The 143,566-nt window shown below is 41.4% G+C and overlaps 6 protein-coding genes across 8 annotated transcripts; 3 read left to right on the top strand and 3 right to left on the bottom strand.

Moving 5' to 3' along the window:
• The first annotated feature begins 53,311 nt into the window (after positions 1-53,311).
• erich2 (glutamate-rich 2) lies at positions 53,312-56,792 on the top strand. Its single transcript, XM_085376995.1, has 6 exons — positions 53,312-53,372; positions 53,449-53,579; positions 53,699-53,756; positions 53,849-53,920; positions 54,002-54,127; positions 56,671-56,792. Exons 1-6 carry the CDS (start codon positions 53,327-53,329, stop codon positions 56,790-56,792), a joined length of 555 nt encoding a protein of 184 aa, XP_085233121.1. The 5' UTR covers positions 53,312-53,326.
• Positions 56,793-58,919: 2,127 nt separating this feature from the next.
• Positions 58,920-71,700, top strand: LOC146613851 (glutamate decarboxylase 1-like). Its single transcript, XM_085378710.1, has 16 exons — positions 58,920-58,995; positions 60,947-61,003; positions 62,471-62,608; positions 63,494-63,736; positions 64,747-64,837; positions 68,582-68,694; positions 68,840-68,955; positions 69,292-69,371; positions 69,462-69,516; positions 69,625-69,741; positions 69,823-69,887; positions 69,979-70,057; positions 70,734-70,883; positions 71,044-71,151; positions 71,310-71,399; positions 71,527-71,700. The coding sequence occupies exons 1-16, from the start codon at positions 58,920-58,922 to the stop codon at positions 71,698-71,700; spliced, it is 1,752 nt and encodes a 583-aa protein (XP_085234836.1).
• Positions 71,701-77,319: 5,619 nt separating this feature from the next.
• Positions 77,320-82,259, top strand: LOC146613850 (Golgi reassembly-stacking protein 2-like). Its single transcript, XM_085379113.1, has 10 exons — positions 77,320-77,475; positions 78,201-78,281; positions 78,390-78,593; positions 78,670-78,756; positions 78,849-78,979; positions 79,285-79,417; positions 79,682-79,808; positions 79,920-80,027; positions 80,397-80,519; positions 80,918-82,259. Exons 1-10 carry the CDS (start codon positions 77,413-77,415, stop codon positions 81,190-81,192), a joined length of 1,332 nt encoding a protein of 443 aa, XP_085235239.1. The 5' UTR covers positions 77,320-77,412; the 3' UTR covers positions 81,193-82,259.
• A 6,395-nt stretch (positions 82,260-88,654) lies between these two features.
• Positions 88,655-101,705, bottom strand: LOC146613849 (serine/threonine-protein kinase tousled-like 1-B). Of its 3 annotated transcripts, none has more exons than XM_085379109.1 (22): positions 101,242-101,705; positions 99,340-99,461; positions 98,637-98,705; positions 98,433-98,471; positions 98,240-98,315; positions 98,101-98,144; positions 97,931-98,020; positions 97,603-97,683; positions 97,384-97,476; positions 96,868-96,978; positions 96,147-96,283; positions 95,727-95,918; positions 95,477-95,543; positions 95,227-95,324; positions 94,781-94,862; positions 94,589-94,680; positions 94,404-94,493; positions 93,451-93,620; positions 93,186-93,321; positions 91,845-91,956; positions 91,644-91,751; positions 88,655-90,413 (listed from the first exon to the last, which is right to left on the bottom strand). In XM_085379109.1, exons 1-22 carry the CDS (start codon positions 101,366-101,368, stop codon positions 90,264-90,266), a joined length of 2,286 nt encoding a protein of 761 aa, XP_085235235.1. In that variant the 5' UTR covers positions 101,369-101,705; the 3' UTR covers positions 88,655-90,263. The 3 variants fall into 3 exon arrangements, with proteins under 3 accessions (XP_085235235.1, XP_085235236.1, XP_085235237.1); XM_085379110.1 differs by having other exon boundaries at positions 97,931-98,014; XM_085379111.1 differs by lacking the exon at positions 98,433-98,471.
• A 6,928-nt stretch (positions 101,706-108,633) lies between these two features.
• Positions 108,634-128,711, bottom strand: LOC146613848 (unconventional myosin-VIIa-like). Its single transcript, XM_085378583.1, has 49 exons — positions 128,700-128,711; positions 128,441-128,542; positions 128,183-128,335; positions 126,853-126,921; positions 126,656-126,771; positions 126,442-126,569; positions 126,201-126,343; positions 125,806-125,919; positions 125,183-125,336; positions 123,940-124,016; positions 123,730-123,849; positions 123,169-123,311; positions 122,202-122,412; positions 121,980-122,115; positions 121,717-121,883; positions 121,422-121,562; positions 120,038-120,196; positions 119,838-119,930; positions 119,177-119,271; positions 118,977-119,049; positions 118,780-118,881; positions 118,414-118,530; positions 118,177-118,320; positions 117,808-118,077; positions 117,554-117,709; positions 117,405-117,464; positions 117,166-117,290; positions 116,597-116,723; positions 116,348-116,467; positions 116,037-116,210; positions 115,674-115,901; positions 114,363-114,530; positions 114,151-114,268; positions 113,858-113,984; positions 113,573-113,730; positions 113,306-113,484; positions 112,932-113,047; positions 112,656-112,801; positions 112,276-112,429; positions 112,020-112,175; positions 111,561-111,666; positions 110,223-110,336; positions 109,965-110,052; positions 109,769-109,875; positions 109,483-109,668; positions 109,254-109,370; positions 109,090-109,173; positions 108,869-108,988; positions 108,634-108,729 (listed from the first exon to the last, which is right to left on the bottom strand). The coding sequence occupies exons 1-49, from the start codon at positions 128,709-128,711 to the stop codon at positions 108,634-108,636; spliced, it is 6,369 nt and encodes a 2,122-aa protein (XP_085234709.1).
• Positions 128,712-131,857: 3,146 nt separating this feature from the next.
• Positions 131,858-143,286, bottom strand: dis3l2 (DIS3 like 3'-5' exoribonuclease 2). The gene is made up of 21 exons (XM_085376944.1): positions 143,202-143,286; positions 141,924-142,662; positions 141,705-141,835; positions 141,436-141,489; positions 141,230-141,331; positions 140,654-140,816; positions 139,901-139,965; positions 139,279-139,508; positions 139,023-139,196; positions 138,809-138,888; positions 137,768-137,880; positions 137,543-137,650; positions 137,211-137,444; positions 136,946-137,025; positions 136,579-136,762; positions 136,398-136,484; positions 136,139-136,286; positions 135,670-135,800; positions 134,171-134,275; positions 133,779-133,883; positions 131,858-133,580 (listed from the first exon to the last, which is right to left on the bottom strand). Exons 2-21 carry the CDS (start codon positions 142,654-142,656, stop codon positions 133,479-133,481), a joined length of 3,129 nt encoding a protein of 1,042 aa, XP_085233070.1. The 5' UTR covers positions 142,657-142,662; positions 143,202-143,286; the 3' UTR covers positions 131,858-133,478.
• Positions 143,287-143,566: the final 280 nt, after the last annotated feature.

Raw genomic sequence — 143,566 nt, 5'->3', positions numbered from 1 at the left:
TGAGGTCCAGTGATCTCCGGTTATAGCAACACAGTTGGGAGAATCCTCCGCCAAAATCTCAAGTTTGTTTTTCTTTTCGCCGTCGTACATTTTGCTGATTTTGGTCGTTACTGTAGTCCTGCACGGCGGCTTGTATGACGGGTCATTGGACGCAATTTGCAACACCTCTGTCAATCCTTTGTCCTCTACTATATTTATCGGCCTACAGTTCATCGCTATCCACTTGGCAATAACATTAGTCAGCCTGTCGGTCGCAGACTTGCTCATACGAGGGGTATTCTCTAGTTTTGTTTGGCGAAAAGCTTTGCTCTGGCTTGCTATATTGCTAACGTCTTCACTGCTAGCTGTTGCTGCACTCGCGGCTGGGTGCTTTGCGTTGAGGTGATAGGCCAAACTTGAGCTGCTTCGGTGGTAAGCAAACTCCTTCTTACACTCTAGGCAGACCACTTTACCTTTGTCAATGGTGCCGTCGGGGCGTTTATGAAATACAAATTTCCCGTTCATTGGGCCAACAACTCTCAGATGCGCCTCCATATCCACACTGTAAGCTAATCACCACTTCTCACCTTGACCTCACGACGTGACTCCACCCCCAACAAGTCAAGCACAAGGAGCCCAGCACATAAAAATGGATTTTATAACATAGCAACTCTCATACAAAATCAATGACGTCAAGAGATTAAAAATTAGATTAACGAGATTAAAAAACATAACGCGCTAAATAGCATTGTAATTAATTAATCGCAATTAACGCGATAATTTGACACCCCTAGATAAAAGCCCCGATTTGCAGACGCTGTGCGCAGAGGTTCGGGACCAGAAGTCCCATTGTAAACATACTAAGGCAGACCCGACGATGTTTCCATGAACATGCTTTTCAGCATCTCTTTATTGACCACTTTTCACACACGGTTGCTGTACGCATATAGCCGGCTGTAGCTTTTCAGCTCACAGCCCGACACACACCAACACAACAGCATAGGTAGCACAGACGTAAATATGGCGAGGCGTGATTGTGGGTGCCGCTCAGGTGCGTCGCCTCCCCTGCAGCGGCGCTGCAGACGATGCCCCGCCACATACATTAACCAGGTAAAATACATATTTAGGCAGAATTTTGCAAATATCTGTTTTTCATCTTTTAGCAGCATAGTGCTTTTTTCCAATTATTTTTTAAAAGTCCGGTCAAGGCTCCAAAAGCCCAAAGGCGATATAACAGTTTTTGTTTGCTACACGGATCATTTTAGTTCAGCTGGGAGTCTTTCCTTTTGTTATATTTCTTTAAGAGTTCAAAATGTGTTAATTACATAAATAAAATGTAATTTTCTCTGTAGCACTTCAAGGATTTCATAAGCAACACACCTTAGTTGTTCACACAAAGCATAAAGGTAAAAAAAAAACAATATATACAGTGTTATCTTCATTTTAGATGTCAAAAAGTATTTGTGGCTCCCAGTGTTTTCTTTTGCGTGGAAACCAGGTCCAAATGGCTCTTTTGGTGTTAAAGGTTGCTGACCCCTGGGTTAAACTTTCAGCAAGTAATTTGCATTTGCACTGTTAATTTTTATATAACTTTAATGCACGTAAAAACAGCTGCTTGTTTAAGTGAAAATACATTGATGCTTTGTTTTTTGCACTAATAAAGTTGTGGAGTTGTAAAGTATTTTGTCTAGTGTCAATTATATCGTCAGTTATATCGTTATCGCAAATTTTCAAATGTATATCGTAAGAAATATTTTTGGTCATATCGCCCTGCTCTAGTGGTAAGGCAGAGGTCTAACAGTGAGAAAATCTGATCGGGGGTGAAGCTGATTCTGTTTTCCAAGGAGTTGTCTTGTTGTAGTCGTTTTCTGACAGTTTCCACTGCCTCAGTTGCAGGTATGCGTGTGAAAAGAACAACCACATCAAAGGACGCTGTGGATTAAGTGTACGTTTGTGGACCTTGTTGGTGAAGTCAGTGGACTTTTTGGTGTGATGAGTGATGTTCCCCACAAGGGGTACTAGGATGTTGGGAGGTTTTTGGAAATATTGTAGGTGGCTCAGTTTATACTGGTAACAATGTGTCTGAGTGAGACTCCTTTGTGGACCTTTGGAAGCCCGTAAATACTTGGTATAGAATCCCCTGGGTACAGACGGTAGTATGTAGGGCGGTCAATGACAACAGTGTACCTCCTCTTGTTGGCTGGTAATATAGTGATGTTTTGGTCTTTGCTCAGGGATGTGACGGCCTTCTTTTCTTGTATTGTGAGGTTAGACGGAGGAACTTCTGCACTGAAGAGGGTGGCTGACACCTTCATCCATTAGTCCAGATGCATTTCTTTCCAAGCTCCTTAGATTACTTAGATTACACAGGCATATTCAGTTGCAAAGTTACAAACAATAAATGCAGACGTGGCTAAAATAAAATAGCTGATGTGTTTTAATGTCGACCTGTACTCATTCTAACATGTCACGATGCGAATGGTCACTCAAATCACTTTTTTGGGGCCTTTTTCAGCTTTTTATTTGATAGATTTAGTGAAGAAACAACAGGAAAGCGAGAGCAGAGAGAGAAGACATGCAGCAAAGGGCTGCGGGTCGGACTCGAACCCGGGCCGGCCGCTCTCAACCATATGGCACAGAGGCACCAGGTCAATGCACTGAGCTAAACCGGTGCCCTACTCAAGTCCCTTTTAGTCAGAAAACATATCTCTGGTGTCATAATGATTGATAAAACAGCTGGTGAGCTTTCATCTCTTTTAATAATGCTACATTTTCCTCTGGACTTCTTCAAGTTGCTTGAAGACATTTAACCTCTCATCTGAGAAGCTTCTTCAGTTCTAAGGTCAAATGGTGGAGAGTCCACTCACATCCTGGGCCTTTTGACCTCAGGAAGGGTAGAGTGGGGCTAGGTTTCACAGCGGGTTCACCTGAAACCTTGGCTGATTGTGGCCTACACTCGTTTTCACACCTTGACTCGTGTGATTAGGTAGAGGATCAACAGGGGGTACAAGTCCCTCTTGGGGGACATTTCCCTAGGACTTAAATCTGGGACTCAAGCTTCTCGAGTGAGAGGTGAAACGCCTTCAAGCAACTTAAAGAAGTCCAGATGCTTTTCTTTCCAAGCTCTTTAGACTTTTATAAGCACTGTGTAATACTAATATGTTTTTGAAATCTAACACATCTTTCTAAATTGAACAACAATTGAACTCCATTATGGTAAAGAACATACACATCACATTAATAGTATCTTTTCAAATGAACCCTCAAACATGCAGAGAAACAGATACATAAACCGCATAAAAGAGAAATCCCACAAACCAAATGGAATACAAAGATTCAAATACTAAAAACAAGTAAAAGTTCATGTGTCTTTTAGAGACAAAACATGTCAGAACAAGGTTATAGTTTAAAAAACACCAAAATTCAAAATTTCATGGGTATATTAGTACAGTAACTACTGAGGATCCCCACCTTTTTACCGCGTCCTGGTGCAATTCCATCCCACCACCTGTAGAGGTCAGCAAAACACCACATCGTAACATTCCAGCAAACCCACGGCCTATTGCACAGATTATTGAAAGCACAGAGCAGTTCAGTCTCCTGAGATGTGACCCAATCACTTACACATTTCATATGTGGCAATTAATCCTTGTTTAATGAGTGAACACAGACAGCTGGAAGATTATATATCTGTAAAGCCAATTAAACATGTATGTGTTTAAATTATATTATTAATGTAGCAACCAACCACACAGGGAACCTGCCTATATAGAGCTTTGTATGGATGATGTGTTTGTCTGGATGTGAATGCACTTTGATTGTCCAGAACAGAATTTTCCACTAGAGGAATATATTGTTTGTGTAAATACCTCCACTTAATCTTATCTGTTTTCTGTCATATTTGTCCTTCTGGTCTTAGCCTCCTTTGGAAAACAGTGGGATCATTCTCCCGACTGCAAAAAATTTATCCGGAGCATATTTATTATGATCATATGCTAGTTGTATTGTTTGATTAATGGGCTGGCTATGGGTCAGTAACCTCAGTATTGCCACCAGTACATTATTAACGACCAAGGAGAAAGAGGAGGCGAGTGCACAGCTCCGAATGCCCAGTTGAGTGTGTGTTCAGCGTGCGTGTGGTCGAAGGCTGTGCGCCACATCGATGAACGGAAATAGATGAATGGAAAAATATTGCACTTTTATCTTAAACCAATAAGCAGTGGGAAGTGTGGCGCGGGTAAAAATGGCCACATTTAATGTGGTGATTTGTCAAAAGCAGCATGAAAACGGGCCTGCAATAGAAGAGAGTGAGATATAGCTGTGTTTAGCAACATGGACTTGTGTTATTTAGCACAAGGTAGTAAAAATAGTCCTAAATTACTCTGACAAATTAGCTTTAATTGTGTAAGAATGAACATGCATGGCAAAGTGCATGTATATTACTGATGCAAACTCATCACATTGTAAATACACATCTGTACAGGAGCCGGTTTATCCTCTGGCACAAAGTGCATTGTAATGTTATTGTGTCAGTTTAATAAGGAGCTCTTGTTTTCTACTTGCTGTGAGTGACTGCAAAAACATCAAACTAATGTTACTGTGTATCACTCGACTGATGACTGGTAATCTCTGCAGAAGAATGTGCATGTGTATTACTTTAATGTGACAGTGAGCTAATGTGACTTGTGGTTACAAGCCAGTACAGTACAGTGTGTGATCAAGGATGCATGCAAAGCCCAGAGAAAGAATCTGAACTATATGTGCTGCCCTAAGGGAGCAGCACTCTATTTTTTCAGATTTTAACTTATTCACTGTTGATTTGTTGTCAATGATTAGAGGACTGATGCTGCTTTAAACATTCAATTTAATTCACATTTATTTATATAGTACCAAAAATCCCAACAATAGTCTCTTCAAGGTGCTTTACATTGTAAGTTAAAGACCCTTCAATAATACAGAGAAAACCCCAGAAATCAGACGACCCCCTATGAGCAAGCACTCGGTGACAGTGGGAAGGAAAAACTCCCTTTTAACAGGAATAAACCTCCAGCAGAACCAGGCTCAGGTTGGGGTCAGAAAAGGAAGACAGGATAAAAGACATGCTGTGGAAGAGAGCGAGAGAAAAATAACAAGTAAGATTCAGTGCAGAGAGGTCTATTAACACATAGTGAGTGAGAAAGGTGACTAAATAAGAAGAAAAACTCATTGCGTCATGGGAAGCCCCCAGCAGCCTAGGGTTCAGGGTCACCTGATCCAGCCCTAATTATATGCTTTATCAGCTGTACGTTAGTGCCAGGTTCCCCAAACTGGCATTAAAATCAAGTCAGCCCCAAAAGACTCCCATATTCCTTTAAACACAGAGACATTTACAGGTTTTCAAAGAGTGTTTACAACTGTTTACATTTTTCATAGTTAATGTCAGCATTTACAACCACATAACACATACTTTTTTATACAAGTCACACTTTTAAAATTTACTGAAACTTAAGTTTACTGCACTGAAATGGACCTTCATTAAGACTTTGTGATTTTAATACCTTTTGGAGCATTTTAATACAGTTATCTGACAAATATAGTGATTTATTCAGCAGTGAATCTGAAATCTGTGCTCTACTTTTGGTGTGGGAAATTCTAGTTTTGTTTTTGTTTTTTTTTGTATATCACTTTCACCTATAAAGTCTTCGGACACACCTTGGTAATCAAGCTTGCAAGTACTCAAATACATATACATGTCCGTAGATTCCAGGTTTGAAAAATGAAGCCAGTGATTAAACCTGGAATCATGGGTCAGGCGTGGGATATAACGTTCATCAAGGAGCTTTAGAAGTGATGTTTACATTTTAAGGTTTAGGAGTTTTCTGTTTCATTCTAAGATGAATGAGCTCAGCTGCTCTGGGTTAGTGGGAGAACACTGCTGGTGTGAAACAGGTGTAAGTCCTGAGGGGCATGTTAAGGCGGAGGATGCCTTTTGTTTTTGAAGGAATCACATAATCACATGTCCTGCTTAGATGAATGCTGTCTTGTGTGGACATACATGTTTCACATTTCAATAGAATCAGCTCAGCGTCGTCCTTGTTCTCATGAAAATGTTCCTCCGATGAAATGTCAGACATTTCTACTGGATTTCATTTTCCAGTTTCCGAGGAACTGGAATGACTTTGAGAGGGGGGTTGGGAAAGCAATCTCTTGGACTAATCGCGTCTAGGAGATTGCTTTGCACAAATTGTTAATTTCTCGTAGCAATTAGTATGTAATTTTTTAGTACAGCATTAAACTGAACCCACTGACATGACAGTTATTAGGTTTCGCTGCTAAAATGATATTTGCAGAGATAATCAGTACAAGGTGAGGAGACACGATCAGTGCCTTACCCACAAACACACTGGTGCTGTTTGTGTCCCCTTCTTTGTGGTGTATTTTTATGCCAACCTCAGGGCAGCATTGAACTTAATGGAAAGCGAAGGCTTGTCCACTATGTTTAGTGTGTGTGTGTGTGTGTGTGTGTGTGTGTGTGTGTGTGTGTGTGTGTGTGTGTGTGTGTGTGTGTGTGTGTGTGTGTGTGTCCTACTTGTTCTACATGCTCCCTCTCACTGTGCTTCTCATTCCCTGCAGCTCTGACAGCGTGGACTCATCGCAGCGAATGCGACATGCTGCACTGTGATTGGCTGAATGTGAGCTGTAGCATGGCCCTTTCTCCAATTCAGTGGTGAGGTTATAGTAATACAAAAACTTTTTAGTTTTTTCCCTCCAGACCTGTATTTTTATTTCCACAAATCTATTCTTTGAATTTGTATTCACACACCAAATATGGAATTTGACATAATAGCAAATCCCTGTGAATCACTGTTATTCATCCTGCTGCCGTACTATTTATGCGGGTTCTCTGTGTCCTCCTGTCGCTTGTGTGGGCAGTTTTTTCACGTGTGTCTCTAAGTGTTGTTGTGTTGTGTTTCATGGTCACTGCCCTGTCAGCACCATTTTCTTGTCAAGGTCTCCAAAGAGCTGAAAGTGGACATTTTCTCACTGACAGAAAACACTCGAGAAATATTAGAAACAGACAAATAAAGCTCAACTTTGCCAAGGTCTAACCTCAGTAAGACTATTTAATCTAACTTGATCTGGTCGTGGTAAAAGAGTTTCCTCTTCTTCAAAGAAGAAGGTGTACAGAGACAGTGGGCTCAGCATTTAGTGAAGTGGATGTGAATAATGTGCATGGAAGGGACTACAGGTCTAAAAAGGCAAATACCACAAAGTTCTTTTGTTAGAATCTGATCAAAAACTGTGACGGCTTTAATCCAGCTGAGCTTTACTTTATAAATGTTTTGATATCTGAAACAATAAGAGGTAAACGTGACTGACAGCATGTAGAATTACCAATAGGATGGTCAATGATCAGCTGTCAAATGAAATTGACAGGTCGAACCTGGGTATATTAGTGCATGTCTGACCTGCTTTTGGTGTGGAGGTTGCATGTCTGTACCTGTTTGAGCTGGTTGCACTGGTTTTCCTTCACAACACTTGTGTGCTAGATTACTTTGTGATTCACTTCAGGCCTTAAACGAAAACCTCGTTTGAACTTTTTATTGAGAGAGAAGAGTGTGTGACCTATGCCTTCTGGTTGCTGGGCTGGCAGGTTGTCTCTGTTTGTTTGTTTGTTTGTTTGTTTTGTACTGGGAGTGCTCAGTATTTATGGTTGGGTTGCCAGTTATTGGGAAATGCCTTGGCCTAGTTTTCCCAGTATAAAGGCACACTCCTTGCTTCCTTTGAAGAATAACTCCCCCCAGACTGTCTGTTGTAACTCTTCATCAGTAAATCTCATAGTTCAGTCAGACTATCTGGTTAAAAAGTCAGTGTTGTTTAATTTGGTTAATTCTGTTCATTTCAAATTAAATATTTAATTGTTTTTCTATGATTTAATCTCCTGTTATCTGAAGTTCTTTCCTCCTGCTATGTATAGTAGCGTTGCTCTTTTGAGCTTTGCTGGGTTGCTTTTGTGGTGGTGTGGTGAACACGGTACACAGATTTTGTTCCCACAGAATTTCTGTGGTTGTGAGGTTGTTGCCCAGGTGTTGGACACTCCCTAACTTCATCAGTCATTAGTGCATAACAAACACAAAGAACAAGGGCTGAGCTACTTTGGTGGTGATAAGGTCTCAGTGGCCTAGTCAGTGGTTGCTAGGGAAAAATGCTTTTTTAGGATCTGTTGCCAAGTTGTTCCTGGAGGTAGATGTTACCAAGTGAAGTAGGTCATAAAGAAGGTGCTGCAGCAAAATCTCCATGTGGTTGCTCTGATTGCTGGCACATTGCTACAGGCGCGTAGTTTGTGGACAAGTTGCCATCTTCCATGCAAAAAAATGCCAACAACGACAACCCGCTTAGAACCTACAGCAAGTGCGTGGTGGTTTTCAGCGCAGCACCGTATATACCTTATGTACACAATATACACTTTTCTCTTGTGGCTGTGGTTATCAGGAGTCACTGAGTCTCTAGTCTTGCATTAATGAGGATCTGGCTAACTGCATCAGTTTCATAGGGACCACGAGCAATAACTCACAGCTGGCTAAGAAATACACATTTTTCGCTTTGCAACTAGTGGTTGTCATATGGTTGCTCACTGGTCTCCTGCCTTGTCTGACTGAACTGGTCAGAGAGAGACGGAGAGACGTCGCCACTTTCAGGGATTTAAATAAAGCTGCTGGGTTAGAATATGGGTCACAAGTCACCAAAACTTGTGGTTTCTTTTCATATCTTTGCTTTTCCTCTGTGCATATAGGATTCAAGTAGTCTTTGCTTAAGACAGGTGAAAAAAAAAACAGTTGTCCTATAGTGTTGTCCACTATTGGACTTGCAATGGAGTAATGTTTTTCCTGTCATGTTATTTCCTGTCACATGACTGAAAACCACAGATAAGCCATTGTAAGGAGCCATTTTCGAGGGCCATTACCAACAGTTTAGGAACAGTAGCAGCAGTACTACTACTGTCACGTTAGCTGCATAATGATTTCAACCATTGTGTGATCTTGTTGTGAAACACTTTAAAAATGCCATTCCCTGCCGTAATGCATCATATGTAATAGAGCAGCTGATGAAAATGGTGAGGCGGCTGCATTAACAGGTGACTATGCTCTGTCACATCACAAGATCAGGGACAATGGGTGTGGTGTCTTTGGCTCTAAGGACAGTGCTTTTGGTCAGGGATTATTTGTCTTCATGTTCTAGAAAATTCGAGGGTGAGGTCTCAGACTTGCGTGATTTCAAGTGTGCCACTTCTGTTAAAAAAGGGCATGTGAAAGCAAATTGTTTCATATAAAAACAAAACAAGTCAATGTGAAATCTGCTGTGTTAGTGGTTTCACTTGCAAGTGTGGTTTCTGGCTTATTTTTTGTTTCTGAAGCCTGTGCAGAACTCCCCTCTGATGCTGCTGACTCACTTTCTATATAAGATGTTTTATTTCTTTGACAGAAAATCTTCTTTGAGAAGATGCCTACTGGAATCTTGAGGGACTCTGGTGCTGTAAGGATGTTTATTCACATGTTAGTAATCCCTTTTGTCAGAGAGAAGTCCAATACTGGTGATTCAGGGTATGGGGTTGGGATTGTCTGTTCCATTGAATGGGGTGCATCTGGTTCAGGGGAAAGTGTGTATGGCAGCGCGTCCTGCGTTGAGTTGAGCTACGAAGTAAAGTTGGTAAGCTAGGGTGAACATTTAGCTGGATGCTCCTTCAGCGACAGTTATAAATCCCGTCCCTTAAAAAAAATAAAATAAAAAAATGCACGAGCTGAGCGTGAAGAGACCTTCCTAGAAATGTTTGCAGTTTGTGCTGTGATGCAAGCTAGGGCATGTGCAATTTGAGAATCCAGATGAAGCAAGTGTGAAGGGAGAACCAGCTTCCTCTTCGGTGTTTAACACGCAGAGCTGGTAGAGTACGTCTACTTCCTTACAATGGTCTACTGGTATTCCCTAAGGTTTGGGAAGTTCAGTTTTCCTTGTGGTTTCTGTGTCAGAGTGTTCAGCCTGTCATTGTTGCAGACTTGCATGGTGGGTTCTGATTGGGGGAATCAGGCAGCACTTTATGTACAGTTAAAAAACACTGAAACTCTTAGATAGTCAGAGACTTTGTTCAGCCACCTGCAAGTAACGTGTTGCTGCTAATAAACAGCTTTCCAAGTTTGTTTGGTGATACACCTTCACAAACTCGCATTATTCAACACAATAGAGGTTGGAAGGCCAAATCAAACAATCAAATAGTGTTTTCACTGGGTGTCGGCTGACAGGTGTAATCATTTGTATGCACGCCTCCAGGTATGTTACTCTTAATACAATCAGGGTGAGGTGTGGCCACAACAAACTGAGCTGTTTGTTGTAGAATGGTTTCTGTGCCAAGAACAAAAAGGAGCTGATGCAATTGTTATGCCTGGCCAGGTGACCCCATGTCTTCTCATCCTGCAGCTGTTGTGTGTAAGCAGGGTGCTGCTAAGGTTGAGGTAGTTTTATTTTGCGCTGAGAGTTTACTTCGTCTGCGTTTTGTTGTCCCCAACTTTGTGGGAGGGGATGTGACAGCCCCACCAATTTTGTCTGCTGGGTCAGCAGATTGTCTATGTTATGTGTTGCAGGTGCTGCAGTAGATGATGTTGGATCATCAGGGATCGGGAACACTCTGGAGCCCAGTGTTCCCAGTATAAAAACACACTCCATGTGCTCCCTCAGAAGAAGACTCTGCCTGCACTGCATGTCCTGTATATCAGTTTTATCTTTCAATCAAGCTACATCCCACTCACAGTGCTAACACACATGCCAACACTACTGACTTGCTCACGGACTTATCTCTGATAACTTTAGTTAGATTCAGTAATTTCAAATAAAAGATTTTGTTATTTTGTTTGAGCTATGGTGTCACTTCCCACTGTCTTTCATGTCTTTCAAGCCATGAATTACACAAATACATTAACTTGAATTATTAGGATATAAATTAGCGACTAATATTCCATGTAGGTTTTTAGGTTTTGCAATCAACCTGCAAAAAAGTGAAAATCCATTAATTCAAAATTCCTCTGATTTCTTAAATATCTTTAAAGCTTTACTCTTTTTTTGAGAGTATCGGGCAGCTTGGACATCCATATTCAAATAGTTGAACATCAAGAATTATATATATATAGAATTAGAAATGGTGTAGTTTCATCCAGAAGCAAATCCTTGTGTTCCGTTGTTTTCATTCAAATTCTGTTGTTTTCATTCGAATTCCATTGTTTTGATTCAAATTCCATTGTTTTGATTCAAATTCCATTGTTTTGATTCAAATTCTGTTCTGTTCATTCTAATTCCGTTAGAATGAACAGAACATTCTCATTCTGTTGTTTGTTTTAAACTTCCATTGTTTTGATTCAAATTCTGTTCTGTTCATTCTAATTCCGTTGTTTTCATTCAAATTCCGTTGTTTTCATTCAAATTCCGTTGTTTTCATTCTAATTCTGTTGTTTGTTTTAAACTTCCATTGTTTTGATTCAAATTCTGTTCTGTTCATTCTATTTCCATTGTTTTCATTCAAATTCCATTGTTTTGATTCAAATTCTGTTCTGTTCATTCAAATTCCGTTGTTTTCATTCAAATTCCGTTGTTTTCATTCAAATTCTGTTCTGTTCATTCTAATTCCGTTGTTTTCATTCAAATTCCGTTGTTTTCATTCTAATTCTGTTGTTTGTTTTAAACTTCCATTCCATACATATGCAATAATACTAAGTGCAATAATCCTTTCTGTCATCGTTGTATTTTTACTCAGTTGTATATAGTATTTGTATTTGTATTCTATTTTTATCTTATTGTATATTTATTTTATTTTATTCTACTGTATATAGTATTTTATTTTATTCTATTCTGTACAGTTGTGTACTGTATTTATTCTTATTGAATTCTAATTTTTGTGGTGTATTCATAATTGTCTCTGGTACATTTGTTGTATGGGCAGTATGTGTTCACTGTTTGATTGTGTAATCACGTGTTACGCACTGGCAATGCATGCCGGTAGATGGTAATACAGGAAGTAAAAGAGATGGTCTTACCGCACACAGTGGTCCCGCGTACTTATTCAGATTCAGAGTAAGAATCACACATGGTGTCAGAAGTGCTGTGTGACTCGTAAGACTCCATACATCTGCCGAGTGTGAGGAGAAGGGGAAGGTGGGAACAAAATGCCGAATGACGACGTAGACGATCGTCCGAGGGCAGGAGTTAGCACCGCGGCTAGCACTCCCAGCGCTACGTTTAGCATCCAACCACCGGAGCCCTTTGATTTTTCCAAACCACACGAATGGACAAGATGGGTCCGTCGCTTCGAGAGATTCCGTCAGGCAAGTAATCTGTCTGCGAGCTCAGAGGAAAATCAAGTGAACACTCTCATATATTGTATGGGAGACTGTGGTATATTGTAATAAGCAGCAGCTATTACTACCTCCCACCAGTAGGTGGTACTGTGTTATTGTATGTGTTCTGAGCTTATGGAGTAAAAGTCCGGACCTCCACCATAGCCTCGTCTCAGTCCTCTGTGCTTGGTCTAAAGTTATTGTTGACCACAACCCACGCTACACGGGCAGTTGGAGCAACACTGCATAAAGTCACAACATGGTGTCAGAAGTCGGCAAGACCGTGTGAACAGGGACCGCGACGTGAGTAAGCTAGCCGTAGATTAGCTAACAGTAGCCATTGCTAACGGCATGGAGCAATTCAAGCCCCCATCACCGCTACTGCTCACAGGCAATTTATCTGAGACCTGGCGCAGATGGGAACAAAGATTCGGACTGTATATGACTGCTACGGGTGCGTTGGAGAAGGATGAAAAGGTTAAAATAGCCATTCTTCTCCACACTATCGGCGAAGAAGCGCTTGAAGTGTACAACACGCTCACAGTGACCCCGACCGGAGACGCACTGACAATGGCGGACATTTTGAAAACGTTTAAGGAATACTGTAGTCCACGAAAGAACGTTGTTTTTGAACGCCACAAGTTCTGGTCATACCCAATGTCGGCGGATATAACAGTGGACAGATATGTCACGGAACTCCGTCAGAGAAGTAAAAGTTGTGAATTTGGGATCAATGAGGACGACATGATCAGGGATAAATTGGTGTTCAGCATAAGTGACGCAAGACTAAAAGAGAGATTGCTTCGTGACAACGACCTCACACTGCGCAAGACGATAGAAATATGCAGATCAGCAGAAGTGGCCAAGTCACAGATTCAGGCCATGCAGTCAATAACTGCAGCCCAAGACACGTCAGTGGACGCATTAAGAAAAATGCCAGGATACATTAAATCAGGACACAGTAAAAACAAACTGAGCAACGACAAACAAACAGTTTGTCACAAATGCGGCAACAAACACGCATTCCGACAGTGTCCAGCCTATGGGGCAACATGTCACAAGTGTGGGAAAAATAACCACTTCTCAAAAGTGTGCAGAGCTAGCGCAGAGAAGAGTAGACACTTCAAGAAAACAAAAACTATTAACAACATTGAAACTGATGGCGATTCACTATACATCGGCATGGTATCCAGCGACAAGCACAAGACTGGCAAATGGCATGAAAGTGTGACAATCGGAGACGTACCACTCACCTTCAAGCTAGACACAGGTGCGGACGCAAATGTGCTCCCCAGATCAGTTTATGACGAGTTACCAGATATGCCTCGGTTACAGCCCACAAAGACTGTACTCATAGCTTTTGGTGGAGCCCGCATACGTGCAGATGGTGTGGTGTCTCTTGAGTGTGAAGCACGGAAGCACAAGGCTGTGTTTGACTTTCTTGTATCAAGCCATGCAGATAAACCGATCCTAGGTGGACAAGCTTGTGAAGAGCTCCATCTGGTGCAACGAGTTGAGACCCTTGCCATGACATCCTCTGTACCGAAATCAGCTAAACCACCTTCTACCTCGGAAGAACTTGTGGAGATGTACGCTGATGTGTTCACAGGCTTAGGTGAGTTCCCTGGGCTTCACCACATACATATTGACCCAAATGCAACACCTGTGATTCACGCATGCAGGAACGTGCCACTCTCCATAATGGATGCGCTGAAGAAGACGCTACAGGACTTACAAAACAGAGATGTCATAATGCCTGTCAATGAGCCTACAGATTGGGTCAACAGTCTTGTCGCCACACAGAAGAAGAACGGAACACTAAGGGTGTGCTTGGACCCTTGTGATCTGAACCAAGCAGTTAAACGCCAGCACTACTCCATTCCCACACACGAGGACATTCGCAGCAAGCTAGCAGGAAAATCCATCTTCACCATATTGGATGAAAAAGATGGATACTGGCAGATCAAGCTGGACGAGCCGTCATCAAAGCTCTGTACCTTCAATACACCTTGGGGCCGATATCGCTTCCTCCGACTCCCATTCGGGATCAAATCAGCCAGCGAGGTCTTTCAACAAAAGAATTGTGAGACTTTCGGCAACATTCCTGGTGTATTTATCATTGCAGATGATATGATAATTGCAGCTACATCAGAGCACGAACACGATGAAATCCTGCAGAAGGTCATGGAGAAAGCAAGAGCAGCTAACGTGAAGTTCAACAAGGACAAAATTCAGTTCAAAGTTGACACAGTGAAATACATGGGCCATATCATCACAGCAGCAGGGCAGAAAGCAGATGTTTCAAAGATCAAAGCTATTGTCGACATGCCGACTCCAGAAGACAAACAAAGCCTTCAGCGTCTGCTGGGAATGACGAAGTTTTTGGCACAGTACATCCAAAATGAAGCATCGCTCACAGCACCTTTGAGACAGCTACTCAAGAAGGACACAGTGTGGCAGTGGCAGCCACATCACACAGTAGCGTTACAGACGCTCAAGTCGACGCTCACACAAGCTCCAGTGTTGAGATTTTATGACCACAAGAAACCACTAACACTGCAGGCCGATTCTTCAAAAGATGGGCTGGGCGCATGCCTATTACAAGACGGACAACCTGTGTGTTACGCGTCACGAGCACTCACAGACACAGAAAAAAGGTATGCACAAATAGAAAAAGAGTTGCTAGCCATTGTGTTTGCCGCTAAACGATTCCACCAGTATGTCTATGGAAGACCAGTGACAGTGCAATCTGATCATAAACCCCTGGAGGCGATAGTGCGCAAACCGCTATGCAAGGCACCAGCGAGGCTACAAGGAATGCTGCTGCAACTACAGAGATATGATCTCACCGTCACATACACCCCCGGCAGAGACATGTTCATAGCCGATGCACTCTCACGTGCCACAACTACCAGTGACGACGGAAACGTGAGTGAAAACGCAAATGATGAAAGAGTTGTGTATGCTCTGGAGGCCACAGCAGCATTGAGCGAGAAAACACTGTGTGACCTGAAAAAAGCAGTGGCAGCAGACAGCGTACTACAAGCCGTGCGCGAAAGACACTTCAACGGATGGCCGCCCAGAAGGAAGAGTTTAGACAAAACACTCCACAGCTACTGGCCTATGAGACACGATATCAGTTTCCACGATGACATTATTATGATCGGGGACAAGATCGTAATACCCCAAAGCTTCAGGCGTGTGATCCTGGAGAAGCTGCACCTTGCCCACCAAGGCGTGCAGCGCACAAAAGCCAAAGCAAGAAGAGTGCTGTACTGGCCTGGCATGTCACGCGACATAGAGACCATGCTTGAAAAGTGTGAACAATGCCAGCAAATGCAGCCAAAGAACCAGGCTGAACCGCTTATTCCACACCAGATTCCAGAGCTGCCATGGATGAAAATCGGAGCAGACATCTTCGAACTGAACGATCATCCATATCTTTTGTTAGTGGATTATTTATCAAAATATCCAGAAGTTCTTAACTTACCTGACAAAACGGCACACTCTGTGATTCAGAAGATGAAATCAGTCTTCGCAAGACACGGAATTCCCAAAGAGATAGTGAGCGATCATGTTCCATTCGCCAGCCACGAGATGAGATCGTTTGCAGCATCCTGGGAGATAAAGCTAACTTTCTCCAGTCCCGGCTTTCCTTCTTCGAATGGCATGGCGGAGCGAGCCATAAAGACTGTCAAACATGCACTTAAGAAAGCCGCACGGACTGGAACAGACCCACATCTAGTGCTGTTGTCTTTGAGGAACACTCCAGTCACAGGACTTAGTGTGTCACCTGCACAAATGTTGATGGGACGGGTTCTCCGCAGCACCCTGCCATGCACCAGTGCTGTGTTGAGGCAGTCAACCCCACAGAACATTCACGACAAAGTGCGCGGGTTGCAATCAAAGCGGAAACGCCACTATGATCAGCACGCAAGACCATTGCCTGTTCTGACCCCAGGCGAGACTGTGCACATGCAAACAAGGCGCGGTTGGGAGCCAGCTGTTGTAACTCATCGGCGAGAGGAACCACGCTCCTACACTGTGCAAACACCAGATGGTAAAGTGCTCAGGAGGAACAGGAGACATCTGAGGAAAATACACCCAAGTCTGTTCAAGGACACACCCATGGACCCAGATGAACTGTCCGTTCACACCCAAGAGCCAGTGGAGCCACCAGCAAATGACACCCCACAAAACTCTAGTCCTGCAAGTATGGACAACACACCCACATGTTACACACGCAGTGGCCGAGCAATAATACGCCCTGCCAGGTATAGAGACTAAGTGATTGGGAAACTTAAAGTCACTCTATCCTGTACCTGAGTTGTTCTGTACAAGCTAGATAACTGTCTTGTTGGAAAAGAGAGAAAATATGTCATGTTTCATATGTTCATTTTGACATGTCTTATCTAATCTGTCATGTGTTCATCTGTTTCAAAACACTACACTGATGTGTATTTGCATTGCTCAAGTGACAAGCAATCTGAGGTGTGCTCTACTTAATGTCTCAAGAATATAATATTGTTAATGTTCCTACGATTTAAAAGGTGCATTTATGTTACAAAATATTGGAGTTAAGAGGTAGTATCTTTATCTCGGAAAAGAGGGATGTGGTATATTGTAATAAGCAGCAGCTATTACTACCTCCCACCAGTAGGTGGTACTGTGTTATTGTATGTGTTCTGAGCTTATGGAGTAAAAGTCCGGACCTCCACCATAGCCTCGTCTCAGTCCTCTGTGCTTGGTCTAAAGTTGTTGTTGACCACAACCCACGCTACACGGGCAGTTGGAGCAACACTGCATAAAGTCACAACAGAGACGAAGCGGATGACGTCCTGAGAGGACTAAAGTTAAGTGATGTAGACCAACGGGACTATGCTAAAGTGAGAGATAGCTTCCACAACTTTTTCATTGTCAGGAAAAATGTTGTTTATGAGCGCGCACGTTTTAATATGCGCAAACAAGAGCCGAATGAGACTGTTGATGCATTCGTGACTGCCTTGCATGCATTAGCAGAGCACTGTAACTACGGACCGCTCCACGATGAGCTGATAAGAGACAGAATAGTAGTGGGCTTGGCCGACACGAGGCTGTCTGAGCGCATGCAGATGGAAAAAGACTTGGACTTGGATAAAGCTATAAATATGGCCAGGCAGTCAGAAGAAATCAAAAAGCAACAGTCAGCTTTGAGAAGTGAAACAAATGTAATGCATGTAAATGCGAAAACAGTTGACAGAGTGATACAAAAGCACGACAAAACAAAGTTCAACATGTTCAAAAATAAAACTGTCAAAACACAACAGCAATATAGCAAGAGACAAAGTAACAAATGCTACAAGTGCGGAGGCTCTCCACATCAGAAACCTGAGTGCCCAGCAAATGATGCAAAATGTCATTTATGTGGAAAAAAAGGTCACTACCAGCGAGTCTGCAGACAAAGCAAGACAGTGCAAAGTATTGAGGAGGAAGAGGAGCAAGGTTTCTTCCTAGGCTCAGTTTCCAGTGACGGCCAGGCGTGGACAGCCAACATACAAGTGAAAGATGCAAAAATCACTTTCAAACTGGATACTGGAGCAGATGTGACTGTAATAGCTGACTTGGACTTATCAAAGATTTTTGCTAACGAACACAGACCAGTTCTCCAGCAGCCAGAAAAACCTTTGTTAGGCCCTGGAAAAACACCACTGGACGTTGCAGGTTTTACAAAGCTACAGCTCAACTACGGAGCGAAACAGACAACAGAGAAGGTCTATGTTGTAAGAAACCTGAGCACTCCACTGCTAGGCCTGCCCGCCATTACAGCTCTTGGCCTGCTGGTGCGAGTTGACGCGGTTTCAATGGACACTCTGAAGACTACTTACCCTAAACTTTGCAATGGTCTAGGGAAAGTGCAGCGGGCCTATCACATTAAACTCAAACCGAATGCTGTGCCGTACTCACTCAAAACTCCGCGAAGGCTTCCTCTGCCTCTGATGGGAAGGGTAAAAGAGGAACTCCAACGAATGGAAGAGCTTGGTGTCATTACCCGAGTTGAGGAACCAACGGATTGGTGTGCCGGCATGGTTGTTGTTCCAAAGAAAAACAGCCCTAGGCTAAGACTTTGCGTAGACTTTACCGGACTAAATGAGTATGTGTGCAGGGAAAAATATGTGCTGCCATCGGTTGAACAAAGTCTCGGAATGCTCGCAGGAGCCAAAGTGTTTAGCAAACTGGATGCCAACATGGGCTTCTGGCAGATTCCCCTGTCCGATGAGTCTGCCAAACTCACCACCTTCATCACACCCTTTGGGCGGTTCCACTTTAACCGCCTACCGTTTGGGATCAACTCAGCGCCCGAACACTTTCAGCGCATGATGGCGGAGGTCATCGAGGGTCTCGAAGGAGTGGTGTGTCACATTGACGATGTGTTGGTGTGGGGACGTAACCATCAGGAGCACGATTCCCGTCTCCATGCTACACTGCAAAGACTGGAAAAAGCAGGCATAACGCTGAATGTTGAAAAATGCGAGCTCTCCCAGAGCAAGGTTGCTTTCTTGGGTCACATCATAGCGGATACAGGAATCAGTCCTGACCCGAAGAAAACGGAGGCAATTACAGAAATGACAGAGCCAACTAATGTGTCAGAGTTGCGCAGTTTTCTGGGCATGGTGAATCAAGTGGGCAAGTTCATCCCCCATTTAGCTGAAAAAGACAAAGCCCTGCGAGATCTTCTTTCCAAAAAGAACGCATGGTATTGGGGAACTGACCAAGTGAGAGCTTTCAAAACATTACGAGATGCCCTGACCTCACCCCCAGTGCTCGCAATGTATGACCCCAACAGAGACATTAAAGTATCAGCAGATGCTTCATCCTATGGTCTCGGAGGTGTTCTTTTGCAGCTGTGGGAAGAAGGATGGCGACCAGTGGCGTATGCATCGAGGTCCCTTTCTCCTACAGAACAACGATACGCACAAGTGGAAAAAGAGGCACTGGCATCTACATGGGCGTGTGAGCGTTTTCGTGATTTCCTGATTGGTAAACATTTTTGTCTTGAAACGGACCACAAACCTCTCGTTTCCTTACTGGGAGGACAAGCTCTGGATCTCTTGCCACCCAGGATCCAGCGATTCAGAATGAGACTCATGCGTTACTCGTACACTGTGCAGTACGCCCCAGGGAAATCGCTCTGGACAGCAGATACTTTGTCCCGCTCACCTCTGAAAAAACCAATGAACCTGTCAGACAAAGAGCTAATGGAAAGCACAGACATATATGTCGACAGTATTGTAGCAAACATGCCTGTCAGTTCATCATATATGCAAACACTGAAGGAACAACTGAAAAGCGACAGTGTGTGTGCTCGCGTCATGGACATGTGCACCGAAGGCTGGCCAGAACATGCAAAACAAGAGCCTTTACTGCGAAATTACTGGCCTGACCGAGCCACGCTCACTGTTGAAGACGGCCTTTTGTTAAAAGACACACGGCTTGTCATTCCTTCAGCAATGAGAAACGAGGTGCTGGAAAAACTACACGAAGGACATCAAGGTGTTGTAAAATGTAAAGCTCGTGCACGCCAAACAGTGTGGTGGCCCGGGCTGAGTCAACAAATCTCTGAGATGGTGCTCAAGTGCAAAACGTGTATTCAAGAAAGACACAATAACAGTGAGCCACTCGTGCCAACAGAATACCCTGCCCGCCCATGGCAGAGAGTGGGCACAGAGCTGGGAGGGAAAACTTACCTTCTCGCTGTTGACTATCACTCTAGATTTGTTGAGATTGCTTTGTTAAACAGGACAAAATCAAACGATGTCATTACTCACCTGAAATCTTTCTTTGCCCGTCACGGCATCCCAGAGGTCCTCATGTCTGATAATGGACCACAGTATTCAGGTCAAATCTTTACAGACTTTGCAGCAGCATACGGCTTCAAACACATCACAAGCAGTCCCAAGTTTCCGCAAAGTAATGGAGAAGCAGAACGTGCTGTGCAGACTGTAAAAAATCTTCTGAAAAAAGCAGCTGATCCTTATCTAGCTCTTCTTGCCTATAGAGCTACACCACTGCAGTCCGGATACAGCCCTGCAGAGCTTTTAATGGGCAGACGTCTGCGAACCACACTGCCGATGCTTCCATCGCAGCTGGAGCCCACACTGCCGGACAACGCACTGCTCGCTCGAAAGGAAAGGGAGAAGAGGATGATGGACATGGCAAACTTCAACAGGCGCCACCGCGCAAAACCTTTATGCAGGCTGTCCCCAGGAGAGCAAGTTTGGGTGACTGATGTCAAAACTACAGGCACTGTTATCCAAAATCACTCTACACCCCGATCATACACAGTGGAGTTACCACAAGGGACTGTGAGGCGTAATCGTGTGCATTTGATTCCTTTAAGTTCACCTGTGCATGAACCTGCTAATGTGCCTGTGTTGCAGAAGCCTCAAACACCCAGTGTGATCCCTGCTACACCTGTTAACACTGATGTGGTCAGAACCAAGTCAGGGAGGCCAATAGTTAAACCTAAAAAGTTAGATCTGTAAGAAAAAAAAAAGGTTGTTGTTATGTAACTGTGTTATAAGGGTTTTGTAGAGCACAGTAAAATAAAGCTAAAAAGAGTTGTTAAGAAAAGAAAAGAACAAGAAAACAAAAACAAAAGGTTAAAAATGTAATGCAGATTGTTTGCCAGATGTTCTTGTATGGCTTTGAAAAAGAGAAGTTCTGTCCTGAGAAAAGGAATATTCTGTTTTTGTTTAAAAGGGGAGATGTGGTGTATTCATAATTGTCTCTGGTACATTTGTTGTATGGGCAGTATGTGTTCACTGTTTGATTGTGTAATCACGTGTTACGCACTGGCAATGCATGCCGGTAGATGGTAATACAGGAAGTAAAAGAGATGGTCTTACCGCACACAGTGGTCCCGCGTACTTATTCAGATTCAGAGTAAGAATCACACAATTTTTGCCTCATAAATTTTGCACTGTCCACTTCCTGCTGTGACAAAACAAATTTCCCACGTGTGGGACTAATAAAGGTTATCTTATCTTATCTTATCTTATCTTATCTTATCTTATCTTATCTTTTCATTCAAATTCCGTTGTTTTCATTCAAATTCTGTTGTTTTCATTCTAATTCTGTTGTTTGTTTTAAACTTCCATTGTTTTCATTCAAATTCCATTGTTTTGATTCAAATTCTGTTCTGTTCATTCTAATTCCGTTGTTTTCATTCAAATTCCGTTGTTTTCATTCTAATTCTGTTCTGTTCATTCTAATTCCGTTGTTTTCATTCAAATTCCGTTGTTTTCATTCTAATTCTGTTGTTTGTTTTAAACTTCCATTATTTTCATTCAAATTCTGTTGTTTTCATTCAAATTCTGTTCTTTTCATTCTATTTCCATTGTTTTCATTCAAATTCCATTGTTTTGATTCAAATTCTGTTCTGTTCATTCTAATTCCGTTGTTTTCATTCAAATTCCGTTGTTTTCATTCTAATTCTGTTGTTGTCATTCAAATTCCATTCTTTTGATTCAAATTCTGTTCTGTTCATTCTAATTCCATTGTTTTCATTCAAATTCTATTCATTTCATTCTAATTCCGTTCTTTTCATTGAAATTCCGTTATTTTGATTCAAATGCTTTTGTTTTCATTCTAATTCTACTCTTTTTATTCAAATTCCATTGTTTGTTCTCAAATTCTGTTGTTTTCATTTAAACTCTTTGGTTTTTGATCAAATTCTGTTCTTTTCATTCAAATTCCATTGTTTTGATTCAAATTCTGTTCTGTTCATTCTAATTCCGTTGTTTTCATTCAAATTCCGTTGTTTTCATTCTAATTCTGTTGTTTGTTTTAAACTTCCATTGTTTTCATTCAAATTCTGTTGTTTTCATTCAAATTCTGTTCTTTTCATTCTATTTCCATTGTTTTCATTCAAATTCCATTGTTTTGATTCAAATTCTGTTCTGTTCATTCTAATTCCGTTGTTTTCATTCAAATTCCGTTGTTTTCATTCTAATTCTGTTGTTTGTTTTAAACTTCCATTGTTTTCATTCAAATTCTGTTGTTTTCATTCAAATTCCATTGTTTTGATTCAAATTCTGTTCTGTTCATTCTAATTCCATTGTCCATCCATCCATCTATCCATCCATCTTCATCCGCTTTGTCCGGGGCCGGGTCGCGGGGGCAGCAGCCTAAGCAAAGAGGCCCAGACCTCCCTCTCCCCAGCCACCTCCTCCAGCTTGTCCGGGGGAATACCAAGGCGTTCCCAGGCCAGCCGAGAGATATAACCTCTCCAGCGTGTCCTGGGTCTGCCCCGGGGCCTCCTCCCAGTGGGACATGCCTGGAACACCTCACCCAGGAGGCGCCCAGGGGGCATCCTTGTCAGATGCCCGAACCACCTCAGCTGGCTCCTTTCGATGTGGAGCAGCAGCTGCTCTACTCTGAGCCCCTCCCGGATGGCCGAACTTCTCACCCTATCTCTAAGGGAGAGGCCAGCCACCCTTCGGAGGAAGCTCATTTCTGCCGCTTGTATCCGCGATCTCGTTCTTTCGGTCACTACCCACAGCTCGTGGCAATAGGTGAGGGTAGGGACGTAGATCGACCGGTAAATTGAGAGCTTCGCTTTTACACTCAGCTCCCTCTTCACCACGACGGACCGGTGCAGCGTCCGCATTACTGCAGCTGCAGCCCCAATCCGTCTGTCGATCTCCGGCTCCCTTCTCCCATCACTCGCGAACAAGACCCCGAGATACTTGAACTCCTCCACTTGGGGCAGGAACTCATCCCCGACCCGGAGTGGGCACTCCACCCTTTTCCGGCTGAGAACCATGGCCTCAGATTTGGAGGTGCTGATCCTCATTCCCACTGCTTCACACTCGGCTGCGAACCGTTCCAGTGCGAGCTGGTGGCCCCCACCCGATGAAGCCAACAGAACCACATCATCTGCAAAAATCAGAGATGAGATTCTGAGGCCACCAAAGCGAAAGCCCTCCGCCACTTGGCTGCGCCTAGAAATCCTGTCCATAAAAATTATGAACAGAACCGGAGACAAAGGGCAGCCCTGGCGAAGCCCATCACCCACCGGAAACGAGTCCGACTTATTGCCGGAAATGCGAACCAAGCTCTTGCAACGGTTGTATAGGGATCGAATGGCCCGTAGCAATGGGCCAGACACCCCATATTCCCGCAACACCTCCCACAGGACACCCCGAGGGACACGGTCGAATGCCTTCTCCAAGTCCACAAAACACATGTAGACTGGTTGGGCAAACTCCCATGCACCCTCAAGTATCCTGGAGAGGATAAAGAGCTGGTCCAGTGTTCCGCGACCAGGACGAAAACCGCATTGTTCCTCCTGTATCCGAGGTTCGACTAACGGACAAACTCTCCTTTCCAGCACCCTGGCATAGACTTTCCCAGGGAGGCTGAGGAGTGTGATCCCCCTGTAGTTGGAACACACCCTCCGGTCCCCTTTCTTAAAGATGGGGACCACCACCCCGGTCTGCCAGTCCACAGGTACTGCCCCTGATCTCCACGCAACATTGCAGAGGCGTGTCAACCAGGACAGCCCTACAACGTCCAGAGCCTTCAGGAACTCGGGGCGGACCTCATCAACACCAGGGGCTCTGCCACCAAGGATTTGTTTAACTGCCTCAGTGACCTCGCCCCCGGAAATTGGCGCGTCATTCCCCTCATCCCCAGACTCTGCTTCCTCCTCGGAAGACGTGTCAGTGGGATTAAGGAGGTCCTCGAAGTATTCCTTCCACTGCCTGACAATTTTCTCAGTCGACGTCAGCAGCGCTCCGCCAGCACTATACACAGTGCAGGTAGAGCACCGCTTTCCCCTCCTGAGACGTCTGACGGTTTGCCAGAATCTCTTCGAGGCAGTCCGAAAGTCTTTTTCCATGGCCTCTCCGAACTCCTCCCACACTCGAGTTTTTGCTTCAGCCACTGCCCGAGCCGCATTCCGCTTGGCCTGTCGATACCTGTCGGCTGCCTCCGGAGTCCCACAGGCTAACCAAGCCCGATAGGACTCCTTCTTCAGCCTGGTGGCTCCCTTCACCTCTGGTGTCCACCATTTGGTTCGGGGATTACCACCACGGCAGGCACCAACCACCTTGCGGCCGCAGCTCAATGCAGCAGCTTCGGCAATGGAGACGCTGAACATGGTCCATTCGGACTCAATGTCCCCAGTCTCCCTCGGAATGCTGTTGAAGCTCTGCCGGAGGTGTGCGTTGAAGATCTCGCGGACTGGGGCCTCTGCTAGACGTTCCCAGCACACCCTCACTACGCGTTTAGGTGCACCAGGTCTGTCCAGCGTCCTCCCCCGCCACCTGATCCAACTCACCACCAGGTGGTGATCAGTTGACAGCTCAGCCCCTCTCTTTACCCGAGTGTCCAGAACATATGGTCGCAGGTCTGCTGATACGATTACAAAATCGATCATCGACCTACGGCCTAGAGCGTCCTGGTGCCACGTGCACTTATGGACACTCTTATGTTCGAACAGGGTGTTCGTTATGGCCAAACTGTGGTTAGCACAGAAGTCCAATAACAGAGCACCGCTCGGGTTCAGATCGGGGAGGCCGTTCCTCCCAATCACGCCCCTCCAGGTCTCGCTGTCGTTACCCACGTGAGCATTGAAGTCTCCCAGCAGGACAACAGAGTCTCCAGGTGGAGCACCCTCCAGCACCCCCCCCCCCCCCCAGGGACTCTAAGAAGGCTGGGTAATCTGAACTGCCACTCGGCGCATAAGCGCAGATGACAGTCAGGACCCGTTCCCCAACCCTAAGGCGCAGGGAACAAACCCTCTCGTCCACTGGGAAAAACCCCAACGTACCGGCAGCAAGCCGAGGGGATATTAGAATACCCACCCCAGCCCGCCGCCTCTCACCAGGGGCAACTCCAGACTGAGACAGAGTCCAGCCCCTCTCCAGGAGACTGGTTCCAGAGCCCAAGCCATGTGTTGAGGTGAGCCCAACTATATCTAGCCGGTACCTCTCAACCTCACGCACTAACTCAGGCTCCTTCCCCACCAGAGAGGTGACATTCCATGTCCCTATTGCCAGTCTTGGCAGCCGGGGGTCAGTCCGCCAGGGCCTCCGCTCCTGGCCGCCACCCGGCACACAATGCACCCGACCCCTATGGCGCCTCCTGCGGGTGGTGGGCCTGCGGGAGGATGGGCCCATGTCTCCTCTTCAAATGAATGGCTTGTTATCAGGCCTTTGCCAAACACGATGGCATGCTGAAGAGGTAATCAAACCATTTGATTCAGCTGTGTTGGAGTAGGGATGCATCTAAAAGCTGCAGGACGGTAGCTCTCGAGGACCGGGATTGGGCACCCCTGATTTAAACTCTTTGGTTTTTGATCAAATTCTGTTCTTTTCATTCAAATTCCATTGTTTTGATTCAAATTCTGTTCTGTTCATTCTAATTCCGTTGTTTTCATTCTAATTCTGTTGTTTGTTTTAAACTTCCATTGTTTTCATTCAAATTCTGTTGTTTTCATTAAAATTCCGTCGTTTTCATGTTAATTCCGTTGTTTTCATTCAAACTCCGTTCTGTACATTCTAATTCCGTTGTTTTCATTCAAATTCCGTTGTTTTCATTCTAATTCTGTTGTTGTCATTCAAATTCCATTGTTTTGATTCAAATTCTGTTCTGTTCATTCTAATTCCGTTGTTTTCATTCAAATTCTATTCATTTCATTCTAATTCCGTTCTTTTCATTGAAATTCCGTTCTTTTGATTCAAATGCTTTTGTTTTTATTCTAATTCTACTCTTTTTATTCAAATTCCATTGTTTGTTCTCAAATTCTGTTGCTTTCATTAAAATTCCGTCAAAACTTGTGTTTCAGTTTGCCATCTTAGGGAGAAATCAACACACATGGGTGTATTTTCTTTGTTGCTGAGATTTATTGATAAAAACAGTACAAAAAAAACCCAACCATTTGTACACATATTTACAAATAATAATAAAAAGTGAGTGAGTACATTTCAACATTTTCAGGAATCACTCACAATCCTGGCACTGCCATGGTATCTGTAGTCTGCATTTACCACATGTGTATCTGTAGCAGTGAACACATCGCACAGTGGCATGATTGTTCTTGCATTTGTGTTTGACCTGACACATGGCTCTTTTTCCAGGGCTAGGTGTGGAGGGTTGTGTCCGAAGCAACTGTTCTTTTCTTGCCTTCTTCCCAGTTACATGAGAGTGAGCCAACTCTCTTGCAAGCTCCACCAGGAAGTCCACCCGTCTTTCCTTCGTCCCGGTGCATGCTTGATACAGCACATGTGCATTCAGTGCTGCCATGTCAATCATGTTATAGAACACGGCAACTGGCCAGCGCCGTGTTCCTCTGCGGACAGTGTACTCCCGCATCATCTGGTCCATCACATCCACGCCACACTTTGTGGTGTTGTAAAGGGTGACAGTGTTTGGCTTCCTTTTGGTGGTGTTATCAGACTGAACCACGCTCTGCACGCTGCTAAGAATATAGACTGTCTTCTTCCGTTTGGCCGCATTCGCTTGGCAGCAGAGGTTGAAAACACCTAAGAAATAAGATAAATTGTTATTTCCATAGCACTTTTACACACAATGAAACACATAAACATAGAACCACAAAAGACCTGCAACATACCTGAGTGGTGAATTCATTGCGATCTGTGTGTCTAGCGGATTGAGGAATTTCCCGGCGACTCTTGTTGACTGTGCCGAGGATGGTGGTTTTCCGTCTAAGAAGTTTTTGCGCAAGTGAAAGCGATGTGAAGAAATTGTCCGTGGTAACATTTCTGCCCTTGTCTAGGAATGGTTCCATCAGCCTCATCACTACATTTTCAGACAGTCTCTCCCCATTGGGACGATTGGAGTCCTTGCCAAGATATGGGAGGACATTGCAAATGTACTTGGATTTTAGGTCGCAAGCCACCCAAAACTTGATCCCAAACTTGTCTGGTTTACTTGCAATATACTGCAGGAAACAGCACCGAGTCTTTGATGGGAAAAGCTGTTCATCAACGGTGATATGTAGACCAGGGTTGTAGCACGTGATGCAGTTGGTGACAAATGATCCCCACACACTGGAAATTGCAGCGAACTTATCAGTCTTTGCTCGATCACTGCGGGGGGACCTGTCATCAAAGCGTAGGTGTTGCATGGTGTCTTGGAAGCGGTTTCGTGGCATAGTTCCAATGATCTGTGGGTTTCCCAGGTTTGCTGACCAGCAGTCATGTAGTGATGGAACCCTAGTAACCCTCCGCAAGATGACAATTGCATCCACCTCAACACAAAAGGAAGTTCACAGCTTTTAGCAGCTCCCCACCCCCACACACAAACAAAGAGGCAGTTGGCAGTTAGAAATCAGCAATCATTCACACACCCCCACTCCCCCACTTCTCAGGTAACGACCTGATTTACATATGAATTGATGCTAAAAGACTAGCCAATTTAGCTTCCACTTGGCTGACAGAGGGTTAGAAAAGCCTGGGACTTCCAGTGTTACGTTTCCTTCTAAGCAGTATCCTAAATGTGTGTTTCAGCTGTGAAAATAAAATAGGTAGTGTTCAGGTGCCTGTGTTTAAGGAAGGAAAACCATATTCTGATACTTTTTTGTATTTTTTCTTATTCATGTCATCTTAATTGATTTTTCCTCCTAATCAATGAGAGTGGGCACACAAGCTAAACACTGTTAAGGCTATGGAATATGACTCTGCAGTACATGCAGCGTATAATGAATGAAGCACAATGTCCTGGCAAGCCACAGAGTCAAGCTAAACTATAAATCACTCCAGATCAGCCAATCTCAGTGCTAGCTCACATGAGCTGACGTCTCAGCTGATACGTCTCTGTGTATCCATATGAGCCGTGCTATTTACGAGATTTGCCCATTTCAGCCTGCACACTGTTGTTGCTGCCACCTCAAGCTGCTTTGCAACCCACTTCCTTCCTTTTTAGGCAATGCTGTTTCTTGCTTACATAATCAGTGTTATGGCCAATGTCACTGATGCTTGCTCTGTGCTGCTGCTCTTCCTGCCTTCAGGCTGTATTATCATGGAAGGATTGGGTCGTGTGGCCTACCACAACCGAACTATACTGCATATATAATTACTGCAGATAGAATAACAGGCATGTTTTAACTAGTGTGGTCCTAGTTTTGAGTTGACTGATCCTTCTACCAACTTTACTGTGTGAGTTTTGGATATTTCCACTACTGGGACAGCCCACCCGAAAGTGGTTATTGGTCAGTTCTTATTCCTACAGGTAGTACATGGAGTTGCTGTATTTTTATTTCATTTCATTACATTTGTCAGTGTGCACTGTGTGCTTGACTTATACAGAAGTTTGCCACACCTGGAATACTTTAATAAAGAGGGACTGGTCTGGAATTATCTCCAGCGCAGCAGGCCCATAATTCCCAGTGACGCCCCTGGGTACATTTATAATAATCTCCAGCAGACCTTCACTCCGTTTAGGTCTGTATTTAGAGCCATTAACCCACCGTATGTATCCCCTTCTCCCTCACTCCCTCACTCTGTTTCCTAATAGCCTGGATTAGCTTCTGCTTTAATAGACCCATCCATCTCCTCTGTTTATTCACTAGTTTTCTCTTTCTCTCTCTCTCTCACGCACACTCCTTCTCTCCCTCTGTCTTCTGTGCTCATGGGCAATTACACAAACAAATGCAGTTTGTTTTCCACTCAGTCTGACTGGAAGGTAAATGAATGGATTTATCAGGTCGTTACATTTTTAGCTGAAGGTCAGCTGTTGCATTGTGTTATCACTGAGGAAAGGTGAAGTCACACTGTCACTCCTTCCATTTGCTCAGTAAATTAGCCATGCAGATTTATGTAAATTCCTGCCACAATGTTTGGCTTCTGATTGGCCAGAGCTCGCTGCAAAGCACCCTCAGAGTTCAAATCTGAATTTACATGGTTTGACAGGAAGAGGAGAGGCGTAGGAAGAGGGGAACGGCTTTGTGTCAGCTGACGTCGTGGAGCTGACATTCGTCAGAAATACGTAAGATGTCCACGCGCTCTGATGAGAAGACGTATAGGCAGCACAAGCTGTGAGGCAATGCCGTGGAACGCTGAAGGATAAATCAAGGGCAACCCAAAATATTCCAGATGTTTTTTTTCCTGTTTCATTTCCACAAAAAATAAATAAAAAGAATAATGCATTTGAATTTTAGATGTAAAAACTGGTTTGGTATCTTTAAAATGACGTGTTCTGCTCATTTCCAGCTCCATACTTGTATTCTTTGACCCTTTAAAAGCAACTTTGCATGATTCATAGTTCAAAAATTTTTCTTTTTTGTTTGCAGCCAGCTTTCTTCTGACTGCAAACAAAGGGTCTGAGCAGCAGGTTAGTTTAAAGCAGTTTGAAGGGATTAAATCAGTGTTTGAAACACTGGCCATGCTGTAACTTTATATGTAAAGTTTGAATTTTGAATAAAGCTGTGGGTAATGTTGCGTTGCTAAATTCATAGACATATTATGAGTCTATATACATTTTGCTATTTTGGATTCCACTCAGGTGTTTCAAAATAAGATCCACAGTCTTGGAAGAAGGGTGTTTTTAGTACAGAGGTCATGTTTATCGATTAAATGCCACCAATCTGACCTACTCTGTAAAACACAGAGGACCCTGAAGCAGCATCACACACATATATATACATGGACACACGGTTACAAGCGTTGGAGAAAAAAAATAAATAAATAAAAAACAAAAAAAAGGAACAATGTTTGACCTACTATTACTGTAGGCAGGGCGGGGTGGGGGGCTGCTCGTGTACAAGCTTCAACTTTAAAACGTCACCCACCCACCGCTTTCCCCCACCATCTCCTTCCGTCGTGTTTCGATTCCCTGAGGGGAGGAAAATTCCTCTTATCAGCTCCAACCAGATGCAGCAATGTGTGTGCGTGTGTGTGTGAGGATAATCCCTTGCCTTTGATTGGCTCTGCACTAACCCGTTTTTGGTGTAGCTGATGACTTTGGAGGGGGCCGGGGGGGGGGTGTTCTTCTAGAAATGGCAAGTTTCATTGAGCTTTTTAAAGGTTGTGTCTTTTAAACGGCAATTACAACGTGAAGCATCTTAGAAAAGGCATTTCAGAAAGTCCATTATAAACTGTTAACTCCTGCTTAATCTCATTGTATTTCCATTCCATGCACATCTGCAAACCTCTATGTGTGTGTTTGTGTGTGTGTGTGTGTGGGTGGGGGTGTATGTATGAGTGTGTGTGGGTGTGTGTGTCTGTATAAGTGTGTGTGTGTGGATGTGTGTGTATGTGTGTGTCTGTGTGTGTGTGTGAGTATGTCTGTGTGCGGGGGTGTGTGTATGACTGTGTGTGTGGATGTGTGTGTATGTATGAGTGTGTGTGGGTGGGTGTATGTATGAGTGTGTGTGGGTGTGTGTGTCTGTATAAGTGTGTGTGTGTGTGTGTGTGTGTGTGTGTGTGTGGATGTGTGTGTATGTGTGTGTCTGTGTGTGTGTGTGAGTATGTCTGTGTGCGGGGGTGTGTGTATGACTGTGGGGGTGCGCATATAACTGTGTATGTGTGTGTGTTGAACTAGTAATCACTGACTCACTGAGCTTGTCTAAGAACATCAGTGACATTTCACCTCATGCTGCTCCTTTAAATAAATTTGCTTGCCTCACCTCTAATTCTTGTGTGTAGGTGTCAGTGGGTGTGGTTCCTCTCAGAAAAAGCCAACTACAAATAATAAACCAACACCCTTCACTTAACTATGGATGATAAGCATGTCACGACATGGAAAGTCAGCATCCATTGGCTGCAGATGTACTGGTTCATTTCTCCATTCAGTGGCTCAGACACGAGCACGTGATGATGTCTGCCTCTATGTGTGTGTGTGTGTGTGTGTGTGTGTGTGTGTGTGTGTGTGTGTGTGTGTGTGTGCGTGTGTATGTCTCGTTGTGCAGTCCAATTGCCAAAAATTGAGAAAAACGAAAAAATCTCTCCCCCCTTGTAGTTGCCATAGTAACCAGTGAATCACCGCATCTGGCAAATTATAGGGCTGTATTGAAGGGCGAGAGAGTGCGCGTACGTGAGAGTGTAAAGTGTGTGTGTGTGTGTGTGTGTTTGTAGGAGAGTGTGAACCTGTCCTGCATACAAAAAACTGATGTGCAGGTGAATATGAAAAAGAAAAATTGGATGATCGATTATGTTTTCAGGTGATCGATAACAGGTAACACAGCTCTTACACACACACACACACACACACACACACACACACACACACACACACACACACACACACACACAATCTGGGTCACCGATGCCAGTTATTAGGCTCTAAAACTCATGATGTGTTGAGATTTTGTCCTCCTGCAGGGCAGCTTTGTGCAGTGAAATAACCTAGCTGTAGAAGAATAGACACATAGAGGATGAAGGTGTCTCCAGTGACCTTCTCCATCATCGATGAAAGGTGTTCAGGTATGAAGAGAAAGAGGTTCAGCTGATACAAATTCCCCTGTGGAGATAGAGACAAACACCCACCTCCACTCACTTATATAAACCCACTGAAAGAAGGTCAAGAGGAAACAACTGTTCTCTTCCAGTTATTTTTGCAGCACACAGCGCTGGACAGCGGACTCCATCATAATTGTAATACATCAGGTTACATTAATACACTCATATAAATATGTACAATATGAACAGGCTGATTTTTGAAACTTCACAACATCCCATGAGTGTTTTTACTTATTGGCTAACGAGGTCTTCAGATCATAGGTGTGCATCATTTAATATTCCTATGATCTTATTTTGCATTTCTAACATGTGTGATCTGTTCAAACCTACTTCACTCTTCCAGCATGTCAGTGTATTTTATTTTGTCAAATTGATTGTTTTGTGATTTCAATTTTTAGTAAAATACATGAAAGATTTAAAAGTATTAACTGTAAAAAAATAAATAAATGTGTTCATCACGGGCAATTCCTTGAATTAGAAAAAATCCACAGTGAAAAAACATACTTACTTTGCATGTTTACATTATTTTTCTTCTGTTGCCTACACCTTAGTTTACAGCAGATTTAAACTTAGATCAATTTTATTCTTATTTTCTTAAGAATTAACATGAATAAATCATGCTGACATAGATGATGCCAACTGGAATATTAAAATATGGGTTTCACATCGGGGGCGATTATAAGTGTGTCTGTGTTGATGACATACAAATGACAACTGATGTATTTCACCAAATTTCAATTTCAAATGACATTTAAAATTTGAAATACATATTTTTTGTATGAAATAATGTTTTATGTGTATAAAAAGAATATTAGTCTGCTTGTGATGCATTGAAATTTAAATATAAGTGTGAAATGACCTATAAATTGTGTATGTGCACATATGACATGTCTGCTTCCATTATTGATAAGTGATTGATAATGTTGGGATTATTTGTGAAAATTAATCTTCTTTGCTTTTCTTTTCTGGATGGATTATGCGATTGGTCAGTTTGAATTGAGAAGGCGTGGTCTGAGAGTATATAAAGGTGGACTGCTGCATGTATGGGAGACAGATGGATGAGTTGCCATTTTGGAAGTTGCTGCTTGTGTGAAAGATGAGACAATAAACTAATGCTGTTCTCCGCTCAGTCAGAGTGATGTCTGCTGTTTTCTGTACTACACCTCTCTGCGTAACACAGTAAAACATGCTTTTACCTCCACTCAAACAATTAAAGTCTATCTCTGGAATAGTTGCCACATGTTCTAGAAAAATGAATAAATACTATTTTTCCTTGAATGCATAGATCACTGTACCCAACAGCTATAAAATCTCCTCAAAAGTACATATGCTAATAATTTATAAGTGACATTATAGATACTAGCAGTGGGTGAAAATAATGTATTGAATCTGCTGTGACAAAGTCTGATTTCTTGCATTAAAAATGAATATTTCCATTTATTTTCTGTATTAGTAAAACTATATCGGGCAGTGCACGTATACATTATCAAAAACAAACTAGTATATTTCTGTGAGCAATCTGTGAGTTATGAAAGAAAATGTAAAAAAAATTGTTACAATAGCACCTTGTCTCCTCCTAATTAATCTTACCTTATTTGTATCGCAGAACTTTATCAGTGTTTCTGTATTTGTAACATATTATTATATTCTTTTTGCTTGAAAGGACATTTTTCTCACTAATTGTACTAATTGAACTCACAAGTAACTGTATAGTCCAGCATCTGAAAAACAAGTTCATGCATTTTGCTCAAACGCTCCTTTGACTGTCCCCGCCACTAACACATGACCCTACGCTGTGTTACTGCATCATTTCATGTCTGGCACTGATCACCACCTGCACTCATGTATATATCTTTCTACGTAGCACTCATAATTCTTATTCTCATGTATATATGTTTGGCACTGATCACCACCTGCACTCATGTATATATCTTTCTACGTAGCACTCATAATTCTTATTCTCATGTATATATCTCATGTATATCTCATGCACATATCTTTCTTTCTACATAGCACTTTAATTCTTATTGTCTGCACTGAAGCACCGCAGCAATTTCCTAATGTTGTAAACCTCAACATCTGGCAATAAACCCATTCTGATTCTGATTCTGATTCTGATTCTAAAAGCCTTCAGTGGATCCGGGAGTACAAAGAGAAAGAAGGCTAGAATATTTAAATGATATTTAAAAGTAGAATAGGAGGCAGAGGCTTCAGCTTTCAGGCTTCTGCTCTGTAGATAAAGGTGACCCTGAATCCTCCCTTAGTTATGTTGCAATAGGCTCAGACTGCTGGGAAATTCCCATGATGCACTGAGTGCATCATGGGATGCATCATCATGCATCATCATCTTAGTAACTGTTTTTGCACTCTGGCTCTCTTCCACAGTGTCTTTTGTTCTAGCGCCCTCTCCTCACCCCAGTACCAAATGGTTGCCTCTCTTTAAGCCTGGTTCTGCAGGAGGTCTTTTCCTGTTAAAAGGAAGTTTGTCCTTCCCACTCTCACCAAGTGCTTGCTCACAGGGGTTGAGTGATTATTGGAATTTTCTCTCTAATATTGTCGATTATATGTTGTACAATGTTAAACTCCTAGGACCTCCTAGGACATATGTGGACATCACATTTTGGGTTATTTAGACCAAAATACTCAATTTTGCTCTACAAGGGCCTGATATCCACTTACGAGGACGTTATACTGCTACTGTTCTATCAAACTTTTAAACAAATATCCTCATATGTGGCTCTTATTTTTCATAAAAACAAAAATAAGGTTAAAAAAAAAATCTGGTAATTCTTTGTTTTTACATTCATTGGGCCCCAATTGTGACAGGTTGAAGGAATACTGCATATAAAACTGTTCAGTTAAAACTAATTCATATCAGTTGATATAAGGACAAAAATGATGTAAATATGGTAAGAAAATGGTTAAGAGTTTATTATTTTTCATGTTATATTAATGGCTTTCATGTTATTTAAGAGAAATGCAATCTATACATCAGTGATCGCCTAGTAAGCCTTTTCTGGGATCGATTAGTAGTGTCTATATTCTCCACTTGGGCGCTTTCGCGTGTTCTCCTCACTGCAATAAACGACTGCATGAGAGACGCAAGTCATAATCACTCTCGTGATTCTTTTCCCCCTGTTTTCAGGTAAAAGTGTTTAAAAGTTGATATATTTCCAATGTTACACTGTTAAGATATTTAAGAGGTAATCCTTCATTATATTACAGTTTTGTGCACATATACGTGGCGGTTTTGAGCCTCAGTTTTGTACTGTGTAATGGCCATTAAGATAACTGCAGGAGCTAAAAATGCCGCGATTGTCAAGTATATGCATAGTAAGCACTTTAGTATTTCGGTTTATTATTTAGTGTTTTTCTTCCACCATGTGACATTTAGCAGTACAGAATGTGAAACGTTTCTGCTCATTTTCACTGCAATAAACGACTGCATGAGAGACGCAAGTCATAATCACTCTCGTGATTCTTTCCCCCCTGTTTTCAGGGGTGTAACATTAGCCCAAATATCAAAGAGAAATTAAAAATGCATGCCGTGGAAGAGTTCGGGTCTTAGGAGGTTAAGCGCCTTCAGGCATCAGTTATCGTGATTGGCACTATAAAAATAAAATTTAACTGAAACTGAATCAAGGAAATGCAAATGCAAGAACAGGAAGACTAACACAGGGAGCATATACAAATCATCATATAGACAGAGAAAGACAGAGGAGGCAAGGGCAAGGAAGTAGTGGGGAGATAAGAAAAAGCATAAAAACAGGAAGCAAAACTTGATAATATCACAAGAACAAAAAGTCAGTATTATGGTACAGAAAAAGTTAGAACAACAACATGAACATCCAGTGAGCACAGATCAAGCTTGGAAATGATTGAAAATAGTGATTGTGTCATCTCAATTAATGTAAGTTCAATATCAACTCTCCTTTTACCTCCATTGCTTCTCACTGACTCCTGAGGGTCCTCATTATTTAGCTGTTAATTGTTCTGCAGTGCTAACAAGTTAGCTGTTAGTTTGTGTCTGCTGCTTGATGGCGAGTATGTGGGTAAGGTTTATTTATATAGTGCTTCCAAAAACACAATTCTGTATTGCTTTATGTATGTGAGTTAGAATGTGAAAGCATAAGTTAGTACAGTGAAAGTAAACACAGCTGCAGGCTAATATTTCACCAAAGGTTTGTCATTACCTTTTAGTGATTTGATGCTTTACAGATAAATGATAAATTAAAGATCTCTTCCAACAAATATTCCTTTCATTTGATGTCTTGTGGTGGTGGACAGCTCTGTCTAAATGGCTGCACTGTCATCCAGGAAGACACTGCTCCATTAAGGACAGGTTAAAGATGATCACTCACAGCAACTTAGTGGTGATGTGTTCCTCTGCTGGGATATGAATAGCTAAACCATGCCAACGCTCACCTCATTTACCCTTTATTTGTCTGTCTGTAATTCATATATACAAACTCTAATTTGCTATAAAATAATTTTTACATAATTATTTGATCCCCTGCAGTTTTGCGTATAAATCACACATGTGCACAGAATCAGTTTTTTCCATTCCAGGATCTCCACCACCACAGGTATGACCAAAGTTGTCAAAGGGACAAGGTTGTAGACCTGTGCAAGGCTGGAATGGACCACAAGACCATCAGGAGGAAGCTTGGTGAGAAGGTGACAACTGTTAGTGTGATTTAGTTTTTTGGAAATACAATACAATACAATTTTATTTATATAGCACATTTAAAAACCCGAAGGCACACCAAAGTGCTTCAGAAAGAAATATAAAATAACCATCAATTGCCCTCAGTCTGAAATTCAATGCACCATCTTGGCTTGTGGGGTGAAGATGAGAAAGGTGATGGATCGTCCCAAAACTACACAGGAGGGTCTTGTTGATGATTTAAAGGCAGCTAGGACCACAGCCACTAAGAACATCACTGGTAAGACACTGTGCTGTAATGCCCACAAGGTCTTCCTGCTCAAGAAACACATATGCAGGCCTGCCTTAAGTTTGCCAGTAAACATGTCAATAATTCAAAGAAGGCTTGGGAGAAAGTTCTGTGGTCAGATGAAACCAAACTGAAGCTTTCTGGCTTCAACTTGACTCGCCGTGTTTGGAGGAAGTAACATGCTTAGCGTGACGCAAAGAACACCATCACCACAGTCAAGCATGGAGGTGGAAATCTTATGCTTTGGGGTTGTTTTTCTGCTAAGGGTACAGAACAACTTCACTACACTGAGCAGCAAATTGTTACTGGCATGGCCATTTAAGGGTGAAGCCTGATGGGAAATGTATTCCGGGTGGTGAAGGGACGTGTGGGACTGCCCCATTGTTGTGGGTGTGTGTGTGGAGTGAGGGAGAGAGGAAAAAGGGGAAAAATAACGAGTAGCCATGGAAGAGATGAAAAGAAAAGTATTAAAAGGAATATAATAACTCCCACGACAGCCAGAGTTGTGCCGGCGATGCTCGCTGTGAGTAAACTGTTACAGCCCACTGTACACGGTGTTCCCACCTTGGAGAAGAAATAAAGTTCGGTGAAGCAGTTTTCCTATGCCTCCGTCTATCTTTTTACTAGCGGATTTGACCTGTACAGTAAGCTAGTTACCGGCTACGAGCCAGTCATGGAACCTGAAGTAACAGCCAGAGGTTTCCTTACTACGGTTCAGGGCCGTGGATCTGACGAGGTAACAAAATGGAAGGGACCATGAACTGTAAAATCATGAACAAGGACCTCCTTCCCTTAGTCTGAATGCTAAAGATAGTTTGTGGATGTGTCTTTCAGTATAACAATGATCCAAAACATACCACGAAGTCAACAAAGGAAGGGCTGAAGGAGAAGCACATTAAGGTTGTGGAGTGGCCCAGACCTCAGTCTTATAAGAAACATTGGACAGAGCTGAAGCTCTGTGTTGCCGAACCAAGAATCCCAAAGGATTTACAGAGTTTCTGTAAAGACAAGTGGGCCACAATCCCTCTTGATATGTTTGCAATGAATGCCTGGTGACTGTCCATAAGAAACCTTTTACTGCTTTGCTTACCAACAAGAGTTTCTCTACCAGGTACTTGCTGACATGCAAATCAATTTATAACTTTTATGTACAGTGGGGCAAAAAAAGTATTTAGTCAGCCACCGATTGTGCAAGTTCCCCCACTTAAAATGATGACAGAGGTCAGTAATATGCACCAGAGGTACACTTCAACTGTGAGAGACAGAATGTGAAAAAAAAATCCATGAATTCACATGGTAGGATTTGTAAAGAATTTATTCGTAAATTAGGGTGGAAAATAAGTATTTGGTCACCTCAAACAAGGAAAATCTCTGGCTCTCACAGACCTGTAACGTCTTCTGTAAGAAGCTTTTCTGTCCCCCACTCGTTACCTGTATGAATGGCACCTGTTTGAACTCATCATCTGTATAAAAGACACCTGTCCACAGCCTCAAACAGTCAGACTCCAAACTCCGCCATGGCCAAGACCAAAGAGCTTTCGAAGGACACCAGGAAAAGTATTGTAGACCTGCACCAGACTGGGAAGAGTGAATCTACAATAGGCAAGCAGCTTGGTGTGAAAAAATCAACTGTGGGAGCAATCATCAGAAAATGGAAGACATACAAGACCACTGATAACCTCCCTCGATCTGGGGCTCCACGCAAGATCTCATCCCGTGGGGTCAAAATGATCATGAGAACGGTGAGCAAAGATCCCAGAACCACACGGGGGGACCTGGTGAATGACCTGCAGAGAGCTGGGACCAAAGTAACAAAGGTCACCATCAGTAACACACTACAACGGCAGGGAATCAAATCCCGCAGTGCCAGACGTGTTCCGCTGCTGAAGCCAGTGCATGTCCAGGCCCGTCTGAAGTTTGCCAGAGAGCACATGGATGATACAGCAGAGGATTGGGAGAATGTCATGTGGTCAGATGAAACCAAAGTAGAACTTTTTGGTATAAACTCAACTCGTCATGTTTGGAGGAAGAAGAATACTGAGTTGCATCCCAAGAACACCATACCTACTGTGAAGCATGGGGGTGGAAACATCATGCTATGGGGCTGTTTTTCTGCCAAGGGGACACAATCGGTGGCTGACTAAATACTTTTTTGCCCCACTGTAACTTGTACGTCAGGCCGGGGTCTTTCTGTGTGGAGTTTGCATGTTCTCCCCGTGTTTGCGTGGGTTCCCTCCGGGTACTCCGGCTTCCTCCCACCTTCCAAAGACATACAGTTAAATACATACGCGTGAATGCGGGAGTGGATTTAGTGCAAATGGTTGTCTGTCCCTGTGTGTTAGCACTGTGACAGACTGTCCAGGATCTACCCCGCCTCTTGCCCTATGATAGTTGGGATAGGCTCCAGCGCCCCCCGCGACCCTGAAAAGGATAAGGGGAAGTGAATGGATGGATGCTGTTTAAGTAGTAAATTGACTCAGGTATTGGGGTTATGATAATAATGGATTGCATTTATATAGCGCTTTTCAAGAACCTCAAATTCCACTATATGTACAATTCCACTATTCATTCACACACTGGTGGAGGCAAGCTACAGTTGTAGCCACAGCTGCCCTGGGGCAGACTGACAGAAGCGAGGCTGCCATATTGCGCCATCGGCCCCTCACCAGTAGGCGGTAGGTGAAGTGTCTTGCCCAAGGACACAATTACCGAGACTGTCCGAGCCGGGCTCAAACCGGCAATCTTCCGGTTACAAGACGAACTGCCAACTCTTTGAGCCACGATCGCCCCACGATGATATTATACCTCTGCATTTTTTCCCTACTTGTTACATGTTGTCTAATCAGGAAAAAAATAAAACGAGCACTGCTCACAGGAGGCCAGCCTTGGCTTGTGTGACTGCAGCACTTCTCTATAAATCACATGGGTAAATGGTCTGTGTTTCAGGTTTAACCGCTTCCCATTACAGAGTCATATGGCTGTCAGCCTGCTGTTTATTGGAAACATCTATAAAAACCCATACAGTTTAAGTCAAATAGCCATCCTCTCTTCTCACCTGTCAGCGTGTACACACGTCGTCACCCTTAAGATTAAGAGTTTGACATCTTTATTTTCAATTAATGTGGGCAGAGGAAGAAAAATTAGGCACCGTCTAGGGGAAGAGAGGACGAGGGGGAGGAGAAAGAAAAGGGAAAATGGGGGAGAGAGAAGATGTGAGATGGACAGCAGATAAAGGGAAGATGGAGAAGAAGAGGAAAAGGCAAATGATTGATGGATGTGTATTTGTGTGTCTGCATGAGAGTGAGAGAGAGAAAGGAGGGAGGTGAACACAGAGAGAAAGAGGTGTGTGAGGGCACCATTAGAGCCTTGTACTATAAATCTCTGACAGTGCATGTGTGTGGAGATAACGGAGGGATGTCTCTCTCCATTCTGGCTCTGTCAGAATGATGTATGCCTCCCTTTCTTCCTTCCTGTGAAATATTAGCGGGGAGCCCTGTGCGTGTGATCTCCGCCAGCATGCGGCCGACGTGTTTGGTAATTCCTCACCTCTTATCAGCGCTCACATGAGGTATTGTAGGTGGGAGACTTGTGGTCGTCTGGGAAAAGAGGCAAAGTGACCCAGAAACACAGTCACACACATAGATGGCCGGGAGACACACAGGAGTGAAAGAAAAGCAGGGAACGAAGAGAGAAACAGCCAACAGCTGACACTGACAGCTTTCTTGATGGAGGGCCGCGTGCTTGACAGGTGTGATTGATTGCATAATGGCGAGCACATTTTGGCACTCTGCTCTTCATTTAGCTGACAGCATTTTCTTTATGGCACCTTGTGTTATGGTATCATAATCATGCCAGTGCTGCTGGAGCACCCCAGAAATAAATCTTTATAATCCCCACCACCACATGAGGAGATGCAGCAGAGCTGTTCGGGCCCGTCTGTCTCCTCCGTGCCGTTTGAAATGGCCGCCTCGCCTGTCGGTCAGATTACCTCATCGTTCAGCTGCACCACAGACAGGGAGGAAAAGGGGGAGGAGGGGAATGAAGGAGGGTGTGTTAGCCCTCAGGTGAAACTTCACCATCTCTCATGTCAGCCTGTCGAGACAGGCAGGCTAAAAGACAAACCTAAAAACATGCAGGCTGAAAACAAATGTACACGTTTTAAAGCGTTGGAAGATGTGATCACTTTATAAATATTAGTCAGTAGATTTTACATAAAAGTTGGAATGAAATGACGGCCAGTCGTAGCAACTAAGCCTCAGTAAAGTATCGCCCCACTCTGCTTTTCCTCTTAGCTTGAAGAAGCCTTTTAACTTCTTTTTAGAGGGACTCGTTTGATTTTCCGGTGCCGGCACATATTTTCAGCTCAATCAAATCCCTGACAAAGTTTGCAACAACCTGGTGGGGACCAAAACACAGATACATTTACAGTTAATATTGCATGGCTGAATATCCATCAGGTGGTCAAAACACAACTGAGAAACAAAGATAATGTCATTAGTTTGTTCCATCTTCCTCACCACTTATCCAGTTCGGGGTTTTAATGGTGCTGGAGCCTATCCCAGCGTCAAGTCGGGTGAACATCCTCCACAGGATCATTCACAGGGCTACACAGTTCCTGGAAAAAGAGCCTCTTTTTAAATTTTTCATTCTTGTTTGTTTTTAATGTCGCCACTGTATACTGCTGAAGTGAATTTTAACAATCAAGATGTTACTGAAGTGCACATTTTTATACATAGTTCTCCTGTTTTCAGAGACTCGAAATCAGGTAAAAATAAAAGGTCTGTTTTTCATGGACATCACAAATCCTGTGTTTCCCCTGAGATGCTCTGCGAGGCCTTTACTGCAGCTTCACTCGCTGCTTGTTTTCTGGGCCTCTCTGCTTTCGGTCAGTCAGATCAGGTGACTGACTTGGCCACTGAAAAATATCTCATTTCTTTGCTTTTGAGAAACTCTTGCATGTTGCTGGATGGTTAGCTTTGGGTTAGTATCCATTTACACTGTGATGGGTTTTCCAGCATTTGGCTGAATCTGAGCAGAGCTGAGTATACTCGACAACAGCAAATAGCAACAAAAACTCAACACCTGTCATCAGATTCAGATTTTTGTATTATTTTAGGTAACAGACACATCTTAGAGTATAGGGAGTATCTTAATACCTTATACTGCCTGAAATGTTCTTTCTATGGATCCCCACTGCTTCATTTTTATCACTTTGCTTTAGTACTGTTTGCACAAACTGCGTGTCAGCACACTGTGACACTCAGTGTGGTTAAAGTTGCCACACAAACACACAAATACTGAAGTTTCTGTAAAACATTCAACACAATTGTGATTTTTACAGGTGTTTATTGAAGAGAGCGACATAGAGGGACAGGTTAGCCACAGATAGGCTGTCCAGTTGGCCTAATATTATTATTTATCTATTTTTAATCAAAGGCAATAAAGGTTTAGTCTGTGTTACTGGGAGGCTACACGGTCAAGCAATGGAGGATGCTTCATAAACCGGGCATTTACGTAACATTAGACCTGGTTTATGAAGCATCCACACTCTCAGATGGGGTGAATATGTGTGACTTTATGGTTAATAGCTTTTTAATATGATCATTACTAAAGCCGCTATAGCATTTACATCAAAGATTTCCCCGGATCTGACTGTCTGTGTCTTCACATTTTGCATAGTCATCTTAACACAAATAAATTCATCAGTTTTGTGTGTGTTTTTTTAAAACGTTTTTATTTCTATTTAATGAGTTCATTCTTTTATCAAATGAGCCCACACTGAAGGCTCAGTGCTGCACAAGCGGATGGACAAGAGGTTGAAGATGAAGCAAGAAAACGACTGCATAGGCAAAAGTGGGAGGCAGATGGATGGAACGGAAGGAAGAGGAGGGGGGAGTAAAAAAAAAACCCTTGAAACGGGGATGAGTGAGTGAGAGACAAAGATGGAAAAAGAAAAGAAAATGAAGAACTACAGAGTTGACGAGAGAGGAAATGATGAATGGGCTAAAAGAGAGACAGATGGGCCCGGTCCATCAGTGAGATGTGGGGCAGAAAAATGGAAAGAGTAAGTAAAAGATCCGCTTAGGAAGTCAAAGATGATGATTACGATGATGATGTACAGACACAGTGAGGCACCCGGAGGCTGTAGCCATCCTTTTAAAGAGATTTCATATTAAATGTAAAACACGTGTAATAATAATAATAATATTAGCTGTAACCCCCGCCTCCCCTTGGCACATCTTACCACAAACGCACAAACAAGAGAGCGATTTAATAGCGAAATAAAGTGATGTGTCACTTATGACTGTTCGCAAATGCCACATAAAGTGAAGGAGGTTAAAGAAGAGAACACTATGAAGACACTTTCCTGGAAGTTGGAGGAAGGAAATGAACCTGAAAAGAAATAAAAATTAGATGCTTCTTTTTCAAAACGGTCACAAATCTTAGATAACGTACTTCTAGTTTTGATCCCTTATGTATGCTTCTAATGCAGTTTTAGTTATCAAATGGTATCTAATTGCTTAATTTAGACCTATTGTGTTTTTCCTTATTTTCTCCCCTTTAATGATATTGTAGGACGTTGTAGGAAACACACATATTGAACAGAATTAGCTGATCAACATGTTTTATGTTGTTTTTGTCCTTGTTTTCTCTCTTGCCTATACTTAGTCATAGTGCCTGTTATTTTCCAGGCACTATGACTCCAAAGACACATGTTAGGTTAATTGGTTATTCTAAATTAGCTGTAGGTGTGAATATGAGTGGGAATGGTTGTGTTAGTCCTGCAACCTGCGTTTTGCCCTGTGACAGCCTAGATAGGCTCCACCACACTCATAATTGGATAAGCAGGAAAAAAAAAAAGAGGTATATGGAAGTTTGTTGTCACTCTTATGTGTTCTCAGTAAACTCAAAGCCTAATCTAGTAGGGAATTGCCATAGCTCAGTATAAAGTCTTCAAACAGGTGTGAACATCTCAGTTTCCATCTAAAATCATCTTTATGTTTCGGATGGGTAACCTTAGAAAGAAAGAAAGAAAGAAAGAAAGAAAGAAAGAAAGAAAGAAAGAAAGAAAGAAAGAAAGAAAGAAAGAAAGAAAAGAGGTCAGAGCAATCAGGCACAACTTTATGACCGCCTGCCTTTTATTGTGTCGGTCCCCCTTCTGCTGCCAAAACAGCCCTGAGCTATTGAGACATAGACTCCACCAGAACCTTGAAACTGTGCTATCGTATCTGGTATGAAGACGTTACGTTAGCAACAGATCCTTTAAGTCCTGTAAGTTGTGAGGTGTAGCCTCCATGGATCAGAGGCCAAGTCAACACCTCAAACTTGTTGTGCTCCTCAAACCATTCCTGAACCTTTTTTGCTTTTAGCCACAGCCATCAGGGAATACTGTTTCCACGAAAGGGTGCACATGGTCTCCAACAATGCTTAGGTAGGTACATGTCAAGGAAACATCCACATGGATGGCAGGACTCAAGGTTTCCCAGCAGAACATTGCCCAAACCATCATACTGTGTCTGCTGGCTTGCCTTCTTCCCACAGTGCATCCTGGTGCCAGGTGTTCTCCAGGTAAGGGACACACACACCTTGCACAGGATGTACAAGCAAAATTAAATCAGTATGCAGTGATACAGTAGCTCGTCTGTTAGATTGGACAACACAGGCCAGCATTCGGTCCCCACATGCATCAATGAGTCTTGGCCAACAATGACCCTGTTTCACCACGGTTCCTTCCTCTGACTTGCTTTTCATAGATACTGACCCCTGCAAACAGATCCTTACGCTTCTAACACATCAGCTTTCAAAAGACAAAATATTCACTTGCTTCTTAATATATCCCACCCACTAACAGCTGCCACGATGAGGAGATAATGAGTGTCATTCACTTAACTTGTCAGTGGTCATAATGTTGTTCCTGATCATTGCATCTATTGTAACCGAGAAAGGCACATGCAGTAACAAACTATTTTTAGCTTCATGTGCTAAACAGGACTTGCGTATGATCTAGATCTTTCTTTCTTTATGTTGATTTGTGATTATATCACACTTTAATTAGCCTGACTTGGCGCTCTCACTGGAAAAGTGGATGTTTTTTTTCCCAGCAAATAAATCAATACTTGTATCACCTCACTTGTCCTGTTATGTAGTTATGTTGTGATGTCACAACTGGTATTTGGTGGCTCCCCCTCTGTCCCTCCGACACACACACATCCTCTGACGCACAGCGCCATAATGGAGCAATTATCCTCTCCAGCTCCGAGCTGCTCCTGTGATTGTAATTTGCATTTATTATTAGCCTTCAGTCTGCTCGAGGCCGTGAGACGTGATGGTGGATCGTCACACGCCACATCACACTGACAGACCTGCGCAGATGCTTCTTAAACACGAGGACATGCGCGTGAGTGTGGCACATATACATGCAAACCCACACCGCAGAGAGAATGTTTATGACGGCATGATGTTGCTTTGTTTTGTTAATGCTAATCTCTGTTAATAAAGCTACATCACACAAATACATGCTCCACATTACACATCGTGATGTCCTGGAGGAATCAAGCTGTGTATTCTTTCACTGTCACGACAACCTCATCATATGGAAATTTGGGAGGAGCAGGGAGTCTGTCAAGGCGCATGCACCGAATACAACCAGGCTGGACCCTACTGAAAACCCTCGCCTGCGCTCTCTTTCACACACACACTCATACTCATGCGCGCAATGAGAATGTGCAGGTGATCACTGAAGTGTGAAATGATTCTGTTATCATGTCGTCTGTGTGGAATATGTTTTCCCATCAAGCTTCCATGGCAGGTGTGCCTGATGGGTTTGTGGTGCTGGTGTGTTTTGGGGTGTGCATTTAGTTTCTGTCTCCATCTGTTATTGGGCAAGAAGGGTTGAAGCGGTGCACGTTCAAACGAGCATTAGTAGCTGGAGTTCAGCCTTTGTCATTTGACACAGAGAAACTCCAACTCCAAAATACTCCAAATGTTTCTTCTGAGCTCAATGTATGTGAAGTCTTTGGATTCTATTGGATCTTTAATTTACATTGGAATAACAGAGGCTGTCCCATATTAAATGGGAAAATCATCAGGCTTAAAATATATAGCATTTTGCACACATTTCAGCCCAAATTGAGTATGCGTCTATCTGCTAATGACAAATTACAGGAAAATCTCAAAGCCTTGACCCTTGTCGAGGGGTGCAGTAAGCATTTCTGTACTGTTCGGGTCGACAATATGTGTAGATTTTGTTTTTACCACAGACTGTGTAAACCCTCAGCCACTGGCTCAGCATTAGCATTTTGGTAGCCACCATGTTCTTTTTTTTTTTTTGAAGCCAGAAGTTAGCTTGTATGGATAAAAGGGTGACGCGCTAATTGATCAGCTAGCTAGCTTTGTTAGCAAGCCATGTTCATAAACAGTAAAAGTACAATGCACAGGCCCGCATTTAACCCTAGAACACTATCGCTGGGTGATTTACACCCGAGAAAATACATTTACATCATTTCTCTCTCCTGCAGCTGTTTGCGTGTCGAGGAGCCTGTGCCATCACCAGGGAAGTCTCAAATGTCCCAGGAATGGGTGGACCAAAGACCAGCTTTCCAGAGTCATTATTTTGTTTTAGGAGTTTTATTTTTCATTTTGTTAGACATGGCACAGTTGAAAGTAAAAGACGACCACTCTAATTTGTCATGTGTTGTCATATTTTGATATATTTGATTACTTTTCATTGGTTATATTATATCGGGTAAAAATCACCCGGCATTAGTGATCGTGTTACTATTTATAGCGATAGTGTTCCAGGGTTAAGGCAATTAGTGCAAAGTAACCGAGTGATAAATAAACAGAATGTCACTCACCAAAACGGAAGCACAAGTCTCTTGGATGGGCTGTAGCCCACAGCAATTTGTAATATTGGTCACACAATCCATTAAAACAACTCCAGCAGAGTTGGAAAACACAACAAACTCCTACAAACACTGTGAAGAGGTCCAGTTTAATGACTACTAAAGTGAATGAGGCTTAGCAGACTCCTATTATGTCTCTCAATCACCATGGCCACAAAACAAATTTTCAATATGGATGAGTTATAAAAAAAAAATTTCCCCACTCAGAGCTGAGGTGTGGGGAAGGGGGAATGCATAGAGCCCAAAACTGTACAGACACACATTTAAAGTAACACTGCTAAGTAAACGGGAGTTCTTGGGGCCTGTAGTCTTTGAACACGCTCCTGTGAGCTTTATGTCTACGGGCGATTTTGGACTTACCCATAACTCAGGATTTATGGTACTAAATTGAAAACAACAAGTGTGGGAACCCAGGAGGGGAAAAAGTCCTGTCATCACATGTAAAACATTGGGACGCGACAACACGGTAATTAACACATCATGCACCAGCACAAAAAAGCCAGCAATGATGTCGACGACTTAACAAAAGTTACGTTGTAGGCTCTACAGAGGTTTGTTTCTTCCACTGTTGAATTCAGTTCAGTGCAATTCAATTCAATTCAGTTATAGTGCCAAGTCAACTTTTATATTGTAAGGTACAAACCCTACAGGTTGTGCAATTGTTAAAAATCCCAACAACTGTACAACCCCTTTGAGTAAGGATTTTGCAACAGTGGGAAGGTAAACACCTTTTAGGGGGAGGACATGTGCAGAAGAACCAGACTCATGTAGCCATTGGCTACAACCGGTTGGGGGTGAGGGGGAGGGAGACAGGGCAAAAAACACATGTGGGAGAGAGTCAGAGTATAAAGTCAAAATTACAAATGATTAATTGAAGATTGGTTTATGAACATAAGTGAGTGAAAAAGAGGTGAGTGAAGAAAAAACACTCGGTGCATCATGGGAAGCTCCCAGCAGTCTGAGTCTATTACAGCATAACTAAAGGAGGATTCACCTGATCCACTATAACTATAAGAGTTATCAAGGAAAAAAAGCTTTGAGCCTAATCCTTAAAAGTAGAGAGGGTGTCTGCATCCCGACTCCAAACTGGGAGCTGGTTCCACAAAGAGGAGCCAGAAATCTGAAGGCTTTGCCTCCCATTCTACTTGTAAACATCCCAGTAGGCCTTCGTCTGAGAGCGAAGTGTTTCATGTGGGTGATTACATACTGTGAGATATTTAAGATAAGATGGGGCCTGATTATTCAGGACCTTGTATGTGAGGCGAAGGAGTTTAAATTTGATTTTGGATTTAACCCTTCAAACCCTTGAATCTATGTAATGAAGAAAAGCCAACATGGCAGAAAAATGCTTTCTCTTCATGGTCCTTGTCAGTGCTCTCACTGCAGCATTTTGGATCAACCGAAGTCTTTTCAGAGAGTTTCAATATAATTAGAAAATAATTATCTAATTATGTAATCATATTTAATAGCCCAGCCAAGAGATAATACATGTACAGGGAGTGCAGAATTATTAGGCAAATGAGTATTTTGTCCACATCATCCTCTTCATGCATGTTGTCTTACTCCAAGCTGTATAGGCTCGAAAGCCTACTACCAATTAAGCATATTAGGTGATGTGCATCTCTGTAATGAGAAGGGGTGTGGTCTAATGACATCAACACCCTATATCAGGTGTGCATAATTATTAGGCAACGTCCTAATCCTTTGGCAAAATGGGTTAAAAGAAGGACTTGACAGGCTCAGAAAAGTCAAAAATAGTGAGATATCTTGCAGAGGGATGCAGCAGTCTCAAAATTGCAAAGCTTCTGAAGCGTGATCATCGAACAATCAAGCGTTTCATTCAAAATAGTCAACAGGGTCGCAAGAAGCGTGTGGAAAAACCAAGGCGCAAAATAACTGCCCATGAACTGAGAAAAGTCAAGCGTGCAGCTGCCAAGATGCCACTTGCCACCAGTTTGGCCATATTTCAGAGCTGCAACATCACTGGAGTGCCCAAAAGCACAAGGTGTGCAATACTCAGAGACATGGCCAAGGTAAGAAAGGCTGAAAGACGACCACCACTGAACAAGACACACAAGCTGAAACGTCAAGACTGGGCCAAGAAATATCTCAAGACTGATTTTTCTAAGGTTTTATGGACTGATGAAATGAGAGTGAGTCTTGATGGGCCAGATGGATGGGCCCATGGCTGGATTGGTAAAGGGCAGAGAGCTCCAGTCCGACTCAGACGCCAGCAAGGTGGAGGTGGAGTACTGGTTTGGGCTGGTATCATCAAAGATGAGCTTGTGGGGCCTTTTCGGGTTGAGGATGGAGTCAAGCTCAACTCCCAGTCCTACTGCCAGTTTCTGGAAGACACCTTCTTCAAGCAGTGGTACAGGAAGAAGTCTGCATCCTTCAAGAAAAACATGATTTTCATGCAGGACAATGCTCCATCACACGCGTCCAAGTACTCCACAGCGTGGCTGGCAAGAAAGGGTATAAAAGAAGAAAAACTAATGACATGGCCACCTTGTTCACCTGATCTGAACCCCATTGAGAACCTGTGGTCCATCATCAAATGTGAGATTTACAAGGAGGGAAAACAGTACACCTCTCTGAACAGTGTCTGGGAGGCTGTGGTTGCTGCTGCACGCAATGTTGATGGTGAACAAATCAAAACACTGACAGAATCCATGGATGGCAGGCTTTTGAGTGTCCTTGCAAAGAAAGGTGGCTATATTGGTCGCTGATGTGTTTTTGTTTTGTTTTTGAATGTCAGAAATGTATATTTGTGAATGTGGAGATGTTATATTGGTTTCACTGGTAAAAATAAATAATTGAAATGGGTATATATTTGTTTTTTGTTAAGTTGCCTAATAATTATGCACAGTAATAGTCACCTGCACACACAGATATCCCCCTAAAATAGCTAAAACTAAAAACAAACTAAAAACTACTTCCAAAAACATTCAGCTTTGATATTAATGTGTTTTTTGGGTTCACTGAGAACATGGTTGTTGTTCAATAATAAAATAATATTCCTCAAAAATACAACTTGCCTAATAATTCTGCACTCCCTGTATAAACTCGTTTTTCAGCATCACTCTGACACTGGATGTTTGTCATTTTAGAGATATTGGGCAAATGCAAGAAAGAATCCTACATGTTTCTTTAAAGTCATATCCTGGTTGAAAAGGCTCCACTGTCATGCCATTCAGAAGTCTCGGGTTACAGACGATGTCTCCAAGATTTGAATTGTAAAGCAGAAAATTAGAGGTCATCCAGGTCTTTGTGTCTTTAAGACATTCCTGCATTTAACTAACTGTGTGTTATCTGGCTGCATGGATAGATAAAGTATCTTCTGCATAGCAGTGAAAATGTATACTGTGCTTTCTAATGATACTGCCTAAGGGAAGTATACTATAATACCATAAGAACTGGTCCTAACACGGAATCCTGCCTGCAAGATTCCTGGATTCCTACTCTCCACTCTAACCCTCTCAAGGCAGGCGTTGCAGATTTGCAACAGTTAAAAGCTAACAACCTGATTACCCCACATACATATTTTATGAGGTTTTTTTTACTCAGAAGTACCACTGCAGGTATTCTTTTGTGCATTAGCAACACAAACTTAATTTGCGCCTGAGAGGGTTAATAAAAGCCCACAAAGTCTACACTGAAAGCAAATATGCACACGCTTCAATGGCATGTCAGCGTGCACAAGACGGTCCCAAGGGAGTGCTCAGTGTAAGAAACTTCATGACCCTGCCTAATTGATATGTGGTTTTATGTGTGTGTATGAGACCAAGTGAGTGTGTGTAGGAGATGAAGAACAAAATACACATTTAACACTCCAAGCTAACCTCACCTTTCTCTAAACAGCACTTCAGACTCTAGGAGAAAATGAACAGTCCTGCCAATCATGTGCTAATTTAGGCTCTCTGGGATGTCTGAGTCTGGAGCCTGTCAGTGTGACAGTCCATATCTCGCTGAGATTTTAAGACAACCGTGAAACAATGGAGCCAAGAGCAGAGGAGACCTCAATCTATTAAACACGCACACACACAATACCTTGTTGCATCTTCACATTTTCTCCCACACTCACCGACACACACATTCATGACAGAGGGCAGCTCTTTCGATGTGTGCGCAGTTAATGTGGCGGTAACAGCTACTTATTGAATGAAATATGGCTGACATGGAGGGTGGACTGAGGCAGTCTCTCAAGGGCTGTGAGAGAACCCTTCAAACCCTTGAATATATGAGCTCAGAAACTGTAAACATGCAAATGCATTCTTAGTCTTATTTTACACGTTTGCAAAATTGTAAAGTTGAGGGTATAATAGCAGAAAATCTTTATAGGAATATAGCATGCAAGCATTGGATGAACCAGTATAAAACATTAAACCGAATTAATGACTCCATACACTGAAATTAAGCAAATTCTCTGATATGCAAAACAACTATTATAATAGTCATAAGTTGGCTTGGTCTTCATACTCTGGGCTCCCTTAAAAATAATGGGATGCACCAGATTGTCCACTGTGGACGTGAGCTGAGTACTGGGGTCGACACATAAGGGTGTGTAATCACCTGTTCGGAGTATCAAGTGTTTCATTTTTTTATCCTGTTGAATTTGTAGAACTTCATTTACTGCGTAAATCTTTTTATTAATGTAAGGGAAAAGACAGAAGGGTAACAACAACGTGTAACAACTAAAAAATGAGGCACTCGGGAATGTAACTATTTGTGTGTGCAGTCTGTGAGCTAAGAATATTTACATGAAATGATTTGTTAGTGTTACAAACCCATATTTAAAAATTATATTCACTGAGAAAAAAGAGACACTATTATTATTATTGTTCAACTTATATATTTTCATATACTGCATCTCCCCCCAAAGCAGTCTCGCAAGACAGCAGTCACCATGAAACACCTATGGGCACTCATCCATCCATCCATTCACTTCCGCTTTTCCTTTTCAGGGTCGCGGGGGGCACTGGAGCCTATCCCAGCTGTATTAGGGCGAGAGGCAGGGTACACCCTGGACAGGTCGCCAGTCTGTCGCAGGGCTAACACACAGGGACAGACAACCATTCACACTCACATTCACACCTAGTGGTAATTTGGATTATCCAATTAACCTAACCCCACAAGCTGCATGTCTTTGGACGGTGGGAGGAAGCCGGAGTACCCGGAGAAAACCCACGCAAACACGGGGAGAACATGCAAACTCCACACAGAAAGACCCCGGCTTGATGATAGAATTGAACTCAGGACCTTCTTGCTGTGCGGCAGCAGTGCTAACCACCGTGATGGGCACTCATTTCTGCTTTAAAAAACAAAAAAATTCCCAAGACCATTGCTTCCATAAGATAAGATAAGATAAGATAAGATAAGATAAGATAAGATAAGATTAGGAATGAAATACTATATACATTAGAATAAAGAACTATACAAAATAGAATAGATAACACGCATCTAAATGTTAGAGAATTTTTAATAGATCTTTGCTGGAGTGCCATTCATTCATTCATTCCATAGATTTCAAATCATCATTAACTGCTTGGCATGTCTCTGATATAATGTCCAAATTTCCGGCAACAATGAAGGCCACAGCGAGTGGGCGTTACGCCGTTGCTTAGTAACGGCTGTTTACCTCCTTCTCCGACAGCTAAAGTAACAACAGTCAACTTCCACTGCAAGAAACAGTCAGAAATTCACAGAACAGGACCTCAGACTTAAAGCAGATAAACATCTTGTGCAACAGCAGGTGTCCGTGACGGTCTGCTTCTACTAGCTACAGGTTTGCTGTTTCTGTGAATTGCAGCCCTGTTGTTCACAGGCTGCTCATGCTATGCAGTTGTTGGGCAGGACACTCGTTGCTCTAAGTGGGTCACACATTTTTCAAGTTTGTCTTTTCACTGCCCTACACATCCTATTAAGAAGATGTATAATAATTATAATTAGTATTTTTGTTGTGTCTTCACCTGGATGTTGCTTTCTGCTAAAGCAACTTGCAAACCGGATGGTGAAAAGATTTTAATGACAACGTTAGCTTCACGTGTTCCTCTGCTTGTCATCAGTATTTCATTTTTTGATTTTGTGAGATGACAAAAACGGTAGTTCCTGAGTAATCACATTAAAACGCTCATCTGGTAGTTATTATAAGAAGACCATAAGCAGCAAGACTCTCAAAGGCTGCTATATATGTCCTGTTTTGGGCAACAAAAAACAAACATTATTATTCATTTATGTAAAGTTGAACAGGATAAGAGGTGTTTCTGCTCTCAGAGTACACATGAAATAAGTAATTAGACTGCAACTATGGGACGTGGTGAAGGGAATTTACACCCGGTGAAGATGACAGACTTTGAAAGCTGTTGCTTTCAAAGTCTGTCCTACAGTACGCGAACAAGTACCAACACAGACCCCCTGAGCATCTATATGTAAATGTTGCCCTTTATTCTGGACAGCATTTGGTTTTTATTTAGACTTGTTCTCTGCATTCATATTGTTTTATAATGTTGAGCTGCTCTTTGAGTTTGTGTGTGGCCCACCTCTAGAGCCACACAGTATCGAAATTCTTCCAGCCAGTGATCAGACCAATGAGATACGCCTCTGATACATTTCTGACACAGATCACCTGTGATTTTAGGATTGGCTGAGCACCTGTGGAGCAGCTGGAAATGAAAGGCACTGAGATGTTAAAGTCCTCAGGCTCGAAAGGAACAGGTGGGTACAGGATTAAATGCAAAGCACGAAGGCAAAAGAAATAACATTAAAAAGTGATTATGGTGATGATTGTCAGGGGGACCAACAAATGCTCACACACCAGCCGAACCTCTCCTCGTGTATAAAGCTAAAGAGGACAAAGAACAGACTGAGAACGTGAATGTGAAGTGTGAAGACCTTAAGGCTCCAGTGGAGCTTTTAATGAAGGTATAGCAATGCAACTGGTCCAGCTTGTCCACACTTCATGCTCTGTCCACAGAGTGCTTTTTTCTTTGCATGTCTGAAATGTTTTTGCTTAACTTTAAAGTGAAAATGTTATCTTTCAGTTCCTCAGAGCTCTGAAAGACAAATACTTCCAGCTGGCTGTTAAACTCTGTCACATGAGTACGTATCTGCTATACATCTATCTGTCGGTCAATGAATAAGTCAGCGAACCATCAAGTTAGTCAATGCTGCCTCTTCTCTCCTCGCTCCAGTTCTCATCTACGAGCCAGACAATCCTGAGGCCTCAGAGTTCCTCCCATTGATCCAGAAGAAGCTGCTGGAAGGTGACAGTTGTCTTTGTACAAACACTTTAGGCTGCATGTTACAGACTAAACATCGAAGGTGTTGTTTGATTTTTCCATCAGAGCAACACGCAGAGAAAAGCAACGAGGAAGAAAGTGATGATGATGACATTGATTCTGGAAGTGATGAGGACCCCTCTCATAGCTCATCTTGCTCCTCTTCATCAGCCTCAGATGATGATGATCATGGTGATGATTATGAAAAGGAAAACCATGTTTACAAACACAAGCCATGCCCTCCTGCTCATATTTACCCTTATTAAAGCTGTACGACCTGTCTAGCAGGGACTATGTTACATATATTGTGTTTATTTTAAGGCACACTGCTGCTGCCCACAGTTGCAGTCTTTTCAGTGTAGACACAGTGACAGTTACATATTCTCTCATATTTTCACCTGGAATTAAAGGAGCTCATGTGGACTGAGCGGATGCCCTCATTTCCTGAAAATGTGAACTGATAAATCGCTGATAGATCAGCCGTGAAAATATACGGACAAACCACACACACGCTTCCTGATAAATCCGATAAACATTTGCACGTTGACCTGCAGAAGAGACTGTAAATGAATCCACTCGATTCATTTACAGTCTCCATAATTAACCTCAGTCCTCTTCACACACTGAGGTTAATTATGGAGTTCCACAGGGTTCAGTGCTAGGACCAATTCTGTTTACATTATACATGCTTCCCTTAGGCAGCATCATTAGAAGACATAGCATACATTTTCACTGCTATGCAGATGACACCCAGCTCTATCTGTCCATGAAGCCAGATAACACACACCAATTAGTTAAACTGCAGGAATGTCTTAAAGACATAAAGACCTGGATGGCCGCTAACTTTCTGCTTCTTAATTCAGATAAAACTGAGGTTATTGTACTCGGCCCTGAAAATCTTAGAAATATGGTATCTAATCAGATTCTTACTCTGGATGGCATTACCTTGGCCTCCAGTAACGCGGTGAGGAACCTTGGAGTCATTTTTGACCAGGACATGTCCTTCAACGCACATATTAAACAAATATGTAAGACTGCTTTCTTCCATTTGCGCAACATCTCTAAAATTAGAAATATCCTGTCTCAGAGTGACGCTGAAAAACTAGTTCATGCATTTATTACTTCCAGGCTGGACTACTGTAATTCATTATTATCAGGATGTCCAAAAAACTCACTGAAAAGCCTTCAGCTAATCCAAAATGCTGCAGCAAGAGTCCTGACAGGGACTAGAAAGAGAGAGCATATTTCTCCTGTTTTGGCTTCCCTTCATTGGCTTCCTGTTAAATCCAGAATTGAATTCAAAATCCTGCTCCTCACATACAAGGTCTTAAATAATCAGGCCCCATCTTATCTTAATGACCTTGTAGTACCATATCACCCTATTAGAGCGCTCCGCTCTCGCTCTGCAGGCCTACTTGTTGTTCCTAGAGTATTTAAAAGTAGAATGGGAGGGAGAGCCTTCAGTTTTCAGGCCCCTCTTCTGTGGAACCAGCTTCCAGTTTGGATTCGGGAGACAGACACTATCTCTACTTTTAAGATTAGGCTTAAAACTTTCCTTTTTGCTAAAGCATATAGTTAGGGCTGGACCAGGTGACCCTGAATCCTCCCTTTGTTATGCTGCAATAGATGTAGGCTGCCGGGGGATTCCCATGATGCATTGAGTTTTTCCTTTCCAGTCACCTTTCTCACTCACTATGTATTAATAGACCTCTCTGCATTGAATCATATCTGTTATTAACCTCTGTCTCTCTTCCACAGCATGTCTTTATCCTGTCTTCCTTCTCTCACCCCAACCGGTCGCAGCAGATGGCCGCCCCTCCCTGAGCCTGGTTCTGCCGGAGGTTTCTTCCTGTTAAAAGGGAGTTTTTCCTTCCCACTGTCGCCAAAGTGCTTGCTCATAGGGGGTCATATGATTGTTGGGTTTTTCTCTGTATCTATGAAGCGCCTTGAGGCGACTTTTGTTGTGATTTGGCGCTATATAAATAAAATTGAATTGAATTGAATTGAACTCGATCAGAGTCATATCCATTTTGAGAATCATTATGTGATTAAATGTAAAATACCTTAACCTGTTTGAACTGATGCTAAAAATGCATTGGAAAATACAACCCTGCAGTTTTATGACCAGACATGCTAAAACTGAACACTAGGAACACACAGCACATACAGTTAGCAGCTAACTGCTCAACACAAAGAAGCAGCTGAGGAGTTTCGGCCTATAGATCTGATGATATGTAAATGCTGCATTCGTGTTCCTCATTCTTGTTATAATAACAGATATTTAAAAGTCAAAAATCTTCTAAGCGGTTATGTTTGATCATCACTTAAAGTGTCATCAGCAGTCTCCAACTATTGGTCTCCTAGCAGCAATCTGGACACTCTGCAGCCAACTTGGCCAACCCTTTGATGCTGACTCTAGCAGTTATGTTAAAACATTATCTAAACTGTCACCGGGACATACAAAAACATGTTTATGTATCATCATTCAGATTGCATGAAATTCAACAAAAAAACACTTTCCCCTGGAAGTTTGCACGTCTGCCACCATGTTTGCTGAATCCTCCCATGGCTTTGATTTCAGGATTCTTTAAACATCAGCTCTCTCTCTGTGAAGATGATAAGCGATGCTGCATGACAGGGAAAAGATGTGGTATAAGGAGTATGTAAATTTCACAAATTTGTGCATGAAACAAGAGAGACCAAAGTCATGATTTCTTACTTGTTTTGTTTTTCAGTTTTCACTGTGGATGAGAGCTGTAACGTGACCCAAACAAAAGAACTGATTCTGGAGTCCATCTGGTCCACTCTCCAGTCTTTTGTTATGGCGGCAATTAAATTAGCACAAATAAAATGTTAGCCTATGTAAACTCATAAGCAGTGAAGACCTTTTATGTGCCCTGTTTTAGTGCAGATGTAAATCCCAGCAGCTAAGCCTCCTTGTTGAATGCCATCAGTCTGAGTTTATCTTTATGCATCTCCACATGTCACTTGTGAGTGTAGAAAGATATGATTGGCTCCTGATAAAGGCTGAATAAATTGCAGCGGCTGAATGAACATAATGGCTGGTCCCTGTCTGTGCACTGGATCCAGAGGCAGGCGTGAGGATGACAGAAAGGACACTAAGCCAGCGCCCGCCATGCTTTGAAGTCTCGGCGTTATTGTCCGTGGCGAGGTTAAAGCAGTGAGTAGGTCAGAAATTATGATGTAGGCAATGTTTTCATCTCATGAAGGTGAATATTACAGACAGTGCTTGCATGGATGGATGGCTCCTGGATGGCTTGTCCTGCTCGCTTTATAATACGTGTGTCCATTCTGGAATAAATGACCTAACAGCTTCCACAGGTCCCCAAAACCAAATCAATCAACAGATATGAGGAGATGGACCGGATGTCCTGAATATGTATCTGTTGGTATTTAAAAGCCCAGCTGTGCAGTTTCATTCCAAGGTCAATTTCTATGTAACCAAATTTACATTCAAGTCTCCACCCTCATCCCTGTGACACCCACCCACACCTGGAGACACAAGAGCTCGCCCACACACACATATATGCACACAGGGGCGGGTAAACGTCATCGGTATTTTTCCTTTTGCTTGTTTGGTTCCTTAAAGTGGATTGCAGCTGTCAGTAGCACTCAGGGAAGCTTCATTAGCCGTCAGGGTGGGAGGCAAGGCTGTGACTCATGCCTGCGTGAAGAGACCAATGGGCAGCCGGATCCTCAGATATAAATAACGAATAAAAATATTCTTGAGTGAGAAAGGGTCACTTGCGCGCCGCCGGATGGGATTTTATCAGTGCGCTCTGTTGATATTCCGCCATCGCCACCACTGGACTGTTTCTTGTCGCGCCTTCGGGTGGCAGTTGTAACATTTAAGTTGTACTTTGTCTGGACTCGACAACCTGTGCGCCCCGTGAGCCGGTAAGATCCCTTCTTTTCTTCTCCAGCTGCACCCTTCGTGTCTGTTTCTTCAGAGACAGAGGTTGGGGGGGAAGATGCTTAAACCACTCCACTTTTCAGCCGCTGATATCGTGCGATCAGCTTTGGAGGACAAAATATCAGAGCATAAATTAAACAATAATAATAATAATAATAATAATAGAATTCTCACATAAATCATTCCCAGACGGGAGACAAAACGAATTTATTAGTTGTTCAGCCTCTCTCTCTCTCTCTCCCTCTCTCGCTGCCTCTCTGTCTCGTGATGACATTGTAGTAAGGGTGGTGTTCAAAGCATATCTTAATTGAAATGTCGATTACTGAGTCAACACATGAACGGGGAACGGTTATTTATGTGGACACTGTCACCTCATTTTATCAATATTTGCTGCCTGTGAAGTATCATTTTAATGCATTCGTTTTATTCTGATTTTCTGATCATCTCGGTGATTTTATACGATGGGAAACGCGGGCCTTACCTGTTCTTTCTTTAATATTTTGGTTTTGGTCGTTTAAAATGTCATCTGTTATATAACAAAACATTTTTTTCTTTTTAAATTAAACGATGATTTGGTTTTAACGATCCACAAGAACTTACTGCAAGAACGAGCCATGTTTCTTTTGCTAGTTCCCAACTTAAAAACAAAAAACAAATCTGTAAATCTGTGGCCCATCTGTAAACCTGTGTCATGCAGCAGCGCTGGGTTAGTTAACAGCTGACTGAAAGCAACACAATCCGAAGAGTGTCTCTAAATAAAACCTATACCCATGCAGCCATTTTATCCCCCAAAGTGTTGCGATGTGCGTCTTGGTTGCGCGTTGTGCGCAACTCACTCCAAATTGCGCGGCTTCAGCCGTTTAAGGGAGAATGAAGCGCTCCTGGTGACTCACGGAGCAAAATCCGTGCGTTTTCTGATCAAAATCTCGGCCTGCCGTTTAAACTGCACGCAGTTATCGGAAATCCGACACGCAGTCTCTCCTAACACTGAGTCGTTTTGTTTGCAGCTGAATAATTCCCGCACCCGGAAACCAAAGTAACACAGGACTGATGGCTACGTCTGAGCCGAGAGCCGCCGGCGGGGAACAAGACCCCAACTCAGCTAATTTAAGACCTCCGACCACAAGTAGGTCCCCACACTCCTCTCCCTGTTAACAACACTTTGGCTTCGGCTCCCCGAGGCTAAATTGTGTTTATGGTTTTCAGTCTTCAGAGCGCTCGGGCTGTGGTGAAAGCCACTCGGTGCCTTGCTCAAAGACACTTCTGCAGCGCGATCTATCGCCAGCACAGCGGTTTAAACCCAGGTTCACCCTCCACGCGCCTCTGTCTGCTTCTCTCTCTCCCTCTCTGTCTCTCTCCCCTCCTTCCCTGTCTGATAAAGGAGAGTGCAGCCCGGGCCATTTGCTGTGTGGGCTCCGTCGTTAATCATTCCGGTTAAAAACAGAGCCATCACAGCTGCCTGTCGCTGTCTGGCGGACCAGCGGTGCGCGCCGAGCGGCGGACCTGGCAGAAATAATGCGCCATTAAAGCGCTGGCATTTCTAACGATCTCGGAGCGTTTTTCCTGAACGTGTTCTATTCAAAATATGAGTTTCAACCCAAAATTAAAAACATGAAGATTTGAAGATTTGATCCTGTGCACCTTTCGTCTTGATAAAGCAAAAAAATTTGATATAAGAATTGTCTGTAATAATTCTCATAGTTTAGGCATGCTTTTTATTCGCTTCCTTTTTAAAAAAGAAAAAGAAAAATCTAAACCTGTGCATTAACCTGTGGGTTAATTAATCACGTCGAGCCTTTGTCGCATACACAAAATTGACTCCATTAGAGCACACTTGAGCAGCCATCTGCAGTCCAAAGCAGGGAAATAATTGCAGTTTTTGTTTTGTTTTTTCAGAAAAACGTTACAGGGATAGCCTGCAGCTCCTTTTGTCCGGTGTGCAAATACATGCTTTATTTTCCCTTCCTCGTTACCGGATACAAAATTTCGAAATCTTTTATTTGTGGCCCTTGAGTGCCAATAAACATATAAAAAAATCTTCAGACTTTTTCTTTCATGGAAATTTAAACCAAGAAAATGTCCTTTTAAACTAGGATGTTTGTTTTGTCTGTTTGCTCGCGTACTGCTGCTGCTGGATGTTGCCATTATCTCTCTGCCACGCTCCATCTCACGCCTGGCGGCTTTGCGTGCGCGCGCGTCTGTGTGTGTGTCCGTGTATGTGTGTTTTTATGCCTCGGCCTCCGCACCTAGGGCTGTTTTTTGTCGGAATGAGATTGCTTCAGTAAATTTAAATGCTTGTTTTTTTGTTTTCGCAAGTTCTACATCAGGTACATTCGCCTCGTCGCTTCTCACTTTTTGCGCCGAGCGCTCTGCATCTTGTTCCCTGAGGCTTTCTTCTCCATCTCAGCTCACGCGTGTCCACGCTCCGGTTTGTATGTGCATGTGTGTGGCACTAAGTGTATATGCATGGGCGTGTGTGTGTGTGTGTGTGTGTGTGTGTGTGTGTGTGTGTGTGTGTGTGTGTGTGTGTGTGTGTGTGTGTGTGTACGTCGACGCACTACGCTCCAAGTTTGTGCTTCAAGCGCCTACTGTATACTTCCAGACCAGAGACATTACCAGCTCGCTCCACTCACATACTGCGATCCACTCAATTAATTTCTGCCCTCCTCCGTGAGCTCATTTCACGGGTGTTAATTCCAGTCCGCCCTTTGGCTGGGTGTGTGAGCCGGCGTGGATTTGCCGTGCGGGTCACTGTCGGTCCCTATTGATTGAACTCAAATCGGAAGTGTTAGCAGACTCATCCCCCCCCCCCCCCCCCCCCCCCCCCCTCTTGTGATCAGAGGGGGTGTAAGGAGGCTAAATCCGAGTTCAACAAAGCAAAACAGTCCGTGCAATTCTTTACAGAAAATATGAATATACCCAAACACCCCACAGTCGCACACCTGGCCAAGAGTCGCTCCTTCACGCTTCCATTTATTTATTTTTTGTTCCATGTGCACGCTGTGCTCCATCACCCGCCTCACCACATTTGCTCGCGGTCTCCACGCTCAGAAACTCAAACGTTCATTTTGTTTTAGCCAACGAATACGCGTGGATGCACGGATGCACAAGGAAACTGGGGATGAAGATTTGCGGTAAGTTTTGTTTCGCCACGAAAAAAATGGTTTAATCTTGAAGATGTTATTTAAGAAAATGAAATAAAGAAATACATTTTTTAAAAGATTTTTTTGACATACCATGGCTCTCGATATTGAATTCCGTTATGACTGCTTTCCTTCCTTTTTTTTTTCCTTCTGACCGGTTCACATTTTCTTTTACGATTTATTATGATCTTACTCATTTCGAGGCCCTCAGAAATATAGGCCACATTACAGGTTGATAGAGCGGGGCCGTCCTCCACACTGTCAGTGTGCGTTTCCATCTTCCAAAGGTCACTGGACATTAGCCTGTAGGTCTGCTGAGGAGAGCCCCGGATCAGGCCCCCCGCCCCTCCTTGCACCCTCCCCTGTCTTTCCCATTTCAGCACCAATAGAAAAATCTCCGGGGCAAGCCTGGAAACAGAAAGCAGAACGTGCCTTAAAATAACTCATAACGATTTGCTTTTCCTATCACATCCGGTTATTTCTTGAGTCACTTTTCTCAGGCTTACTGTCAGTGTCTCTAATAGCCCCCCTTTTTTTTCTATTTTCTTTTTTGTTACAGTGGAGGGGGTGGATGTGACGTTTATTTTCTCCATCACTTAAAGGAATCTGCTTCTTTCAGAGGCTCACACGATGGAAAGTGTGGATGTTTATTTATTTGCAGTCACGCAAGTTGAATTCAGTGTCACATAAAGCTCTACCCATTCAAAAGGCGCATTATTGACCGCTTTGCTGCAGCACAAGTCTGAGAAAGTCTGACATTGTTTTGTTTGTTTTTGGTTTTTTAGTAAGTGATCATCGGATTTTCATTAGTTAAATGACGTTTTAACCCCGCGCAGTGGCCACTAATTATTCATACGCTTTATTAATGAGCAATGAACATTTTCACTGAAAATATATTTTTAATTTAAGCGACAAAGAGCGTGTGGCTTCCCCGTGTTTTTGACGCGCAATTAGGCCCACGCATTATTCTGCACATATATGCGAAAAGCTTATAAAATCTGACGGTGGCCCTGTAGAGACACGCTGCTTCAGGGCACTTTGCATCCTTCATTAACCCCTCTTCGGAGGGTGTATATTTATTGGCTGTGTGTGGCAGCCTGTCGTGAGCACCGAGGCAATCAGTCTGCGCCCATAGGGGAGGGGCAAGCTGGCTGGGCGCTTCCTGACGGGGTGAGGCTGTGATGTCACGGGATAAGGCGGGCACCCACGGGTGCTTCCTTTTCCTACTTAGCTTATAAATTTGGCCTCCAACAGAGAAGCTTTTCAGATTGAAGTATTCCGGCTGTTTATGGGCTGATTAAAAAATTTCACAAAAATCTCAATTTTCTTTCTTGCTTTTTTTTTTAATTTATTTTCTGTTATATTTTAATTTCGCCGTTTTTCTTTTTGTTTTTTATTTTTTTATGAGTGGGACGGAGATGTTTGGTGATAACTCCTCTTCGCCGTGCAACACCTTAGGGTTCCTGCAGAAGAACAACAGCCTGGAGGAGAAGGGGAGGCTCGCGGGCCAGAAGAACTTGCTCTCGTGCGATAACAGCGACAGGGACGCGCGCTTCCGCCGTACCGAGACCGACTTCTCCAACCTGTTCGCGAGAGGTGAGGAAACCACACTTCCGCTATCCCAGATCTTCCTTAAAAAACACCAACATTATTATTGTTATTATTATAACTCGGGCGTTTTAAACATGGCTTTCTTGACATACAACAGAGAAGAGCGTCTTCACTTGTCTGTCTGCCATCTCTGCGTTTGTCCTCTTTTTGCTTGATAATGACAGTGAGCTTTACAGGAAAATTAATTATTAGGCCAATATCAACAGAACGAACGAGAGGCCAAACTGTGGTTGGGTTATTCATGTATGTATTGTGATGTAAACCGTGCTTTCGGAGGCTAAACTCGAGGCTTTATAAAAGCCTTGCAGAACTAAAATACTTGGATATTCCGGTGGCAGAAATGTGACTTACAAAGTGAGGGGGGAAAGCTGATTTTAACACCTTAATTTAGCGCAAGCGTGATTTTGTGCTATTTTCATGTCCGTATCAGTTTTTTTTTAAAGTAAATTAAGACAACGCGACGGAATAAATAGATTACAAAGCACTATTTTTTTCTTAGATTAAATATAAAATACTTTCCTTTCAAAGAACAGAATTTATTTTGATGTCATCTTAAACATAAGTGTTTGCCTACTCTTTCCTGTTAAAATGTCTGCTGAGAAATGTCTTTTGTGTGTTTTGATGGCTATTTCACAACTTAAAGCCTGCTAGCCAAAACCTAAGACCAATTATGGAGCCGTCTTTATTCGATCTAGCACAGAAATGTAGCCCGAGAAACTGCGGGGAAAATGGAGAGAATTTTAGAATTTCACTCAAAAACAAAGTGCATTAGCTTTACAAAAGATAAGCTAATCGATTGACGTGCTCAGATATTAGCTCCCAGAATCACAAATGGCTTCATTTCCCCTACTTTTCCCACGCCTCTTTTAGACCTACTGCCGGCTAAAAATGGAGAAGAGCCCACCATGCAGTTTTTGCTGGAGGTGGTTGACATCCTTACCAACTATGTCAAGAAGACTTTCGACCGGTCTACAAAGGTTTTGGATTTCCACCACCCTCACCAGCTCCTGGAGGGGATCGAGGGCTTCAACCTGGAGCTGTCAGACCAGCCCGAGTCCCTGGAGCAGATCCTGGTGGACTGCAGAGACACGCTCAAATATGGCGTCCGCACAGGTAAGGGCTTTGGGACGACCTTCATCGTGGAGGAAACATTAACCTACCTCAACAGGGAAAGATTTGTTTGTTTGTTTTTTGTATATGTGCTTGGGTAACTCACATGGAGGTGTGTGTTATTTTTGATGGCAGAGGAGATTGGTATGTGTGATGTGGGCGAAGATGCAATTAACTTTTAATTTTTTGCATTGAAAGCAAACAGCAGTGAGAGATGTAGTCCTGCACCTTATTACTGCCACACACATTATAGTAATAAAGCAGGACATTACATCTCTGTTAATATCCACACATGTTCAGTGTGTGGATTTTGAATGTGACACAAACTATTAGAGAATGGGCCATTTCTCGCAGAGTACACAGCCTATTTAGATGACTGCCATATGTATTGTACCCCTGGTAATTCACTTCACATCCTCCCTTTTTTCCACCCCCCGACTTATTAAAGCATGTGTCGCCTGAGGGGATCCTAACACGGGCTGATTCAAGCTGTTAAAAACGACAACGCTCAAACTGTCCCCCGGGTTTTATATATCAGGCAGTCACTGACTGTGTCTACAACTCAGTAGCACTTTTTTCTCTCCCTCTCTTTCTTCTCAAAACATTTTGTGGCTGTTTTTTTAGTTTGTGGGCTGGAGGAGCTGTCGGCGGTGCTGAAACCACACACCTTTCATTTCTTTTGTCACAGCTGTTATTTCATTTTTATTGTTAATTCTTTTTATTACTCTGTTTATTATGTGAGGCAGGCACCTCCATAACCACAGTGTACATGTATCCATGACTGCATACAGGCTCCAGGTCTACACACAGTCACTGTGTGTATATGTGTGTGTGTGTGAGAGTCTAAATGCTTGTCATACAGCTGTTATGGCCCACTGAGCAGCGCTTTGTCAGATCCCTTTGCTATTATGGTTGGCCATGGAAATACAAAATGAAACCTGAATGATGACTGAATTTAAACCCATTATTGAACTTTTTAATATTTATTTTGTATTATTTTTTTCTCCCTTTAGGTCACCCACGCTTCTTTAACCAGTTATCTTCTGGCCTAGACATTATTGGTCTGGCTGGAGAGTGGCTCACCTCCACCGCCAACACCAACATGTAAGTCACACAGTACGCTCTCTGTACCGAGTGCCTGACACAGTTTATGTATAGAAGGGAAACACCTATACAATTCACAGGGGGACAACTGATATTTCCTGTTTGTAGGCCAGTGGAAATAGCCTCTAGTCATCATCATATATTAGCATTGCGGAAGTGCTTATGATGTACCCCTGGGCTCACTCCACCACTGGTCAAAGGAGGCCGATTATATAAAGTGTTTGTGTTTTCTCCCCCTGTATTGACAGATGGTAGTCTGGCACAGTGCTATACTGTGTGTATATCACACACCACCAAGCCCCAGGGGGTGGTTAGATTGCATATTGATCTCAGGTCACAGTTACATGTTCACCCAGCTTGAGTGGAGAAGGCCTGAACCCCACATCAGTTGCACACGCTCTCAGCACACAGATCCTGACGCAGACATGCTGTGAACGAAAAGCCACAACTCTGTGACACGATTACTGGAGTGAGGTGACAAATTATAGCAAAACACAAGCACACTCACAGAGGTTCATACAGACGACCACAGTCAGTTCATCCACATTTTTTACTGAGCAATAATCAGCCTAATATTTATAGCAATGTCACTTTCATGTGATTTTCTTAGATTTTGATGTGTATCAATAGCAACGTTTAAAATATTAATAATTTCACCTTCCAAAAATATTCGTAGTGAAATGATTCAACTTTTTACGTATGAAATATCAGAAGTGTGTGGAAAAAACACCCCCAGTTATCCACAACAAAAGCAGTCATTATCAAATAACCTGTTTAGTCTGTCCAGCAGTCAGTAGTCAAAGGCTAATAAATTCTATTGTTACATAACACAAAGAAAAGCTGCAAAATGGCACAATGGAGGCTGGAAATGGGAAATGTTACAGAATACAATAAGAGGCAATCAGCTAATCAACTTATTCTGCAGCTGTTTTATTAGTGAGAGACACAAATCAGTTAAGGTCTGTCAAAAACAGCTGAGGTTTGGTAGGAGTGCTTTATTTATGTAGGGTTTTTTTTTATTTCTTTAGAGGAGATAATAACGAAAGAATGAGGATTGTTTTAAGCTAAGGCTCGATCATGTAGTCATTATTAGATCATGAAGAAAATATAAACTGCATGGTTTCTGTATATATTTACAGTTCACCCATTACCCAAACAACCTTTAAACATTACAGCTTCTTACAGACTGGGTTCCTTTAACTAGTCATTAACAGCTTCATATGGCAATCACAATGAAACTATGATATGATAATACAGATGTTTGTATCGTGACTTCAGTCTCAGTTCAGACTTGCCGCATTCATAGATAGGAGAAAACTGAACTGAACTTCCAGTGAAGTGCAAAAATCACACCTGCATAAGTCTGACTTGGTGAAAGGGTTGGCACATAACTGCAGAAAATAACAGGACGAGTGCAGCACAAAAGGTCACCCAGAATAAACATTAATTACAAGACAATGCACTTTAGACCTAAAAGAATATTGTCCAAACTTGCTTCTGAGGACAGTAAAGCAAAGGCTAGAAGAAAACTGTGACACCTAATTTGTCCAATTTCTATTAAAACATTAGCATAGGAAACTACCTTCTTAGAAAAACTTTCCCATCTCATTTCCTGGTTGGAAGAATGCCCCAAGAGACGGGGCCATTGACTTCCCACACACGCTTGTGCACGCTTTCATAATGACACACGCACACATGCACACACACCAGCTCTGGCTGTCCCAGATACAGCAGCTAGGGTTTCCAGTCCATTGACTACAGGCTCATTGTGAGCTGGTGTTAGCAGATAGGCCAGCTGGGCCCCACACTGAAACACAATGTCCTCCGGCTGCACAGAAAACCCTGTTACATTGTGGAAACTGGCTGCCGCAGCTCCCCACGGAGTGCTCATTCCGGCTCTATTGTCCCCGTGGGTACAGACGGACTCAGTGGTCCTTTGAGGGGCTGAGAGGAATGTGTGTGGTGGTGATGGGGGGTCAGAGGGTTAGTCACATACAGACACACGCGCAAACACACACACACAAACACATCCATAAACACACTTACACGCACACATTGAGTGCCCTTGATGATGATAATAAGGGCATTTAGGGGCTGTCCCTGGGGACAGGCAGGTGACTGAGGGGTAATTTTCACCCTGAAAAGACCAATGATTGGCTCTGATTGTGATAATGATCACCATTATTGCCATTACAGCGTGAAATGACTCAGAGAGAAGGAGAATTTTAAAAAGGTTGACTGGGGTTTTTTGTACCTTTTTTTTGTCCTGTGGCTGGGATGAGTTTTGAGAAGAAAGGAATATGAGACATCCAGGTTATTAAGTCTGCTTTATATAAACCATAATTCCACTATATCAAAGGACACTAAATTGGTGAGATGAGGCCAGTGAGGGACTGAAAAGTGAAGTGTTATCCTTGGGTGTAGCAAATCATAGTCACAGCCCAGAAGTCATAGAGTAGTCCAGCGCATTTACAAAAGCTAAAAATCATCAGCAGAAATATTTACACAAGAAAAATGCCTCCTTGGTTATTTTTCTTCATCTTTCATATTTTTTTTTCAATTTCTCTTTGTCTCTTTGTTTTTGTTCTCTGTCACTCAGCCTCTGCGTTGTGCGTGCTTCATGATGTTGCTTTGCTGCGTGCTTTTCTGTGCGCACCCTGCATCATCCCCTCATCTTCCTTTGTTGTCCTCTGTCACACTTCTCTTCATTGCATTGTTTCCCTAAATCTCACTCTGCTCGCAGACTTTATACCTCCCCCTTTCTACCAAACTACAAAAAACAACCTCAGCCCTTGTGCAGATAGCTATTTGAGGGGAGGGGAAAAAGACAGGGAGGAATCGAAGAAACGTGGAGATAACGCTGCTTCTAATTTGGGTGATGGTTGAAGCTACAGCGATGGAGGTGGAGGAGCGTTGTGTAACTGGCCTCATTAGAAGCGGGGTAAACGGGGATCAGCGTTAAGGGTGCGTGTGGGAAGCAGTGAAATGTCACTTAGCAAAGAGAGCAAAAGCTCAGGCCTCCTTTCTGTGACACATTTGACCCACTTTAGCTTCTCCAGGAGTTTTGTTGGTGGCTGTTCGTGGAGATAACAGTCGTTTTATCTTTTATTAACTGACAGAGAGGTCAGGCACATATCAAGCTTTAAAAGCGTTGGCTCATTTCAAGAGTGTGAAGATTACTTCTTTTTTTGTTGTTTTTTAATCTTTTCTCTTTCATCTTTTTAATGAAATAATGAAATTCATAGGCATAGGCTCTCCCTCATTTTTTCTATATTCTGGGGCCAACAGAGGCTGTTATCTCTGTTGGCTGTCATCTCTTTAAAGCACTCCCTCTCCCTGTCCTTCTGTCACACACACACACACACACACACACGCGCGAGTTCTCTCAGCCATCACATCAGCCCCATTCAGAGTCGCCGCTGAGATCGGCACCATTGACAGATATCCATCAGAGCTTTGTGTGCTTTAATTAAACCACTGAGTGATTTTAGGAGGCATTTGAATATGAATGTTTGCTGGTTGACTCATATCGGCCACTTTTTAATTAGCCCAGTCAGCACAAGCTCCACTTTTGTGTTCTGCAGATGGAATTATAGAAGGACTAATGAATAATATGGACACACAATGAATATCACTGTGTGTGTTTTGGGGGAGTCTGTGGACTCTCTGCCTTACGAGTGCATAAGAATGCTCAGTGTCTCTGAATGATGTGCTGCATTCATTACTCGGTGTTATGATTGTCAGGTTCACCTATGAGATCGCCCCGGTGTTTGTGTTGATGGAACAGCTGACTCTGAAGAAAATGAGAGAGATGATTGGCTGGCCAAACGGAGAGGGTGACGGCCTCTTTTCCCCAGGTCGGTCTGTAAATCACACTACCCATGTATAGCCAATATTCATATTACTGTATGACTTTTGGTCCAAATATTCCACGTGGATGTACACTGCACAGACTGTGTGCTGCTGTCCAGGGTACTGATGTGTGTGCGGTGTGCTTAACAGGGGGTGCTATCTCCAACATGTACAGTGTGATGATCGCACGGTACAAGTATTTCCCAGAGGTGAAGACCAAGGGTATGTCTGCTGCTCCCCGCCTTGTCCTTTTCACATCTGAGCATGTAAGTGACCACACACACACACACACACACACACACACACACACACACACACACACACACACACACACACTGTACATCTCAGGTAATCTAACAATGCAGATAAGCTGCTTCATTGACTGTAGATTAATCAAAGTCAGGGAATAAGCAGTAGGTCTGTTTAAATCAGGGCACTGGCTGTTTCAATTAATTCATTATTTTAGTTTTTTTGTATTTTGAATTTGACAACTTGACAGAGAGCAGGAAAAATGTCAAGCAACAATGAGCTCTCAAAATATCCCCCCTTTTTGAATTCAAAGGTATTTCATGGATAGCTTGGTCTGCTATGTGTCCCCACAGAGCCACTACTCCATAAAGAAGGCTGGAGCTGCGCTGGGCTTCGGCACTGACAACGTGATCCTGCTCAGCACGGATGAGAGGTTTGTAATCGTTGCAGAAATCATCTGATGAATACTGTATGTGCAACATGTAGATCCACAGCGATTCCATGCTGCTCTGCTCGTTTTCAGAGGGAGAGTCATTCCTGCGGATTTGGAAGCCAAAATCCTCGACGCTAAACAGAAGGTCAGGGGTTTTTTTTTCCCCTTTTATTTTTTTAATATAATTGCATCTCCATGTACTTTTATCTCTAACCACATTTCTTTTCATCTATCCTGGGTACTACATCTGCAGGGTTATGTGCCATTGTTTGTGAATGCAACAGCTGGTTCAACTGTGTATGGAGCATTTGACCCCATCAATGAGATTGCTGACATTTGTGAGAAGTATAACTTGTGGCTCCATGTTGATGTGAGTAGTTTGCAGTAGTGATGATAGCAGGAGCTTCAGTGCGTCATCCACTCCTTTAACAGTACTGTTTTATCTCGTTAGGGTGCGTGGGGTGGTGGACTGCTGATGTCTAGGAAGCATCGCCATAAGCTTAATGGAATTGAGAGGTGAGCACATGGGAACTGATAAGCTCCTGTGTGTTGTTATTTAAAAGAAACCTCAGCGTGCTAACGATAGCACTGACAACATGTTTTGCAGGGCCAACTCTGTCACATGGAACCCACACAAGATGATGGGTGTGCCTCTGCAGTGTTCAGCAATCCTGGTCAGAGAAAAGGTACAGGAACACACACACACACACACACACACACACACACACACACACACACACACACACACAGTATCTTGTTTCTATTACTTCACCTTAAAAATTTATGATGACAAGTTTTAGGGACTTTTTTAATCCAAACGTTGGAGCAGGTCGCCACTTGGCATTATAAGGTCCACATATATATACATATGTAAAGCTATTGAGCTTTACAGCTATTGATGTTCTTAATTACTTCTGTTTATGTTTGTAAAGGGGTAGTAGTACAGGCAGCACACCAGCAAACATGTTTCATGCTTTTCTTTGAGTTAAAAGAATCGAATCATTTATGAAGACAAGTTATCCATCTGCGGTTAGAACACTGTGTAATAAAAGATAACTTGTACATCAACATGCTGTATATCTGAAAGATAACACAGAGACAGAATAAGACAATATGGAGGCTTTCATTCAGTAAGGTTAGTTTGACACAGACATGTAGCAAAAGCTTAAACATTTCCATTACACTTTGGGTTTTTTTTCTTCATTATAACCTATGAAAAATACAGTTCTATGAATATCCATATTGCACATTCATACTCATCAGCTTTTCTTGGTACATGTAGTCTGACATGTCTAAATGATGACAGCCTGGGCAGGAGACCTGTGAAAGGAAATGTTAACAGTTTGTGCACTTTGTCTGTAGGGAATCCTAGCAGGCTGCAACTCCATGTGCGCTGGCTACCTCTTCCAACCAGACAAACAATACGACGTTACATATGACACAGGGGACAAGGCCATCCAGTGTGGCCGGCATGTGGACATCTTTAAATTCTGGCTCATGTGGAAAGCCAAGGTGAGCCGGGTGGACAGACGGGTGCATACATGCTGGCTAAAAAAGACAGAAAAGCATCTCCAAGCCAATAAGAACCTTCATGGCTTTGTTAGTGCAATGCTATTTAGTGCTATACTGAGTGTTCTTAACTGTAATTATTGGCTTCTCTTTTCCCCTGCAGGGCACCACTGGGTTTGAGCAGCACATTGACAAGTGTTTGGATCTGTCTCAGTACCTATACAACAAGATCAAGAACAGGGAGGGATATGAGATGGTGTTTGACGGAGTGGTGAGCTTCCCTCTTTTTATTTGTCCTTTACCAATGTCCAGTTTTAATCACCAGGGTTAATTCACTGCTGTTTAACAGAATTTTGTTGTGTGTAAATGCAAATAAATAAATAAAAACCCACCGTGATCTGTATCTGACGTGTTCATTTCTGCCTGCAGCCGCAGCACACCAATGTTTGCTTCTGGTACATTCCACCCAGCCTGAGAGGCATGCCAGATGGAGATGAGAGGCGAGAAAAACTCCACAGGGTACAACTATAATCACACTATAAGTTCCACCACGATCAGCTTCAAACAGCCAATAAAAGATGTTCACATTATTAGATTGCTTTCAGGAATACAAGGCTCTGTTTTGTCATCTTTTTCACTCCAACAGGTGGCGCCAAAGATCAAGGCCATGATGATGGAGTCAGGGACCACCATGGTGGGCTACCAGCCTCAGGGCAATAAAGTAAACTTCTTCAGAATGGTCGTCTCCAATCCTTCGGTCACCCAGTCTGACATCGACTTCCTCATCGATGAGATCGAGAGGCTCGCCCACGACCTGTAGACCTCACAGCCATCGCTGCTCCAGGGCCTTCCCGGAGTCTGTGATCGATTTTACTGCAAAAGCGAACGCCAGAGTGAAACATTCACAGTGCTGCAGTCCGAGAAATAATAGGACACGTTTTAGGTTCTTTCTTTCCGGTCTGCCTTTGCCTGCAGCACTCTAAATGTTTTCACCGCTGGAAAGAAACGAGCAATGAGAGAGCCTCTGGAGTTTCTTACTAGCTCTGGCCCACATAGGTACTTCTATAGAAAAAAAAAAAAAAAAAATTATATATATATATATATAATTTTTTTTTTCTTTTTTCTATAGAAGTTTCCTTTAAAAGCAAATGTGCTCTAATGTCTGTGTGTGCAATTGAGCCTTGTAATGCACAAGTGTGTGAAAGAGAGTGTGTGTGTGTGTGCAGTCTTTTAATGTTTGTCTTTTAATGTCTTGTGTGTGTGCCACAGCAAATGTGTGTGTGAGTGAGTGTGGTAAATTAATGAAAAATAAGGGGGGAAAGAACAGATCAAAGTATTACAAGTATCATCAAGTTATTCTGCTGTATCATACATGTGCTGCACAATATGGTGGTGCTTTCAGCTGTACATATGTTTGATCTCAGCACTCTGACCTGTTTCCCCTGAACCCGGTGTCCAAAGCCCCGCAGCGGCGTATTTTAGGCTCGCACTGTGTTAAAAATAAGCTAACGTGCTCAGCATAGTTACAGGTTGTGTTAAGTGTCAAGCTGTTACACGACTTCGGACCATCCGACAGAGCTACAGTCTGCAATAGTTTCCCTCGTAGAAGATCCCCATTTAAAGCTATCGTAGGTCTGTGACAACCTTTAAGTTGTAAAACTCTGGCTCGTTGTCCGTTCCCTGCAGTCACATCATGCCCATTTGTGTTTAAACCAATGTTAATATATTCATATTTGATGATATGGGAATGAGACAAAATATTTATTGCATTTCCGCAGGTGATTGCAGATTCAGGTATTTTATTGTACATGTATCTTTATGCGTGTTACGCTGTAACACAGTGAACCGAGTAAAGTTTATTTAAAGTGATATCGTCAGCCAAAGAGAGAATCGGGAACGCAGCAATCCATCGTCCTTCATGTATAACTTCTTATAGACTAGGTGTTTGTAAAACGTTACCTGTTGACCTTTTACTGCGATGCAATCTCTATACGTGTGTTTCTTTTTGTGATTGTCAGTCTTTTTGACCGAATGTTTTGAGATGATTGACTGGCCTTCTGATGAGATTAAGAATGAAAGCTCTATAATCCTCTGGCCGCAGCGCCGGTCTTTTATTTTAGTGAGAAGCACAAGGATGTGAGAATGTACTCTCTCGTTGAGACTGGGAAGAACGAAGAATTGCGTCTGTCTGAATCCTAATGCATTACTATAATATAGTATATTAATTGTTACACATATTACTTGTATTCTCAGTGTGATGGGAGCTCAATGGAATATCTTGTACAAAGGTACCTGTTAGTGTCTTTGCACATGTTCACCTTACTTTCCTCCATTGTAAATGGATGCGTTTTAGTATAAGAGTTATGTTAACAGAGTATTTATTAGGGACCATATGTGAATGGCACAATTGCATAAATCATATTTAAAGTAATCTGTGTGTGTGTAATGTGACAAGTAACTCTTGTATGTGAAGCTCTCTAAGGGAATGTTTCCCTGGCAAATTTTCAGTAGGCACTTTAACAGAATCATAACATCTTTAACAAGATATTTAATAAAGTCAATATAAAGAGAACATGAAACTGTGTGGCTTATTGAAAAAGTAAAATAAAGAACACCCTGAAAAATGACATTTCATTTGTGTCCCTACTCCAAAGTATCCCATTCTCCCAACAAACTGCCTTTATCAGCAGCTACACACACACACACACACACACACACACAGAGAGAGAGAGAGAGAGAGTATATATTATTGCCTCTCTGCCTAATCATCCTCCAGAAGCTTTGTTTGGCCTCCAGCTGTGTGTCGGATTGGCTGTGAAACCCTTCTCTCCAGCTCCTTCTCATCTTTATTCTTTTCTTGCTCTTTGCATCACTTTTCCCTCCTCTCTTATACTCATTTTGCTTTAAAAGAAAATCCTTCCACCTTTCTACTTTCTATGCCTTTTATTAAGCTACGATTTAGTCTGATTCAGTCTATTTAAGGCCCCATTTCATGAAGAAACAAATGCAATGCTTCCGGTGTTTCATAACCTCTGAATAGAGCACGTAAAAAACCGAGAGGAGAAACTCCGGAGTGAAGCTGCACTTATTCATGGAGATGTGCTCCCGGCGCCCTCTGGTGGTGACTCTGTGCCGATGGTGTGCCAAAAAATGCTTGTATGCCAAAAACTGATTTCCAGTATTTGCCAAAAACTGATTGCTCGTATTTAAACTGCTATAAGTAACTTGTTGGGCTATAATATGTGAAATATACATCAAATGCATCCCTCATGGATGACATAAAGTAATCTTGAGCCACGAACAACATTCGTGTAAAAACGTTGAAGCCACAATCAGTTTTTGGCAGTGACGTTTATATAACCTTTATTTATGCAGTTAAAAAAAAAATCTCATTAACATTAAAAATGTCTTTTGTAAGAGTAAGTTGGCCAAGACAACAGCAGAAATGGCAGCAAATATTACAATAGTTCAGTAAAAAATATTTTAAGTGGGGATAAAGGACCGGATTGGTTATAATGTAAGTACAATAAAGATACTTGAAAAACAGATAATTTTTTAATTCTATATATAACCCCTTTGTAAACCCTGTTCACCGAAGTCTATTTACCAACATACGTAAAGGTAATACATATAAAAAATACACAGAAACATTGGAAATCACTTTTTGCCACAACACACAGCACATGATAATGATACCTTGTGAAAAGGGCTTCTAATAGTGCTCCTTCTAATTGAAGGAATTTCAGTATGTACAAATAAAAACATAAGTATGAGAATGCTTAGGCCCTAGAGTTAGACTAACTCATAACCCTACTTATATAGAAGAAAGCTTTTACTAGGTTTTACATTAGCATTTGCATGACTCTGGCTCGTGCCAGTTCAACTGGTTTCACTAAATGTGCTGGTATGTATTACAGGAGAAAGACAGATAGCATCTAACAGGCAAGGCATCAGCATTCTGTTCCAATTAAAGCTTTAAGAGTTTTTCACTGCAAGGCGGCTGTGGTGAATGGAAGTGTCACTTATTAAGTCTCACATCTTTCAGCAGGAAGTATGACACAACAGAGTGAGTGGTTTGAACAGGAAACAGCATTATCTGTTAAGATTTAAAAGCAACAATGTGCAGTGTTAAAAGGAGACGCACTGTCTTTCAGGGAGAAACATTATGTCAATATTTTTGACTACTGAGCCACCATAAATTATTAGGTGGCAAGTGCTAAAATAAGCTCAGATGAGCAAGCATCACTGCCACGATCAACTTTAAGCTATAAAAAATACCGACAGTAAAAGATAAAAGCAAGTCAGTTATGTGGATCTCACCACTAGCCTGTAGTAAGGCAATAATGTAAGCTAAAGTCAATAAAGCACTCCTCCTTCCAAAGCAAAAGCACTGCCCTCTGCCCTGTAAAGGCTGGGAAATAAAAAGCTTCATTATACACTGCAATTCAAAGCAGCTCAGTGTAACAATAGAAAAGTAGCTTCAGGGGTAAAGACTGACCTCACGTTTTAGCCCATGTATTCATGTTAATGCAGAAATGCAAAACTACATTGGAAGTAAATTCATGATGTAATTAAAATGTGTTTATTAACAGTTTTGCACGATAACATAAACCAAAAGAAGCCACACATGCATGAATATGTAAACCTGCATATAAAGTGAAATAACCAATGAGCAAAACAACAACAATATAACATAAAAAGATTATTACAGCACGGTGCATTACCACTGTATTTATCCACAGAGTGTCACTGCATGCGCAAAGTAAGAATTAAAAGAAGTCTTGATGTAATTTAGAGGAGGCTCCCAGTTTATATGAAATTTACTAGCAGAGCCATTTAGAAAACATCTAGCTCTGTTCTAATTATGACCTTCTTTTTTTTTTGAGTGCATGTCAGATTTATTGTGTATGAGACAGAGGAGCCTTGCAATAAGATTACATGTCTTTCTATAAGAGAGAAACAGGGAATAACCTTCTTCACATGGGCGGGGAGCATGAAGCTATTTACAGCTCTACCAAAAATGGCGATTGAGGGTGATGGGAGGAAATGTTATGGCCAAGCTTGTGGCATGCATACAGCCTCCTTTGATCTTAAGTGGGCTGAACAAGGAAAAAAAAACCTGTCTGCCACTGTAAAGACGTTTAACTACATATTTAGTCATATTTAATATTAAAAAGTGCAATTTCAACAGTGCATCTCAGTTTTTCTGCACGATGAAGAAATGCTGTAAATGAAAGAAATCTGTCAGCACAAATCAATAAATGAGTAAAATTGCAGAAAAAATTCTGTTAGCTCATTGCCCAGGTGAGTAATTCACATTCATTCACAAAAAACGGAAACAGGAACTTCTCTGTGTTTTAAACATCTTTATTCACCTATTGATTAATTACTTTGGTGCAGTATGAATGGCGGTGGAGGAGGTCTTAATCAGTAACATCCATTGGATTGGATGACTGCCCCCCCCCCCCCCGGGCGCTATGTTTGACACCCATGGTGTACAGAACCATGAGTGGACTGAATGATGGACGTGTGAAGAACATGTGAATGATTAGAGCTGAGGATTGTTTACATCTGTGTTTGAAGATATTCTAGTCAAGTTTGCTCTCAAGAAGCAGCAACTGTGTATTAATTCAAATTGTGTAAGTACACATCTTGGGGATATGGAAGATTAGTGACAAAGCTAATATGAACCATAATTAAGAACTTTACAAAGTATTACAAAATGTGCCTTGATAGATATAGGAACAAACAGCAAAACTCAGTCTATTTTATTTAAATATTTATTATGTGTGAGCAGGCTATACACAAATAAGATGAACTTATTTTAAATAATTCTAAATGAATCAGTGGTGTGAGTTTCTTGGTCGATTGCTTTTTTTTCTGTTTTCTGTTTGTTTGTGGGGGGGGGGGGGGGGGGGGGGGGGGGGTTTAAGATAATGAATTTCGCAGCTTTCACTGAACCAGTTTGCACACAAAGATTTTTACAGGTACATTTGAATGATTTTTGTAGGTTAGGTGTAGTGAACTAGCAGAGCATGAACGCTGCCTGCATTTGATAAGAGACTTGTAACAGAGATAGATTATAGGAAGAAGTTTTAAATGAGGACCGGTTTCTTAACCTAGTCACACAACTTCATACAAAGGCAACTAAGAGTGCTGAATAAATCTAAATGTATGTAATTTGATTAAAATAAAATAAAATAAAATAAAATTGTAAGATTAAAAAGGCAAGATATATGTGACAGTCATTTTGCAGTTTTATCTTTCTTTTAAATGTGAACGAATATTCGTTTAGGATTTTATGTGCTGCTGTCTGTCACTATAGAGGCTTGTTAATATTAATTAGCTATTACCGACAGGAATTTCAAAGTTTTGAAAAGGCGTTGTTTCCTGCCACGTAATGACGCATGCGCATCAGTTCGCTTGTCGTTTGGCGACGTGTACCCGGTGAGTGGAAGTACTAAGGATTCTTAACTCGCTGGGTAACAAGCGGCCTTAAACCAAACTAAAAAGGCCTTAAAAGAGCAAAAGTATGGGTGGTTCGCAGAGTGTGGAGATACCGGGAGGAGGCTCCGAGGGATACCACGTCCTCCGGGTGAGTTTGTAGCTTCTATAGCCTGCTCTTAGCTCTTAGCTTAGCCTCCGGTCTGAGGCGAAGAATTCCCGGTTGTATGTGTTGACTTGAGGCCGGGGATGACTGCCGGGGCCTCCAGTCCAGCAAACCACCACGTCTGGGAAATGTGTAGTTTAAAGCTGTGTCAACCCAACACGCATCTTTAATCACGGTGTCTGTGTATGCCTGCTGCTCAGCTAGTTAAATATGCTTGCTGAAAGCAAAGAAACCGTAGGGCTAGTTGATGCTACGTCGCTAATTTGAATGACAGCTGCCAAGCTAGTTTTAGTAATAGACCCGTTATCAGACACTTATCTTGTGCACAGGGCTTTTTACCCTGTTTACATATGCTTAGCCTTTGATTAATCGACCAGTGAGCTAAAATGAGCGTTTAGTATTTGTCGTCCAGTAGTGGTAACAGTGATATCAAAATAGCAAACACAGAGGCTAGACTTGATAGCATGAGTGTAGGATGAGTAGGATTGACCCCCATCCTGATTATGGTTTTCACACAGTGGTATTTGTATACAGGGTAACTCAGATCAAAGGCTGATTTGACGTCTTTGTATCCTAGAAGTTGCTCATTTGTAAGCCAGTTGAGTCATGACTAGTTTGCATGTTGATCAGCGCGATTTATTTGGAGGAAACTTGAATTTCAATAAAGCATCACAGCCTAGCAGCTGAGGATATCCCTCATTTTCATACAGGTTCAAGAGAATTCGCCTGGGCACCGGGCAGGGCTGGAGCCTTTCTTTGACTTCATCGTCTCCATCAACAACACCAGACTGGTGAGAAAATGCAGCACTTGCAGCTGGCAGGATGAAATAAGAGCCTTATGGAAGGCTACAGTTCACCGTTGCCCCTTTCTCTACTTATGTTTGTTTCATTTTCTGCAGAACAAGGACAACGACACGTTAAAGGACTTGTTGAAAGCCCATGTCGAGAAACCAGTGAAGATGCTAGTTTACTCCTCAAAGACTCTGGAGCTGCGGGAGGCCACGGTGACCCCCAGCAACCTGTGGGGGGGTCAGGGCTTGCTCGGTGTCTCCATTCGCTTCTGCAGCTTTGAGGGAGCCAATGAGAACGTGTGGCATGTCCTGGTAGGTAGCCACAAAGGTTGTGTGTTGCATCATCTCCGTCTGTGTGATACAGCAGTAATTTTTCTATGTCTAATAGGAAGTGGAGCCTAATTCCCCAGCAGCCCTTGCTGGCTTGCGGCCACACACTGACTATATAATTGGAGCCGATACTGTTATGAATGAGGTTGGTTACCCATACTTATCTTGGTTCTTGCTGCTTTCACTCAATGTTACTAGTTCCTGAAGATTTACCTTCTTGTCCTCCTGTTTCTGCAGTCCGAGGACCTCTTTTCTCTAATAGAGAGCCACGAGGGGAAGGGCCTGAAACTGTATGTGTACAACACAGACACTGACAACTGCAGAGAGGTTGTTATTACACCTAACACTGCCTGGGGAGGAGAGGGCAGGTAATACACAGACTCCTGTTGGAATTTGTGTATTTTCAAAATAAGCGTCCTATTTATTTGCATCTGACATGATTAAAAATGGAAATGCATAAATATTATCAGCCAAGTAAGGTCAGCTATTTTTATTAATGATGATGTCCTTGAACAAATGACCCAAAATGAGAATAAATAAAAAGGCCGATTTAAATCTCTTTTTAAAACATGAGCATAAAGGTGGTAAATTAAAGGTCTCAGACCAGGTGGATGTCAAATGATTTTCACTGGGGAACACTTTATATTCTCAGTGTTCTTTTCCCCTTCTCTAGCCTTGGCTGTGGGATCGGCTATGGATACCTCCACAGGATTCCCACCCGGCCGTTTGAGGAGGGGAAGAAGATCAGTTTCCCTGGAACTTCTTCCAGTGAGCCTGTCAGTCCACTGAAAGACGGATTTACTGAGGTCAGAATGTACACATTTATTTAAAAAACAGGGCAGTTTAAAGCTGCTTAAGTATGACTCTGTTGAAACTTTTTGTACCTGTGTCTTGGAGTTTGTGGGGCTATAAATCGATACCCACTATCAATCGCTTAAATTACTTGGTCTATGTGCAGGTACGGCATTGGAAGGGTTTGAGTGTTTGTTTTCATTTAGCATGCACACAGCCTGTTGGAGAGAACAGTAATGTTTTTCAATAGATTCAATGAAAATGTCTACCTTCTGCAGGTGCAACTTTCAGCAGTCACCCCTTCTCCTGCTGCACCTGCAGTTCCCTCTGGCCTTGAAGGGTCACTGTCTGCCCTGTCAATCAGCTCCTCAGCCCCACCCACCATGCCCAGCGAGCTGCAGACAGGTATGTCTGCACTTTCACTCACAGACGTTTGTTAAATCCACCAGTTTTAAGTTTGATACACGGCAGGAATATTCTCATCTAATGTTTAATGTCTCTCTTCTTCCAATTCAGGTTTGCCTACAGTCCCTCTTCTGCCCACCTCCACTAACCCCTCACTCACCCCTCTGCCTCCGCTGAATCCTGCCACTGCCGGCTTGAACCCAGCCACCACGCTACCAGGTGATTTCAGCAAGGTTCACACCCTTCCTCAATAAAGACACAAGTCTTTGTGTACACATTACACACATTCAGTGAACATATTCATGTTGACGTTTCCCACACTCAGAATGACTTTCCTTTACAAAGCCTCATCAACTACCCCCTGCCCTTTCTTCTCCCCTGAGCCTTCTTTTTTTTGCTCACATCAGTGGCAATGGTGCTTTGTTATTTCTTTTGTTTTTTTAGTTGTGATTTGTGCCTAGTTTTACCTTTTAGAGTGGTTTACTGCATTAAAGCTGCACGCATTCTGAAGAGCAGTGTACATAAGACTGAGGAAGTCTAAGAACATGAATGATTATGGTGGTTGTGTGGATGTGTTTGCATTTCTAGGTCTGATACCCCTCCCAGGTAGCTTAACAGCGCTCCCTAACCTTCCCAACCTGCCAGTCCTAGATCTCAGTGGTGTGTCACTAGCAGGCGGCAGCACCTTACAGCCACCAGCAGGGATGACAGGTGGGTAATGAAGACTTTACTCCAGTCTTTGCTTTTAAGCTTATGGAATAAAGGATCAGTTTAGTTTTTGAAAATGAAATATTATTTAATTACTACCAAACCAGGGAAGAAGTCTTGTGGGTAAACTGCTTCAAGTCTGTTCAGTGAGCAAAACGCACTGTTGCATTTAGGCAGCTGAGTGTGATCAGGAGATGGTTTGTAGTCAGATCGTGATGGTAAAAACATGTTCATGCCAGCGTGTGTTGTGACCCTTTATTTCTCCAAATCTCTACAGAGCAGCTAAAAAGAAGGTGAAGTGAAAATGTTCTGTGTTTGAAAAGTTAACTTGAGTTAAAAAAAAAAAAAAAACTAACATGAAGGAGGCACCTCAGTTATCCTCTCTTATCTGTCTTCAACAGTCCCATCTCTGGCTCCACTCCCACCCCTGAACCTTTCAAACCTGGCCACGTTGCCTCCTCTGCCCACCATGCTGCCCTCCCAGCTGCCTCCTGTCCTCTCTCAGGGTTTGACTCCCATGTTGCCAACTTCCACTGCCGCCCCTCCAGCTTCAGTTACTGTCACAGCAGCACACATGATTAATCCAGCCACCGAAGCCACAGCCCCCACAGAGGCAGGATCCACGAGCACCACGGAATCTCCAGCACCTACGGAAACAACACTAACGTCGTCATAACGTGGGAAATATGACTCCACTTCCCGTCAAACTTAAACACACCTGGTTTGGCTTATCCTTCCATCTGTCATTCTCCGTGTTTTCTATTTATTTGGCTAAGAGTGAACAGACGCATCAGTTCAGACACAGAGGTCAGCATGCTCACGGGCAAGGAAGCTTGTGTGGATGCAGAGAACGGAAAGCGCCTGTAGACTGGTCTGACTGCTGTGTCTGTATTCCCTGATGGCCATAACGCAGAGGAACTGTTAGCACTGCAGCTTGCCTAAGCTACTGCTTGCGGAAGATGAAGTCTACTCATTCATTTGTAGTTTACTTTTCACTTCTGCAGTTAGACAAGGCAAAGACCTCTGAGATTTCCGCCTTTCTTGTATGGAAAACCTCTCTGTTTAAGTTTTATATAACAATTTATGTTAATGGATCTGGATGATAAACACAGTTTATTGAATTGCCAACATAATAAAGATAAAAACCGGGATTACAGCTGGAAGTAAGATGTTAAATGAATTAGTCCAGTCCAGAATGGAACTCACCATACTGGAAGAAATCAGACCATAAACCCAAGAAAAGAAATGTTTGTGCTGCTGAATAAACAAGTAAACAAATCCTGAGTGTGATCAACCAACAATTTCCTGTATCTTTTTTTTCTTATTAGTTAATAGAACCACCAGTCAGTAGATTAATTTGAGTCATATGTATTCATTTTTTGTTGCTGTATGTCTCCACCCAATGAATGAATCTGCATTATTTTGCACCACCTTTGTGTTTTAAAATTTATTCCCCTTGTGTGTCTCCTTGTATATCCAAAATCTGTACTTCATACCATCTCAACAACACCGAGAACAGTGAGAGCCCGAAGGCCGTGCCAGAGGATACAGAGGTTTACAGAAACACGAGTTACTGAGTAGAGTGTGCACTTGCTGCTGGATACATTAAACTTGAGAGGTTTTTAATGCAGAGCATATCTCCTGGCATGGTCTGAGTGGAGTGGCAGAGCTGCAGTATGGCCACAAGGTGTCACTGTAACAGAACTTTCTGAGAATATCTGCAGTATGTACAGGGCACGCAATAAAGCCAAATTAATTTTAACAGCTGCCTTTGTGTGTCAATTTATGTTGTGCAATGTTTGTTGCTACTAGTGAAAGCTACTTTGCACTTTCAATGTCCCAGATAGACAAAAACAACATGATGAAGATGGCCAAAAAGAAAATACAAGAACAAACAAGGTATTATGGAAAACTGGTGCAGCAGGGCTTGTGTATGGGAAGCTAGAAGATTCAATATTCTGCATCTAAGCAGCATTTCAGAAACCCACAGAATAAATATTTGGGGAACAAAAGAAATTTACATCTGCCTAATAATTCAGTTGTAAAGCAAACATATACGAGGTGCTAAAGATTGCAGTCACCAGAAAACATGTCTTTCAAAATTTGATACACTTTTTCATAATTTTTAGACAACACCACATCGAAACAGTTTTCACATCATACACACAACCTGGAAAAAAACAAACAAAAAAAACACTACTTCTAGTTCATCACACACCTCATCAGAAAATAAAAAATGTGAAGTCTGCTCAGCCTTGTGTGGTCGTGTCACAGTGATCAAACAGTCTTTTTCATATTTCAAAAATGTGAAACATCTGTATACAGTAAACATTAAAGATTCTCCTATTAACACTGTACTCTTTAATAGCAGAAAACGTTATGGTGACCGCTGGGAATCTGATGTGATTGGGTTGTACTTTTTATCCCACTTTTCTCATTTTCATTTGAAAAACAAGACAAAAGCACGGTCCTTCCAGAAGCAAGTCTTACCACTCAGCAACTGTTCTGAAACACCTCTGGACAGTTATGTTGAAGCATGACTTAAATTAGCTTTAATTCAGTTATGGAGACATAAAAACAGAACATTTTTAACAGAGCTCATCGGCAGACCAACATCATCAGGCTATACCAGCTGTTTGCTGATCTATCTGTATCGCCCTTTATAAGCATTTAAAAGTGAAAAGATAAAAAGAAAGGTGTTGATGTTGCACAGTTTGTTCAGTGCAACTGGTATCAGTGTTAAAACTGTATAAGTTGGGCTCTAGTATTAAATCCCCAATCAAAATGCTTAAAAACAAAACACACACAGACACACAAAACTTGCTAATTGCATCAAAATGAAGTTTTAAAAACCTTTTCCACCTTTTTCAAACATCTACTGGTTCAAAATGTTCCTGTAAATTCTTCAAATAGCACCTCTCCTTCTGATAATATACATGTTGAATATGCATTGCATTGCTGGTCTCATAAGACTGCAATCTCATTTGTTTACACATTTTACAGTCTTGTGCAACGTAATTATAAGAATTAAATTTAAAACATCTTTACTAGAGCAATGCATGTGTCTTATAAGACTTGCAAACACTTGGTATTGGGAGGGGAAATGGAAAATTCTTCTAAATGAAAACACGTCTGTGAAAAAAATGGATACATCAACAAGTTACATTTCTGCTGAAATTTTTTAAAAACATCTATAAAACATCCCTCCTCTTAAGTTCTTGATGTTGATCTTCAATTCGCCTTTGAGTCTGTGCGTTCTGATCCAGCTCATACCATCACACCATGAGCCACAAGTGTGAGCAACCTTGATTCATGTGAAAGGAAGAAAAGAAAACATCCGTACTGTAAAAATATTTTGATTCTGCCACCCGTGGTTTCTGTTGTGTATCACAAGTACAAAATGTGTTGCAGTGAGTAAGAATGTGGTTAGTTTTGCAAAAGGAGCACATGAGCTTGGGGAATTGTAAGTAAACAGAGGATAATTATTAAAGGCTTTGCTAAAAGAGAGACTGACTGAATAAATAGGCTCAGGCTACAACATTTCCTATAGATAATGAGAAATTTGTGTTTGAGAAATGCAGAAAAAAGCTTTAATAAAAGCCTGAAAGTGAACAAAAACTCCAAATGTGTGAAAATAATGGCAAAAAAACAAAGTGAATTGAACTTCCTCCAGGTCCTTAATTAGGGGGAAATGACATCAGTGGTTATAGACGCTGCAGATGTATGTATACTGGTATAATACTCATACCTAAAATACTTATATTTTTAATATATATAAGCAATCACATACCCTATTCTTATGTGTAGTGATTACTAAAAACCTATTTTTGGCATTTAAAAGCGACTGTAGTTAGAAGTGACACCACTACTGACAGAACCAGATGGCTCAGAATCCCTAGAAAGAGAAAAAGAAGAAGGAGAAGTTCAGAAGAAAAGTGTGGATTGTGTTGTTTGCATTGACCACGGAGCAAAATGAGATAATGAGCATGGTCATTCCAGTAGAAGGGGAGGAACTGGACCCTGGCCAGTCAGGGCACGCTCATTTGTCTGGCATGCACCAGCCCATTAGAGAAAGGGGAAGTGAAATACTATGGTAGGAGAAGCTGTAGAATTCATACTGCCTTCCCATTAGTGAGACCTGGTAAAGAAGTCTTATTTAGCACTCCATGCTGCTCCTGCTGCTTGCACTCTTTGCATATGGGGCTGCCTTCTCTGTCTGTAGCGATCAAGAACTGTTTATAGGAGTGACAAACAAGGGGGAAACAGGGCAGTGCAAGCATAAGGGAGAGCAGAATTCAAAGGAAAGCGAAAGAAGTCAAACCCTTTCTATTGTCTTCACAGCAGTGGTTCCGTTTAGATGCCTCAATTCAGATCAAGTGCAAAGATGAAGTCACTTGGCTAAATATCAAACTTTTGATGAGTTTGACACACTCTTAGAAAGTACCCGGCATATTTTACCGTCAAACATATGAACCACAGTGGCTCCATGGCTTGCACTGTTTCCTGGGACCAAGAACCCCCTAAAACTTACAGCGCTAACTTATTTAAGCTGCATAAAAGAAGACTGATAAAGCAAAAAACATTACAGCGACCAAGCACCAAAACAACAACAGTAACAATACTTAATCGGGAGAAATTTCAAGCAGCCACACAGAACCGTTGTTTAAATAAAGCTTTAGATAGTACATTACTTTGTGCTTTTTAAATACAAGACACATACCCTATGGTGTACTGTAATTATATAAATCTTCCCACAAATGTAGCTTTATGCTGTTGCAACATGGACTCCAAGAGCTATAACTGGTCAGTTATATATAAATGTACTGTGTAAACAACTGGCAATTTAAATGTAACTCTTCCATGAGAGAAAATGTAACGCAGGGCTCAGATGGTTCGTGCTCACAACTGTTAGCCTCACACATGTGGTGGAATTCATTACAGAAGACCCCCATTGGGATGCCATTAAATGCATGGGTATTCATTATGAATGAAAAGCAAGATAACATGGTTAACTACCATGCACATGAGTTGTGAAATAGGCTTAAAAAAAAAAAATCACAAATAGCAACACATCATGCCACAATCTAAGAAAGCCACTGACATCTGTCTGTCTGGAAAGGGTTACAAAGCCTCCAGCAAACCACAGTGAGAATCAATATCCAAAAAACAAGAAAATTTGGAACAGTGGTGAACCTTCGCCATAGTGGCCGACCAACCAAAATTACTCAGAGAGTGCAGTGACGACTCATCCAGGAAGTCAAAAAAGAACCCAGAACAACATCTAAAGAACTGCAAGTCTGAAATTACTCACATTATTAGTTTGATTTTAAGGTAACAGCAAATTGTCGTTACAGCTTCAATATTACTAGGCTAATGATCATATCTGACTTACTCATAATCATCTGAATTTTACCAATATAGACTCGTTTGGTTCGAAAATCTTTTTTTAGCTCTGTGTTGCAATTTTTTTCTTCTTTTTTTTTTCGCTGATGCTCTTTTAGTTTGCTTTGTACACAAAGAAACTTGAGGCAGAAATTCCACCAGCAAGCATTTTGGACATATCAGCATAAATACCCACAATGGCATTGCCTATTCACATGCATTGTTTAGATAACCTGTAGAAATATACTTAGTTTTTAAAGTATTTTAGGATAAAATATTGCCTGAAAATGTTTAGCTCCTTAGACCTTCTCCCCTGCTTCTCAGAGCTCAAAAGCTTGTTCATTATAAAGTAGTGGTTTATTTATAGCATTTCTGATCATGAAGGTTTTGCTTGTGTTTCGTGCTCCATCTGACTTGTTTTGAGTTATTTCACTGCATTCCCACTTCTCAGCAATTCTTATTGCTGCAGTATAATCCAAGTTACTGTATACTAAATCAGAACTACCCCCATATATGCCAATTTTACCTTGAGAGGAAACACAGCATATCCTCATTAGTAGTGCACCTTCAACTGTTTCCGCAATCTCACAGAGTTAACAGGGGCATAGGAAGGGTGATTAGACTAAGCTTTCTTGGAGGATTGGCGGTGTCTCACTCTGTGACCTTGAAGCGAGGACGATACCACAATGTAGACAAGGAAACAGACTGTGGGATCAACCGAAATAGACAAGAAGGGAGGAGAGCGAGGTAAAGAGAGAGAAGGAGGGGGGAATGGTAAATAGAGGAATCAAGAGCTGTTTGAGCAAGTTATAGGCTAGAAGAACAAAAGAAAAAAAAAGAAGAGAGAGAAAAGAAGAAGAAGAAAAAGAGAAAAAAGAGAAAAAGAAAAAAAGCAAAAAAAAAAAAAAAAAAAAAAAAAAAAAAGAAGTGACAGTAATTGTGGAGTGGAAAAGAGATCCTGCACATGCTTGAAACTTACCGAGCTGGAGGTTTATAAAAGGCAACGATACACAAACAGAGCTAATAAATCTGATGAAGGACAGCATGTTCTGTCTTTGTGGATACACACACTTTTTAGTTCTGTATGTTCAGTTTTATGCACCTCCCCCACTGATGCTGGAAGCCAAGATTAACCTAAGACATTCTCAAATTAACCTTGTAAAATTCAAACTGATGGCCTTCAAAATAAATTGTATGAATAAAATATCCATATTACTACAATCCTTTCTTCCCTCCATACCTTTTAACCACATTCAGGTGAGATTGTAATTGCACACTGTAACACAAGCCTGCTACAGCATTAAAATACACTCACCGGCCACTGTGTCGGGTACCCCATGTCACCTGCTTCTTTATCGGTTTTCTGCATTTTATCGGGGGGGGAATCATATTTGATAACTCCAAAATCTTGTATTGTCCTACAATTGAACTGTAGGATTGAAATTTTGAAACAAAACTGAATTGTCAGAGGTCAGAGGATAATGGACAGGCTGCTTTGTGCCGATGAGGAAGTCAGATAACCACAGGTATGCAGAGAAGCGTCTTTAAGCACACAAAACACAGAACCCGGAGGCAGATGAGCTACAGCAGAAGAAGAACACACCAGGTGTCACTCCTGTCAGCTAAGAACAGGAAACTAAAACTTCACACGTGGCTTACCAAAACTGCGAAGCAGAAAACTGCAAACACACTGCCCAGTCAGAAGAGCCTTGATTTCTGTTGCGACGTTCGGATGATAGGCTCTCAATTTGGCATAAAAAACATGAACGCATGGGTCCATCCTGCCTTGTACCAGCAGTTCGGACTCAGTATCGACTGCTGAGTCGATACTTGCCTGTATATCATTACTGACCATGTTCATCCCTTTTATTACCAGTGTATCCATCGTGCCTGTATAACACACGTCGCAAAACTCAATCATCTCAAACTGGTTTCTTGAACATGACAAGCTCGCTGTCAGCAGATCTCAATCTGTTTGGGATGTGGTGGAACAGGACATCGTCATCTTGGATTTCAGCCAATAAATCTGCTGCAGCTGTGATGTCATCATGTTAATGTGGACCAGAATCTCTGAGGAATGTTTCCAGCACCTTGTCAAATCCATGCCACAAAGACTTAGGGAAGTTCTTAAGGAAAAACTGTCTCCATTAGTGTAACTAATGAAGTGACTACCAAGTTTTTATATCTATCTATCTATCTATCTATCTATCTATCTATCTATAGCTACGCATACATAAATATAAATATCGCACTTTCTTTGGCAATTACCACATGGGTGTTATCGCCTTCCTCCAGTCTCCATCTTGTTGCACTTCCACCAAAGTTACATAACCCTCCACAGGAAATATGGGTCGCACAGCAGGAACTAGTTCTTGTCAGGCAATCTTTTAACGACGAAGCCTAGCATCAGATTCCAAACATGATATGGCTTTTACTTTACTAATGGATGTATTTCTATTAAAACATGTTTTGCTGTGTGTACCTGATATTTCACACCGTTCTGTTCAGCAGATGAAAACAGAGGGCGGTGTGTTTGTTTCTTTTATTAAACTTGAAACTTGTTATTCCACTTCCTCACTTGCTTTCACTTTCACACAAGCCATGGGAGCTCCTCTCCTGCACTTTAATGCTCTTGTAATGTTTCTGAATTGATGTTGAGTTTCTCTGTTTGTTTTTTACCCATATGACAGCTAACATTTCAACAATCAATTCAGGATAAATGTTTAAATTAAAGCATTATTTTTATCAATCCCCTTATCACTTGCGGCACATAAAATTCTTACCAATCCGGGATCCACGTTGCCTACATTTGTGAGGGCTTAAAAGGCACAAAACCATACAGGTAAGTGTTTTATTTAGACAATGACAACATTTGGATATATCCACTCAAACTCTAGCCGCAGTAAATCTTGCTGCAACCGCAGCCAACCTGGAGCGTGCACACTTCTGCTGGCATGAACATTTCTCACTAGACAGCGCACTGGGCCTTTGCTCTATAGGTCTGTCGGACTTTTACATCAAAATAATCAAAAAAAGTTTTGTGGGTGGGAAATAGACCAAAAAAAACAAAAACACAGAGGCTGAATGTTGGTGGCAGAAGAATGTGTTGCATTCCCTTGAACAGCACAGCGGGCGTCTTATTTTATAAGAACAAACAAAAAAATCCTCTTAACACAGTTCAAGTATGCACATATGCGAGGTGAAAATCATTCACAGACGTGTTACAAACTAAAAGCGACACTTATAGCAGCAAACTGAGAACAGCTTTCAGGAGGAGATACAAATTAAATGGAGCTAAGTGGTAGCAAGGAAAAGCCTCAATATTATTGATCTGCTAATGATTGACGTCTCCTGCACGCGAAATCTACAACCAATTCTGCGTCCTGATGACAGCAACAGCTGATCCAGCCCCCCGCCCCCTCTTCTTCAGGAGAGCTGGCGGGCGGGCGGGGGGTACAACATGACGGATTTTTTTACCTGAACAAAAAACGATTAAGACAGATTCACAGATCCACTTCCTGTAGACCTCAATTATGTTGTAAAGCAACAAAAAGGAGGATAAAAAAAAAAAAAAGTAAATGGAAGTGAAATTTGATGAAGCGGGAATAAAGCCCACATTGCAGTGCTAAAAGCCAGCTAGGAGACCAGATGAAGGTAATCTGGATTGGAAACGCAAACTGAATCCAGAAATATGTAATTTTTTTCCTTTTTTTTGTTTTTAAACATCAAGTCTGATAAAGGTTACGTGGTCACTTCAGAGTCCTCGTCTCAGATCACTTTTTAAGTTAATCCCTGTGGGGTGCAGATAGGAGGCTACAGGTAAAGTCATTCGGGCGTCTCATTAAAATGAATTGCAGGTCGCCTCAAACACCGGTGCCTCCTCTGCGTGTCCGTTAACCCCCATCTTCTGACCCCTGCTGGTCAGCGCCCTCATTAGCATCGAGACTGTAACTGCAGCGTTATGTTGACGTGAGTTTTAGCCACCTCATGAGGTGTTTTATTACGTGCGTGTGTCTACATGTAGATGTATATAGAGCTACGAGAAGGGAGCAGGTCATTTAATGTCTTTTAAGGAGTTAATTCCTTAAACAAATCCTCTAGATTCATCGTCGTCGTCTGCTTTCCGCTCTTCTCCCCATCTATTCCTTCGCTTTATACTCCGTCTCCTCTCTCACGTAATTGAGTTCAAGAGCATGATCAGCCTTTACTTCCTCTCATTTTTCCATCTTTTCTCCTGTTCTGTTGCTAATGTATCCATTTTAGCAACAGCTCAGGTGGAGAAAAAGAAAAAACAAAGATCCACATCTACTAATCGATGAACATTCCTGCCTCAAGACTGGCCAGACGGTCCCATCAGAATGTTAGTCAGTAGGTGGGAAGAGATGAGGCGGAGGGCTGCAGAGAGCCGGAGGAGTTTGAGCGTCTCATGTGAGGGAGGAGGTAGGTGTCCGAGCACAGCTGGTGAACGTCGTACCTATCCTCCTTGCGATAGGCCAGACAGCGGCGGATAAACGCCTGCAGAGCACAAAAGAGCACAAATTAAAATGATAGGAGACATATGCTACTCTACCTTTTGTTACTGTTTGCCACTAATTTAGATCCTATTTATGAAAAGGCAATATTATCAGCTGCTTCTCCAGTAAGTCTCTCACAGGTGAACTGCGGGTGGCTGGGTATTCTTATTCTGCTTTTAACATTTCTCCACCAGCTATAGGCTCTCATTTGAGTGTCACTCCAGCTTGCAGCAAATTTTCAGGCCAGAACACAGACTACTGTCAGCTACTTCAGCTCTGAAATTTGTAGTCGGAGTCTAGTGTAGGACGAGATCCTCTCTGGAGAAACAGCTGAATGATATCAGGGTAGGAAACAAGACGTGATAAAGGAAGGGGCGTAGCTAGCAGCTAGCTAAAGAAATACTAAAATGAATCATGTGTGTCTGGCTGTCCCACCCAACTAAAGTCGAGGAATAGGAAACTACTGGTTGCAGCTGACTCAGATGAACGAACATGTGTCAACGTGTCGCTGGACTGCCAAACTAAATCTCTGTTAATTATTAACACATTAGTGTGCAGCTGTAGCCAAAACTGCAACACAAGTCTCACCCTGCTTACGCTTAAAAAAAGAAAAAATCATCTTGAAATGTGAGAAACTAAAACCAGTGAACTTTTCTGATTTCTTTCACACCACAGACAAATAGGTCATTACATTTGTGTTAAAATAATATAGAAGTTTATCTCTTCAACTACACAAGGTTTGCCTCGATTTAATATCTCTAAATTTCGCCAGATGTGATTATTTACTGATGGACTGTTTCATGTCACTTTGGGTTTTACAGGATTTTGCATTACTGTCAAACAGCAGATCCATTTGTCAGGTATTGAATTACCTGCGCCCAAAACAGACGTCCCAGCATGGTTATTAAATCTATGGATATTCCTTTTAGATGGGTGTAAAATATAGAAGATTTTATCCACAGCGCCCTCTATTAACTCACCATTAAGATGCTATGTGGTTAAAGGTCATTAGGAGATGCCATTTACAGGCTACTTTTCAGTCCCGAGTTTCAGCTTTATTGCATTAATGTTGAAATATTGCATCACTATGAACATAATGTTCGTGCAATTTGAGATATCGAGCAACAGGAGTAAAACTAAGCGCAAGCAGCATCCATTTTATAGCAGCTGTATCAATAAAGGTGACGTAAATGCCCTCGTGTGTCTGTAAACGTGTCTGTGTGTGCGTTACCTTTGCCTCTGTGCTGGCCTGTGGTTTCGCTGGGAACTGGACCTCTGTGGCTTTGAGGATGGTGTTTTCCTGGAGGATGTCCTGCTGTGACTGATTGTGACCAAACGGCTGTAAAAACAAAACACAAGATTCAAATTCAAAATGTTCATGTCACTTCATCTGACATTGGATGTTGTGGTGCATGGTGTTACGATGCGGCACCTTGCGTCCATAGAGGCACTGGAAGAAGATCACTCCCACAGACCAGACATCCACCTTGTTGGAGATCTTAGGTGGTTCCTTCCCCACCACAAAGCACTCTGGAGGAAGGTACCTAAATACAAGATTAAGCAAACAGATTTTTAAAAAAAGGACATCGGCTATCAGATTAGAACTATATGACATTATCTTTAAAAAACTGAATTGAGCTGCTTCCATACGCGGGCAGGTCGGTAGAGGTGTGATCTCTCCTGGCACAATCTACACACTCAGACATACCACAACTACACACTTGCATACAGAGCACCAGCTGTTCGACAAGAGGCCAAAATTTGGGGCTTTGTGCATTTTTTTTGTGCTGCAAATTTATTTATAAATAAAACTATACGCTCTGACTTACAGAGGACTAAAAGTGCTAAAATGAATTTTCAATTTGTCTCATTAATCTCGACCAAACCAATTTGCTCAGGAAGACAAAACAGTAAAATCAATAAGACATCACTAGTCAGTTAGAACATAGGATAATTATATAACCATTCACTGAGTGGTGAGGGTCAACAGGGGTTTTGAAAATTGTGTGCCTGGAGCAGGCTTTCCTTAGTGGGTACGATGCATTTTGATCATTCGGTCAGTTAATAGCTGGCTTTCGCAATGCATTCTGGGATACCTGATGGTCCACATCACCACTCCCATCAGTCCATTATTTGAGACATATGCAAGGTAAGCAATCAGACGTTGACGAGCTGTAGCGACAGTTTAAACGATTTCATGCTGCACTGCAGCACACGAATCAGGAAATAATTACAGTGAAATACTTCAATGTTTTTAGATAATAAACAAATATTTTCAATAATTATTGATAAATTTATTTATGATCTATTTATTTCCTTACTTTCAATTGAAATTCATTTCTGACACATTTACATAAATAAATACATCTGTGAATAATTATTTCGGCACTTTTAGCCCTCCACTGTTTCCTTCTATGCGATAGCATGCTGCATGTGACATCTTTGTTATTGTTCTTCTCATGTGGGTAAGTTCAGGACTGTAACCTGTGCAGATCCATACTTGACTCTATACCTACCATATTTCAGTCACAATTCACCGTACAGCTTATTAGTAGCGCAGAGACACAATTTATACACGACATACGCCCACAGATTTAGTGCGCTGTCTCTTTCAGGTAATCTGCAATCATGGGTTTAACCTGTCTGTCAGTCTGGGAAGAGTATTAGTGTGTGTGTGTGTGTGTGTGTGTATATGTGTGTGTGTGTGTGTGTGTGTGTGTGTGTGTGTGTGTGTGTGTGTGTGTGTGTGTGTGTGTGTGTGTGTGTGTGTTACCAGTAGGTGCCCGCTCCCTGTGATGTGAGATCCATGCCGTCAACACCATAGTTGTCATCGTCCATTATCTTGGACAGGCCAAAGTCTGTGATTTTGATTTCTCCACATGCTGTACCATCCACCAGCAAGATGTTACCTAATTGCCACAAACGCAGGAGATTCAGTAAGTGTTTAACAATCAGATATCCTGCTTTAACAGTGAAACACTAAAAATCGTTAGAGGAACAACAATTGACTTTGATTTCATGTCAAACAGGAGACTAACCAGGTTTCAGGTCGTAGTGGATGATGGGGGGTTTGATTTCATTGAGGTAGCGCAACGCGCTGACAATTTGCATGACAATGGAGCGTGCCTCTTTCTCTGACATTAGCTTGTTTTGTTTCAGGTAGAAGTCCAGGTCATTTCCTTCACAGAACTCTAACACCGTGCAGAACCTAACAAAGACACATGCACATGGTTACATACAGAGGAAAACAAAAAAACCCGATGAACAAACAAGACGAGAACAGTCTTTGCAACTTCAGCTTGTCATCAGTTTAGTGATCCTTAAGTAGCTAGATACACTGATTAACCAGTATACCTTTCTCTCAGGAGATGGAAAGCCTAGAGGCTAAGAAGAGATATTTCCTTCCCCCATATGTAGGTCAGAGGTCAGGGTCAGGACTTTGTGCTATTTAATGAGACCGATCTCAGTTTCCAGCCATGTAAGCGAGCTGCTTAGTTATCCAAGGAACACTTTGCAAAGTCGGTACAATATGAGCAAGAGTAACCTCAGAAATATTTAAACTGTCTTTCTGGACAAACATATAATGCCCTCATTTAGGTATGTGAGACTGGCTGCCACTTCCTTTAAGCACCCTCCGAGTCTGGGTGACTACAGCTCATGTGCTGAGTTAACACCCACAGACAGAAGTTAAACCTTCAAAAAATAACATCCATTGTCAGAGCACGTTAACACTGAATCATACATTCCACTGTGATTTTCTAATCTGATACCACCCTGAACTGGAGCCTCGAGGCACAACACAAACAATTCATGCATTATTTGAATATTTACTGGGTTTGGTCTTTGAGAAGCTTCAACACTAACTAGTGTGCATCATGCTGGTTTACAGCCATTAGAAAAAAAAGTTTTTAACACAGTGCTAAGAGAGGCGCATCCTGAGGATATGTGAACCCAGCAGGGCAGCAGCTGGCAGATGTCACAGGTCACTCACGTGTCAGTATCCAGGGAAAAATAGTCATACAGTTTGACTATTCTGGGATGGTCCAGCTGCTTGTGTATCCGGTACTCCCTGCATGCATGCCTAGAAGGGAAAATGTGTCAAAACAGCATGTGTAAATAGGGAAACATGTTGTCTTTGTGGACCTCAATTATTTTGTGTCTGTGGATGAGACCTACTTGTGGTAGTTCTCCTTTTTCTCCTCTCTCCAGTTCTTGTTGAGCTGGTGGATTTTAACAGCAGCATAGCGCTGCTCAAACAGGTCAAAGGCCTGCACGTGAAAGGAAAGCACACTCAGACATTTTGTCTGTAAACATACATACGCCCAAAGAGAAAACAGGAAAAGCGCAGTCCTTCCACAAAGACAATACCTTATAGACTTCACTGAAGCCGCCCCTGCCCAGCAGGTGCAACAGAAGGTACCTCTCATTCAGGGTGGGATGGTCTTTAAATCTGAGTGAGAAAGATGCTTAGTGAGCAAAAAAAATTAACACAGCATAAAAAAATACTAACCATTCATACATTCAGGATGTGTGAAGTTTCTATTATATCATCTGCCTTGTGATACAGCAAGTTTCGGTGCCAATGAATGAGGAATTAACCTAATGAGTACACAGCTGCTCAAGGCAATCACCAACTTCTTTGTGATTTATATTCATTATGTGACCACTTGATGATTTTATTACACATTAATTTTGTTTTCATTCATCGGCTCTACTAAATGACCACTGTGGAAAATAATACTAACGCTCATCCACAGTCACGTCTTAACTGTCAGTAAACAAGATCCTTCAGCGGGGTTGCCGAGTACACTTACGCTGAGCTGTCCTCGTTGTTTATCCTCTTCAGCTCTCTGATATGAAGGTTCCTCACCCTCTCCAACCGCTCCAGCTCTGCTTGGATCTCTGCCTCCTCCTGGACAACCATGAAATTCAAACATTTTACAGTTTAAAAGCGTTTCACTCATAGTTATGGTCAAATTCTGCTTTTAGCAGAATTTTAACAATGTTTTCACAAACAGTTGGTTTATTAGCTGATGCTTTTTTTCCTTTTTTTTTAACACTCACCTTCTTCAGATGTCCAAGGCGGAGCTTAAAGATTTCCTCCTGCTCGTGGTACTCAGCGAGGGTCAGTCTGCCAAAACACATAGAAATCGAATTTTCCTAATTCCAAATGACACCACTGCTAACCACGGCTTTCAGTAACTTTAAAAAAATAAATATTCAAAAGTGAAAGTTAAAACTACCCATAGAAAACAATGAAGAGAAGTTTAGTATCATTCTCACAGACAGCATATACTTATTTCATTGTACTCACAGCTGGGGCAAGGAGGGTTTCAGGAAGGGGTCAGAATCGTTGCCGTTAACCACCTTCGTTTTGCGCTGCTTGGGCTCAGATGCGGAGGCCACAGAGAGGGAGGGAGCTGCAGGGTTTGGAGGCTTCCTCTTTGCCAGCAGCTTCCTTTGGCGCTCTATGTCCTCTCTCTGCTGGTTGATGCCCTCCTGCTGCCTGTGTAGAAAGAAAGGCACAAACAAGAAATGGATCATACGGCAAACACTAAGGCTGGATATAGACAACTCATCGCTGTTTATATTCTTGGCTGTGAAGTGAAGCTTGCACAGAAAAATCACTTGTGAAAAAAATGGGTTTTTTTCCACAAAGAATCCAAACACAGTCAACTATAAATAATAGTTGACTGTGTTTGATTTAAAAACAAAACAAAAAACAACACATCACTTGATCAGGTTCTGGAATGCGTATCCGTCAGTCCACTGCTCTGTGTAGGATGCTCCGTGTCTGACGGTGGTGAAGTGGCCGAGACGGAGGCGATCCTGCATGCTCTTCTCGCGACATGACTGCTTCTCCTGAGTGCTCTGTGGGCAAAAACAAAAAACACAACAAAAACAGGCAGGCACACAGTTAGAACAATGGCTCTGTTGTTGAAGTATCTTAGCTGAGGCTTGATACGGTTTTCAATTCAAGCTAAGGACTCTAGCAAAATATTCCAGTGATGAACCCTGATCAATTACCATGCAGACTAAAAGCAACGTTTAAATATTATGAAACAACACAACTCTGAACTAAGAGAGGTTGTTTAAACACCAAGTCCTTCCACCACTGTGATACTACATTTATCTCAGTGGAATCCAAATGAGAACAAGTGGCTGGTGAAGATGTTCAAAAACCTACCAACCGAAACACGCTTTTCTTTCTCTCAGCAGCTGTACAACCACAGCAAAGCTAAAACACCAGAGAACACTGGACTAAGAAATGTATTTTTCTTTAATGTCGTCACCTTTGCAAACAATAAGCTTCACGTTTACTCAGTAAACATTAGCTAATACATGGTAACACACTCCTGCATCATCTCCTCTTTCACATGTTAAAGAGAAACGATCAGCTTTAAATGTAGCATGTTGTTTTTTAGCCAAATGTATGTATGTGTATGAAAACACACCTTTTCTATGAGCAGCTTCTTGCTCATGGTGATGCACTTGTTGAGTCTCTCCTTGTATTTCTCCAAGAGTTTTTGCTGTTCATCAATCTGCCGTCGCAGGTCACAGTTAGCCTGTTAAAAAACAAAACAAAGAGGAACACAATGAAAGACTGTTTACATGTAATATAAACCTAGTGTGATTTTGAAAATCTTGGTCCACTACAATCATGCCTACTTGCCAATCAATCAACTGGACATGGCAACAAAAACCTTGACATATGGTCTAGATTATTTAAAATGATGCTAGCCAGCCAGACCAACAAGTTTAGTTTGGATCCATCTTCATGTAAACACTCAGTCAACATAAATGTTTTACAAGTCAGAGCCAGGCACTAAAGGCACTTCCTCTCCTTTGAAAGTAACCCTGAAGATTAAAGCATACTGGCCAACTGACTGATATGGAGACTACAGCCCCATGCGATCTGAACAGCCGTCCATCCTTCATCAACTGCTGATCAACACGGAGATCTAACTCACCCTGAGCAGGTCATCTATTCGCCCTTCTTTCTTTTCCAGGTCCAAACTTTTGTTGCTCTCCAGGGCAGCGAGTTTTAGGCCCGTCAGTTCAGTCTAAAAAAAGCCAAATAAACAGACACCAGTAAGAGACGACAACTGCCTGAATAAAAATTTAAAAAGAAGCAGAAGAAGAAGAAGGAAAAGGAAAAAAGCCTCATCATGTCAGTGTGTAATTCTTACCTGGACACATTTGCTTGAGGAAGCTTTGAGATTGTGCTCTCCAAAGCACAGACTAGTAGGTGAGGAGCTATTCTGCCGGATCTACGCACACAAAAGTTTTGTTATAAATATTAAATTTACAGACGTTTACTTGTACACAATGCCAATAATCGATCGAGTAAGTCTGATCCCTGAGCAAGACTTTTAGAGGACACATGCTTATTTGCAGCATCATATTGTTTTCTTAAAGTGTACTAGAGTAGCTTTGGAGAATTCACAGTGCTAAATAATCCTTATTTGGCTGACACTCGACTTTGGTGAAGCCCCAGTTCATCCCTCAAATACTCACGATGGAGCCTGGGGCAGAGTGTGAGTTCTGCGGAGAGCGGCGAACTGATGGGAGACCTCTGACTGGACTGGAACCATTTCCACCCTGGAACTTTGAACAGAGGATAAACTTAAGACTTAAGAAAGAGGTTCGAAATGATAAGAAGAAAGAGCAGTTTTTGTAATACTCACATCAAAATAGTCACTGATCTTGGGCCCACGTGTCGAGGTCTTTCCTGCAAAAACAGAACAAAACAGTTCAAATTCAATGTCAGCCATCAATAACCCCCCCCCCCGAATCATGCTGCTTTAACGCAGACATCCACCATACCTTGACTACTCTCTGAATAGGTATCAGCTTTCCTTTTTCTCCCTCTGGACGACTCAGAGTGCTTCTTCTCCGGAGTCTGTAAATAGATATGAAACAAAAAAGAAAAGCATGAATCCCCTGTGTTTTATCTAACAAGGCAGGATCTTGTGGTGGTGTTCAGCAGGAAAGAGCAGCAGGAAGGAAGAGTACATACTGAGTAGGCAGGAGAGCTCCCTCTTTTCAAATCAGAGTTCTAGAAAGAGAAAAGAGGGAGAGGTGGAGGTAGCAGGAGAGGCAGAAAAGAAAGAGTGGGCAGTGCAAGGAAAACACTGACAATATGGCTATGCTTATAAGCACATATTACTGTGCATCTCTTTATTAAGTGGTGTAATATGCTCTGACTGTATGTGAGTTTCACCTCTGACTCTTTGTCACTAGATGATCCCAGACTTCCATAGCTGTGGTTAGAGGATTCATTAGCCAGACCCTATTCAGAGCAAGAATTCAAACACAGAGAACAAGAGAACAGTCAGCACAAGTCAGCTATTCAAGTTCTATAATGATCACTAAACGTAAACAGCAGTAAAACAAAAGCTGAAGGCAGGCGACGCGGCTGGCTCATCTGACAGGAATCTAGTCTCTGCAGTCCTAAGGTGTGTCACTTGGATCTCTTCCAAATCATGAACATTTCCAGGAACTATGACCTCCTTTTTAGGAAAACAGGAACTTTTTTGCCTGCTTTTCCACTAGCAGGAACACGTGTTTGATTTTTACTTCTGGGATTGTGACGTAGCGCTTTTTGGCAACTTCTGATCATGGTGGGAGTTAACCATTGCTGCTTTAACTTCCGTAAAGCATGTTTTCTACAGCTAGCAAGTACCAATTGTCAACTAGATTGGATTGGCAGTTTTTTTTCCCCTTACACACTCAAGCTAATTTCTCATGTAGCTCCTACAGTAGGGAAAAACAAAGGCATTTACAGCTCTGTAACGAGTCAAGAAACAAAGACACACAAAGGGAAATTTTCTGAAGAAGTTTTTGTGCACTAGCTAACTGTTTTTGAGCGAGACATATGAAAATGGAGGCTTTATTTATTTATCTCTTCTTCTGTACTGTGTTACCTTAGCACCGCCGCTCATGCTCCCAGTGCTGCCTCCCGTGTTGCCGCTGACAGCTCCTGTAAACCTGGCCTCCAGCAGCTCCTGTCTCCTGGGGTCCAGGCTGTGCAGCTCCTCCATTGGGCCTGGAATGACGACAAAAGCACAATACAGTGAGACGCTTATATTATCACCCATAATCGTGCTATACAGAATTAGAGCAGAACACACTGCTGTGAAAAAAAAAAGAATAAAAATACCCAAAAGGAATAAAAACGAGCGCAGGAAAATACATAAGCCGACAGTATCAGGGATGGGATGAGGAAAAATTAGAAGGAGAATAAAAATAGAAAAATGCATTTCATTCGACTGGGAAGGAGGCAGCCCTTCAAAAGACGTGTTTGCAATATATATGCTGGAAATTACAGCAGCTGAGTGACACTGTAAGTACAAACAGAAAGCATGGAGGTCATTTTACACCTAGAGAAATGGGACGAGAACAGACCGCGCTGGCTTGAGTCTGCCAACACAAAAATTGTCAGCTGGCCCATCTACAGTATTGTTTCTTTAAAAGTTAGCCTGTCACACATCCTCATTGCACTGTCCTCAAGCAGTTTAACATTTCAGGATTTCAGTACTTCTGAACATTTGCAGATGGAGGAAAAATAACAAGTTGCTACATCACTCAAAAAAGAAGCAGACGGCAGCAGTGTGTCTAATTGAAATGCTACACGTGTGCATCAGTTCTCCTCACCCTGTTGAGTATATATATATATATATATATATATATATATATATATATATATATATACACACACACACACACACACACACATATATCTCACACACGCTCAGTCAGACTGGGCCTAGAACAACCAGTTTCCCAAGTGAGAGGAAGGCTGGTCTTCATACTCCCTGCTGTATGCTGCAAGTGTTTGTTTCCTTATTGGACATTTCCTGGCTGTCATCTTTACACAGCTTCTGGCACAGGGGCAAGCCTTAAAAGGCATAATGGACATTATGAAACCTTTGTGCAGTCAAACTGGGAGCACAACAAAATATCAATAGTGTGTAGGGTTATTTTAGGACAGACAACATTTGGGTTAAGTGATCTATAAAGCTAGACCTTCGTGTTGGGAGAATTATTTTGTCTATTTGGACATTATTGTTATTGGTCTTGCGTAAAAAAAATATTTTAATAAAAAAAATAGTCTTGAACACGTATCCTATATCGGTATGGTACCTATTACGCATATTTTGATACGCATATTCGGACTAACTTCGTAACATCGTCGCTGTCTCAGTAATTTTCCTCTGCCCTATAACTAATGGCCTTAGCTGGAAGAGTCTAAACGATTGCTGATATTTGCCCAGTTTTGTCACATTACATCCAGCAACTCCGAGTCACAAGTAAATAACATCACGTCAACAACATAGCAAAAGACGTGGAACAACAAATGCGCCCAAACTGGTTTAAAAAAGTGCAACCCACGGCCTGTTTGGCAGTTCAAAGTAGCGGGGTCATGCATTACAGCGCATTAATGGATGCATGCATAGCTGCGTTGTTTAATATTCCACTAGAAGCTGTTGACAGGATGTTACAAACTGCTACAAAAACACTGTTTTCGGATCGACGGCGATCGAGTGACAAGAGATCACGAAACATGACAGCGAAACAAAACGAAACAACAAGCTAGCACTGCCTTTGTGCAAACACGATAGCCCGTTGCTACTTAGACTGGCCATCAACTGAACTGACAGCTGACATTTGGCTTCCAATTCACGGCATCACTGAACTTGACATCCATTTTTTTTACTTGAACAAACGCTAGCTCGACACGGCCAAAATAATCCACTTCTCGGGGGGGAAAGAACGCACTTTGGGGAGAATGCGAGCGGGTCGTGCACTTGGGTGAGCTGGTGTACCTTCCTTGCTCTTTGCGGTCGCCGTTATTTGTGGTTGAGAAATCGTTGGGGACGAGGAGAGCTGCGACCAAGATGGCGTCGCCTCCAAACTTCCACCACCACTTCCACTGTTACTTTGGACACTCATGAAGCCACTTTACCGCCGTGAGGAGCCAGCGTACACACTGCCGTTCGCGGAAATCCCGAACTCGCGTTCATGGTTCTTGACACCTGCCGTCGCCAAACGGGCCGGTAAACGTGAGTAACTCCGTGGCTGTCGGAGTCGCTAGACGTCTCGCATTTTGTGCTCCGTGCGGGTCCTGCGGAGGAGCGGCTTCTTTCGAGACTCGTTGAAACCGATCCAACGTAACCTTTGCATGATGACCGCACGCGCGCCTGTCAGCATCCAGTTCGCGAGCGGAGCTTTGATTCTGGTAGGCGAGGCTATCGCGAGGCTCGCGCGCGCCTAGCTGCGCGGTGGGGGGATGGCGTGACACCGAAACAGACACTGATCTGGGATCATTTTACCCTCCTCCAAAGTAGCCCGAGGTTCACCGGAAGGCGCTGCTCAGCGTCGACCTGAGAACAGCTCCTTGTTTTGGTGAAAACAACAAGCACCCAAAAAAAAATGGCCGAAAGTTCGTGTCTGCTTAGATAGAAGGAAGGGAAAGATAAACGCGCAGTAGGCTTTATGTACACACATAGTCATACAAACTGACTTTATGTTCGTAGATATGCGCACTACTGTAAGTAGTACGTACAGTGTGCCAGTTTAATTAGGCAGCAGGGAGTGAGCGTGTGGGTCTGTGTGATGACTGAGTAAATGTGTTACAGTAGGCAGGGCTGTGGTCTTGATATACTGTTGTTTCAGTCTTGAACTAAAAGTTGCGGGGAGGAGGAGGGAAGGAAGGTATGGGGGGGTGCAGGTGGTGGGAGGATAGTGATGTGGTCTGGGCTATAAGGTCTTTTGTTCCAAAATTGGTGCAGTGCATCAAAATGCCTTTGCTGTGTTGTAAGGCAGCACACACACACAAAACTCTCTAACATTTAACTGTCTGGCCTACATCTCCCTCGGATTCCTGTCTAATACATTTATGTAACCTCGACATGTGCAGCTGGGAGTCAACGACTGTGCGGGGAAGCTTCCTAATCCCTAATATTTTTAGTGTTTTTAATCTTACGGGTTCAGATAAACATTCAAAGTGATAGTAAACACACCGCAAAACGGATTTTGTGTCTGTCAAACCCAGCTTCCCCTTGCAGTCATATTGCATCAGGCAACAGACGGAGCCACAAATGATCATACTGCACCTCATATGCACCTGCCCATGGTAACCTGATTTTTTTTTTGTCACATGGTTTCCATGGTAACAGAGCAATCGTCTTGACAGGCAATCAGGAGGTTGTATAAGCAGTGTACTACATTACGCTACACTATGTATGTACACACACACACACACAGAGTCACTCAGCCGTTATGATGTAATTCCAGGTATGAAACTGGAGTTGTGTTATGAGGAAAGGGCTGACGGCAAGCTGATATTCAAGAAGCAGCCACGACATTCCAGGAGCATCAAATGCCTGATGGAAAACCGGGAGTGTTGGCTGACATTTTACAAACTGCCTCCGGCTTGCCTATACTGCACACAGCTAAGGCCTGCAACAATAATGGCCTTTCAGAAAATAAGAAAAGTTTGACAAAGCAGAGGAAGTGAAGCGGAAAAGAAGTAGCCGCACAGTTGCAAAGGTATGACTTTTTATAACAGCTCTGGCATCCAACAGTCCAACTGTTAAAAATAAAAAAATATAAAACAAACAATTTTCTGTTTAAAGTATTTCAATTATTTTCAAGCATAGAAAAACTCGATCAATGGAACACCAGAGCAGGCTAAGGTTCTAGTCATCAAAGAGATGACGGAACTAGAAAAATATAACCGATAAATGCAAAGCAGTGCTAAATATGATGTGACCGTCCAAGTGCACAACCAACGCAGATGTCTGACAATTTTCAACTAACAACTCATATAGATATTGAAAATAAGACATTGATGTATGACAGCAACATAGATCCTGATTGTAATTTCTTTAACAATAAAACAAATGAATGCAATTATTATACAAATGAGCAACTTAAAAAGGAATTCAAGGTAGAACAGGGTATAACAATGGTTCACTTTAATAGTCGAAGCTTATATGCAAACTTTCAATCCATCAAAGACTACATAACACAGTTTGAACAGCCATTCAATGTGATAGCCATATCGGAGACCTGGATAACTCCTGGAAAAGAAGAAGACTTTAAAATAAATGGATATGAATTCCTTCATGTAGACAGGATCAACAAGAAAGGAGATGGGGTGGCACTTTACATTGATAAAAACCTAAAGTACAAAAGAATGGGAAGAATGACAACTGTTATTGATGGAGTGATGGAATGTTTATCAGTGGAAATAATTATAGAAAAAAGGAAAAACCTAATTGTCAGTTGTATATATAGAACACCAGGATCTAAGATTGAGATATTTAAGGATAATATGGAGGACTTATTTACAAATATAAATCAGAAAAGAATGTTTATTTGTGGGGACTTTAATATTGACTTATTGAATCCAAATCATAATAAGAGTACAGAAGAATTTATTGATTCCATGTACAGCATAGGTTTATTTCCACTGATAACAAGACCGACCAGAATAACATCTCATTGTGCAACTCTATTAGATAATATATTTACAAATATAATAGAAGGAAAGATAAAAAGTGGGCTGTTAATCAATGATATAAGTGACCATTTACCAGTCTTTGCATCGTATAATTGCCATTATAAAGTGAACAACGATGGACATACGATTATTTACAAAAGAATAAGAACAGAGAAGACCTTAAATTGTCTTAGAAATGAACTTTTAAAGCAAGATTGGAATATTGTATATGAACAAACAGAAGTTAATAAAGCTTACGAAGGATTCTTAAGAACATTTAACACATTACTTGATAAAAACTGCCCAGTAATTGAAATCAATAGGAAACACAACTATGCAGGAAGACCATGGATGACAAAAGGACTACAAAATGCCAGCAAAAAAAAGAATACATTATATCGAGAATTCATAAAAAAGAGAACAATAGAAACTGAAATGAAGTATAAAACTTACAAAAATAAATTAACTAATATAATGAGATCCTGTAAAAGAGAGTATTACATTAAAAGGTTAGAACACAATAAAGATAACACAAGAGATATATGGAATGTATTAAACAGAATAATCAAAAATGAATCAAGGAATAATGATTACCCTGGGTACTTTATAGAAGGGACAAGAAGTATTAATAACATGGAGGAGATAGTAAATGGCTTTAATGAATTCTTCGTAAACATAGGGCCAAAACTGGCAGAAGAAATAAAGGTTGATGGAATAGAAAGGGACACTGGTGAAAATATTGAAAGGAATAGTAGCTCAATGTTTTTAAGAGCAGTGGAAGAGAAAGAGATTTATGACATGGTTAGAGGACTTAAGAACAAAACCAGTACAGACTGGAATGATATTGATATGGTAACGGTAAAGACAGTTATTGATGGTATCGTAAAACCATTAAAATATATATTCAACTTGTCGTTTCAAAAAGGAGTTTTTCCACAAAAAATGAAAGTTGCTAAAGTTATTCCCATTTACAAAACCGGTGAAAGACATAATTTTACAAACTATAGACCAGTGTCAATACTCTCCCAGTTCTCTAAGATACTGGAAAAACTCTTCATAAAAAGATTTGACAGTTTTGTGGAAAAATATGAATTAATGACAGATAGTCAGTATGGGTTCAGAAACAACAGATCAACAGCTTTGGCACTGATAGATTTAATGGAAAAGATAACGGAATGTATGGATAATAAGAGGTATGCGCTCGGAGTTTTCTTAGATCTAAAGAAGGCGTTTGATACTGTTAATCATGAAATTCTATTAAAAAAACTGGAAAAGTACGGGTTTAGGGGAGTGGTTTTGGAATGGTTAAAAAGCTATGTAGGGAATAGGCAACAATATGTACAAATAAATGAATATAAATCTAATTTGATGGATATAGCTTGTGGAGTACCTCAAGGTTCAGTACTGGGTCCAAAAATGTTTATTATGTACTTAAATGATATCTGCAGAGTATCGGAGATTTTAAAGTTTGTAATATTTGCAGATGACACAAATATACTGTGTGCAGGTGGGGAATTGCCACAGGTTTTGGAAATGATCACACAGGAATTAACGATATTAAAGAAGTGGTTTGATATAAATAAATTATCATTGAATCTCGATAAAACCAAATTTATGTTGTTTGGAAACCAAAAGAAAAACATCGAAGTAGAAATATGTGTTGACAATGTATATTTAGAAAGAGTAAATGAAATAAAATTTCTTGGGGTGATCATTGACCACAAGCTCTGTTGGAAGCCACACATTACTTATGTTCGGGGGAAATTGGCACGGGGCATTGCCGTCCTGGGAAAAGCAAAGCATATGTTGGATCAGAAAGCACTGCACATTTTATACTGTGCTTTACTACTGCCATATATGAGCTACTGTGTAGAGGTCTGGGGAAACACATACAAAAGTAACACACAAACAATAACTATAATACAGAAAAGGGCCATTAGATTAATAAATAATGTAGGGTACAGGGACCATACAAATGCACTCTTTGTCAAAATGCAAGCTATTAAATTCCAAGACTTGGTGAAGCTTAAAACAGCGCAAATAATGTATAAAGTCAGAAATAACTTGCTTCCCAAAGAAATCTGTAAATTGTTCATAGAAAGAGAAGGTGGGTATAACTTAAGAGGGAAATGGAATTTAAAAATACAAAGTGCTAGAACAACTTTAAGAACTATGTCAATCTCAATTGCAGGAGTTAAATTATGGAACAGTCTAACAGAAGAAATAAAAGACAGTCAAAACATAAAACAGTTTAAAGTAAAATATAAAAACCTAATTTTAAATAAGTATAAGAATGAAGAAAACGGGGTTAACCCAGGACGGTAATGTTGCTGGTAATGGTGTTGCGGTTCTTTTTTGGTTGTTTTTTTGTTTTGTTTTGGTTTGTTGTTTTTCCATAACTTGTGTATCTGCAAATATACACATTCTGTATTTTTCATATGAAAGAAACTATACTGTGGTGGGGCTTGCTAATTTCTTGTTTTTGATTTATGTATGTTATGTTTTGTTTTACTTCATATGTTTATATGTTTCATATGTTGTTTGTTTAATTTAAGACAAAAAAAAAATTAAATGAATGAGAGGTAAAACTTGAGGGGGTAGGGACAAATAAGTAAATACTTCAGCCTACTCCTTTTCAAACAAATAATGGAATGATATTTTGTAATGATTGTGAAGGCACATGTTTGAAATGTTTGAAATAAAAATGAACTGAACTGAACTGAACTGAATTATAAGAAAATAAAGAAACATTTAAAATACCTTGATACACGTTCAAAGTCCAGATAAAAGTAAGACAATTTAGGATGCAGTCCATGCCAACATCCTTCTTTCCTTATATCATTTTATGATATATGAATCAATCCAGTAATAAAAAAGCAGGTAGACTTGGAATAAAAATTAATGTACCTATGTATTGAAAATATTGAAATATAGTATTAGTAAATATATGCATCTGCAGTTATGTAGCATACTGTAGGCGACTACTCAATAAGGCTAAAAGTAGTAACAAATATGCTCATCAGAATATTTACAAGACAATCAAGAATCCTTCTGAAAAGGGAAAAACTTTCAAATCTCGCATCGTATGAAGATGACCATACCTCATGGACTAAAATGATTAGTTTAACTACAGATTCAAGAGACATTAGAAATAGTAAAAAAGTAATAGTAGAATCATATGAATAAAGTTTACTCTATAATACAATCTCAAATGAACAACATCACACAACATTATTATAATGAGTTATTATTTATTTAACATTAAATAAGCCAAAATGCAGTGTGTGGAAACACTAAGCACACCCTTACTGCTTTTATAGGAATTAAGAGGGTAAGTAGCAGCTAAGTGCTGCTAATAAAATGTACTTGATTCCTCAGAAAGTGCTGGCACCTCTGTAGAAAACACCTCATACCAACTGTGATGCACGGTGGAGGAGGGGTGATGATTTGGGCTTTACATCATGAGCTCATCTGTATACCAAAGTATTCTAGAGTCAGATGTGTGGCCTTATGTCCGACATCTAAAGCTTAGCCAAAACTGGGTCACGCAGCAGGACAATGATCCCAAGTATAGCAGCAAATCTACCACAGAACCACCGAAGAAAGAAAAGAATTAAGGTGTAGCAATGGCCCAGTCGAAGTGCAGACCTCAGCCTGATTGAAATGTTGTGGCGGGACTCTGAGGTGTGCATAAATGACTGCTTGAAAACTTTACTGAGCTGAAGTAATGCTTTAAAAAAAGAGTGAAGCAAAGTTCCTCTACAGTGATGTGAAAAACTGATAAAATAATATGGAATACGATTACTTTGGGTTATTAAGTTATTGGTAGTGTTGTTATACAAGTTACTGAATCACAGGCTGTCATAGTTTTTCATGCACTGCTTCTGCATTTAGCTTTTTGTTAAATAATAATAGTAATAATAATGACACAGTATAATATGTCATTATTACCTAACCATACTGACCTAACTTTAAGACCTAGCAAGGACTGAATGTCTCGATCAGTAAAGAATAGTTTATCAGTTAGTTTTTTCCCTCCCTTAACAACAATCTGGTCTATTTTAGGCCACAGGCTTATTATAATGTTCTGGTTTGTTGCATAAAACACTACAAAGCATGTGAAGATTAACAGTTTGTTAACATGAATTTCACATATCCTAAACGTATTAATGAAAATGGAAAATACTTCCATGCACAAGGGTTCCTGTTTGTGAAAAGGGAGCTGCGTTTTAATGCAAGTGCACATATTTCTTGGTGAAAAGTGGGTTTTTAAAAATGTTTTATTTTGAAACTGATGGGAATGTGCGCTAAAAAAAGCTGTGTTTTAAAATGCAAGACATAAGAAGCAGCAGGGAAATGTAATCAGTGTTTTGTGAATTGCAAAATTTACTGTTAAATGTTAATCATTGTAGGAATAGGACACAGTTGGACGTCATAGTTTAATGCCATGACAGTTACATGAATGTCAGAGGAAGTCGTGGACATGCAACCGTTTCTTCACAAAACAGAATTTTACTGCATTTAAGGCGATAACAATGGAAATATTACAGTTTGAATGCTTGTTCATTAGAAAGAATTGTAAATGCTAAAATCTAAATGTACAAATTGATGAGTTTGTATTTTTAAGGATACAAATACATTCCTATAGAGACATTGGGCAGGAGTACATATAATCCACAAAGGTTAAGTCTATACTTCTGCCAGTGAAACCTTAAGAAAATATGCTCTTCCTGTGATTAAGGGGGGCCTGCCTTGCCTTTTCATACATGCTGACGTAGGATCTGAGGAGGTCTTCGATCGTGTGGGCCTGAAAAAGAAAAGAATGATTATTTTTGTGCAAATCTTTCACATCATATTTTATTCTCCTTAACATTTATTGGCATTCATTCTAAAGGAAATTCTGTGTTTTGTCATGCATCAAAATACATTCAAAGCCCGTCACTCACATTTGGGGTTTCACAGACAAAGGTGATGCCCCTGAACATGGTGCCGATGGTCATCTGGAAGGAGTTGCCTTTGCTGAAATATTCTGTGATGCGGCTGAACTCGTGCATTATCATTGTGTCCTAAAAGAGTTTCAAGTAATGCAATGTTATTTGCAAATAAGCACAAATGACCTTAGGCTACTGTAAAAATATAAATATATTGTGCTTTTTATTGAACATACCTTTGTTTCTGGGTCTACTAAGCGAACCCCTTGCTTATTGATGCCGATCAGAAGTATAGCTGGGTAGCTAGATTCACATGTTTGCTGCAAATGAAACAACGTAACATCAGTTTCCTCAAATTCTTGCGGGCCAGTGTGTCTGTCACTTACTCCAGCTAACTCACTTTAACTTCAAAGAAGGCACAGCCAAAGGTTGGCCAACTTGAAATGATTTTTAGGAAGTCGATTTTGGCTTCGTCCACTGTGATGCCACTCTGCTGCTTGTATGAGGAGATGATGTGCTGCAAGAAAAACAATAAAGCATAAAATAGCCTTACACCGGAGCTCCAATCCCATCTTCTGAGACATGAAATAGACCATTTGGGGGGTGCTTCTGTACAATTTGTTCTTTACCTTCTTCCATTCATCAGGGGACATGATCTTTTGCTGGTCAGCAGGAACCAGGTCCTTCAACATTTTGGGGATCATGACGAACTGTGACATGTCTGATTCTACTTTGACTCTGAATAGGAGCCCACCCAGGGTAATCATGTCTTCTTTGGTGCAGTCGTGGTATCCCCGCAGGTACTTCGATCGTTCCTGCAAAGAAGCAAATTCGAGGTAAGATATCGTGACAATTATTCATCTTAAACATGAAAAGAATCTCAGTGAATAAAGAGAGTGGTTGTAATATAGATACCTGTGGGAAATGGAAAGTGAGATCTGCTTTCACATCTTTCCCCGGGTTCACATTGAACCAGAGCTTCCTCTTAAAGAGCACCAAGGAAGGTAAATTGGTCTGAGTGACTAAAAAAAGTGAGATTTACACTGATTAGATCTGTCAAGGCAAAGACATGCATAAAAAAAAAGTGACCGCAGTTGGTTTACTCCATTACCTTCTTTCCCCTTTTTTCTTTTTTTGGGGACGTCTGAGGTTATCTTTAGACTGTCAAAGAAATATTTATCCTCCTCCATGCTCACCGTCTAAGAATTGAAACCAAAAAAAGCTTCGTCACATAAAGGAAAAAGATGTATTTGTTACATATGGACTGTATTGTGATATTGTGCATAGCATTTTTGTCTTTTCTATCAGATCACTGTGCAAGCTAATGTCTGATCGAAAACACTGAACTGACAGTGTTAGGCAACACCACCTTGGTTAGTGTTTTCAGGTACAGGCCGTATCCTTCAGGTGAGTACAGAATGAGCTGAGAGGCGATGCTGATGCACATGTCTCCAATTGTGGTTGTTGATGTCACCTCGACTATCTGCGCCACAGCAAGGACAAGAAATCATGATAACATTAAATCGACATTTAATGGCAAAACTGATTCTTAATCTCTCTCTTATGGTTAATACAACTCCAATGCCAAGAAACCTGTGACACTGTGTCACAGCATTGATGAGCCAAATGTTTTTAATTTGTAAAAGGTCTGGACATCAGGTAGTTCAGCACCTGGACTCCTCTACTACTAAGCAATCCTGTTGTAAAAGCTTCAGTATGCAATTTTACATTGTCTTGCCGAAATATGCACAGACTTCCTTGGACGACACGTCATCTGGATGGGAGCATATGTTGCTCTAAAACCTGCATTGGTCGTTTCTTTTCAGATATGCAAGCTGCCAATTCCCTGTGGCATCAGAGATCCAGGCTTTTTTTTTTTTTGCCTTAGTCCATTTTAAGAGAGCTTTATCCCAAAGAAAAAGAAGGCAGCATATCTGGAACATGGGATATTTGGTCTTCCCAGTTTTACATTCAGGAATAATATGCTGAAAATTTCCCACAATTTGCAAATGCAATGTTTTGCAGATGGTGAACCTCTCAGCTTTACTTCTGAGAAGCTCCGCCCCTCTAAGATGTTCTTTTTATACCCAGTCATATTATTGATCTATTGCCACATAACCTAGACAGTGCAATAATATTCCTGCAAAGGTTTCTTTTTAGGTTTTCTAGCCTTTGCCAATTTTTTTGAGCTATGTTGCTTCGATCCAAATCAAAATGACTGAATATATTTCATCAAATAGCAAAATTTAACCCTTTCATGCAGAATTATGACAACCTCGATCAGGATTTTTTATTCATCTTTAGGCTTGAAAAGATGAATAACAATGCTTAAGAAAAAATCATGATCAAGGTTGTCATAATTCATGCATGAAAGGGTTAAATAACAATAATTACAATGAAACACATCATACATCTATAGTAATATTAAACGACCAGTAGGTGGCAGGGTATGGACACATCAGTGTCCAATGTAGTGGTTTATGTGCAAGTATATCATCAACACTGACACAAACTCAAGAAAACAGCATTTGGATAGTTGTCCACTGTAGTGACCACTATGCGTCAAAGGGGTAAACATTCAAGTTTAAACATTCAACATGATTTCATGTTCTATTGTGAATAAAATAGGGATTTATGAGTTGTGCAAATGATTGCATTTTTTAAAATTATCATTAAATCCAAAAATTGATTGAATGCAGGTTCTTACATCAGTTGTATCATCTGGGAAGTGGACTTTCTGGAAGATCTTAGGGCTGTTCTGTTGGATAGCGTCCACTTCTACGAAATGGGGAGGAAGATTCCTGGGCTTCTTACTGAGTATACAAAACAAATGAAGTTACACACACAAAAATATATTTATGTGGAATTTCAGATCACTAAGTTACAATACCGTGGATATGTTTTTAAAAAAAAAAATTAAACTCAGTAAACTCAGCTGATAAACTTTTTTGTGGTTTCTAAAGTGTGCATTGTGGTAATTTTGGGGGCCAGCATTTACCAGAGAGTAGATTCTGTCAGTTAGATTTTCATCACAATTTAATACCAGTTTTAAAGCAATGCTATTTCTAAAATACGGACAACCACATTTTGAAGTATCAAAATAATCAGTAATTCTAATCTTCTCAGGATTTTTGTTTCTAAATAGTGTTCGTATCGCCAGGCTGACCTGCAGATCTCCTGCAGCCTCTCCAGGCAAAGAGCAGCCAGTGGGTATCTGGGCCGCGACTCCAGGAAGCACTGTGTGTGTTTCAATAAATCCCAGCTGGGCGGGAACAAGCCTGAACACAGCCACATCAGCTGCCACCCACGCTCCATACTCAAACTGAAGTGAGGGGAAGAAAGAGAAAACGATATGATGGAAATGGATTTTTTGTGATTATTGTTTTGGTGTCTTTCCGACACAGTGAAGCACACTGGAGAACCTGTTGCTGTTGGCGGTCATCTGTCTCATGATCTGGCAGTAAATTTCATCGCGCAGTTCTTCATGCTTTGTGGCTGGACCAAAGATCTGGTCGGTCAACTCTACGGGACTGCGGACATGTTTGATGGGGTAGTCGCCCATGTACTTCAGGATGGGTAGAGGCTAACGTTAAGGACTCACTCAAACGACATTAAAATTAGACATGGCTCTTTCCTCTTTAGATTACAGACAAACTGCTGAAGAATTTGGTACCATACTTTCAAATATCTGCCTATGTGAACCAACAGTATGGATGCTAGTTAAACTGTGGTTTAGTCATAAGAAAACATCTCAGCAATCCATAAATGCAGGTACCAGTTCATGTGTTTTTTAAAAGGATATCAGTGAAGGCACTGCAGGCCAGGTTGCTGAGCTCAGAGTTGTTGACCAGCACCTTCAGGAGTGGTTGCTTGAGAGGCTCTCTGGAAATGACCCACAGTTTCTCTCTGTTGCCTCCTTTGTATCCTTGCCGACCGCCACTCACAGATCTGCGAGGGACAAAGAGCTTAAATATCGTCTGCACGAGTGCTGTTCGATTTGCCAAATGAAGAGTCAAACATGAATGCCACATTTTTGAGAAGTGGCGTTTAGCTAAAAATACAAGAGCCTCAGTATTACCTGAAATTCTCAAGGGCAAACTCTTTCAAAGAGACAGGGGCCACTGTTTCTTCTCCTTGAACGGGGTTAAGAACTAGTGAAGCTCTCCTCTTATCCTGCTTTGGATTGAGTTGTTCCTGAAGGGTCAGAAGCAATTTGCCAGATAAACTACAAGAGGGCGTTATGTGATGTGAACTAACAGAACTTGTGCATCTCTCACTGCATAGACTTAGAAGCGCACGATGAAAAATCTTCATGTCTGTAAAGATTTTCTGTTCTTTAGTAAAGTCTTTACCATTAAAACACCATTAAAAATGAAATCAGTGATTTGCCTATACCTGAGCTCTGATAAACTAGTCATAACTACTCAACATGTAAGGTAAAGTCAACTTTACCAGCATTTCACTAGTCGGCTCGGTAAGAGTTGGCAGGAACAGCAATATTTTCTTATAGACTGCACCAGAGCTGCCAGTGCGCTTGTTGGTGGCGATGAAACAGCTCTCATTAGGGGCACTTTTTTCTTTGTCTACTTGCAGGAGGTCACCTCGCTTACAAACCAGAAACAGCGGGTCATCTGCAGAAGCGTACAGAGACAGACAGACGTGAGTGTTTTGGTGTGCGTGACTGTATTTATGGATACTGAACATGCTGTAGACTCTTACCTGATTTGCTAGAGTCCTGCTGAGCGGTTGCAAACACTGAGCGCTGTCTCAGCCCTTCCACATTGTTCTCTATCAGTGTTACAATTTTCTCAGCTTCAGGAGACTTCAGGACATACTCTCCTGTGATCGTGATCAAGCTAATGGTCTGGGCACTGTCACTAAATGGGTCATAATCATCAGTGTCAGTTTTATTAGATTCTTTTAAAGGCACAATTTAAAAATCTTTTTAAGAAAGTAAATAGAGCAAATTTACATACACACAGACATAAAAATGTGAGACCGTACCTCTTCTCCTGGACTTTCCTAACTGCTATGTAAGGAATTTCATGAAGTTGCCTATTTCTCTCGTCCATGAAGAAGATGCCAGTCCAGTTTATAGCCACAATAAATCTGCTTTTGGGCAAAGGTGGTCCTGTGGACAGATATGGTGTTGCAGATTTTAAGTAGTGAATTGGAATTCATAAATGCTAGTTAGCAGAAGTAAAGTTTGCAATACAAATGTGTAACACGGCAACATTCACTTGTAAAAGGATTGTATATCCCAGCCTCTGTGTGAAAAAAGCTGTGCGCAGACTCACCTGACATCATTGTGACTTCAAAAAACTTTGAAAAGTGGATTGCCCACTTCTTGCGTGCGATGTCCACCAGTTCTCCTTTTACCTCATCCGAGTTTTGCCTCCCACTGACATAAGGACCCTACATGAGGTAACGACGATTGTGAGGGTGCCTTTATGAGGCGTTATGTTTTAAAACAATCCATGCTGACCATACATAAAATAGACTGATTTACCTCTTTGTGTGCTGAGCTGATGAACTGGGTCCATCTTGTTTTAGACTTGCTTTCAATAAGCTGGGTGGTGATGCACTCATTAACCACTTTGGTGACGTTCTCAACGCTATACTCGGAGCCAAACGTGATGTAATAGTGCATTATTGCCAGCTGGATATAATCATCATCCTGAGTAGATAAAGTACAACTTTATTAGATACAGTTGACAAAATGTTTGGAGAACATCATGATAAAATTTATAGTAGAATAAAAAGTGGACAAATAAGAAATAGTTGACCTCACTAAGTAACTTATTTGAGCTGCAAAATATTTGAAAACTACAAAATGCCTGCTGATATACTGTTTAGCACCACAGTATAGTAAATTTTACATTTACAGTTATCTAGTTTCTTACTCTTAATTTGTTCATTTAAGAATCACAATTATTGCATTTACTCTAAAAACACAATGGATGAAAAAAATAAATAAATAAAACTTTACTGATAGATTTTCTTGTTTTCCAAATCCTTCCTTGTTCTTTAGTGAGACACAGGCAATAGAAACTAGCCGTGAACAAACATCTACAAATTTCAGGCTAAGCTAGTAGGAAATGGTTGCCCGTCTATGCGTCTGACAGCCACAAAGCAATGTAAGCAGTCAGCTATTCCATTTAAATTAACATCGGCTTTCACTTTCCTAGTCGTTATATTTTTCCAACTCTTTGGCCGTTACATACATCCCACCATGTATCCAAGCTAGTTGTTCACTTTCTTCTTCTGTCTGCCATTTGCTTAAACGTTAGCTAAGCTAAAGCCAAGCTAAGATGTCTTATAAGGCTTACAGGAGCTGCAAGATTGAATGAGAGGTTTCTGTGGGTTTGTCAGTTGTTCTATTGTTACAATATAAATCCTGATTAAAGAAGGATATTAAAATAATTATTCATGAGTTACTTCTCAGACTGCAGCAGTTTTACTGGCTTTAACTGTTTTACGTGATAAGGCAGCTAGCTTATCACTGGAAGAGACTGCAGTCCTTTACAAAACCTTGCCATGAAAATGAAGGCATTTTTATTTTATTTTGAAAGGGGAGTGCCTTGGAGGCTTTTTTATATTTAAGGTCTTTTAAGCGTTGGCCCAGCAACAATTAGTGCCCCTTTTGTGCTTTATTTTGTACATAAGATGAAAATACACCAGAAAAGTAGATGTGCATACTGCGATTTTGGAACTTAATAGCCTGAGTGTCATGAGCGGTGACTGTAAATAAAATGTATTATTATTATTATTATTACACACTGTTTTCCGTAATATTTCAGGAAAAAAGAAAAAGCCTTACCTTATCAGCAACGTACTCTCCTGCCTTGATTCCTTTGATGATCTGCCTGTAGATAAGATCTGTGCTGACTTCATCTAGTTTACTTTCGTGCCAGGGTGTGAACAGTTCCTTGCGGAGGGACAGCGACCATGGGGTATCCTTCTCCAGTCTGCCTTGCCTCCTCATCTCTTCCTCACACTGAGATATTGCATCTAGCACGTGTGCCCCAGAGTTCCCCAGAGACCACATCTGGTGACGAGAAGTCAGCAGAGTTTGAATGAGTGTGGCAAACTGCAAATCTTTCTGCACTGGACTAGTCTGAACCTACAGTCAGAAGATACAGAGTACCCAAGCCTTGATGTAGAATCAGAAGCTTTCACTGACCTTGTCATAGAGCCTAATGTACAGGGAGAATCCGTAGGTGTCTTTGAGACCGATGTCATTGGCCACATCTTGGCAGACTTCCTCAGATGTGGAGGACGAGTTCAGTTGTATTTCAATATTTCGACCATCCTGTATTGCCACAGTCGTATCAATGGGTTTCCTGGTCCTGGCAGCCTTTCAGTGCAGGGTAAGAAAGAAGAAAAAAACCAGTTGTTTCCAACCACAATTCAAATTTTGCTGCTGCTGGCCAAAAGTTAAAACTAAATAAACAGTGACCTCAGCACCATATTGGAGCACCTTCTGCTTTTTACCTGTAGCTCTATCCAGCAGGGCAACTCTTTTCTTGGTCCATTGGCTACGATACGTTTCAGGCGCTCAATGCAATACCCCCTGTAGTCATATGGCCCTCTGCGGAGAAAGTTCTCTAAATACTGTGAAGCACAGAACAGGACACAGTAAGCAACACGATAATACCTCGGCTAAATTCAACTAAAGTGGCATGACAAGGATTAACATGAAGTTTGAGGCAGGATTAATAAAATGACTTCATGTAGACTGACCTTCCTAAAGAGGTCTGTTGGAGGGAAAATCCCCAGACAGATGGAGAGGAGAATCCACCCTTGCATACGATTCCTCCTGTCATTGTTTTTCAACAGCTGTTTACAGATCTGACAATAGATCTCATCCCTGCACAGAGAGAGAACCAAAAAAATGAAAAAAGTAGGTAACATCTTAAAATACAGCCCATAACCACAGTTCCCTGTAATTAAATGGAATTGTAGTTATTATAATCGAAATGACAATGTAATCATATTTATCTACAAATACTTACATTTAAGTACTGCATATGTAATTTTAATTGATGTCTAAGTAATTTTAGGCAGCCTGTGTAAATCCCAGAAAGTTGACTCGTTTTCAGTGGGAGAAACCTTTCATCACACATCCAAGTAAATACGGCCCACAGCCCAAAAACTATAGCCCGTCTAGTAAGATGAGAAAATTATTGTTTTTCTGCAAAATTAGCATACAATTTCACACTACTTAAAATTACTTACACACATTTACCTACAGTTATTTACAGATATATCATATTGTTCATTCTTCAAAATACTTGTAAGGCAGCATTTACCATATGCCGTGTTTTGACAGAGCATAGCCGATGATGATGTGAATTTTTTCCAAGTCTGAAAGTGGCCTTTGCAGCGTGGTACCCTCTCCAATCATAACATCCTCTTCTCCTGTCAAGTTTTCTGGCTGGTTACGATGACAATAATACAAATAACAGTGATAATAATAACAATTGCCACAGAGTTTGTGTTATGAACCAGTGACAGAAAAAAAAGACAGAATGAAGAGTATTATAATCACCTCCTCGGGGATAGAAGAGGCTCTTCTGTCAAACTTTTTCTTGTTCTTCCTCAGTATTTTCTGTCCGAGAATGACATCATTACTAGAGGTTAAATAGTTAGATTGTTTTTTTTTTTCAGTGTAATAATAAGATATATGTAATAGTTTACCTGGTCCAGTCCCACCAAGTTGCTCAGCCTCCTGCCCTGCCTGCTGGGTGGAGCCTGGGGCGTGTTGCTTGATGCCACTGATATGGCATCTGAGGATTTGGGTTCTGGTATATCCCCCATGAAGCGCAAAATGATCCACCATATAGTCAGACATGCCTGGAGGTGAGGAGAGGAATGAGAAACTGTTTGTGAGGAGAGAAATCTCTTGGGTTAATAGTGATACGGCTGTGACTCGTTCCCGTCTGACTTCTCACCAATGTGTCACCCTCATCGTCGTGATGCAGAAGAGACTTCTTGAGTCGGTAGGGTATGTGCGTGTGGCTGGCGCTGTCCTGGAAGTAACGCTGGCTGAACCTGTAGAATGAAAACTCATCACCGTCGTCCTCAAAGTCATCGGTCTCCTCCTCCTTATCTTCATCCACCGAAGGGGTCGGGGATATCGAGTTTGATGGTGGGGTGACTATCAACTCTGGCTCCAAGAGCTCAGAGATTATCTTTACAGGCTCTGGACTGCTGTGACTCGTCTTTGGAGGGAAAAGAGAATTTATACCAGATCTTAAACGCACACACTCAATGAAGAAAAAGTAGGACATGTTAACATGACAGAATTAGAATCAGCTAACCTCAGATTCTGAAGTTTCTTCGTCTGCTACATTGACTGAAGGCGTGACGGGAAGATCTTCGTCGTCTGAATCGTGCTCTGACTCTGACTTGGTTTCATTGTCCAGTATCTGTGAGACCTCCTCCAGCTGTTTTAAAACTAAAGCCTTCGAGACAAAAGAGACAAAAAGGTTTGAAAGTAGGCTCCTTTTCAGAGTGCAACTTGTGCAACTTTACCTTCCAAGATGCTGAGCACTCACCGTGTTCATCATGGACTCAACTTCCCTTCTGGCCAGCACTCCTCGCCTTTGCGCCTGCAGCCGTGTGACTGCCTCTCTCTTTTTCTTCAAGTCCTTCCTCGCCACATAGCCTCGTACCTAAACCCGATCAATCAGTGCAATTTAAAGCAAATTATTTAAGAAATAACAAAAATATCAGTAATTAATTAAATACACAACAACCGATATGTAACGTAGATTTTGATAAGATTTGATAAAATATCCTAATTTCACTATAAAATGCTTAAAATTTGATCAAATACAGCGATATTTTCCAATATTCCAAACAATAAAAAACAACTACTTGTAACATATTGCACTAAACAGTTCCTACATGAGAGTACATGCCTGTGCTTGTATGACGACTGCTGCTTCTCGCTGCTTTTGGTACTTTGCCTGGAGTTTCCGGCTACGGATTAGTGCTGCCAGCCGCTCAAAGCCGCGCTGAACCTGGTCAGACCGAAAGAGGGAAGCAAACCTGAGGTGAGTCCTCCCTAAACATCAAGGCAGCTACAAGCTCTGACTTCTATAAAAAGTTATTGAACCTTTGTTTTCATGTAGGCTCTCCAGGACCGCTGTAGCACCACGGCTGCCGAACGCTTCCTCAGAAAAGACTTTCTAAAAGAGATTTGAAGCAAAGAACTTAAGTTATTAAAAAGGTGTATTTTTAAGCCTTCATATGTGCAGTCCTTTCCTCTTATGTGTCCCCTCTGCACTGGATATGAATGTGTAGGATATCCTGCACCTGTCTCTCTGTCCAAGCATGACTCTCTGGATCACCAAAGCTACCCTGCTGAGCTCTTGTTCCCGCCGCTTTTCAAGAATAGAATCGTGAACATCCTGAAATAAAGAGAATTTCTTTTAAAAGACTTTCTGATATTGAAGAAAACTTCAATTGTTAATCATATTTCAAAAATGAATCCACATTAATGTGAATCCACATTAATGTAGATTCATTTTCTGCAATCATTCAAGAGAGATGTAATGTCTCTTTGATTTAGTGTTTCACTATGTCATGGCCACGATCATCTAAGGGGCAATCGTGGCTCAAGAGTTTGCAGTTCGTCTTGTAATCGGAAGGTTGCCGGTTCGAGTCCCGACTCGGACAGTCTTGGTCGTTGTGTCCTTGGGTAAGACACTTCACCCATTGCCTACTGGTGGTGGTCAGAGGACCCGGTGGCGCCAGTGTCCGGCAGCCTCGCCTCTGTCAGTGCACCCCAGGCTACATTGTAGCTGTGGTTACAATGTAGCTTGCCATCACCAGTGTGTGAATGTGTGGATGACTGAATGTGTAAAGCACTTTGGGGTCCTTAGGGACTAGTAAAGTGCTATACAAATACAGGCCATTTACCATCTTGTGCCTTGAGAAAAAGCTACAATACAACATGGTTAGAAGTTTTCGGCACCTTTAGGAAAACTTTGGTATTGCCTATTTTCCATTCGCCCTCCCTTTCGATCACCGCCTCACAGATGGCTTTACAACAGGCCGCAGCAGACTCCTGGAGAGACAGTAAAGAATATATCAGTTAAGAACTGATGAGAGAACCCAATAAAAGACTCATTTTCACATCTTGGGTTCCAAAAACAGGATGCATCATGACTTAACGGTATTGGGGTTGCAGACGGTCGTCTTCAGGAGCACCCTGTAGCGCTTTAAGAAGTCGTCGAACGTGTGTCGAATGGGAAATCCCAGCTTCCGAATACGGATGGTGTCGATCATGCCGGAGTATCTCAGCTGACGCATACACAGCTCTCTGTCAAACACCTAGAAGAGAACAAATTAAAGTGGTGATGAATATTCTCTTAACACAACAACTATCCAACCTTTTTATTTTTCAGGCTGGACTATGGGGTGATTTCCACATCTACAGTAAATGTCAGCAGTTCATTACTCTAAGCTTGATTTGAGTGTGTACCCAATCAAATGATCATCCAAGCCGAATTTGGCACATGTGAATATATCCGTGTGCCAGATTTTGATTCTATCAAATTTCAAATCTACCCAATGTTTATTCTCACTGTTTTATTTTTTTACAACAGCTATTAACCTCAGAGAGGCTGGAAGAAAAGTAAAATACCTCTGAGGTATTCCATCTCAAAAATGTTTTCAAATTTTATTTTAACATTTTTTATGGTCCCGAGTTTGAACATATATGATGATTGCTGTGAAATTTTTTGCTCAAATACTTTTCAAGATCTATTTTTTTGAAAAATGGCCCGTCGACCCACCGGATATTTTTTTCACACTTTGAAATATGTGGTAATTTTTGAACATGAATATCTAAAAATCTATTGAAGATAAAACCCTGGAAAATTCAGTGCTTTTTTCATAGCAATCCTTACATATGCTCAAACTTTGGCTCATTAGAATTTTAGGTAAATTAGGGAAGGTCAAGCAGAAAATGTACAAAGCATTTGCTGATTTGAGACTTAATGACCCATTTGAATTTGAAGTGGTCCTGTGTGGACCACGATCACCAAGTAAGTGCCAGTCCTGCCAGCAGGTGCTTGGATTTCACAGGAGAACTGTGACACGTGGCACTGTGGACTAACAACGCTTTGCCACAATATTGGTCAGGGAGTTCAGAATGTGTGAACTTTTCGTGACTTCTAGTCTAAATCCAAAGGGTGAGAAAAGCTCAACAGATACTAGCGCAGCATTGTACTTTACTCTCTGTGATATCAGGTGATATTTAACAGGAAATTGGCTCCGTTGGTTTATGGCACAAAACAGAATGAGCTCTATTGCAAATGGTGGCAGTAAACATAAAAAAACAAAACAAAACAAAAAACACAGCAACATCCATATTATTTCGGGAAATGACAGGATTTAAAGGAAATGTCTTAATTTCAGCAAACATTAGTTTGCTGAAATACACTAGTTTGTCACAAGCTTCCCCCTCATTTCCCTTTCTTAGCATACATGATTGCTCAGTTTACACAGCAACTGTATGGTGTTGCCATGGCGGCAGAAGCAGTTGCTCATTCACCTCAGATTGCTTGCCATTGTTGGGTTTGAAACAGCGGATGAAGAAAGGCTGGCAGGCAGACAGAGCCTTCATTAGGGAGTCCAGAGACTGCCGGAATTGGCCGCTCAGTGTCGGCACTTGTTTGCGAGTGTCAGCCAATCCCTGTGAGGATGACATGTGACAGAAGGAAAAACTCAAAAATGAAGTCCTTGATACACCTGATCAAATAAACATTGGCAGCGTTATGAAACTAAATGACACAGGAACATTTATTGCAGTTTGCCCAAGGATCAGACATGACTTTATCCTTTCATACCCGCAGAGAGTTGCTTGGGGTCATGATGAACTTTTTATTTTTAACAGCCTTAATCCCATTGGTTGACAGTTCAGACTCAAATATGTCACGCAGTAGCTTATTGGCAGACATGTCAAGCATCTTAATGATGTCCGAACTGACAGCATCCCTGTTCTTTTCCAAGAAACCTGAGGAAGGAGAAAAAAGGCAACAACAAAGTATTACTGCGCTCATGAGCACCTTGCGTTGGCTGAGGTTTTAATATTTGCTGTTTGCTTGCCTACCATTGGAGTCGTACTGAACCAGGCCAGCGAAGTGACAAATCCCAAAGTTTGTGTCACGTTCACTCCTGGAGGCGATGTAGTTCTTGTGTCCTTTGTGGTGCTGGTTCAACTTCTCTAGCATCGTAGCGTCTGTACCCTAAGGCCAACCAAGTGATTCTTTTGAATAAAAAAGCTTCTGCAGCAGGGCAGAACCTTAAATAAGAAACCTCAGCAGAAGCATACCTTTGGAAAGTGGCTCTCTTCATCAACAAGAGCCAGCACATTACATTGCATTCCAGCTAGAAGGTCGAGAATCTTCTGATTGTCGCTAAAGTTGATGTTATCCCACATGACGCCCTGCTTCATGTACTCCTTCTGCTCGAGCTTGAAGATGTGGGCCACGAAGAACTGCTGCAGCTTCTCGTTGGCAAAGTTAATGCAAAGCTGCTCAAAACTGTAAAATAAACGATGGCTTGTAAATAGTGATAACTGTGAAAATTAGATGCCTTAGTATACCACGAAATGTCTGATCGTCTAATGTTTCATAAATATGTCAGGGCGGCAGTGCAACGGCTGTGAAAGCTTAAAGATATCTGAGAAATACGTTTGACTCAACTAATCGAATGGATAAAAATGAAGATACTGGTAATGTACACTCACAGGCCACTTTATTATGTACTTTATTAGGTTCAGCTGCTTGTTTCCTTAAATATCTAATCTATGCTGCTTTGCATCAACAGTTCAGGCTAAGGTTATTGTAGCTGAACAATGCTAAAGTGAAAAAGAGTGCTAGACTTTTTAGTTAACTAAATTAAAAAGATAAACTAGAGTTTAGAAAAAATCAAACTGAAATGATTTTGTGAAAATAAAAAATATATTCTTGTTATCATAACTTGTCTATTAAGGCTTTGACAAAAATGTTTATTGAGACTTTGGAAGTTTATGAGCCTGTGAGTCACCTGCTATCAATTTTTTTTTGTTTCTTAAATTGCAATGTCAGTACTGATTTTGTAAAACCTTGCTTTTGGCATACGCCCTAACTACAATAATAGCTATAAAGAGTAAAACCAACACTGAAACTAATAAAAATTTATAACAACAATAAAAACTAAACTAACATAAACTAAACTTAATTCAAGATGAAAAGTCAAAATGAAAAAAATATCTGATGAAGTACAAAACAGGAATAACAGAAAAAAACCCTCCTGACCTGTTAGTGTTGAAGTTCTCGAAGCCAAAGATGTCAAGCAGGCCGACGGACAGGTAGGCTGATTTGGAGTTGCTGGTCAGCTTCTTGTAGATGACACTGTTGATTTTCTTAACAATCCATATGAACAGCTTATTGTAGATCGCCTGAGAGAACAGAAACCCAGCAGAGTTACATTTTAGTGGAGTTCTGAAACACGCAAACTGTTTATTCTTTTCTATATTTAATTGTTTCTTTTGAGCTCTGCACCTGACCCACATGTTGGTGACGATGCGTGTGGATTTTTACACGTCTTGTACCTTACAATCATAAGAAATCAGTCAATCTACACTGAAGCTCATCAAGGAAAAGTAAGACGAGAGTTTTCTAAAACATGCCGAGTAACTGTAGCAACGCTGTAAGCACCAGTCAAAGGTTGGAAACCATCTGCTCTATCACAGTGAAACTGGAACGCTTCCTCATAAAGTACAGCGTGCAGCATTTACAGGGCCCAGGTTTCTTTCATCCTAAGCCAGGAACCAATAAGGAAGCAGTGATTTAAAATTGCTGGCTCTCCCTCATTACCTTCACAAAGGCGTCTCTGCAGTCAGCTGCCTGTTCACAGCTCAGAGGTTTAGTCACCATTTCGCGGTTGGTCTTAAAGGATCGATGAGTCAGATTGGTCGCCAGGGTGGGCTTCTCCACCTTTAAGCACAAGAAACAGAAAAAAAAACCTTTACTAGTGCTATTTAATAGCAAAGTAGATCTTACCTGCTAATAGAGAAGGAGACCCACCTCCAGTAGTGATGCCGCCACATTGAAATGTTCTGATTTGCTGACTTCACTGGTTTCCAGGTTATTTTGAGTGTTGGCTGATGGAAACACAAATTCACACATAAGACACAAACAGCACAATAACAGCTGTAAGGAGTAATCCTGTGAAATGAGGTCAGTGTGAGTTTTAAAAGATATTACAACCAGTCAGGAGATTTAACCAAACCACTTCCAACTACACAAGTACAAGTCACAAATGTATCTAGCTTGGAACATAAAATAATGCTAATGCACAAATCCAACAGATGCATCTAGGGACCAAAAGCTGATGGTGAAATTAATATTCTTTTGGTTCTCTGGTGTCAGTGAAACAAAGAAACTTTCATTCATTCCAAAACAGCTGTTCCAAAGTTCTAACCATCCATTCGCTTCCGCTTATCCTTTTCAGGGTCGCTGGAGCCTATCCCAGCTGTCATAGGCCAAGAGGCGGGGTACACCCCGGACAGGTCGCCAGTCTGTCGCAGGGCTAACACACAGGGACAGACAACCATTTGCACTCACATTCACACCTAGTGGTAATTTGGATTATCCAATTAACCTATCCCCACAAGCTGCATGTCTTTGGACGGTGGGAGGAAGCCGGAGTACCCGGGGAGAATCAACGCAAACACATGCAAACTCCACACAGAAAGACCCCGGCCTGATGGTGGAATAGAACTTAGGACCTTCTTGCTGTGCGGCAACAGTGCGAACCACCGTGCTGCCAAAGTTATATGTAAAAAATCATGACACTATCTCTCAACTTTGTTTGGGAAACGGTGACATGAGCCAAACCAATAAACCAATAAATCAACTTCTCCATTTAAAAAAAAAATAATAATTTCATTGACAAATTCAAAGTGTAGAAATGATTTAGTCTTATGTAATTCAGGTGCTCACTGCTATTCAGTTTCACTGTTGTATAACTAGCTGCCTGTTTATGGAACAATAAATCCGTTCACTCATTTAATAATAGATCTGAACAGACTGCAATCTGCCATAGGTATCATCAGGCCTACTGATGCTCTTATTTATTATATGCTTGTTTGCTGATCAAAATCTAGCATTGATAAAATTAGGAATGGAGATATGTTTGATTAAACGTTAGGCAACACTTGAATAGCTGTTCTGCTGAAATCTGATAGGGAAATGATTTTAAAGATAAACTAAGCTCCATTATGTGCAGGCTAAAATCTTTACATAGTTTCTAACTCTGTATCCTCACCCTCAAAGCAGACGTTTCCCAGGTGTAGTACGGCCGCCAGGAGCTTGAAGATTTCATGACAGTCTTTTCCTGAGAAATTCAGCGTTTTTAGGGCGGAATTAATACGACTGTAGTCTTTGGCATCGTCTCGTCCTCCACAAGCAATGCAGTTGCCCTGAAGAGTGAGAGACAAGATTTAGAATAGCTAGGAGAAAGCAGGGGTGTCAAACATAAGGCCTCGGGGCCAGAACAGGCCTTGCAAAGACTCCAATCTGGCCCACAGGACAGCTTTGGAAAATGTGAAGGGGTGCGTAGATTTAAAACTTTTCATTGTATTTTCATAAGTTTTACAGCTTTGCCAATTAATAATTAACAATACTGCAATTTATACTACACACTAAAGTAATTGACTAATAGATTACATGACATACAATTTCTTATTTTTCTACTATCTAGTGTAGAAATGTCTGTTTTGTTTTGTTTTTTACAAAAAAGAAAAAGAAAACTTGCTGTGAATTAATAAAACCTTTAAAACTACAGGACAGTCTGGGCAATGAACTAGCAGAATTTTTTCCATAAATTACACGACATCACAATAACTTCACCAGCAATGCGGGCAGTCACAGCCTTCCTTATTGCAATACCTTGGTAAGGAATTTGTATTCCTTGGCATTCCCGAGGCTCAGGCGTTTTTTCTCCTCTGCTGAGATTCCTGCCAGCAGGCAATAAAATATGTGGTAATTTCGCTCCTCCAGAGCCTGAGGTTGCAGAGGAAAAAATTAATCATTAGTGTTACAAAATGATAAGCTCACGCAAGTTTTTATGCGGGCTGGGTGGGAACATGTTTACTTTAGCTTCACTCCTCTTGTTGATGGTACTGATAGTGACAATGGCAACAGCAGCACACGAGATTAAGCCAACAACAGCACATCGACTGAAACAAACTCTTCAGACGTAGCGTGTTGTGTTTTTACTGGTTTACCGCACATTCCCGCCCCGTGGAGAGATAACAAAGGTTGTCTTAACAGAGCTTACTCACCTGACGACAGACACGAGACTTTTCCAGAAGATACTGCTCCACGCGTGCACCCTCAATCACTCCATCCTTGTTGAAGAAGATTTCCAAATATTTCCCAAAGCGGCTGGAGTTGTCATTGCGGATTGTTTTAGCGTTTCCAAAAGCTGAAATGCAAAAAGAAAAAAAAAGTTGTTGTTGTTCATCCATGCCATAAAGACAACATTTAATAATGACTGTGCACTCTTTGGCTGGTGTTTTCTACCTTCTAGAATCGGGTTGGACTCCAGGATCTGCTTCTCAATCCGCTGCTCAGAGAGCTCACCGCTGACGGCTGCCAGGTACTGCAGGATCAGTTTAGTGCTCTCGGTCTTCCCTGCTCCAGACTCCCCACTTACAGAGATGGATCAAATCAATGAGCAGTTGTAAAGAATCAAATTCAGATATTAAAGATCCTCAGTGATATAACAGACGCTGACCTGATGATGCAGCACTGGTTTTTTTGATGGCGAGTCATGTTAAAGTAACAGGCCTCAGCGATGGAAAAGATGTGGGGCGGGAGCTCTCCCAGTTTTCGCTTATGGTATAACCTCACCTGGAGACAAAAAGGAGGGTACGCGTGTGAAGTAGATCACTGCGATATTACAGTGAAGTCATCAGCTGCGCATATCCTTACCTGCTCTTCTGTGTATATTGGAAAATCTTTGTATGGATTCACGGCCACCAGCACCGAGCCCGTGTAGGTCTACACAATCATAGAAATGTTGCATTAGAAAAGAATCTCCTTCAACTTTCTCCACTTACTACGTGTTTATACACAGTCAATAGTTATTATTAATCTCTGGCTCTATTCCACAACATCTCCCTGAATCTGAGAGTTTTTCCTTCCCACTTTCAAAGTGTTTGCTTATGGGGGTCATCTGATTGTTGGGGGCTTTCTCTGTTTTCTGTGTATTATTGTAGGGTCTTTACCTTACAAAATAAAGTGTCTTGAGGCTGTTGTTGTGATTTGGTGCAATATAAATAAACTGAATTGAACTGAATTGAAAATTTAACCAAAATGATGTTAAGGGTACATCCTGTGTGTGGAGTGACAAGATACTTAATGTTGCTCTTGTCAAATGATCCAATGCTATTTTCAATCACGGCTAAAAACAGAGCAGTTATTAAAGTTATTAGAATGCTTACTTATATCTGCTACTTATGTCTATTCATATCCATCTCATTATGTCAGACACTAAATAAAAAGGTAAGAGTATGAACATTTAGAAAGTTTGTCCACCGGACCTGTAAAATGATAAATGTTACAGCGTCTGTGTTTTTATTTGCGACTCAGTAAATGTTTTTTTTTTTTAACTCTTGAATAAAAAATGTACTGTCGCTAGTAAAAGATAGTGAAAATTAAATGTTCGACAGTGAAGTTTGTGCAAATTTGGAGTCTGCCTGGAGATTTAAAATGTTCTATTGTTCTGATTTGCCACAATTGAATCAAAGTTGATTAAAAGAAAGAAATCCCAGCGAGAGAAAGCTGAACAGCTCATGTGAGGCTGGAATCAAACATCAAGGGAAGATGTTTTAAGGTGTTCTGGGAGAAACGAACCGTTACAAATTAAAGGAATATTTCCTATAATCCATTATCAGGCCATCCAATTGTTCTTAACCACTTATCCAAATCAGGTTTGCAGATCCCTGCTGTCTTTGGGCAAAAGCGTTAAGTGTCTATATCAGGTCATTCACAGCGCGCTGGCCTCATGATGTGTAGATATTTTGAAAATTGAGTTGAATGAACCAAATCCATTTTACTTTTAATCTGCTTTTTATCCTCAGCAACTGTCTTCTCTGTCTTGTAATATATTTTTTCTATATTTGGCTCTGGGAGACGCTTTGCTGTGTCATGTTTATACAATGACAGTAAAGATAAAGATACTTGACTTAAAGTACAAGCGTCCAAAGCATGTAGGAACACTGGCGACAAAAATCATTTTTTCCTTCAGTGTGTTGCTCACATAGATGATGCCTTGTCTGTGTCTGAGCAGGAGGTTCCTGAGGAGACCGGCCTCCGTCATGTCCCCGAGTTTGATCATGTCGTCCACCCCCTCCACCGATGTAGGGTGCATGATCTTGAGGGAGGCTTCCTGCTCCGGTGACAACCTGCGCTCCTGAGGAAGGGTGAAAACGGGAATACACTCAGCAACATAACACCAACTGTTGCCGTTTTGGGATGTTTGACTTTTACCCTGTGAGAGTGCAAAAGCACTGTTTACCTTTCCCTCATCGTCCACCAGCAACCGCTGACCCGACGGTGTTACTTTGACCCTTGCTCCGATGGGCACCCCTATGCTCGAGTCCACCCAAACCCATTCCCCCTGAAAGCAAAAGACAGAAAGATTTCACGTTGTCCTTCAGGGACACGGGACTAGGTTTCAGTTTACGGGAACACAAAGTGACACTCGGTGGGGCGGCAGTTCTCTCAATAAAACTCACATCTCCAAAGTTATTATCTCGAGTTTGTTTCAGCCTTACCTTTCTCAACATCACAAGTTTCTTTTATTTCTAGTCCCTGGAGAGAAAAAGAAAAAGAAATCCATACAATGAGTTGCAATTACCAAAGTACTGACGATTTAAAGGGTTTCTTTTGGCTTTTTTAATCTGAACTGTTGTGTTCAATGTCAGCGCTCAAGGTGTGCAGCGGTAAAACAAATCACAGAGCACTGTTAATGTCACCGTTAAAATGAAAACGGTCTACCCGATGATCCTTTGGTGTGGGATCTTCATTAATTCCCGTCTCGTTCCTCGTCTTTGCGTCTTATAGAATCCGTCTCCGTATGAGGAAGGATAAAACTCAGCGTGCCTATGAGTGACAGAGGTTTTATGACGCTTTGACTTTGGACTGACTGTAAGAGGAGGAAGAGAAATGGATCGCTTACTCAGAAGTGAATAAGGAACTTGTCACAGTGGAGTGATGTGTGTCTTTCTGAGCAATTTAGGGGAGCCCATCCAAATGTTTTTCACCTTGAACTTGCAGTATTCCTACTGAAGCTTATATCAGGTTACATCCACTACTACTACTGTACAGGACCAAATCTTAAAATGCACAACCTGCTGAAATCAACAAATTGTGCATCAGCGTGGTCATGCAGGTCATGTTGTTTAAATAAGAAGTTAAATAAGAAGATAATACATTTATTAAAGGAGATTTTACATAAATGTCCTTGGTGGTGGATTTACCAGGATCATATTGGATGGATGTTTATTGAGACTTTGGACCCTGCCTGTGTAAATTGTAGGAGACACAGCTGAGCATCTCCCTGCTGCTGCAATAAAAATGTAAATATGAGATTAGACTAGAGAGGGATCAGATTTCTGCCACAACAGTGTTATTATCAGCATTCTTGTTATCAATTAAGCCCTATTGTACGCAACAGGGTGTGGGGAGTCCACCATTGTGGCTGTGCTGGGTCTTCAAGAGGCTAATCTTTCCTGACAGTCAGAAGTTGTTCCTTAAATCATCAGGAAATCGCTATTAAAGTTTCATGGGTTTAAAGTCATGACAGTATACTTGGCTGATTGCTCACAGGCGTCAGCCCGTTCAGCTCTGATAAGGAATTCCCTGCTAACCAGTCACAGTTAAGAATGGAAAGCCTTGTAAAAGCTTCATCACGACAGTGCTGCATGGCTCTGGGTAACCTCCCACAGATGGGCAGTGCAGCAATGCTTATGTAATTTAATGGGGTGTGGTTTAATTGTCTTCAAACCTGGCTGCTTATGACGTCAGAAAGAAAGGTGAACTTCTGGTCTCTAGTCATCAGCCTGATCTTTGACTATTTTCCTAATGACACGATGGAACTGACGCACTGAGGCGATCATATCAGGAAGGTTTCATTTTAAATGAAAATCTGTTCCTCATACATATAAAATAAAGGTGGGGTTTTTAACTATAAAATGCCTTGAGTCTAGGTTTTTATTGCTGCTGTGGTTCGGTATTTGCACTGGTTTGTGGTGACTTTGACTTTGTTTGCAGACTATTTGCATTTACTGCAATGACATTATGGTCCTGAGGCTATGGGGCAAAAGGTAGAGGTGCTGTAGGTCAAAGATGGCAGTGTGCATGTGTGAAAAAGAGCCCAGCAACAATATCAAGAGAAATAGATTTTTCAGACCTATTTAAGCCTGATATTTGTTTTTCTTTCTGTCCTCGTGGTGACGAGTTAGGAAGGTGTTTAACCTTTACATACTGTTCATACTTCATGCTTTCACAGTATTGGCCAAGAACTCCTTCACAGACACTCCCTCAGTGCTGACCCGTAAATCTGACCTACAGATTTCTTAGAATGTATAAATAGTCTGACATAAATGAATGGATGATTAATTTAAGTTTCAGAGAGAATACAGGGTGGATTTTCTAGGATTTATAACACTCATTTTTCTGTGAATAACATCCATTTTCACACAATTTCATGCCCCGTTTAAAACATAAAAACATACAAGAAAGGATTTAAAATAAATTCTATTAAAAGGAAAAAGTGTTGGGATTTAATAGACACCCATGTATAACCCTCTCATTAGCCGCTGTCTTCATTGTTAAAGGATAGAAAGCCCACATTTATTATCAACATTACCAGCTAGTCTACAAACTACTAGCACTTTCCAAGCAGTAGTGAGGAAACCTTGTGTGTCAAAACAACTCAAATGTGATCCAAACAGGACACAAAGGTTAACGTGGAACGATCATAAAGATTTCAGACTATATTTACATAGAAGCGGATTCCACTAAAGCGGCTTTGCATGATCTATAATTCAAAATAATCCTTGACTTTTTATTGGGCCCTCTCAGGTCATTCTCTCTCTCATGTTTGGTCTCTGCCCCCTTCCTTCAAGCCAAGTTTCTTCTGAGTAAAATAAAAGTAAATCATATAGATGTCATCCTGCCATACCTGCCTAGATCCCCTTCAAGTTATTCACAGATCCCGCACTGTCCCGCTGTCACCCTTTGTCACATTTAGTGTTTTTATATTTTTTATTTATTATTACTCTAATTATCATCACTAATACAGGATTTTTCTCTCGGAAACTCACTCCGATAGTCAAGCTTTCATTTTCTTTCCAGTGTTTCAGGGAAATATGCAAATTTGAACAAATGTTACACTTACCACGAGCATGTTGTCTATTTTACCTCATGGAACACATTTAAACGTTAAAACAAACAAACAAAAAAGCCCACAACCCCCCTCAGTTTCATAAAGGCCATATTCAACCCAAGGAAAGGGTGTGGGCTATACACTATCAGTAGTTTATGAAGGCAGGGTAATCAATTGTTGCATGGTGGTGAACTACAGTGGACAAAATCTTATCTTTGAGCTGTTGCAGTACGTTTATCACAAATTAAGACACTCCTTGGCAATTTAAAAAAAAAAAAAAAAAAAAAAAAAAAAAAAATCTGTGTCGTTTGCTGTATAAACTAAACAGAAGCAGGCAGTGCCTGTGTGCTAATGGTGATATATTAATGGACCCTAAAATAGCAGCTGATTAATGTCTGACTAGAAGTTCCTTTCCTTAGTTACAACCATTAATTTAAATAAAAAAAAAAAAAAAGCAGGCATGATAAAAGTAATTTACAGACAACAAAACAGTTTAGATTTCATGTCTGTATTTTCCTAAACACAATCAAATATATTGCACTGGAGGAAGTACAGAGCATATCATCACTGCACAGTGAATACTGACCAGACGTTACATGTGACAATATAACCAGAGACCCAAATAAACTGGATTTTAATGTTTGCCTCATTTAAATGTGACAAGAAACTTTGTCAGACATCTTACTTCTTCAACACAGTGGCTTGTACTGGCTTTGTACCCATGGATTTAAAATTAAAGTACTGTCTGTACATGTAAAACTAAACACTTCTATTTAAAAAGACAGCTGTTAGATCTGTCAAAAAAAAAATTAAAAAAAAATGGATTTGACAGACGAGAAAGTGTGCAGATACAGCAGCTAATCACACAGTTCAATCAAAATCAGGTGTGAGAACTAAATTGAGGCACAAGGACTGAGTCAAAGAAAAAGTGGGGCCACACTCCATTTAAAAATGTGCAGTTGCTCCAGAGTTCAGTCCCAGTTCGATCAAATTAAATTGAGCGGATAAAAGGAAGGCTGACATTCTTAAATATCAATGAGGTACATTAATCATTTGTGCTGACCAAATCAAATGTCAGCATAAAAACACAACCACACATGAGCAAACATATAATTCATTAAGACCTCGAGGCAGTCAACATCTTTAGCAGCAATTCACACGTGGGTCATCCCTGTGTTTTGCAGTAAAAACAAAGAGTTGGTAAGCTTTGGCCTGACTAAAGAAAAGCTTAGTCTAATCATATCGCTCCAGTCCAAAAACCAAAAACAACAAGAACTTTCTTTGGATTGGAGCAATACGTTTGCTCCTATTTCACAAAGTAGAGCAAAGAAAAGTCCTGTGAGCTTTACTTAATGACTGAGACATTACACAACATCAGAAGAATCCAAAGAAAACTTCTCAGCTTTTCTTTTTTTTGTTGTTACATGTGAATATTAGTGTACATGTTCTGATAATATGAATTAATCAAGGTGTCACACCTTGCTATCACAGCTGCATTTGACCTGTGAAGCTTCACTGTGGCAACAAGTTAAAACAACCAGAGCAGGTCACAAGTCACTGGTGTGGTAAATCTAATGCCTAGCAAAACACAAACCATCGTTTCTTCTCAAACATCAGGAAGCCGCTCATCAACATTCAAATAAAAATGGTTAAAAATCAGATTTCTCATATTAGAATGTGTATAGCAGTTATAGTCACACCAAACCATCAACAGCAAAATAGAACTCACTGCTGCCTTGATTCTTTCAGCGTCAGACCTGAGTCAGAGCTCAATTTGGAATCTTAAATTGCAAAAAATAATATTGAATTAATTCAGATTTAAAGCCACGTAGTATGTCTACCATAGATTTTGAACTTCTTCCATTGATTCCACAAAGGAACGGAGCCACAGGACAGCTGTAAGCAAAGTCCCGTATGACAACAGGTTAAAAATATTACATCCTATAACATAGACCACATGCATACATTCAAGGTATTTGCATTAAGTTTGCAAAAGTATGGGGGGGAAAAAAAAAAAAAAAACACACACAACTGGAGAAGATTGAAATTAAAATCGGACTCAGATCTGACTGAATTATTGCTTCCACGTTACACTCTATAAAATGTTATTCCTAGCAACCAACAGAAGAAAATGTTCCTGACTTCCATTCAAGTGTTTGTACGTTTATGATGCGCTGTCTTCGGGTCTCTTGAGCACTGCGCTGTATTTCAGAGGCGCATCATCCGACTTGAGCTGCACCTCCACTAAAGTGAAGACGGAAATGACCTGAACAGACAAGAAATTCTGATTTATTCATTCCACTCCGTCAACTGGCTTCAAAGACATTTTGTAATCATGCAAACCAAAATTTGTTACACTACTCTACTAGTCTACAAAAACAAATAAATGTGGGGTGCTTAACAGTGCTTTGGCATTTATTCTCCTGAGTACACAAAGTCACAGGCTCATGTTTGTGGCTCTCACCTGCTCTACAGGCGGATCCTCCGGGGACTCTGCAGTCCACAGCAGTGTCAGCTCGGATTTCTTCCCCACCTTACGATGGCGGAATGCGTCCAAGCCAGTGATAGACTAAAGTTGGAAACAAACAGTTCTCAGCTGTTTCTAATAAAGTAATAAAGTGACAGTTCTGTTTTGCTCTGTCTCTCATACGACAGTCTCATTTCTTTCTCCCGAGTGAGATATGAGTGTTGAGCAAAGGCATGGTAAGAACTGCAAAGAACTGAAAGTTATATACAGTCAAAAGCATAATCTCTTAATTACTAAAAAGTAAAAAATTAAGACTTGGGAATAAATTGGTATCTTTGATGAAAAACAAAAAACAAAATCACATTGTAAAACCCATTGTTGGAGCTGACCTTGCAATAGATGCGTTTCTGAACTCCATATCGGAGCACCAGCACATCAAAGGACTGATCCAGCACCCCCATCACCATGGCCTCAGAGTCCAGTGGGCCAGACTCCTGCAAAAACATGTGTGGTGGATGCAAATACAAAGAATCTTTAGCCTAAGAAACTAGCCTTAAGAAAATAAGTCTCAACTCGTTTCACATTTTAGGAATCTAGCTGAAGACAGGTAATTAAAAAAAAACAAAAAACAAAAAAAAAAACCCCCAAACATTTGGAAATAAACACTGGTTTGGGTTATGGTTTACTACTTTTTTTTCCTGTTAAGATGTTAAAAATCTACAACACTTCTTGCCTCCACCAGGACAGATATATAAAGATATGTAATGAACTCTGCTCTAAATCTGCTCCTGTGTTGTGATGTTCTTATCTTTGACCTTTTGAATTTGAGCAGTAATGGTGAATGGGCTGGTTTCTAGCCTTCATACATCATGCCTCATTTATACAAGCACTTGTTTTCTATTCTGAGTGCTTGCCAATATTCACACACCTTCACTTTCCAATAAACACACTGGGAACAACTCAGAATTCAGCATCTTGTCCAAGGAACCAAACCACCAACCCAGCTCTACTTCCTGAGCCAAGCAAGCCCCTTTATCATTTCATTTTGCTGTGGTCCCTCGTTTATCGAGGGAGTTGCGTTCTAAAAATAACCTGCGATAGGTGAAATCTGCGAAGTAGCCAGCTTTAGTTTTTACAGTTATTAGAGATGTTTTAAGGCTGTAAAACCCCCCACGACACACTTTACACACTTTTCTTAGACAGGCATAAACATTTTCACACGTTTCTTTTTTAAAACACTCTCGTAGTTCAAACCTTCGTATAAAAATAAGTCCAGTATTATAGAATGAAACCAAAGATCAAACCCTGTTTTCAGGTCCAGAACATGGGAATAGAGCAGCTGCGAGAGAATTCAACATTAATGAATCAATGGTACCGAAGTGGAGGAAGCAAGAAGAATGAGTTGAGTACAGTTTGACTTATCTGACTGTTTTATTTCACTTAATGCGTCTTATAATCTTAAAAAAATACAGTAATTTCTACCTTCCTTTAGCATATCCAGAAGTTCAACTTTTTGTGCGATGGTTAGCATCTTCCTCTGCCTTTGACGGTGCATAACATTTTATCTACATTGTTGTGTTTGTCGGGGAGAAAACTTACAAACATACAGTACAGCACTTCAGAGTCACACTGCTAGCGATCGAAGATTTATGTAAATTTGACAAGCTGATAGCATAGCAAGCATGCAAAATTGCACACCAAAAAAAAAAAAATCTGAAAAACAGCGAGGCCGCGAAAGGTGAACCCCATTATAGCGAGGGACCGTTGTATACTGTTGAACACTTTTGTGAATTTCTTTTTTCATAACTGATGTTTACGCCTATAATCTTGATACTGTGTTTATTAGAGTTGGAAAAAACACCAATAGAGTTGTGATCTGGTTACTCACCTTCACAAAGACTCCAAAGAAGAGCTCTGAGCTGAGCTCCTGGACTTTCTTGGACAAAGCCTTCTTGTCGTTACAGTGTGACGCTTGTTTCTCTACCTCCGCTGTTGACAGGCTGATTCGAGGCCCACATTCTGTATACAAATATTCAGCGGAGACATGAGTATCAGAATTAATGGACACAAATTTAAGTGACACTGATTTTCTCGCTCAGTGCAATTACATGCTCGTGTGTATAGAGATATACATGCTTTGTTACAGCACTTTAATCAATGAAAGGTGTTTAAATGTGCTTTATAAATACATTTTACTTATTTAGTAAAAAAACCAAAAGGAAAGAACAAACAATACATTGACTGAGAGCGATGTTTGAGGCTCTTTTGTGCCTTTCTCCTCACTGTCAACCAGAAATGTCACACAATAGAAATTCTGTCATTTGTCTGAAAGAGCCTTTTGTGGAAAAGAGACAGACTTAGTGAAGAAGCCAGCAGCCGGTGCACGATGATGTCAGCATAGCGCCTGATGGGTGATGTGAAGTGTGTGTAGAGAGGAACGTTGAGGGCGTAGTGCTTAAAATTCTGCTCCTCCTTCACGACTCCTGTACAAAAGTACAACGCCATCTGGGATAGACAAATGAACCAGGTTAAAGATAAACACTACAAAACTAATACAAACAGGGTTTTTTTTTTTTACTGCTCTAAATCATACTAGTACTAACTATGAGTACTAACTTGCATTGGTCTGGAGCACATGTGGGTGAGGACTTCTTTTCTGGCACTTGTGTACTCGTCATCACCAAAAGCAGTATTGAGACTCTTCTGCATGTTAAACAAGAAAGAAGGTTTTCAATTTACTCCAACCGAACTTCAAACCCTGAATGCAATTGGATACCAATGCATTATGAGTACTGACGTGTAATAATCCGGCAGAAGTCAGGTCGATTTTGATTCCCAGCTGGTCACACAACTCTTGCAGCTCATCCATCATCTTGGCTTTGGGTGGAGGGTGGCGCCTGAGCAAGGCCAACTCGGGGAATTTGCGGTAAATGTGGTTGGCTGTGGCAATGTTAGCAAGCAGCATGAACTCCTCCACCAACCTGGAGAACAGGTTTTATTAATGAGAGATTAACAGTCAAAGGAGGAGAAAAGACTGTGATAGGACTGAGATTTTAAAACAGCACAGAGACAAAAAAACAAAACCCCAACAAAACCCATCTGTCATTAAATTTACTGACAGATTATTCAGGCACTGATTAAAAAGAAAAGTCCTTTTTACTCACTTGTTACTGTCTCTGTATTGGTAAATATAACAACCTTGAGGCATCATTGTCTCTTTGTCCAGAGTGAAAGAAAGCTTCAGCTGAAACCATTAAACATAAAATACACTTCAGTACAAGAAACTGCAGTAATTTAAGATTGAAGCCAGTTCCTTTGGTCCAGAATAAAACATTGTATATACAAACATATTTTCCAAACATCCACTAAGCGTAACAGTAAGGACAACAGTATTTCCTCTCATAATCCAAAGAACAAACCAACACTAACCTGATCGAGTCTGAGCGCTCCTCCTAAGAAACGTTGAGCTCTGAGGTTCTTGGCAATAGTGTGAAGGTTGAGCACTGCTTGGTGGACCTCATCAATAGGGTGCATGGGGTCCACGGGTGGCAGCTCCTCAGCAGAGAACATCTTCTCAGGGGCCTCGATCATGCTCTGAGCATGGTCGTAACTCAGCTTCACACAAGAGCGGATGATTGAGCGGCCAAACCACTCATTCAAAATCTGACAAGTAAGGCGGAAACAAACAGATGGGCCAATGGAAAAAAAACATAACAAAAAAAACAACACAACATCAGATGCATTTATATCAGTTTATATACCTTTCCCTCGGGTGTGAGCGTCCAAATAACGGAGAAAGTGAGTCGGTCGACGAGAGGGTTCAAGCTGCACAACTCCTCACACAGCAACCGAGGCAACATGGGGATCACCTGGAGAGTGACGAGACAGACACTGAGGGCTGAGAACTTAAAAAAGTTACAGTTTAAATGAACCCCTGACAACTGAGAATTAATAACACGGGGAAAAAAGCCTCGGGGAGTACTTACCTTCTGAACCAGGTAGACACTAGTTGCTCTCTGGCTGGCAATGACATCCAAAGAGTTTCCTTCCTCCACAAAATAACTCACATCAGCAATGTGAACTCCCACCTCAAAGTTGCCTGCCACAGACAGAAAAATTAGGACAACAGACTGTATAATAGAAGGTGCACGTAGTTATTGTACGGTTTCAATTCAATGTATTATTACAATGCTTGTTCACAAAAGAACACCTATGTCAAGTTGTACTATACTGTAAAAATAAAGATCTTACAATATCAAAGAGATTTCCAATGAGCAAGCACTTGACAGTTGGAAAAACTCCCTTCTAACAGGAGAAGACCTCCTAAAGTACCAGGCTCAGGGTGTGTAAGTCATCTGCTGTAACTGGTTGGAGGTGAGAAGGAAGGTCACAGAAATACACAGTCCCATTGTATACCAGTGACAAACTTCAGTCAGAAGTTTGGCCCACCATAAAACCTTGCTTTATCCACCTTCTTTATTTAAATGGGGACCATATTTACTAAAATAATAGTTTCTATTAAAGTTATTTTTTTAATTATTTATTTAAAAAAAATAAAAATAATCTGGTTGGAAGCAAAGGAACCGCCGCCTAGTGGCTATTAGCAAGAATGCAGGTTTAAGGCATTTCTGGATTGGCTTCCCTTTTCAGAGGCAGAAGCTACATCCATCTTTTATGTACAGGTTATGGATAGAATAGGATACTTATGACCAATGATAATCACTGACCATCGTTTTTTTTCTTATTTAGCGCTTTTCTACTTAGAGGACTCAAAGCGATTTATACAACTTGCCTCATTCACACAAGCACTTTTTTCTATGGTTTTCCTATGAAAGTGCTTTCTATTTAACATTCATACTCCAATGAATGCATCACAGAGCAACTGTTTTAGTATCTTGCCCAAAGATATTTGGCATGCAGACTGGAGCAGCCACCAACCTTCCAATTAGTAGATGACCTGCTCTACCTTCTGAGCTATATCCACCCCTGTCAGACATCATCACTCTCACTGAGCATTAGCAATTTACCATCTGGCAGCTGTTTACAGGACAGGGCATCATCCAGATCTCTGGCAGTTGCTGGGTCAATTGTGAAGATGCACTCATTCCTAAACATCACAAACATTGAATTATGAAATAATCAGCAAAAGGCTGACAGAAAAACAGATGCAGATGCATAAAATACAGAAAGAAAAAAAGAAAAAAGAAAAACGACAAATGTATTTGGGCTTCAAAGTCTTACCTCAGGTCTCTTCTCTTTCTCATCTCTTCAGGTGGGATGGTCCAGGGCAGATTCTTGGGAAGACAGTCCAACACCTCGTCTGAGAACTCAGAAAAATCAACCTCATACTCTATCAAGATGCCTTCCGTCTCCGGCTCAATTTCTCCAGCCTGTCCCAGTGACTTGGCTAGTCGACTGTAGGAAAAGATTTAGTGTGTCAGCAGAGTTCTCAAACCAGAGTTAACAGTTCCCCGGGTTATTCGACTATAGCACTTACCCCTCTGCAAAATTGCTGTCCGCTGCCCAGTCTGTGATCCGACAGATGAACAAGGTGTTCTTGTAGTCACCCGGACGGGAACTAAAATCTTCAGGGCAATCAGCAAGGGGAACATTAATCCGTGGCACCCGGTGGTCCACAGGGGAGAACAAGGCAAAGGGCTTGTCTGGCAAGTGCTTCAGGAAGCCAGTGGCAGCTCTTGAGTGTTTCTTTTCAACAATGTAAACCACCTAGTAGAAAGATTGCAAGGGAAGCGATCGCTTTGAAAGCGGTCCTTTACTTGAGAAGTGACAAATCACTGCTAAAGGAAAACTAGAACTTATGGCCCATTTAGAATATTGTTACTGCAGTAACTTAGCATAGGATTGGAGTAGCTTTAGAAAAGATTTACACGAGTTAGGCAAATGATACAATTCTGGTGGAAACTTGTAACTCATACAACGTAGTCCTGTAGAGCCCTGTAATTGCTTTATCTCAAGCAGGAGGAAAAAAAAAAAAAAAAAAAAAAAAAAAAAAAACTGCATTAAGATGATTTTTTTCCCCTTTTAAATGTTTTGTTTGTGAAAAGGAAGAGAAATTGTTAGTTTAAAAATTCAATGCAACAGATGTGATGGAAACTCACTTTAGCTGTCTTTTGGAGTATCTCCCCATTGGAACGTGGTGTTGATGGTTCTCCCAGACGTTCTCCTAATTCCATCACATCAAGAGAAATATTAACAGGTATTAGTTGTACTTTACAGACTTTTGTTGTTATACACAAACTCAATTTAGACCAATAAATAATGGTCTAACTTGGGTTTCACGTCGAGGTCTCGTTTTTCTGCTTTTTGAATGCTACGCTCCATTTGATCCTGCCTTTGAAGTAATAAATAATCTTACTAATGTCATGTAGGGTAAGCGTTGGTGTGTTGTAGAAGTTATGTGCAACCACTCCATGCATGAATGCAAATACAGACAAATGAGAAGGGTTGGTTCATGAATGCAACAAGCTGCTGGAAATCTACTGATATGTTAGCAATTATGTCAACATGAAAGCATGGCTCCATCCTTCCCTCACTTCAGGCTACTGGTGGTGGTGGTGGTGTAACGGCAGGGGGAGCATTTTTTCGGCGCTTTTTTGGAGACTGTAGTGAAACCCGAGCATGTTTTAATTGCCTCAGCCTACATGAGTATTGTTGGTGACCGTGTCCATCTCTTTATAACCTCAGTTTATCCATCTTCTATGTAATGAAGCTCAAATTGAGTCGAACCTGGTATAAATAAGGTGGAACTTATGACGTGTACAGTTGAATTGCTTTGCAACAGAATAAGTGCAATGTGTGATACAGCAGCTATTAATTATAATTATTTGCAGTGACCAGTGTATTTATACTACCTGATATATTCTGATATTTGTTGTTTTGTTCATCCCGGTCGCTGCACTGCTCTTCCACACTAACAGCAGAACTGGGAGTGCTCTTTGTCTTCTTTGCAGCTGTTTGCACAGTGGGTGTGTCTGACTCGCTGGCACCCTCACAGTCAGTATCTGACCTCACAACCTTCCAAAAAACAAACAAAAAAACCCCTCAAACAAACAGACAAACCCGCCCCCCAAAACCCCCCCAACCCATAAATAAAAACATGCAAAATAAAAAAATATTAAAACTTAGTACAAGTGTGTATAAAACAAAGTCTGTTATTGGATACCTTTAAAAACTGAGTTAATGCAAACATATAACGTATAAAGACAGTACATATTCAGACCCCGCCCACACCAGTAGAACAACAATTCAATACTTGACTTCATTTTGTTCAAAGATGCTTCTCTCTCAATTATGTCTGCCACCAAAAAACTTTCGCTGAAAAGCATCAACAAAAGTTTTTATGTACCTCCTAAAATCTGAGTGTTTCATAAGAAAAAAAAAAACTTGAATTCTGCACATATACGTCACCAGAAATATTATTCGTTTACCTTCCACTGCTCCCGAGGCAGTACTTGCACAACTACTATGTCTCCATTCAGTGCTCGGTTGCGAGCAACAATTCCATCTAAGAATATATCCCGTGTATCATCCTGTGAACAGAAAAAGAAATATTTTGAATTAAACAAGGTCACTGAGGCAGCAAAACATGATGTGTCAAATTCATTCTGTTTGATGGGAGGCCACGCCAACTTACAGGAGACGGAATGAAAGCTTCATTGTACTTCTTGGGGTTTATTCTGAGCTGACCCTAAAGACAAAGAAAAAAATAACCAAACCATTTTTTTCAGATAACCACTGCTTCAACAATGTCATTTCTGCACTGAGCGTTTGATTTAGGAACCTGATCAAAATGCATTTATAAAATTGAAAATAAAATGATGAAACTTCTGTCTGTATCACTTGACTATTACCGAGTAAGATCATCAATACTGAAAGGAATTAACTTCCAACTCATGCTTATACCTGAATAAGTTCTCCTCTTTTAAGACCATGGGAAACCTCCTCAGAGGTCATGTAAGCATCAAACACTTGCTTCTTTGATCCTCTGCCTCCTTTGTTCTTACCCTTGTCAGCAGGAGAATTGGCATTTGAAGCTGAAAAACAAACAGTTCTGTAATTAAAGCCACTATTAATTTAAATGATCATAAAGTACAATCCCTACAATGGTAAGCCACAACTCACCTCTGGGCTGCTTTATGTTTTTATCACGACCATGAGGAGGCTTGGGACTTAACATCTGAACATCAACTCCACACTTTGATGTTCCTTCTCTAATCTTCTCATCTTCTGGGTGCTTTGGCAGATTTTTTTTCTTTGACTTCTTAGGAGACTGAAGACGTCCACCAGGCTGATCGGCCTCTTTTGAGACGACATCTCTGTTCGAATCCTTGTTTTTTCGCTGTTGCTTCTGGTGTTTCTTTGCATCATTTGGTTTTAAAGAACCCAGCTCCTCCCCAGACTCAACGTCTCCGTCGTGGCTTGTGGCGGTATCTCTTCTCTGCCCCCTCCGCTGCCCATCAAACACACCTTGCCTCCTCTCGCAGTCTTGCTGAACATTGCGAGTGTTTAGTTTCTCCATGTACAAAGACAATGAACTCTCTCCTCCTTTACTTTTCACAGAGGAAGGGGAGAAGTCACTTGAGTCAGAGAAATCATTAAACACTTGGTCCCTTTGTCGTGCTGGTATGCTGACCCTGTCACTTTGGGCTTTGAGCTGTGGGCTTGGCCCGTTGTCTTCTCTCTGAGAGGACGAATCCTTTGCATATTGTTCTAGATACAAACTGAACTTGCTGCTGCGGTGCTGACTAAGAAGCCTGGCATAGGCATCTTTCTGAGGAGGCCTGCTTGACTGATTCTGGCTGTGCTTTGGCTCTCGATTCACGTTAGCCTTCTTAGCCTTCCGAGGGGAATCCATCAGTCCCTGTAAATAAAGAAAAGTACACACTGAAGCCAACACACACGCTCACAACGCAGCTTTTATTAGAGAACAACCATCGGTATAATTCAAAGTGTGACTAAAAGAGGAGGTTGTTATACAACGACAGACTCCCCAACTCGGTAGTTGTTTTGGAGTCCATATATAATGAATTAACTTTATACAGTTACTTTATCGTTAATATTAATACGCTATAAACAGTGTTACAAACAGAGACACGGCTGGAAATTAAACAAATAATGTTAGTTAACCATAATAAGCTAGAAACATCTGTATTCTGCCACTGTCTTCGGTATTTACGTGTTGATAATCTCTGCCCTAAGCAAACCTAAACAAGCCCATAACAGTTGACTCACGCTAGCTAACAGTTGTTGACGCCGCCTGGTTAGCATCAGCTAGCTCGCGACTTCCAACGGCAGGTGTCGGTTTAAGCGCTTTTTAGTGGGACCGACCGCGACAGTTATCACGACAAACGAGTGGGACATGGACATAAAGAGTGTCAAACTGGAAATCTTAAACATTACCTCTTTCACCACGACGAAATCAATGTAACGTCTCCCAAAGCAAAAGGCTAATTGATACGTTCACGTCCGCGCTCGTTATCAATGGTTATTCTCACGCTGCCTTTGAGGGCTGTGGGAAATTTTGCTATTTGGGTCATTGTTAGCGAGTCTACGGGGGATTTTACAACAGCAAAAAAAAGAAAGAAAAAAGAAAAAAATTGTGGTAGCAATATAACCTTCAGGGGAAAGCTTTTTTAAAGCGTTGTTTTTGGGCAGAGTAGGTAAACTGTTACATTATTTGTTTATTAGTTCATTTTAAAGCAGTGATCAATGATTGTATGTAGGCACCTCAGTTTATGTCCCCTGAAATGAATGCTAATTCAGAC

Source organism: Diplotaxodon limnothrissa, linkage group LG18 (genome assembly GCF_057381915.1).
Source record: "Diplotaxodon limnothrissa isolate DT_005_m linkage group LG18, D_limnothrissa_male_GT1.1, whole genome shotgun sequence".
NCBI lineage: Eukaryota > Metazoa > Chordata > Actinopteri > Cichliformes > Cichlidae > Diplotaxodon > Diplotaxodon limnothrissa.
The sequence above is the reverse complement of the archived record's forward strand: the minus strand, read 5'-3'. Positions and strand labels throughout refer to the sequence as shown.

Bases quoted from the DNA above. Each gene is read 5' to 3' on its own strand.
- LOC146613848 (XM_085378583.1), bottom strand. The intron at 124,017-125,182 runs GTGAGGATACAG...TGTTTCCATCAG, and splicing joins GGGAAACGTCTGCTTTGAGG to CCAACACTCAAAATAACCTG. The intron at 117,710-117,807 runs GTGAGAAGTCAG...CCTCACCTCCAG, and splicing joins ACGATGAGGGTGACACATTG to GCATGTCTGACTATATGGTG.
- LOC146613851 (XM_085378710.1), top strand. From the start codon at position 58,920: ATGGCTACGTCTGAGCCGAGAGCCGCCGGCGGGGAACAAGACCCCAAC. The intron at 62,609-63,493 runs GTGAGGAAACCA...CGCCTCTTTTAG, and splicing joins CTCCAACCTGTTCGCGAGAG to ACCTACTGCCGGCTAAAAAT. The intron at 69,517-69,624 runs GTCAGGGGTTTT...CTACATCTGCAG, and splicing joins TCCTCGACGCTAAACAGAAG to GGTTATGTGCCATTGTTTGT.
- dis3l2 (XM_085376944.1), bottom strand. From the start codon at position 142,656: ATGGATTCCCCTCGGAAGGCTAAGAAGGCTAACGTGAATCGAGAGCCA. The intron at 137,026-137,210 runs GTTAGTGTTGGT...TAATGGTTTCAG, and splicing joins GAGCGCTCAGACTCGATCAG to CTGAAGCTTTCTTTCACTCT. The intron at 133,581-133,778 runs GTGAGAGCCACA...TTGTCTGTTCAG, and splicing joins AGGATCCGCCTGTAGAGCAG to GTCATTTCCGTCTTCACTTT.
- erich2 (XM_085376995.1), top strand. From the start codon at position 53,327: ATGAAAGGCACTGAGATGTTAAAGTCCTCAGGCTCGAAAGGAACAG. The intron at 53,757-53,848 runs GTACGTATCTGC...TCCTCGCTCCAG, and splicing joins TGTTAAACTCTGTCACATGA to TTCTCATCTACGAGCCAGAC. The intron at 53,921-54,001 runs GTGACAGTTGTC...TTTTTCCATCAG, and splicing joins CCAGAAGAAGCTGCTGGAAG to AGCAACACGCAGAGAAAAGC.
- LOC146613850 (XM_085379113.1), top strand. From the start codon at position 77,413: ATGGGTGGTTCGCAGAGTGTGGAGATACCGGGAGGAGGCTCCGAGGGA. The intron at 80,028-80,396 runs GTGATTTCAGCA...TTGCATTTCTAG, and splicing joins CCCAGCCACCACGCTACCAG to GTCTGATACCCCTCCCAGGT. The intron at 80,520-80,917 runs GTGGGTAATGAA...TGTCTTCAACAG, and splicing joins GCCACCAGCAGGGATGACAG to TCCCATCTCTGGCTCCACTC.
- LOC146613849 (XM_085379109.1), bottom strand. From the start codon at position 101,368: ATGAGTGTCCAAAGTAACAGTGGAAGTGGTGGTGGAAGTTTGGAGGCG. The intron at 98,145-98,239 runs GTATGGTGGATG...CTGTTTTTGCAG, and splicing joins CTATTCAGAGAGTAGTCAAG to GAAAGACCTCGACACGTGGG. The intron at 94,681-94,780 runs GTATTGTCTTTG...TTTCACGTGCAG, and splicing joins GCTTCAGTGAAGTCTATAAG to GCCTTTGACCTGTTTGAGCA.